This window comes from Dromiciops gliroides, chromosome 4, assembly GCF_019393635.1.
Source record: "Dromiciops gliroides isolate mDroGli1 chromosome 4, mDroGli1.pri, whole genome shotgun sequence".
Lineage (NCBI taxonomy): Eukaryota > Metazoa > Chordata > Mammalia > Microbiotheria > Microbiotheriidae > Dromiciops > Dromiciops gliroides.
In genome coordinates, this window is record NC_057864.1 from 212,478,703 (window position 1) to 212,622,881 (window position 144,179).

Below are 144,179 nucleotides of genomic sequence, written 5' to 3' on the forward strand. Positions count from 1 at the left end.
GAGGGTAACCAACAGGCCTCACATCCATTGCTGAGTTTGGGGGATGTCTTCCCCAAGCATGTGAAAACTTCCCCCCAGTGGAATGGATGAATGAAAAGAATTTATTCCAACAGCCACAAAGGCAACTGAAGCAGGAGCTGTGGAGCTTGTTCAGGCATGGAAGATGCCAAGTGCATCCACTGTATCCTGAGCCATTTCCCATTGTCCTGACCTTGGTCCTGCCACTGGACTTTAGTGACACTGGAAGAGAGAGTGAGGCTGACAACTTTATGTAGCTCTGCCTCACTTAAATACAAATCATGCACAAGTTAAGACATCACTACAGATGAGAAAACTGAGGCAAACAGGGTGAAGTGACTTGCGCAGGGTCACACAGCTGAGGCCAGATATAAACTCAGGTCTTCCTGACTCCAGGTCTGGTGCTCTATCCAATATTCCACCTAACAGCCTTATATTATCCATGAGGATTCCTTAATTGTTTTATGTGTATGTGTGTGTGAGCCCTGTTGGCTCACTATCACCTCCAGGATCCAAGATAAAAATCTTCTGTTTGACTTTTTTTCAATATTTTCTTTTTTTTAAATAAAAGTATTTTATTATTTTCCAGTTATATGTAAGGATAGGTTTCAACATTTGTTTTCATATGATTTTTAGTTCCAAATTTTTCTCCCACACTCCCTTCCCTCCCCCCTCCCTGTTTGACTTTTTTGTTTGTTTTTTGGGGGACAATGAGGGTTAAATGACTTGTCCAGGGTCACACAGTTAGTAAGTGTGAAGTGTCTCAGGTCCTTCTGAATCCAGGGCCAGTGCTTTATCTACTGCGCCACCTAGCTGCCCCTCCCTGTTTGACTTTTAAAGCCTCAGTCACTTACTGTCTGTGTGACCCAGGGCAAGTCACTTAACCTCTGCCTTAATGTACTGGAGAAGGAAATGGCAAACCACCACAGTATCTTTGCCAAGAAAATCCTGTGGACAGTGTGGTCCATGGGGTCACAAAGAGTTGGACACAACTGAACACCAAACAGCAACAACTTGTTTTTGCTAACAAGATTTTAAATTCCTTGAGAAAAGGGATGTCTCATATAACTGGCCATGTCAATCACACTGTCTCCACTGATTGTATATACAATTTTTTTTTTAAGTTTTTTTTTTTTTTTTTTTTTTTAGTGAGGCAATTGGGGTTAAGTGACTTGCCCAGGGTCACACAGCTAGTAAGTGTTAAGTGTCTGAGGCCGGATTTGAACTCAGGTACTCCTGACTCCAGGGCCAGTGCTCTATCCACTGCGCCACCTAGCTGCCCCGATTGTATATACAATTTAAGGAGTCTATCCAGTGGTGTGCTGGAGTTGGCTTGTATTGGCTCAAGTGAGCTGATTGTTAATTTTTGTGAAGGTTCAATATAGCCAGTGTGCAGTCCTGAATTGGCAATGTTATTTGTTGTTTTTAAAAGAATTAATGTCAACCTCAGCAGAGTTTCTTTTCAATATAATACTTTAAGTAATTGTGGTTTTTAATGAATATTTGATAATGAACTTAATTGCATTTTGTTTTGATGGCACTAATAAAATGCTGGGAATAAAGTCTGGAGTGGCTGTGAAATTGTTAGACCTCTTTCATAAAATCATAATTTGGCATTGTTTAAATCACCAAGCAGGGTAGCTAAGTGGCACAATGGATAGAGTGATGGGCCAGGAGTTGGGAAAATTCTCCTTCTTGAGCTCAGATCTGGCCTCAGATACTTACTAGTTATGTAACCCTGGGCAAATCACTTCACCCTGTTTGCCTTAGTTTCCTCATCTGTAAAATGAGCTGGAGAGGGAAATGGCAAACCTCTCCAGTATCTTTGCCAAGAAAACCCCATATGGAGTTATGAAGAGCAGGACATGACTGAAAATGGGGGCAACTAGGTCGTGCAGTGGATACAGCACCAGCCCTGGATTCAGGAGGACCTGAGTTCAAATGTGGCCTCAGACACTTGACACTTACTAGCTGTGTGACCCTGGGCAAGTCACTTGACCTTCATTGCCCTGCAAAAAACAAAACAAAACAAAAAACTGGATAAAATGTATTCTTTTTATCACCAATTTAATGAAAGTCAAACAGTTAGAAACTGTAGCTAATGAACTTGAAATTGAAATGATTAAAATTGAGTACTGGGTCCTTTATGAGTGGCATATAGTTTATGGGCTGCTACTGTCACAAGGCATGCATATCCTGTACCATATATACATTTCTCTCATTCTTCTTATTGTGGTTTGACAAAAAGATTAGTTAACATTAAGATTTGTAAAACTTTAGTGATGGATTTTTGAAGAATATCATTACTCTTCAATTGCATTGCAGTGAAAATCAACTAACATTCAGAAAGTACAAAAATTAATCACATGTACCACAAGAACTTTGGAAAATTTAAAGATTGACACTGGAAATCATGAATCTCAGTTATTAAGTCAGCTAAATTTAAAGATATTCCATTTAATAAAACTAATACATTTCATGCTTTTCCTAGGAATATCTTACTAGATATGAACTTATTTCTTTTATTGGACAGAAACAATGGTGAAAGCACTTTAATTATTTTGATCTATTAGAACCATCTACTTTGGCCTTATGAAGAACTATGGACAACTAGTGAAAAAAATTGTATCCTTTAACTGATATTTTAAAATATGAAATCAGTTTGTATGATTTTCAAAATCTTATTGATAATAATGTAGAATCAAATAATTTCCCGATTTATGCAACTATAGAAAAAGCTAAGAGAGTAGTTAGCTTTATTTCAGTTAATAATGTTGAAGCTGAAAAAGGTTTCAGTTTAATGAATATAATTTGTATGAGGGTAATAAATAGTATAACAGTAGATCACATATGAAATTTAGATACTAGGGACAGCTAGGTGGTGCAGTGGATAAAGCACCAGCCCTGGATTCAGGAGGACCTGAGTTCATATCTGGCCTCAGACACTTGACACTTACTAGCTGTGTGACCTTGGGCAAGTCACTTAACTTCCAGTGCCTCACCAAAAAAAGAAAGAAAGGAAGAAAGGAAGGAAGAAAGAAAGAAAGAAAGAAAGAAAGAAAGAAAGAAAGAAAGAAAGAAAGAAAGAAAGAAAGAAAGAAAGAAAGAAAGAAAGAAAGAAAGAAATTTAGACAATAAATATACTGCTGAAAGAGTAAGCAGATGGTTGAATTGCAACCATAGAGTGACTATGGATACAAGAATTGCACAAAGGTGAATGAAAGCACTGTATGCAAATCAATTGATTATATGGAATTTATAATAAAGAACATTAGATATTTTATTATTTGTAATTGTGTGCTACCCAACTATATCTCAGTAAAATTTATAATAAACTTATGTACATATATGCATACTTTTTGCGGGGGAGGAGATCTGGCTGTTAAACATTTACTACCTCACCACTGAGGTTGTCCTAATTTTATGGAGGGAATGTTTTATTGAAATGTTTCTTAATATGCCATTTTATTAAATGCAGTTACTTTGATGACTAGAGAAAAAATAAAACTGTCTCATGGATATTTTAAATTCAACATGTCTAAAACCAAAGTCATTACCTTTCTTTTTCTTTTTTTCTTTTTTTCTTTAGCAACAAACATTTATTTTATTTTTTCCAGTTACATGTAAGGGTAGTTTTCAACATTCATTTTCATAAGATTTAGAGTTCCAAATTTTTCTCCCTCCCTCCCTCCCTTTCCTCCCCCCTCCACAAGATTGCAACCAGGTTATATATGTACAATCCACAAGTGTTCTTTTTATCAGTTCTTTCTATGGGGGTGAATAGTAAGCTTCCTCATTAGTTCCTTGGGATTGTCTTGGATCATTGCATTGCTGAGAGTAGTTAAGTCATTCACATTTGCTCATTGAACAATACTGCTGTCACTATGCACAATGTCCTCCCAACTCTGCTCACTTCACTATACATCGATGTTCATTAGTCTTTCCAGGTTTTTCTGGGATCATCCTGTTTGTCATTTCCTATAGCACATGACCATTCCACCACAATCATATAGCACAGCTTTTTCCATCATTCCTCAATTGATGGACATTCCTTGATTCTCAATTCTTAGCCTCCACAAAGAGTTGCTATAAATATTTTTTGTACAATTTTTCCCCTTTTCTCTTTTTCATGATTACTATTAACTGTTTCCCTTCCATCCTATTCCCTTCCCCATGATATTTATTCTATTATCCATCTTCTTTCATCCTATCACTCTTCAAAATGATTTGTTTCTGTCTGTCGCCTCCCCCAATATGCCCTTCCTTCTTTTGCCCCTCTCTCTTTATCCCCTTCCCCTCCTATTTTCCTGCAGGGTTAGAGAGATTACTCCACCTAATTGAGTGTGTACATTATTCCTTCCTTGAGCCAATTCTGATGAGTGTTAGGCTCATTTACTGCCCAGATTAAATAGATTACTCCACCCAGTTGTGTGTTAGTCCATCCTTGAGCCAATTCTGATGAGTTTAAGGTCTTTGAACCTTTTCTGATGAGGGTAAAATTCATTTATTGCCCTGCTCTTCTTCCATGTCTTCCCACTCTCCATAAGCCTTTTCCTGTTTCTTTCATGTAGGATTTCACCTCTGTCCTTCCCCCACCTCCTTCCCCCCCCTCCCCCCCCCCCCCCCCCCCCGTGCATTCCCCTCACTCCTCAATTTAACCCAAAGGATGTCATCATGGGGCAGCTAGGTGAAACAGTGGACAAAGCACCACCCCTGGACCCAGGGGGATCAGAGCCAAAATTCAGCCTCAGACACAAGACAGTCACCCACTGTATGACCCCAGGTATGTCCTCCAACTCCAATTTTTTATAGTTCTCTAGAGTCTTGTATTTGAAAGTCAAATTTGCCATTCAGTTCAGGTCTTTTCATCACAAAGATCTGAAAGTCTTCTTTTTCATTAAAGTCCCATTTTTTCTGGTGAAAGATTATGCTGAGTTTTGCTGCATAGGTGATTCTTGGTTGTAATCCCATTTCCTTTGCCCTCTGGAATATCATATTCCATGCCCTCCGGTCCTTTAATGTAGAAGCTGCTAGATCCTGTGCTAACCTGACTGGGGCTCCACAGTACTTGAATTCTTTCTTTTTGGCAGTTTGCAGTATTTTCTCCTTGATCTGAGAACTCTGGAATTTGGCTATAATATTCCTAGGAGTTTTCCTTTTGGGATCTCTTTCTGGAGGTGATCGGTGGATTCTTTCAATTTCTATTTTAGCTTCTTCTTCTAGAATTTCAGGGCAATTTTCCCTGACAATATCTTGGAAGATGATGTCTAAGCTCTTTCCTTGATCATGGTTTTCAGGTAGACCAATAATTTTCAAATTATGTCTCCTGCACCTATTTTCCAGGTCAGCAGTTTTTCCCAGAAGATATTTCACATTGCCCTCTATTTTTTTATTCATGTGGGTTTGCTTTATTGTGTCTTGGTTTCTTATAAAGTCACTGGCTTCCATTTGTTCAATCCTAATTCTTAGGCAATTATTTTCATCAGAGAGCTTTTGTACCTCCTTTTCCATTTGACTTTTCAAGCTGTTGACTTTTTTCTCATGTCTTTCCTGCATCACCCTCATTTCTCTTTCCATTTTTTCCTCTACCTCTCTAACTTTATCTTCAAAGTCCTTTTTGAGCACCTCTGTGGCCTGAGACCAACTGGTATTTTTCTTGGAAGCTTTAGACATAGGGGCCCTGATGTTGACATCTCCCTCTGAGGGTGCCCCTTGGTCTTCCTTGTTACTGAAGAAACTTTCTATGGTCCTCACCTTTCTCTCTGCTCATCTTTCCTTTCTTTTACTAGACTTTTAGCTCCTTAAAGTGGGGCACTGTTTCCAGGCTGCAGTATCCCAAGCTTAAGAAGTCCCAGGTGGTATGAATTAAGGAGGATCAGGTTCTTCACTTGCCTGGCCTGTTCCCTGGTCCTAGATGACCCCAGACCAACTTGCTAATCAACCAGCTTTGTGTGTTGTGGTTGTTAGCTTTGATGAACCTGTGCCCCTCCCCCACCTGGGCCACTGCTACTCAAGCCTGCCTCCTGATTCCCAGCAGGGGTGAAAAACCCAAGTTCTGCCTCAGCACCAGCATAGACCCCATGTAGTCTCCCCCCTGCCCAAGGCTCAGCCCACTCACCAGACTGTGAGCTTAGTTCCAGATGACACTGGCCCTTCAGCTGATTCAGAGGCTCTGGGGGTCTCCTTCTCTGGTGAGGCCTTCCTGGGATTGGATCTGTGTCAGGGTGACTGTGGGGTTGGGCTTGACTCCTGTCTCAGCACAGCAGCTCCCTCCTTCTGACCTTCCAAGCTGTTCTTGGTTAGAAGATGATTTCAGCACATTCTTCTGTGAGTTTTGCTGCTCCAGGCATTTTCCTATGGCATTATTTGGATGTTTTTTGGAGTTCGAGAGCTCACTGTCTTTCCTCAAGTCATTACCTTTCTCTCTAAGTCCTACCCTTTTCCTAATTTCCCCATTATTATCAAGCGTACCACCATCCTTCTAGTCACCCAGGCTTGAAATCTAGTTAACATTCCTGACTCTCTCTTAAGATCCATTTCTGGGGCAGCTAGATGGCACAGTGGATAGAGCACCGGTCCTGGAGTCAGGAGTACCTGAGTTCAAATCTGGTCTCAGACACTTAACACTTACTAGCTGCGTGACCTTGGGCAAGTCACTTAACCCCAATTGCCTCACTTAAAAAAAAAAAAAAGATCCATTTCCAATCAGTTGCTCAGTCCTGTCATTTCTACCTTCTTTCCTTTGATGTTGCCACCACCCTGCTCCAGTCCCTTATCCCCTCATACTTGGATTGTTACAATAGCCTCCATGTAGTCTAAAATTGATCTTCCTAAATTGAGGGTCTGATCATGTCAGGGATTCAATAAACCCCATTGAGTCTCTATTACTTCCAAGATCCACTATAAAATCTTCTGTTTGACTTTTAAAGCTCATAATTGGCCCCTTCCTACCTTTCCAATTTTCTTTCTTTTTCTTTTTTTCTTTTTGTGGGGCAACAAGGGTTAAGTGACTTGCCCAGGGTCACACAGCTAGTAAGTGTCAAGTGTCTGAGGCCGGATTTGAACTCAGGTCCTCCTGAATCCAGGGCCGGTGCTTTATCCACTGCACCACCTAGCTGCCTCCCACCTCCCAATCTTCTTACACCATACACCATGCCAAGCATTCTATTGTCCAGTGACACTGGCCTCTTCACTTGTCCTGGCACAAAACACTCTATCTCTGTACTCCAGGCATTTTCACTCTCCCACTTTATAATTCTCTCTCTCCTCATCTCTACCTCCTAGTTTCTCTGGCTTCCTTCAGTTTTCAGCTAAACTCTCACCTTCTGTGAAAATCCTTTCTCAGTCCTTAATCTTAGTGATTTTCCTCAGAAATGATCACCAATTTGTCTTGTATACACCTTTTTGAATGGAGTATCTTGCATGTTGTCTTACCTGGTGGATGATGAACTCTTTTTTTTTTTAATTAAAAAAAATTCTTTTCCCATGAGCTCTTTGAAAACAAGGTTTTCTTTTCTTTTGTTTTATTTTTGCTTTTATTTGTGTCCCCAGAGCTTGAGATGGTGCCTGGCACAGAGAAGACACTTAATAAATGCTTGCTGACTTGACTTTGTAGGGGCTCTTGAACTTTGGTTTTAAGTGGTTATTGACTCTTTTCTTTTTCAGGGCAATGAGGGTTAAATGACTTGCCCATGGTCACACAGCTAGTAAGTGTCAAGTGACTGAGGTCATATTTGAACTCAGGTCCTCCTGAATCCAGGGCTGGTACTTTATCCACTGTGCCACCTGGCTGCCCCTGGTTATTGACTCATAATGTAACCCCTTGGGCACCCCTCACTCTTATATAAAGCCCTAAGAATAACAACCCCCCCCCCCCACACACACACAAGGTAATTTTCAGGAACTTCTGATATATAGTTTCAGTAGGGCCTTTTGGCAGCTGCTCTGTATCGGTGAACATCACATCCCTTTATTCTAGTCAATTATCTCACTTTGGGTTAGACTTTTCCCAAATCCTCTCTGGTTTAGTTTGAAAATGAATTTCAGTCCCCCCAAAAAAGTTAATCTAAGATTAGATCATTGTTTTCTAGTCACCTATTCTTTTTTTTGCCATCACATTAAATTTAATAAACACTTCCTTAAAACAACCATACATAAAAGTCCCAAATTTCAAACTCAATCCCCCTTTTTGTTTGTTTTTCTCTATATATTGAAATGCCTATATTTGAGTTCCTAATACAAAATAGTTGTTTGTTTGTTTTCATTTATTTTTTTCCAGTGAGGAGTACAAAGAATTTTCCACTTAGGAGCTGAGGTTCAAACACATGGATTCTAACCATGCACTCTAATTATAGAATTAAGGTAGCACAAATGAGCTGAGTGGGACTGTGTATGATAGGACAGATGCTAAGAATCAGATGATATTTCGGGACAAATGATAGGGAAAGACAAGCCAAACTAAAATCCCAGATGGTGTGTTTAATAACATCATAGTAGGCACATGTAACTATCAGCAGGATATCTGTCCTTCCATTCAGACAGATGGTTGATGAAATCAGCTGCTAGGGATTTTTACACTGCATCGGGAAGGAATTTATAAGACATGATCTGATGAAATGACTAGCATAGAAAATTTGAGTATGAATTTTAACTAATTTAAGGGACTTTTATCTTAACAGAATATGAACCTAGAGAAGTATAAATCCTTTAAGGTCAAGGACTTTGTTTTGTGTTTGCAAATCCAGTACATATTACAGAGCCATGAACATTGGAAGCACTTAATAAATGAGTCACCTATTCTTAATTCCTGGCTTCCTTATGAATATTTGTAATTGGAAAAAATTCATTGCTTTGGTGCTGCAATTTGTAGGCAAGAAAACTCACTGTTTTCTGAGATTTGCAGTTTTAGAATCATAGAATGTCAGGAATTAGAGAAGCTCTATCACTTGACCAAATTAATCTCATTGTCTGTTTCTTTTCCCATCTTCTTTATTTCTATTGACAGAACAAACATTTTTGTAATCCCTGAGGCTGAAACCTATCTTGAGGCATGAAAAAAAAAGTCTTTTATTAGTACTTTGAAGCCATTTCTGAATACCCCCCCAACTGAGTTCTCTTTTGTAACAAAGGAAAACCGTTAAAAAAAACACAACAAAAACCAACAACCACCCAACAAGTGCAATGACCACAATGATCAATTCTGACATTGCACACCCAGAGTACTTCAGCTTGTTACTAAAAGGAAGGAAGGGTGTCTCATCATTTGTTATTTGGTACCAAGACTGGTCATTGTAATTGCGCATGGTTCAGTTTCCTCTTAGTTTTTTTTTTCCTTAAATTTGTGTTATTGTAGTCATCATAGGTATTGTTTCCTTGCCTCTGCTTATCTCTCTCATTTACTTCAAGTCTCCCTCTGTTTCTCTGAATTCCTCATATTTGCCATTCTTCGGAGTAATTTTTGACAACTGTCTCTCTACATCCAATCATTTGCTAATTCCTGATGACTCCTCTTCAACAACATTTCCTCAAATCTTGTCTCCTCTTTAGCTACCACCCTAGTTCAATACTTCATTTCTTCTTATCGGCACTATTGTGACAAGCCCCTAACTATTCTTTTCAGTGTGGGTGGAGCAACTCATCCCCATGGACTTGACTTTCTCACCAACTCTCTTGGTTCCCACCCTTTGGGAGGGAGTTTCCTGTCAAAACAAGTCCTGGGATAAAAATGAACAAACAAATAAATAAAAAATGAATTTGAAAGAAAGGAAGGAAGGGAGAAAGAAAGAAAAAAGGAAGGAAAAAGAAAGGAAGAAAGGAAGAACACCCTTGACTCCAATATGAGTCTAGACACAGAGCCACTATCCTCTCTTCCCCCTGCCAAAAAGACTACTGACACTACCTAGGAGAGAGAGAGAGAGAGAGAGAGAGAGAGAGAGAGAGAGAGAGAGAGAGAGAGAGAGAGAGAGAGAGAGAGAGAGAGATCCTGTATTAGAATTCCCTCTGCCTTGAAAAATTATAAAAAAAAATAATCAGTAGTTCTTTTTCTTTAGCTCTGAGTCTCCCAGCAGAGAAAAGCTCTGGCAAAACACCATAGTTGTAAATCCCCATCACAAGGGCTCCCTTATGGCTCTTCTCTGATATGTTTGAGCACATTTCATTCATGTAATGATTATTTCAGTGTCTCTGTCTCTTTCTTCCTCTACTTTTCAACTTTTTATTTTTTACTTCTTCCTTGATGCCTACACATATCACCAAACCTTCTCTAAGAGCATGCACACTAGGGCTGGTTCTAGTAATCCCACCCTTTTCAATATCATATATCATATCATATCATATCATATCATATCATATCATATCATATCATGTCATATCATATCATATCATATCATATCATATATTAATCTGTCCACACAGCTCTGGCTCTGGAGTCTGGCACTAACTCTCACAGCTGAACAACTTCCCCTTTCACTGTAGACAGTCTTCAGCTCAGTTACTTCAACTCCCTCCCCCCCCATATCCAAACACACACACACACACACACACACACACGCACATGCACAGGCACACGCAAACACACTGTTCAGTGTTAATGCATTCTCCAGTGGCCTGCCATTTTTTAATCTGGGAGAATGAATGTATGAGTCACATTAGACCCCTTCAATTAGTCCCTAGGTGAGGGCAAATCCCTGGAGGATTGAGGAGGAAAATGCTGGTGTGATTTCCGTCAGAATCAACAGGCAGCCATCTCTACTGTTCTGATTTCCTTGATAGCACTAAGATGATACTATGTATATATTATTACATGTGTACATATTGTCTCTCCCCCCAAGCAGAATGTAGGGTACTCGAGCACGTGTGCGAGCGCGCGCGCGCGCACACACACACACATACACACACACACAGAAATCCACCCCTCTTTTACATATTTTGCATTTGATTGAAGGAAGGGAGAACAATAAGCAGACACACAGACACAGCAAGAAACAAGCCCCCCCCACCCCAAACCACCATATATGCACACACAGACAAATGGAGACAACGAGACACAAAACCCGATGGACACAGGAACATCGAGTTGTATAAGTAGAGAAAGGCAAACACAGAGAAATGTAGAAAATGGGAAACGGAGCAGGGAGGCTTAGACTTTTCAATGTTTATGTTCCCTTGACTGTGGACATCAGAGTAAGTTATCACTGCTGTGTGCTGATAACTTCCCTAGCACTTTAAAACAGTCCTCACTGTATCAGGAAACGTCTTTTCTGTTTTTACTTTCAAACTTCAAAGTTTATTATTGAAATGAGCGATTATATTCCAATGGAATTATAAAGGGTTTTTTTTTTCAGCATGTGAAAGAACGACATAAGTTTTAGAAGTTTACTTTGGATCCATAGCATGTCAGCCTATTTACTCCCAGATGCTTACCAATCTCATCAAAAGCTCCCCAAAGCCACTTATTCTACTGGTTCTGGAAATCGCCAGCATTTCTTTAATTCTTCTGGGACATACTAGCTATGTGACCCTGGGCAAGTCACTTAACCCTTATTGCCCCCCTCCCCCCCAAATTCTTCTGGGACTTTATTCTTTTGAAAATTCAAATCAAATCCTTTTTTGTTTGTTTCTTTTGGTTGGATGGTGAGCTGGAATGTAGAACAGGAGGGAAAACCAATTTTGTTATACCATTCAGAAACAAATGGGTTAAGTATTATTCTCAGCTCTTCAAATGTTTTTGCCCCCCTTTTAAAAAATAGTATTTTATTTTTCTACAATTACTTGTAAAGATAATTTTCAACATTCATGTTTGTAAGATTTTGAGTTCCAAACTTTTCTCCTTCCCCCCTCCCAAAGCCAGCAAGCAATCTGATATAGGTTATATAGTACAATCACGTTAAACATATTTCCACATTAGTCATGTTGTGAGAGAAAATCAGAACAAAAGGGAAAAAATCACAAGAAATAAGAAACAAAAACCAACAACAGCAACGAAAGTGAAAACAGTAAGCTTTGATCTGCATTCTGATTCCATAGTTCTTTTGCTGGATGTGGAGAGCTTTTCCATCATGAGTTTTTTGGAATTGTATTGGATCACTGTATTGCTGAGAAGAGCTAAGTCTATCACAGTTGATCATCACACAATGTTCAACTGCTTTTCTTTTTTTAATCAAACCTCAGTTGGGTCTGAATATTAGAGGTACAATAGAGTAGACTATTAGATGTGGAAAGGTATGGTGAATTATTTCCTAGATTTTAAGTCTAGGGTCAGAAAATCATCATATCTTGATACTTGCCTTATGCTGCATAAAATCAAGGGTCCAGCTCTTGATTCAGAGGTTTATCCCCGTAACCTAACTTGTAAGACACTGTTAACAGTTACTAGGAAGGAGCTACAGGAAAAAGGAATGGAACTTATCCTCAAAGCAAGGTGAACCAGAAGATGGGGAACCAGTTTTACTACAGGGTGCACAAGACTAGAAGGTGCTAACGGCACTTGAACTTAGCAACTAGTTTGCAAGAATAATGAATTAAAATTTCATACAAGTCTTCTGCACCTCACTTCCAGGTGAACTCTTCTGAGGCTGGAGCACTTGATCATATACACCTCCCCCCAGCCTCTCCTGACCTCCACCTCCATCAGCCTCACCTACCATGGCTTCATTTCCTTAGTAGAGGAGGGGAAAATTTCATCATAGTGGAAAATTAATGGAATTTAAAGTCCTTGAATTTGAGTTCTGTCCCTGTCACTCTTGGGCACCTTTCTTAGCCTCAGTCTCCTCCTCTGTAAAATGATGATAACAGTGAATCTCCCAGTATTGTAATGTACTTTTTAACCATGCAGAGTTACACAGATGCAATATTATGATTTATTAGCAAACCCTGATGACTCTGGCGAAGCAAACCAAGACTTTTTTTTCCCTACCAAGGGCTTAGCAGTAAGGAAAATTTTTAAATCTAGATTTATGCCTACTTTAAAATGAGAATAGTAAAAGGGGAAGAGAGATCTTTCTGTCAATCAGGGGAGAAATCTCCCTGGGTTGAAGTAGAAAGAAACTGGAAGGTCCCTTCATTAGAAAATGAGGTAGTGTGAAGGTGGCGGGGAGTCAAAAGGAAGATTGACAGGTGTGCCAAGACAAATGTCATTTGTGCTTCTTGTTTTCAAATATACTTTAAGAAACTAAACAAAGAAAATTAGTTCAGCAGCCCCTCAGGAAAAGGCCAGTCATTTCCTGAGTAGCTATCAATCCCGGCCAGAAGCTCATTGTTTCCAGTTTCCAGTAATGGCAGCTATTACCTGACCAGAGAGCCACAGGCCGTTTGCTATTCACAAAGGGGAAAAACCTTCCAAGGGTGAATCTTAACTTTTCGCACTAAGGCTTACTTATCTTTTGCTTCTTTTGAAGACAACCCTTCTTACCAGCTCCCTTGGTCGCACTTAATCGTCAGCGAATGAGCACTCCCAGGTTCTAGATTGGGGAACTATTACTCCAAGACAAGATGTATCTGGCTCTTCTGGGGATGCTTTGGTTCTGTAAGTTTTTATTTTCATCTTAGTTCCTGAAATTTCGTAGGATGTGAAGCTTCTGAGATAGTGACACTTTGTCTTTTTTTTTTTTTTTTCAGGTCCAAGACTGAAAGGTCAAGAAAACTGTAAGTTGTGGAATTTTCTACCTTCCCCTGTCCACCTTTTGTCTTGTCCAGGATCTTGTCTAGGATCATAGATTTAGAGCCAAAGAGTTTGGAGGTGGTGTAGTTTAACTCATTCATTTGGCAGATGAGGGAACTGAAGACAGGGAGGTCAGGGAGTTCTCTTTCTGCTATACCAAATTGCCTAGTTGGGAATTTTATAAATTAAAATTAGACTGATTTGTTGACAATTTTAACAGATGGCTAAAAGGTTACAAGTTCCTCTTTTGGAAGATCAGAAAGAGATATAAAAGTATGATTCTATTTGCACCCATGTAAGAAAAAAATGTGTTTTATTTCCCTTAGTCCCAAACACTTGCATTTAACAATAATGTTGGAAATGTCATGAAAATTCTAATTCTAAGTGGGCAGCTGTTTGGTTTTGGAAGAAAGTAGAAAAAATGAGCCACCTCGTAATCTTTATTTTCTCTTTCTACTGCCAACCTCACTCCCATTCAACACACAAAGGGGTTTTTTTTAGACAGGAGCAGAGTTTTAAGTGATTAATCATTGCTGTGATTTTTTTTCTTCTTCACAAATAATTGATTGGGTTTATGTTCGATCCCGACCCCAGGCAACTCAGAATGTTGTGATTAGGAAGAATAAGGTGTGTATGTGTATCGGGTGTGTGTATCATTGAAGTCTAGTGTATTGATAAAGTGAAAATTACACATATGGAAATTTAGTTTGGGATAATGAAATATATCTGAAATGAGGGATTTGTTTTAGTATTTTGAAAGAGTTTGGCATTATTTAAGTAAGTCTGGGAACAAGAAAAGAGGACTTTATATAGGGTAGAGGGTAGAGTTCCAATTGCTGAATGGGGAGGAAGTAAAACTGAGGCTCCAGAAAAATGGGTGAAAATGTGTTGCTGTTAAATTGGCCTTTGAGTTCAGATTACTTGAGTGTCTTCTGGGGAAGCAGTGTGGAATAGCAGGGACGGCAGGGGAGTTAGAGTTGGGAAGCACTGGAATCAAATCCTGTCTCAGACAATTATCAGTTATGTGACTGGAGGCAAGTCAGTTCATGTCTGTGTCTCAGTTTTCTCATCTGTAAAATGAAGGAATTGAGCTTCATGACCTTTTAAGTCTCTTCTAATCCTAGATCTGTGTGTATGTGTGTGTGTTTTAAGGGTAAGCATTCAGTACTCTTTATACTTTCCAAAGTACCTTCCCCCATATTTGATTTCTATGACAACCTAGGAAGGTTAAGTTAAGCAAGTATTATTATCTTGATTTGACAGATGAGGATACTAAGCTCCAGAAAACAGAAGTGAGTTCTTTAAGATTATGCAGTGAATTCGTGGTTGGCATAGGGATTAGAATACAGGTCTCTGGTTTTACAATCTTCTTTCCCTCTCCATAAAATGGGAACAATTTAATCTGCCCTAATCACTTCTGAGGGAGTGTCCTCCAGGTCTGGAATGTTCTCCTTCTTCATCTCCATCTTTTAGAATCTCTGGTTTCCTTCAAGTCTGGGCTCAGGAATCACCTTCTGCATGGAACCTTTCCTGGCACCCCAAACTGCTTTTCCCACCAAACCTTGAATCTGTATTTTGTCTGTGATTTGTGTATGTTTATATGTGTATAGATGTATGCCTCTCTCTCGCTCTCTCTCTCTTGCTCTTTCTTTCTATCAATCTATCAATCTCTCCCTTTCTCTCATCTATCTCTCATCTCTCATCTATCTATCTATCTATCTATCTATCTATCTATCTATCTATCTATCTATCTATCTATCTATCTATCTATCTATCTAATCTATCATCTTTCTATCTACCTATCATCTATCTCTATCTACCTACCTAACATCTATATTATCTATCTATAATCTATCAATCTAATCTATCTATCTATCCAATCTCTTCTTTCTATCAGCATATACATTCCTTAGAGGCTGGGACTGTTTCAGTTTTATATTTACTTTCTCAGGGCCTACCACAGCATCCAAAACACAGAAGATATTCAGTAAATGCTTGTTGATAGATGAGGGCAGAAAGTCCTTTGAAAAATGGAAATGCTATCCTTGTGCATGGTCTTGGTATGTTTGGTAAAAATTCCCAGGAATTAAAGGCTCCTCATGGCTCTTCTGTTTTTAATTTATGTAGCAATGCACACTTAGGGCAGCTGGGTGGCACAGTGGATAGAGCTGGGCCTGGAGTCAGGAAGACTTGAGTTCAAATCTGGCCTCAGACACCTTACTTGCTGTGTGACTTTAGGCAAGTCACTTAACCCTGTTTGCCTCAATTTCCTCATCTGTAAAATGAGCTGGAGAGGAAAATGGCAAACTAGTATCTTTGCTAAGAAACACCTCCCCTCACCCACCAAAAAAGGGGATCACAAAGAGTCAGACACAACCGAAATGATTAAACAATGACAACAACAGCAATGCACATTTAGACTAGTCACTTCTTTTTAGGCTTCAGTTTCCTCCTTGGTAAAATGAGGTAACTGGACCAGGTGATCTCTAAAGCCTCTTTCAGTTCTGACATTTTAAAATGATTTCAATCCATAACCAGAAGGACATTTGTTCTTCGCTCGAGATAGTTTAGGATTCCCCTTTCCCTAGTAATTAGGAGAGGAAGAGAGCCACTTGACTGGACCCACTGATTTCATCTCAGTGGGTTTCCTAACATGAGTCAGTGAGATGGCTGACTGGGGCCAGGGACACAGTTTGTAGTCATGCAGCTGAGAAAATTAACTGGTTCCCCTGGCAATTGAAAAACATGACTTCAACCTTATAAGATTTGTCTCTAAACTAACAGAATTGACCAGCTGCATATTTGAATGAGTAATTGTGTGGGATATCATTTAAGTCCAGAAAGTTGGGTGGGGATGCAGACATCGAAGAACAATGGAGGGGGCAGCTAGGTGGTGCAGTGGATAGAGCACTGGCCCTGGATTCAGGAGGACCTGAGTTCAAATCTGGCCTCAGAAACTTGACACTCACTAGCTGTGTGACCCTGGGCAAGTCACTTAACCCCAATTGCCTCACCAAAAACAACAAAGAAACAAAAACAACAATGGAGGAGGGCAGTGGAGAGTGGGGGTAGTTAGGGGTTTGTCCCTGGTTGCTCTTCTGGCACCAGGCCCACAATCTTGTTGCCAAGTAGCCACAAAAGAAAAAAGAAAAGAGAGATGGGACCCAGGAAGAGAGGGAGACACTTACCAGAGCCCCTGACATCAATGTTTGTACAACAGATAGGCCTGATTCTTAAGTAAAGCCCATGCCTTAGCTGCTGGCTGATGGCATATGTCATGGTGTTCCACCAGGCACAGACCCTGGCCACTGCTCCTCCTTGAGAACTGGGAAGAGGAGAGAAGAGCCATAGATTAGGGAACCACTGAATCCCAGAGCTGTGATAGATAGATTTTAGAGCTCCTTTCATTCAATTCTTATGCAAAACATGAATCTTATCTACACCATCTAAAAACGGTCCCTCTGACCTCTCTTTGAAGACTTCTAGTGATAAGATCTTAGGTCAGTCCATTCCATTTTTTAAAACAGCTCTGATTATTAGGAATTTTTCTCTCATACAGGACGTCCCAAACACCTTTGTTCAGTTTTGAGCTTTAATAGCTTATTGTTGTTTAGGGTTTTTTTTCTGTCATGTCCTACTTTTCGTGACCCCTTTTGGCAGAGATATGCTGGAGTGGTTTACTATTTCTTTCTTCAGCTCATTTTACAGATGAGGAAACTGAGGCAAACAGGGTGAAGTGACTTGCCCAGGGTCACACAGCTAGTAAGTGTCTGAGGCCAGATTTGAACTCAGGAAGATGAGTCTTCCTGACTTTAGGCCCAGCACTCTATACTCTGCTCTTCCCTTTAATAGCTTAGGGCTATTAAATTAATAATTATTAAAACTTTAAAATTCACTAAGACTTTTGGGATACCCTATTTTAACCTTCTATAACTTTCACCCACTAGTCTTGGCTCTGGCGTCAAGCAGAAGTCTAATCCCTCTCTCACATCCTAAAAATTATTGCGTCCCTTCTACATCTTTCCTTCTTCTTCCCCAATACTTCCCCTTCTTCTTTCAAGGACAAAAGTCTTTTAACCATTCAAATGCTTTATGAAAACTAGCTAGGTGGCTCAGGGGAAGACAGAATGCTGGACCTGGAATCAGGAAAATACAGTTAAAATACAGCCTCAGATACTTACTAGCAGTGTAACCCTCGGCAAGTCATTTAACTTCTTCCAGCCTCAACTTTCTTACCTGTGAAATGAGGGTAATAATAGCACCTACCTCCTAGAATTGTTGTGAGGATAAAGTAAGATAATATTTGTAAAGTACTTTACAGACCTTAAAGCACTATATAAATGCTAGTTGTCATTATTATGTTAAAATTGTATCTTCTGGTCCCCCCAACCCAACACCACCCCCCTCCCCCCCACCCCCGACCTCCTCACCCCCAGTCAGTATAGTTTATAAGTTGTTTGGTTGTGGTCCTTAGTGCTTGAAAAGGGCCAAAATGACATCACTATGTTGGGGTCAAGATTCAGTGTGTGGGACTGTAATTGATCAGACTAATATGAACTCTATACCACAAATTGGGCATAAATAGTCCATATGAACATTTGGACTGGAGATGGCTCTAAATTTATGCATTTTACATTTCTTTTGAGCTACTGCAATTCTGCTTTGCCTATAGAGGACAGACCTTTTTTGATGCTCACACTCCATGTTGGGCAGTCCTGTGGCACTGTCTTCCATGTCTCATAATCGATCCCAAAGTTCTTCAGAGAGACCTCAAAAGTGTCCTTGTATCATTTCTTTTGACCTCCATGTGAGTGCCCACCTTGTGTGAGTTCTCTGTAAAATAGTCTTTTAGGTAAACACACAGTTGGCATTCGAACATGCTTGGCAATTTAGTTTGAGAAAAGACCTTAGTGTCTAGTACCTTTGTATAAGTTTATAAGTAGCCAGTGTATGATAGCCATAGCAGGAAGTAAGATTGCAAAGGGGAACCTAGACATCTCAAAAACCAAAGGAGAATAATTTATAAATTGTGTCATCTAATAACCAAAAAAAAAATCATATACTAGTAAATATGTGCTGAATTAGGAGAAGCCATGTAGGCTTTACTGTCAGGGACTTTTGGTCCTGTGATGTATAAATCTTTTTTTTTTTTTTTTTTTTTTTTTGCGGGGCAATGAGGGTTAAGTGACTTGTCCAGGGTTATACAGTTAGTGTCAAGTGTCTGAGGCCGGATTTGAACTCAGGTCCTCCTGACTCCAGGACTGGTGTGATGTATAAATCTTACCAAAAGGAGCTGGTAATTTGAGATGAGGTGGACATATTAATTTTAAAGTTTTCTTGACCACTTTGAGATGATTTGGATGTGTTAATGAACTAACCCCAAGGTGATACAGATAAGAGTTAGTCTGTTCACCCCAAAAAACCCTATAAGAATGAAACCCCAAATTCCTGAGCACTCTTCCCTCTCCTAAAGGTGTGTGCTATTTGAGTGCTCCTAACTCTAATCCATGGTTGCATGAGAGATTATTTGTGACTCTCCATTTCTCTATTTTCTTCCCCATGCTGCCTGCCTTCCTTTTTTAAAAAATTTTTGCTGGGCAATGAGGCTTAAGTGACTTGCCCAGGATCACACAGCTAGTAAGTGTCAAGTGTCTGAGGCCGGATTTGAATTTAGGTCCTCCTGAATCCAGGGCCAGTGCTTTATCCACTGCACCATCTAGCTGCCCCCTTCCTTCCTTCCTTTACAACCATATCCCCCACACCATCTGCCTCTGTATCCCTTTTCACTCCTTATCTCTGTACTCTCTGTGTGACTGCAGCCTCATTCCCTGCCATCCATCATAGTTTTTCTCAGGGAGTACCCAAAGAACCAGTTACACCTGCCCCACATCAGAATTTCATAAATTAATTATAAATTCACCATCATTATTATGATGAATCTTTCAATTCTAAAATCTTTGAATCTTTCAATTTTCTTTGCTCTGGTCCTCCCCTCCCAATTCTTTCAAGGAGAAAACTCTTCATTAGTTTCTAGAATATGCAGCTGTTCTTTAGAGGCTTGCATTTCTAGCTGTGCTCCTATAGCCCTATGGAAAATTATGTTTCCAGCTTTTCCAAGAAGAGAATACACTTCATTGACATATTTGTGTCTGAAAAATGGACTCTATCAGGAAGGGTGGTGGAAAGAGGACTAGGTCAGAGCATCTGGGTTTGAATTTCCACTCTGTCCCATTACTACTTGTATGATTAGAAACTTCATTTCTTTGGGTCTTATTTTCCTCTACTGTAAAATCAGAGTGTTGGACTAGATGACTTCCTAAGGCCCCTTCTATTTCTAAATCTAAGACCTCTAATTTGAGGTCTTATGAGTCTTAGCAAGATGGAGCCTTCATTCAACAGGTATTTCTTGTTGTCTGGTCAAAGAATTTAGTGATAATAATACTGCTGTCCTCCATGACCAGGTAACATTGGTTTCCTTGCTATTCCTTGCACAAGATTCTATATCACTCCATCAGGAGGGTTTTTGCTGGCTGACCTCCCTGCTTGGTTTGCTCTCTCTCTCTCTCTCTCTTGCTCTCTCCCTCCATCTCTGCTTCATGGCTTTTCTGACTTCAAATCCCAGTCAAAGATCTCTGCTTAGCAAAAACCTTTTCCCTATCCCTCTTAATGCTAGCGCTCTCTCTCTGTTGTTTATCCTATCTTCGTCTTTTTTTACGTAGTTGTTTACATGTTTTCTTCTCTGTTAGATTATTAACTCCATGGGGGCAGCTAGGTGGTGCAGTGGATAAAGCACTGGCCCTGGATTCAGGAGGACCTGAGTTCAAATCCAGTCTCAGACACTTGACACTTACTAGCTGTGTGACCCTGGACAAGTCACTTAACCCTCACTGCCTCACAAAACCAAACCAAAACAAAAAACCCCAAAACTCAAAAAAACCAGACTATTAACTCCTTGAGGGTAGGGAATATTTTTTGCATTTCTTTGTATCCCCAAATGCTTAACACTGTATCTGGCACATAAGAAGCATTTAATAAAACCTTTTTGACTGACTGAATAAGAAAATGCAGCTGTTGGGTGCCCACTCAGGATGAAAACCAGCTGGCCACTCCAATGTTCAGTCTAAATCAATTTAACTAAGCAGGTTCATAGAGTGCACAAAAAAATCTATGCAATTGTTCTGGAATCAAAGAGTTAACTCTCTAATATGCCACAAAGCTTCCTAAGCTCATCCATGGTTGGTAGGGGGGACCAGGTGGTAGAATCCTTATTTTGGGGAATAAGAACAAAAAAATAGAGCTCACACATCAGGCAGAGGAACATGAGAACATGGGCAGCTTCCATTATAGATGAGAGCCAGTTTTTTTTTTTCTTTTTTGCCAGTAGTGATTGCAAAGGATGTAAGATATTAAAGGGGAAGGACAGCCTTTTTGAAACTAGCCTTTATGTTCATCTATATGCCAGTGGTTCCTACCTAGTGGCCATTTATTGCTGTCATTCAAATTTTGTTCAAGGCCTTTTGGAATCTATTTTTTCCTGCCTTTTCTTCTGCTTGGGTCTGCATATAATGAGTTCCCTAAGTTGATTGCGTGTTGTGTGAAATAAATGGAATTCATTATCTTCCCTCCCAACTTATGCTATTCCAAACTTCCCTATTTTTATTGAAGGTACTACCATTCTTCAGTTTCCCAGACTTGTAAGCATGGCGTTATCCTCAACTCTTCACTTTTCTTCACCCCATATAACCAATCAGTTGCCAAATCTTGCTTTTTCTGCTTCTACATCATCACTCGAATTCAACTCTATCCCTCTTTACTCACACAGTTCAGGGCCACATCACCCTCATTAGATTATTGAGATGTCTTTCTCATTGCTCTCTAGTTTCTCTCCACCTCAGGCCATGCTCAGTCCACACTTTCTTTCTTTCTTTTTTTTTTTTGCAGGGCAATGGGGTTAAGTGACTTGCCCAGGGTCACACAGCTGGTAAGTGTCAAGTGTCTGAGGCCAGATTTGAACTCAGGTACTCCTGAATCCAGGGCTGGTGCTTTATCCACTGCACCACCTAGCCGCCCCTCAGTCCACACTTAATGGCTGTATGTCCCTGGTAAGTCACTTAACCTCTATATGCCTCAGTTTCCTCGACTGTAAAATCAGGATTAATAAGTAAATGAGATAATATTTGTAAAGTGCTTAGCACAGTGCATGGCACATAGTAGGTACTTAATAAGTGCTTATTCTCTGCCTCTCTCCCTCCCCACATTGCTGCCAAAGTGATTTTCCCTGTTACTTGCCTTTTCAAGAAAGTCCAATGGCCCCCTATTTTCTCCAGAGTAAAACATAAACCCTGTTTAGCTTGTACGCCTTTCACAGTCTGGCCCCAAATTTATCTTTCTAGTCTCACTGGACATTACTTCTTCTCCTACACTGCTGATCTAGTCAAACAGTCCTTTCTTTTCCTCACGTATCTGTTCCCCTATCTCCCATCTCTATGCCTTTGTTTCTTTCCTCTTTTTAAAATTTTTTTTATATGCCTTTGTTTCTTAAGTCAAGAATGTACTCTTCCCTCACCTCAACCTCACAGAATCATTCTCTTCTTTCAAGATGCAGGTTTTGCACAGTCCTCAGCATGAATCCTTACCTGATCTTTGCTGTCTCTCCCCTCCAACTGCTAGTGTCCTTCCTCCCCAACTACCTTTTATATAACTTTTTAGTGTTTATTCTCTTTGTCCTTATTCTGTATATATTTCTATATCCATTCTTTTTTTTTTTTTGTGAGGCAATTGGGGTTAAGTGACTTGCCCAGTGTCACACAGCTAGTCTCAAGTGTCTGAGGTTGGATTTGAACCTAGGTCCTCTAGACTCCAGGGCCAGTGCTCTATCCACTGCGCCATCTAGCTGCCCCTATATCCATTCTTTTAACAACTGCCCACCCCCCATACCAATCTCCAGTTTTGGAACTGGATGAAATCATCTTGGCCATTGTTCCTGGATGTGACATGTCAATCTACTCCCCTATGGTCCTACTTACCATCCCTATAATTTTCCAGACCAAAGTGCCCTTCTTCAGCCTCTACTCCTCTATGTATATTATATTCCCCTATTAGAAAGTTAGTTCCAGGGATTCTTTACTTTGGGATGTGTATCCTTAGCACTTGGTACTGTGCTTGGTAACACAGTAAGGCCTTATTTGATAAATGATTTATTCATCCATCCATCCATCTATCCATATGTGTATTTATTATTAAATATAATTTTTTCAAAGAAGAGATTGTTCGTTCTTTATCTTTTTATCCTTAACTCCTATCAAGATACCTGGAACTTGGTAAACTAGGAGTTGGCCAGCCAAATCCTGTCCAATGCCTGCTTTTGTATGCCTATGACCTAAATTATTTTTATATTTTTATGGTGGGCCGTACAAAAGTAGACCTGGTCATATTTGGTCCGTGGCCATATTTTGTCTGTGGTAGATGCTTCATAAATGCTTTTGATTGATTGATTTTATTAATTCTAAGCTTACCTTGTTTAAATTTCAAAGGGCACTCCTCATTCAAATATACTGGAATTTAGGAAACATGTCAATTGATCAACCAGCAAGCATTTATTTTTATATGCCAATAACTAGGTATACAAAAACTAAGGTGAAACTGTCTTTGACTTCAAGATGCTTGCATATATAGAAAGATGCAAAATAGATATGAGGTCATTTGAGAATGAGGGAAGGGGGCGGCTAGGTGCACAGTGGATAAAGCACTGGCCCTGGATTCAGGAGTACCTGAGTTCAAATCTGGCCTCAGACACTTGACACTTACTAGCTGTGTGACCCTGGGCAAGTCACTTAACCCCAATTGCCCCGCAAAAAAAAAGAAAAAAGAAAAAAAAAGAAAAAGAGAATGAGGGAGGTACAAGAAAAGCGTCATGGAGAAGGTGGTACTTCATCTGCATTTTGAAGGAAACTTAGAGATTCTAAAAGGCTAATATGAAGAGGGAATACATTCTAGGCATGGGGGACAGTTGAGAGATAGAATGTCATATGTGAAAAACAGTAAGAAAGAGTCTGTTTGGACCTTGAGTGCATGAAGAAGGATATCTGTAACATGTTTTGGGAATTTCAGGGTCAGATGCTGTAGAGAGGTCAAGAAAGATGAGGACTGAGAAAAGGCCAGCAGATTTTGATATTTAATGATCACTGTTATTTTTGGAAAGAGAAATGATGAGACAGAAGCTAGATTATAAAGTCTAAAAGTGGGTGAGAGATGAGAAAATGAAGTCAATAAATATAGACAATTTTTTTCCTAGTAGTTGGTCCAAAAAAGAGAGGAGAGATATAAGATGATAGCTTGAGGGGATGGTTGGATCAGGTGAAAGACTTTTATGTTTGGGGTAAATGATTGTATTTGTAGGCAGCAAGCAGAGAAAAAAAAAACAGTAGTTAGGAAAAGAATGAAGATCAGAGAGAAATAAGTGATGATTGTGGGGGCTGTCACTAAGATGTCCATGTTTACATCTTCTATGGCAACAAATGGTTATTTTGTTTGTTTCTAAACAAGCTCTGTGATGGACCATATGTTTGTCCTCTGAGGATCACAAAGTACCATAGAGGAATGAAGTTTTCAGCCATAGCAACTCTTAAGGACCATCATTAAATTGGGAAAGAAGTCACAATTTATATTGGTAGAGAGGATACCCACCCTGAGGAAAGCGTGGATCTTTGAAGTATTGAACTATATACAACCACGTCTTCTCTCAACTTTCCCCTTCTAAACTGGAAAGTTCAAGTCCTTTTGGTTAGGCCTCATTAAGTGACTCCTCCCCACCACAAAACTTCACAAAAATAAGAGCAGTAACAGAAAACAAACCTATTTTCATTTGGATTACCCATCTTTCTTTGAAGCCTTTGCTTCGAGTGGTGACCAGAATGTTTTGGTGTTCTCCGTGCAGACCCACCCTATTTTTATTTAAATAAAGACAAACTAGAAAGGTAGCATGGGGTAGTTGTTAAAAATTTGATACTGGAGTCAATAAGACCTAGATTGGAGCCTTGTTTCTGATTCGTACTGTGGAAATTTATTTTGATTTGGGGACCCTACCTTTAGGCTGAGATTAGAAAGCCTTAGGCCCTCAGGGTCTCTCCCCCTCCTCCTCAGCTTCAGCTGAGCGGAAAAAGCCCCGTGGGCTATACAAGACGCCAGGTCAGACAGCTAGGGGGAAAAAAAAAGCCCTCAGCTCCCTCCTATCTGAGTGGAGCTATCTGAAAGATAGCCTGTGCTGAGGCAAGAGAAGTGGGAGTGCACCCCCCCCCCCAAACCAGCCACAGCCCTGGCTGGCGGATTAGCTTGGTCTGTGGGGGCAAAGGAAGTCCCGAGATTTGAGTGGAGAGAAGAAAAGGTATATATAGACCTGGGAGTTAGACAGGAGAAGAAAGGAAGACTCGGGGACAGACTAGATAGAGAGACAAGATTGGAGAGGGGTGACTAGAGGGGAGCGTGGACAAGGGTGGAGAAGAGTTCGGTTAGGGAAAGGAGAGACGGGGCTGACAAGGTTACAGGCCTTAATACAAATCAGGGAAAGTGTAACGTGCCCTGAGGCCGGAGGCGGCTAAGGCCCTTATTGTATTCAAGAAGTTCTAAGCGCAGCAGGTGGGAAAGAGACAGCAAGAAAGCAGTCAGGTTGTACATTTTATTTCCCTGTATTCTTAATTTTCAACAGTATCTCATAAATAAACTCTGCTTTGATTATTTAGTTAATAGCCTTCTTAATCTTTAGTTTATCAGTTTGGTAGCAGTGTGGTGGAACTTTATAAATGGCCCACATTAAATTAACGAAGTCAGATAGCCAAATAGTCAAAAGTCCCCAGATTAGTCCTCCAGTCAGATTAGCCCCCCAAATTAGGCTAGTCAATTTAAAAATATTTTACATTTGAATGGCGACCAAAAAGGGACTTACGGCCCAATTATAATTTTCCAAAACCTATAATTTTTCATAAATCCAATTATATATAATTTTTCCAGGTTAGTTATAGTTATTAATAATTAATTTTTTTACAGTACTGTGTATGATCATCGAGAAATCACTTAACTTCTCAGAGTCCCCAGGCAATTCTCCAAGACTAAATTACAGAGGGTCAGAGGGTCAGAGGTTCAGGACTTAATGACCCTGGGAAAAGAATCTGAAGTATGACTAGATTAAGTGAGAGTCAATTCATCAAATGGACAATGTGACTTCTTACTGAAATGATTTCCCCCTAATCTTTCGACATTCAGCTTTCACCATCAACATGATTGAGATGAAAGCAGAGCCAGGTTGGGAGGTGGAGAATGGAAAGAACCTTACCCTGAAATGCATCGTGGACATCAGCAGCACCTCGAAGCTTCAGTCTCAGCACCAGGTCCTATTTTATAAGGATGACATTCTGCTCAAGAACGTTACCTCCCAGAATAAAGAGGAGGCCATTTTTATTCAGGCTGCTCGGATATATGACCGAGGGAATTACAAATGTACTGTGATTCTGAACAACAAGGAGAAAACCACAAAAGATTACTCTGTTTCAGTAAAAGGTAAGTGTATCACCATGAGATGCTGCGAAAGTAACAGAAACCTAAGTTTGTTAGTCATGCCTATGTAAAGTTAATCAACTAGCACTGACTCTCAGAGAATGTAAGAGGAACAGGAACATTTTGAACTGTCTGGACATAATGTGGTATAGTGGAAAGAACAACAGCACTGGGGGGCAGTGGGCCTGGGTTCAAATTTTACCTCAGATGACCTTACCTGTATTACCTCAGGCAAATCACTTAACCTCCCTGAGCCTCAGTTTCCTTATCTGCAAAATGAGAGGGTTGGACTAGATGTGTAGACAGACCCTCCCTCTAAGCTCTAAAACCTAAGGTTCCAGGCTTCATTGATTTGAGTGTCTTGATTTTTTTGTTTTGTTTTTTTTTTTGTTTTTTGCAGGGCAATGAGGGTTAAGTGACTTGCCCAGGGTCACACAGCTAGTAAGTGTCAAGTGTCTGAGGCCAGATTTGAACTCAGGTACTCCTGACTCCAAGGCTGGTGCTTTATCCACTGCGCCACCTAGCTGCCCCTGTATCTTGATGTTTTAATGACTGGGGAGGCAGCATAGTTTTATCCAGACAACACTAGACATGGAATCAAGAGCCTTGGGTACTCATTTTGACTCTAACCCTTACTAACCATGTGATCATGACCCTTCCGAGCCTTGAATCCCTTAGTAAATAAGCTTATGCATTCTTGTAACAACTACATTACAGTGCTATTTCAAAGGACATACACAGACTTTATGTCCTTATATATCTGCTATTATGATGACCACCTTTTTCTGAAAAGGCATTACCCTCAAGCAGCTGTACCTGTGTCTGTTTTATAGTATTAACCACTTTTGTACCTGGAGTGCTTTGAGATAGCTATTAAATTAGTAAAACTAAGAGTGTCTTTTCTTTCTTCCTTCCTTTCTTTTCTTTCTCCCTCCTTCCCTTCTTCCCTCCCCTCTTTTCCTTCCTTCTTTCTTTTTCTTTCTCCTTCCTTCTTTCCTTCCTCTCTCCTTCCCCTTCTCCTTTATTTCCTTCTTTCTTTCTCTCTCTCTTTCTATCTTTCCTTCCTTCCTTTTTTCTTTTCTTTTTGTTGTTGAGGTAATTGGGGTTAAGTGACTTGCCCAGGATCACACAGCTAATAAGTGTCAAGTGTCTGAGGTCAGATTTGAACTCAAGTCCTCCTGACTCCAGGGCCAGTGCTCTATTGACTGCACCACCTAGCTGCACCCCTTCTTTCCTTCCTTCTATCCTTCCATTCTTCCATCTTTCCTTCCTTCCTTTCTTTGCTTTCTTTATTTCATCTTTCTTTCAGCAGGCAGATATAGGTAGGTAAACCTAGTCATAACTAATAATTTTGGTGCCTGGGACTCACTTGGGGTAGAAGGAGACAAACTCAGGGACAATGCTATGGAGACCACTGTCCATGGAGGGATGACTATAGAGGGGTGGACTGTGACAGAGTTCACTTGGAATGTGGCCTTTCTAGGGGGGAGGAGGAAACATGCCACTCTGTAGCTTCTACTTTTAGTTATTTTTGTTAATTAGGGATTAAGTCCAGTTGTTTTCTATTCTGCAAAAGTAGTACAAGTGCATTCAGCATTCTCTAAATTTTAGTGCTCTTGTGCAAAGCCCTAGTTACCTCATCGTAGCTGTGGTTCTGGGTAAACCCTAAGTATTTGGGATGTTTGTCATTAGCAATCAGAAGCTCTGATCTTTTTTACCATTCTCTTATCTCATTTTGGCAGAAGTCTTTGGGAAATAACAATGATAATAACTAATATCTGTATAGCACAAAACCCTATATTATTTCCTCACAACAACCCTATGAAGTAGGTAATGCAAGTATTATTCTCCTTATTTTCTTTCTTTTTTCTTTTGTTTTTAAACAGCTAGTAAGTGTCAAGTGTCTGAGGCCAGATTTAAACTCAGGTCCTTCTGGATCCAGGGCCAGTGCTTTATCCACTGTGCCACCTAACTGCCCCATATTCTCCTTATTTTAAAAAAAAGATGAATGTGGGAGGGCTCAGATACCAATAGTTGTGCCAAGTACTGGAGATACAAAGACAAAAGAGAAGCAATTCCTGTCCCTAAGACGCTGATATTTTACTTATATACAAAGTAATTGGGAGACACCAAGAATTTGGGAATTGGGAAAGGTCTCTTTAAGAGTTACAACTTGAGCTGAACTTAGAAGGAAATAAAAATCTTACGAGGCAGAGTTAAGGAAGATATGCAAAGTTATGGAGGTGGAAAATGGAATTCCGTATATAAGTACCAGCAAATAGGCCAATTTGGCCAAAATCTAGAGTATGTGAAGAGCAGTAATATGTAAGAATCCCAGAAAGGAAGGCTTGACTCAGGTTGTAATGTTGGGGTAGAATCAATAAGACTTGGCACCTCATTGGATACAAGGGGTACAAGAGAATAAAGAGTTGAAACAAGATGAATAATATCTTACATTTTATAGCACCTAAAGTTACTCAAAGCACTTTGCCCTGTGAGGTAAGTACTATTATCTCCATTTTACATATGAGGAAACAGCCTTAAGTGACTTATCCATGCTCACACAATTTGTAAGTGTAGGTGTTAGGACACTTTATATGTCAAGTTTTTTTGGGAAAAAAAATTTGTTATAGAAAATAACATTGTCAAGAAGCTATATTTCTTAGATAAAAACAAGGATGACAGATGTCTAAAGCGTTGTTGTGTTGTTAAGTTGTTTTCAGTTGTATCAGACCCTTCATGATTCCATTTGGGGTCTTTCTTGGCAAAGATGCTGAAATGGTTTGCCATTTCCTTTTCCAGCTCATTTTACAGATGAGGAAACTAAGGTAAACAGGGCTAAGTGACTTGCCCAGGGTCATACAACTAGTAAGTGTCTGAGGCCAGATTTGAACTCATGAAGATGAGCCTTCTGACTCCAGGCCCAGCACTCTATGTACTGTGCTACCTAAAATTGCCCATGTATATAGCATAGAGACCAGTTAATCTCCATCTTGAAGACAGTACAAGATTAAATGAAGATAAGCTATAACTGGGGGAAGCTAGGTAGGTGACTTAATGGATAGAATATCGGGCTTTAAGTCAGAAAGACTCATTTTACCTAGAATCACTATTAGTCATTGCATTTAATCTGAGTTCATCTGCTTTTTTGTATTGTTTTAATTTATATTATTTTAGTCTATATGTGTTATCCTCTGTTGGAATGTAAGCTTCTTGAGAGTATGGATTACTTCATTTTTTGTATTTGTATCCCCAGTGCATAGGACACTTGTTGATTGATTGAATAATTGATTGTTTTCTGGGATCTGTTAATTTCATTCTCTATCAGTTTGTGTGTTCCTATATTTCTATGATTTTCTCATAATCATACTTTTTATAGAATAGTGTATTCTATTACATTAAAGTATAATGGTTTGTTCAGTCCAATTGAGATACGTACTTTGTTTTCAATTTTTTTTAACTTAAAAAAAGTGCTGCTATGAATATTTTGGTATATATGGGACTATATTTTTATGCTTGATTTCCTCAGAGTAGAGATTGCTAGATTAAAGGATATGAACACATTAATCACTTTTCTCACATAATTCTAAATGTTTTTCTGAGCAATTGGGCCAATTCCCAGCTCCACCAACAGTGGCTGACTTCCCGGAGAACCTTCTGTTTTTGGTCCTTAACTTTCTTTGATTACAAGATATGTTAGCTGACAGTTTCAAAATATTTTGACAAAATGCCTATCACCATGGTGATAACCAGTGAGACCCAAAGCCTGTTCTTTTGTTTTCATATATTCTTCCAGAAAGAACTATGTTTATGCAATCTTGCCACCAGCCCAATCAATTTTTCCTTTTCTGTTCTGTTTTCATTGCCACTTACCCACTGCCACCCTATTATTAGATTACTGAAATGACTTCACAAACAATCTCACTCTCTCCAGGCTCTCCCCATCCAATGTATTTTGCACAGATTCCCCCCACCCCCACCTTAAGGACCTACAATAATTCTCTATTGCCTATCAGATGAAAAATTAATTCTTTATTCTCATCTTACCTATCCAACATTATCTTATCTTATTCCCTGACAGCTGCCCTGTATATAATAGATACAGCATAGTATAATGGAAAAACATTGACTCAAGAGTCCAGAGATATGGGTAAAATCCAAACTCTTATTTCCTACCCACTGGATGAAGTACAAGTCACTTAACTCTCTGCATCTTAGTTTCTTTATATGTAAAAAGGGGTCAAATAGTTGTATTATCTAGCTCATAAGCATTATTGTGAGGTAAACATTTTGTAAATTGTAAAAAGCTATATAAATATTTTTAGTGAGTCATGCTGGTCTTCTCACCATCTCCCAAAGATACTGTGGTGTTTAAAAAGTTTGAGAGATGAAATTTCTGGGTAATTTAACTATTTTATTAATAGTTACATCACATTATTAATAAAAGGGTGGTCATTTGGATGTCTCTCTTAGACTAAAGACCCCGCATGGTGATGATCTCACAGTTTATATGTTCTTGGAAGAGGAGGTGTTCTCGAGGGAGGCAATCAACTCTGTTAACAATTAATGAGAAAATGAATATTACGATGAGAGGCTGGGCTATATTTCAATGAGGGTCTTGGTGTATGTGACTTGGATCACCCAAATCTTGATCAAAGAGAGTTATCAATTTCCATATCACCTGTCTGACAAAAGGGAGAAGCAACATTTCCCCAGAGCTGTCTGAGCAAACATGATGAGCAGGAATGCATCCATTAGCCCAAACTTAGAATTTCTTTTACTGTCTGATTAGATTGGTCTTGGTAAATCTCTGCCACACTGGTTGATTTCTAGACGAGGAAGTAGAAAAAGGGAAAAACTTTGGCTCTAACAAAATAATTAGCTATTAATAAATAATAATAATTTCTCACAATACCTTGCTGGTTCTTGACTTCCAACCTTTATTCATATTAGCCCTTTCTTTCCCCACTTTCCTTTACTTCCACCCCTTCCACTATGGTATGGTGGTATATATAGGCTAGTATGTAGAAGCAGCATGATGGATTTGGAGTTAAGAAATCTGGGTTCCAGTCCAGACTTACCAACTGATAGACCTTGGATAATTCAGTTATTTTATCTGTAAAATTAAGATATCACACACACACACACACACACACACACACACATGTACTTCTTACCTCCCAGGGCTGAGCTGTTCCTGGTATTGAAATTGTATTTCCTCTTCATGGGTCACGTACTCAGTGAAATTCTTCCCTGCTAATTTCGGTCAATATGTGGGTTTTCAATTTCTGACCTCTCACTTTTGTCTGTTCTATACATTTTAGTTACTGGATTTATATTCACTTTAGTCTTTATGACTTAGTCTTTCTTTCATCATTTCAATTGTGCGATTTTGGCACCTGGGCAATGAAATTGAGGTGTGGCGAGAAGATATAGGATATTGTAAGGCTATTTCTGGGGTGGCTGCTATCAAGGGAGGACTGTGTGTGTGTGTGTGTGTGTGTGTGTGTGTGTGTAGGGGTGCCTTGGTGTGTGAGCTAAATTCAGATGTTTGGTGGTTTGTATTTTTTCCTACCTTTCAAAAGGAGTACAGGTACTTGACAGTGCCCTTTAAATTTTGGACCAGGGTCTTCCTACCCTGATCTTCCGATCCTAGTTACATATCTATTACCTAGGAGAATTGTGAGCTCTTGAAGGCATAGATTGTGTCTTAAGCTTCTTTTTTATCTGTTTCCTTCATAGCACTTCATAAGGTGAATTAGTCTCCTAAAATGGGACTAATAAAAGGTTGTTGCACTCAATTGAATGTTTAAGAAAAGTCAAGGAACAACTAGGTGGCACAATGGATAGAGCACCTGCCCTGGAGTCACGAGGACCTGAGTTAAAATCTGACCTCAGACACTTATTGGCTGTGTGAGCCTTGGCAAGTCACTTAACCCTGATTGCCTCAAAAACAAAACAAAACAAAAAAAATCCCAAAAAACCACAAAAAACCTCAAGCCAACCCTGAGACTAACCTGGCCACCACAAATAGTCCAGGAGAGCCTAATCTATGACTCCAGACCAAACTCATGTATTTTTCTTTTTCCACAAAGGAGTACCGAATCCCAGGGTTACAGTGGACAAGGTGGAAGTGATGGAAGGAGGGATGGTGACGGTTGAGTGTGCTGTTCCTGAGGAGAAGCCTCCAATATATTTTATAGTTGAAAAACTGGAAATGGATATCTGCAAGCAGAGAAAAGAAAAGACGATACTGCATAATAATTACGTGACACTGGAATTTCCAATAGAAGAACAAGACAATGTTTTAATTTTTCAATGCCAGGCCAAGATCTCTTTTGGAAATTTCTTGGAGGCGTCAGAATTCACCAAGAGCGACTTGGTCACTGTGAGAGGTCAGGTTTCTTCTTCTATTTCCATTGTTACTTGTGGCATGCAGGCTTGGTTTGGGTATAAAGGTGCCACAATTCAAACCCATTAACTGGACAATTTTCTCCCAGGACTGTAGGATTTCCTTAAGATTTTTTTGTGGGGTGTGATAACTCCTTTAGATCTGTGAGCGTCAGTGATTCCCGAATAGGGAATATCAGATCAGGAGGTCCCAGGGCTCCCTGTGGAAAATGACTTTTGGGTCTAGAGGACTAGTAAGGAGACAGGGGACCATGACATGCAATTTGATTGGAAGAATGTGGGAGGTTTAGACTAAGCTTCTGAAAAGCTATGTGAGGAAGAAGGATCAGACTCATTTTGCTTAACCTCAGAGGACAAAACTACGAGCAACAAGTAGAAGTTACAGAGGGATAGACTTTAGCTCATTATAAGGGAGCACTTCCTGAAAACTAGAGCTATTGCAAAGTGGAATGGGGTACTTTGGGAGGAGATGAGCTCTTCCTCACTCACTAGATGTCTTCAAGCATAGACCTGATGATTGCTCTTTGGGGATGTTTGAGATTCTTAGATAGGAGTTGGACTAAATGACCTTTGAGCCCCTTTCTAACACTGAGAATGTAATTCCATAGTGCCTGGTCCTTTTCCAGAATGACTGATAAGCAACAACAGTTCTATAGTGCTATATCTCCTAAAGGCAGAGAAGACTCCCATTATTGGCACCAAGATGAGTGACAGCTGCTCCCTCTTAGAATCTTCCTGTTAATTGAGCAGATTCTGGATGAAGAGAATCATTGAAGTGACATGGGAAATGATCTCAGGGGAGAGTAGGAAATCAGGGGGTGTGGCCTTGGAGTATCCTGGGCAAGGCATGATATGAGGAGATTCCAATGTAGTGATCTCCAAACGTCTTTATCCTAGGTTGTCACGACTGCCCTGTCCCCAGACCTTTATACCTCCTCCAGCCCCTTTTGTTTTACAGAACAGAGACAGAATCGATTAATCCACAAATATTTATTAAGTGTTGACTGTGTGGCAAGCACCATGCTAGGGATAGAGACAAAAATCAGTCACTTCCCTTAAGGGGTTTATGTTCTTCTTGGAGGAAGACAATGTGTACTTATGTAGATATATACCAAACAAATGTACAGGAAAGAAATCACCTTTCTGACCAATAAAGCTCTGTGTACTGTTGCCTCATGCAAATATGCCTGAATTGCTTTGTAAAGAGTTGCCAAATAATGCTTTTCAGGAAAAAGAAATCTAACAAAGAATCCCTTAATTTGACTCTCAAACACTACCAACAACCATTTCAAACCTTTTTTTTTTTTTTTAGTGAGGCAATTGGGGTTAAGTGACTTGCCCAGGGTCACACAGTTAGTAAGTGTTAAGTGTCTGAGGCTGGATTTGAACCCAGGTACTCCTGACTCCAGGGCCAGTGGTCTATCCACTGTGCCACCTAGCTGCCCCACCACTTCAAACTAAGATAAATTTCACAGTCACAGCCAAGCATGTCTTCCCCATTAGATTGTGAGTTTCTCAAGGACAGGAACTGTCTTTTGTCTTTCTTTATATCCCTGGTACTTAGCACAGTGCCTGGGTCATAGCAGGTACTTAATAAATGCTTATTGACTTATTGACATTAACTAGAAAAGTAATCAAGGATTAATAAGCACCTACTGTATCTGAGACACTATACTAGGTTCTCAGGATACTAAAAGGATAAATGAAACAATCCCTCCTCTCAAGGATTTTAAATTCTGACCAGAACATATTAAGAGGCAGAATAAATATAAAGATAATAAATACAAAATAATTAAAAGCAATGTAGTCTGCAAGAGGGGCACTAGCTATTGGAAGGTTCAGGAAAGCCTTCATGCAGAATGTGGAGCTGAGCTGTGAGTGGAAGGAGGAAAGGAATTGTATGAGGTAAGGGTGAGAAGAGAGCATTGCTCCAGAAATGGGCCCTGGCCAGTGAAGAAGCACACAGGTCTGAGATAGAGAGCCCTATGTGGGGAACAGAGAGAACGGTATGGTTGGATCAACAGTGTGTGAGAGAGGAATAGTGTTCTAGCGAGGTGAGTGAGAAGGATGGGTTGGAGTCAAGTGGGGAAAGACTTAAAAAAGCTAAATGAAGAGTTTGTGTTTTATCCCCGAGCTAATGAGGAGTCACAGTAGTTTATTTGCACAGGGGAATGGCATGCCAGACCAGTATTTAAGGGCAGTTGTCGGTAGGATGGACTGGTGTGGGAAGAGAGGACAAGGAAGAGCCATCTCAACACTCCAGGTGAAAGGCGATGTGTCTCTGAACTGAGGTGATCATAACTATATGAGCAGAGAGATGTCGTGGAGATACAAACAGCAACAGATATATGGGTGAGGGTGAGTGAAGAGTCAAGGATAAAGCCTACGTTACACACCTGAGAGATGAGAAGAATGGCAATGCCTTCAGGAGACATGGAGAAGTTTGGAAGAAGCTTGAGTTTATGGGGAAGGATAATGAGTTTGCTTGGGACATATTAAGTTAGCCAAAATGGGGAAGCACATTCATTGCTAGTGGAGTGTTGGAATAAAGTCAGGAAACCTGGGTTGAATTCCCAGCTTCCACACTTAGGATCTAGGTGACCCTAAGTAAATCACCTAACCTCCCTATGGCTTTGTTTTTTTGTTTTTTTAACTATAATAAGAAAATCACATTCTGCCTATTTGTGCTTTTGTGAGGCAAAATATTTTGCAAACCCTAACATGCTACATAAATGGGAGCTATTATTATTATTCTTGTTGTTTGCTAAGTCAGTTTGCAGAAGGGACTTGAAAGATAAGATGTTTTGTCACTTGGGAGGCAAAAGAGAGTCATGGTCATATACAGTGAGAGGAGGAAGGATGGGACTCTAAGGATGAGGTTTACAATCTCTGTTATCTTCTGCTCCTCACTGTCACTCATCCCACATGGTCAATCTATTTTCAATTCTTATTATTTCTAATTCATCAGTCAGACGATAAGATGACTAATGAATTAATTAAGTACCTGCTGTGTGCCAGGCACTGTGCTAAGTACTTTTTTCAGTCAACCAATGAGCATTTATTAAGCACCCACTGTGTTCCAGGTATACTGTGTGAGGTGGAAAAGATAAAAAGCAAAAGTAAAACAATCTTTGGTCTCAAAGAATTTATATTCTAATATTGACAAAAGCATATGAATACATAAGTGTATACAAATAAATACCAAAAAAAAAAAAAAGAAGAAAGAAAAAGAAGGTAAATGGCAGGGAGAGGTAGAGAGAGCACTAGTTGATTATTCAAATTAGCAAATATGAACATGGTAAAGATTAGCTCCTGTGCTAAGTACTTTTTATAAATATAAACTCATTTGATGAGATAAAAAGATAAGATAAGAAGACAGGAAAGGTGGGGCTAGGAGGCGCTAGGTTGTGCAGAGCTTTGAATGACAGAGGACTTTGTATTTGATCCTGAAAATGATAGGGAGCCACTGGAGTTTATTGAGGGGGGGCAGGGGAGGTGGCATGAATGGACCTTGAATTTAGGATAATCACTTTGGCTGCTAAATGGAGGATGGGTTGGAGTGGGGGGAGACTTGAGGCATTAGTCCAGGTGTGAAGTCATGAGGGCCTGAACCAAAATGGTGATATTGTCAAAGGAGAGGAGAAGAGCTATTCAAAAGATGTTTTTAAGGTGAAATCAACAGGCTTTGTCAACAGATTGGATATAGGAGGTGAGACATAGTGAAGAGTCAAGAATGACAACTAGGTTGGAGCTTTTCATAACATCTCTTGTAAATGTCTCCTCTTCTCCCTATACATGTTGAAAGATAAAATTAGGTAGGAAAGTGGGGAGGGGATACTATGACTATATAGGAAGAAACATGGAAATGGAAAGGCTTTGAAGAAAACAGTGGTTTACAGAAGGGAGGCAGCAAGGAAAAAAGAAGTAACTTCCCATTTATTAGTAGAGTAGACTTTGCATGTGAAGCAATGCATATGGAGACCTGGTTCATATGTAAACTTGTTTTGCTGAACTATTCTTTCTAAAGGCAGGTAGGGAAGTGAATGATATTTTAAAAATCATAAAGGATGGCTGTTTAAAAGAAGAGAAGTAGCAAGAATCACTTTAACCCCATGCCCCAGAACTCTTTTGTTCATTCTTTTGCAGAAACCTTTTCAATCCCCAGCTTTCAAATTACACCAGAAGGAGAGATCACAGAAGGAGATCCCCTGAAACTCAAATGCACAATCCGAGTGACACACATGTTTCTGGAGGACCGTGAAATCATCATCCAGAAAGACAGAGAGATTGTGGCCTATGCTAAGCATGGGACAGAAGTGACTTATTCTCCTCCAATAGCCAAAGTGGAACACATTGGGAACTACACCTGCAAAGTGGAATCCAGCAAGATATCTAAAGTCAATAGCATTTTCATCAATATCACAGGTGAGAACCATTAGCACGAGCTTAGCTCAAGGTTTGAGAAAAATATTTTGGAGGTTAGCTCTAGACTCTAAAACATTCCTATCCTATAGGAACTTGCTGCTTCCCATTCACTAAGTACTGTTGGTTTCCCTATTCCTTGCCAAACCTCATTCTTGGTGCTAGGAGAAATACAAAGATTGAGAAAATACTGTACCTGCCTTTGTCATTACTGTTACTATTGCTCTTATTTTCTTCTTCTATTTTATGTTCAATGGAACTCAGATAGAAACAGTTCTGGATTAAGTTACTAAGCTGCTTCTTTTTTTAATGTTTATCATTTTTTAAAATGTTTTTTAAATGGAGGAATAAAATGATTTATCTTTTCTAATGGAATGAGAGTACTGGGTTGCAAGCTCACCTTCCATAGACTTACCGAAAGAATTTTCAGAATAAGTCTCATAGTAGATAGGATGAATGGGATGATGTGTTACCCTTTCCATTTGGTTTTGATTTCTTCTGCTAGGACTTTGTATTCTTTCTCTTTTTTGCAAGCAGTTTACATAATATTATAATTAGCTGTTCTTCAAATGTTTGATATAATTCACTTGTAAATCCATCTGGTCTGGGGTATCTTTTCTTTGGGAGTTCTTTATTCCTTGTTCAATTTCCTTTTCTGAGATTGGTTATTCAAATTCTCTATTTCTGGTACTATTAATCTGGGTATTGTATATATATATATATATATACATATATATATATATAATTTTTTTTTTGGCGGGGCAATTGGGGTTAAGTGACTTCCCCAGGGTCACACAGCTAGTAAGTGTCAAATGTCTGAGTCCAGATTTGAACTCAGGACCTCCTGAATCCAGAGCCAGTTCCCTATCCACTGTGCCACCTAGCTGCCCCCGGTATTGTATATTTTTTGTAAATATTATTTTAATTTAAAATTTTGTTGGCATGTAATTAAGCAAAATCATTTATTTACTCTTCACTTATAAATTCTTCTTTTCCATTTTTGATATTTGTAATTTGATTGTCCACTCTTTTATTAGATTAGCTATTGGTTTAACTTCCCTATTAGTTTCTTAAGGTTTCTTGTTTTATTTGTCAATTTAATGGTTGTTGTTTTTTCAGTTTTGTTTATATACTTTGATTTTCATAATTTCTATTTTTTGTGTTTAGCTGGGATTTTTTGATATTTTGTTTTTTCTAGTTTTCTGGCATGCCCAATTCATTAATCTGTTTTTTCTCTCTTTTAAAATTAAGGTGTTTAGCAATAAAGATTTTCATCTAAGAACTTTGTTGGCAGCATCCTCAAGTTTTCTTAGGTTGTCTTTTTTTCATTTTCCTTAAAGAAATTATCTGTTGCTTCTATTATTGGTATTTTGATCCACCACTTCTTTAGGATGAAATTACTTGGTTTCCCTTTAAATTTAAATATTTTCTCCAAAAACTTAATTTTTATTTATTATAATTTTATTGCATTGTGGTGGGCAAGAAATTTGTTTAATATTTATGCTTTGTTCCATTGGTTTTAATCCCTTAGGACAGGGTTAGTATTTGTAAAGATGCCATACATAACTATGAAATATGTATATTCCTTCATAATCTCTTTTTAAATTTATTTTTTCCATACTCTCTTTTAGTAACCGTCAGAGAGCTATCATATCTAACTTTTCCAATATATTTAGGGCATTAACTGCTATCTTATTTATCTTTATATTACATTTTTCTTTTCTGAAAGGCATTACATTGAGGTCTCCCACCACTATAATTCTGCTGTTTATTTTCCCCTGTAATTTGATAAACTTTTTTCTTCAAGTATTTAGATGCTATGCCATTTGTTCCAAAAATATTAAAACTTGATATTATATTATCTATGGTGCCTTTAAGTGTAATTAGCTTAATTGCTTTTAACTACATGTATTTTTATTATTTTCTTTTCTGAGATTATAATTACTATCCCTGCTTTTCTGAATTTGCCTGTAGCATAATAAATTCTGCTCCACCCCCTCATTTTAAGTCTATATGAATCTTTATATTTAAAGTATGTTTCTTGTATGTTTGTATGTTTTCTGGATTCTGTTTTCTAATCCATTATGCTACATACCTCTGTTTTATGGATGAGTGTATCTTTTGTTTTTTTTTTTGGATGAGTTTATCTTCATCAATTTCATGATGTATATGTTTTCTTCTTTTCCTTCTGTTCCCTTCTTTATAATGAAAAAGGTAAGTGGAGCAAAAGAAGGAAACTGATTAACACTAGTAATCTTTAACTGGGGTAGCTAGGTGGCACAGTGGATAATGGCCTCAGACACTAGCTGTGTGACTCTAGGCAGGTCACTTAACCCTGTTTGTCTCAGTTTCCTCATCTGTAAAATGAGCTGGAGAAGGAAATGGCAACCCACTCAGGTATCTTTTCCAAGAAAACCCCAAATAGGGTCACAAAGCGTCACATAGCTGAAACAACTGAGCAAAAAACAACGCTCTTTAAATGCCATAATTTGTTCCTTCAGTTCTATCCGTCCTTTCTTCAACAAGCCAAAGCTCTGATCTCAGATTTTTATGTTTTCCTTCTCTCTTTTTAATCCCCCTCACCCTTTTATGAACCCCTCTCTGAAGCTGAAGTTCATTTCACTTATGATTGTTGTTGGTGGTCCTTCGTTCTCAAAGAGGAACAATAACATCACAAGGATGATCTGCCTTACTTGTGATTTTTCCTTCCCCGAAATCTACTCTTCCCTTTATATCTTGCTTTGCTCTTTCCCTTTTCTCACCTTTCCCCCTGTTGTTTGTTCATTTTTACACCAAACTCTGTCTTTGTGAGATCCTGCAATGTCTACTTCCTCTGCACTTTCATACATGTTTATATACTCTTTTTCTTCGTATTTGTATACTTTTTCTTTTGCACCCCATTTATGTAACATAATAAGTTCCTTCTCCATCCTGAATCAATTATTTCTCCATTAGGACATGGGTGGCAGGATTTGTCATCAATCCTCTAGAATTGTGGTCAGTATTTGCATTTATCATAGTTCTTAAGTCCTCCTGAATTGTTTTTCTTTATGATGTTGTCATCACCACATAAATTATTCTACTGCTTCTGTTCACTTCACTGTACATCACTTCATGCAAATCTTCCCAGGTATCTCTGAAACCATCCCTTTTATAATTTCTTATGATAAAATAATAGTTCATTAATTATATGCCATAATTTGTTCATTCATTGTGCAATTTATGGGCATACTACCATTGTTCACAATTCTTTCCTACAAAAAAGCTATTGTAAATATTTTCGTTCACTTATACTTTTACTTGTTCTTTAATTTCTTCAGGGTATAGGCCTTGTAACCTTTTTTCTGGATCAAAGGATATGTACATTTTACTGACTTTTGGGGTAGAGTTCCAAATCACTTCCTAGAATGTTTGGACCGAACATTTCTCTACCATTATTGTACCAATGTACCTGTTTTCCTGTAGCCCCTCCAATAATTGTCATTTTCTTTTTTGGTCATTTTTGCTAATCTTATAAGTATTAGGCAGAACCTTAGAATTGTTACATTTTACACTGAGTCTTTATCTGGGGTTGCACAAGGTTCCCTGAGGTGGTCCCTCTTAGGTATTTGTGTCAATATGGATTGCATAGAAGAGTTTATTTCTGTTTCTTTTTTGTTTTCATCATTGGTCTTTCTAGGGTCTTTTCAGATATTCACTGGGGCTTATCTAGGTGAGGTAAGTTTCTTCTCTATGACCTTTTTTTTGGTCAGCATCTTAACTGAAAGTCAACTACTTTTTCTATAAACAGATTCATTTGACTCAATCATTTATTCAACACTTCTTTGTGGAAATATTTTTTATTTCTTGTGGATATCATCTTTTGGCTCCATTGCTAGATCTTAGCTATTTAATAGGCTCTGTTTGGTGGCAAACTTACCTTTAATAGGTCCCCCAATGGTGTCCATCTTCTCAGCATCAGCCCTTCCTCTTTCTCTGTTCAGGAAATGTTTCTGTAGCTTATTTTTGTTTGTTTGTTTTTGTTTTTTTTTGTGGGGCAATAAGGGTTAAGTGACTTGCTCAGGGTCACTCTGTAACTTACTAAGGTCCCTCCTAGCTCTAAAACTATAATAAACATTTTGCTTTTCTTTTTTTTTTTAACCTTCCCATTTTGCAGAATCAGGAGGTGCTAGTTTAGGTTGTGAGAACATCAGAGATTTTCTGTTTTCATATTGTAATGTCTTTCTCAGATCTCTTTTTCTTACTTAACAGCTGGACAGAGAAGTCCTGGCTTATAAGAAGTGAGAGACTGGAGAGTGGAATGGACAGTGTTCAAAGTGATAATTTGCCCTGTCTTTCTGTCTGCCTCTCCTCTTTCTGTCTCTTGTTTCTCTCCACCCCTTGGAATAGCTTATCATGACATGAACTAGATGTCAAAGCAGGAAGTGTGGTGCCATGGAAAGAGTGTTGCATTTGGAGTTTAAGGACCAGGATTGGAATCCTGGATCTGCTAATTATATGACCTTAGTCAATGCATTTAACCTTTGAGGGCCTTTAGCTTTCTCATTTGTTAAATGCAAGGATTTGATTAGAAAATGTATAAGGTAGTGGTATGCTGGTAAATGTAAACAATCAGCTCTCCAGGAAAAAGTGAATACAACATATTTTTAAGTTTAATCTGAATTATTAACACTTTCTCCATCACTTTCTTAAAATGTAGACAATAAACAAAAAATAAATCAAGCCCTGACTTGTAGAGTTTGACAAAATTTCCAAGATGTAAATGTTCACCCTGATAATTAATAATTGGCTCTTGTGAGCTTGTATGAACTGGCTCCAACATGCCATTAGTATAATGTATCTTTCAATTCTAAATCTATGATCCTATGATCTACAACTGGCCTAGCGTAGAAAGAACATTGACCTTGGGTGCAATCCTGGTTCTGTCGCTTAGTATTTGAGTGACCTTAGGCAAGTTGCTTAATTTTTCTGGGCCTCAGTGCACATCATCATCATCACCACCACTACCACCACCAGTATTTATATAGTGCTTTAAGATTTGCAAAGTGCTTTACAATAAATATTATCTTGTTTGATTGTCACAACAACTGTGGAAGGTAGGTTGTATTACTGAAGTTAGGATTTGATCTCAGTTCTTCCTGACTCCAGGTCCATGAATTTATCCACTGTGCTCACCTGGTTCCCCTCCCAAAGAATGAGACAGTTGGACTAAGGGATTTTTAATGTTGCTTTCAGCTCTGATATGCTATGATTCTGTGATGCCCAAGCTAAGAAATTAAATTTTTTAAAATTTAAGAATGCAACGGGGGGGGGGGGCAGCTAGGTGGCACAGTGGATAAAGCACCAGCCCTGAATTCAGGAGTACCTGAGTTCAAATCCGGCCTCAGACACTTGACACTTACTAGCTGTGTGACCCTGGACAAGTCACTTAACCCCCAAAGCCCTGCAAAAAAAAGAAAGAAAAAAAGAATGCAACAGGTTGAATTCAGTTCAATTCAGCAAGCATTTATTTAAGTCCTGTTACATTTAAGACACTATGTATGCTAAGCCTTGGAAATACAGACACAAAATAACATAAAAAAAAAATCAGCTTCTACTTTTGAGAAATTTATACTCTCCTGGAGTTTTAACTGCGTACATAGTTTAAATGCACTATGATTTGAGGAGAGGATGAACACTAACTAGGAAGATCAGGAAGGGGCTTCATATAGGAGGTAGCACACGAGAGGAGCATTGATTGAAGCTGAAAATTATTATTAATAATATGAAATTCAGCTAACAAAATTAATTAATTAATTAATTAATTAATATTAATTAATAATAATAGCAATAATTTATATAGAGCCTACCGTGTGCTCAGCGCTTTGCTAAGTGCTTTGCCAGTATTATCTTGTTTGATCACACCAACCTTGGGAGTTTGGTGTTATTATTTTCTCCATTTTACAGATGAGGAAACTGAGGCAAAGAGAGATTAGCTGATTTTCCCAGGGTCACAAAGCTAGTGCCTGGGGCTGGATTTGAGCTCTTGTCTTTCTCACTCCAGGTCTGGCATCAGATCACCTAGCTTTTAAGTGGAAATGAAGAGAAAGTGCATTACAGGCATGAGGGATAGTCTATGCAGAGATAGGGATGCCAAAGCTGGAATATAGGAAATAGCAAGTAAGCCAATTTTTGGCTGGAATTTAAGATTATGTGGGATAGGAACTGGACCTTTAATTTCATTGATCTTCTAAATGAAGAAAGTACCTCTATCAATGCAGGTCAGCACCTACTAAATGACAGATTTGCCTATAACACCAAGAACTTAGGTGGCTTGCTCTGGGTTCTGAAGCCTTTATATGTCAGACGTGGGATGGAGAACCCAATTCTTTCTGGTTTTGAAGCCAGTTCTCTATCAACTATACTGCCTCTCTAAGAGTATAGAAATCAACGTCATGTGAAATAAACCTGGAGAAATAGGCTGGTGTCAATCAGTCAATCAATTAATAAGCATTTAATAAGCACTTCCTATGTGCCAGACACTGTGCTAAGTCAGCCTGTGAAACGCAAGGCTGTTATGCTTTTATCTTTGATGAGGTTGATTGTTTGCTTCTGCCAAAAAGGAGGTCAATGGAAACATCCTCCTAGTTGGTATTCCCTTCCCTTTCCTTTAGTAGCTTTGGAATAGTGCCCAACCCCACATCATTCGTGCTCTTTGTTCTTTACAGAGTTGTTTTCCAAACCTAAGCTGCTGATTTCTTCCAACCATCTGGATGAAGGTGGGAAGCTAGACCTGTCCTGTCAGATTGCAGGGTCCCCACTTGCCAACTTCACCATCAAGAAGGAGAATACAACAATAACAAATTCTCAGAATTTTACAAAGAGGGTCTGGATATATGACAGTGGGGTATACAGATGCCTTGCTGCAGTCCGCAATGTCATCAAGGAAAGTGATCCAGTAAGGTTATATGTTTTTGGTAAGTAAATGTTTGTGTGTAGGAGACCAAAAAATGGAAAAGACTGTGAATTGAGCCATTGTTTAGCTAGTGCTCAATTCTAAGCAGGATTTGAAAGTGAGTCAGGAGGTGGGAGGATGGCAAATGGGGAAATGAAGAAGCCAATAGAAAAGGAACATGTATGCTGGAGAGCACAGCACCTCCGAGCTGCTTCCTAGAAAATATTCTTTGCTAGCATCATTATTTGGTTCTGCTTGACCACATGACAGAAAACACCGACTTTAAGATTGGGCTTGGACTTGGCAAAGTTCTAACTTGCCTCAACAGCAGCTTTTTTGAATAGACAACTCAAGAACATTGCTGGTGGTTTTAAGAAACTCCAGTTAAAAAAAAAAATCCAACTTCTGGTTCTTCATCCATGTCTTGGGTAATAAGCTTAAGGGTCGTCCCAACATGGTAGGTAGGGAATAGGGCTGCTTATATTAAGATTAGCAATGGGGGGCAGCTAGGTGGCACAGTGGATAAAGCACTGGTCCTGGATTCAGGAGGACTTAAGTTCAAATCCAGCCTCAGACACTTGACACTTACTAGCTGTGTGACCCTGGGCAAGTCACTTAACCCTCATTGCCCCACAAAAACCAACCAAATAAAAAAAGATTAGCAATGAAGCAAATAGAATGCTAAGCACCTTACCAGGATGTTGCATGCTCAAGTAAGTACAACTCTACAAGCATAAGTACCCTCAGTGATATATGAATTAGTCGGTCAGGACAAGCAATAATTTGATATAGTTCATTGTGTTTGTTTTTCTACTGAAACTAGGTTGATTCATAATGTCTGACCTTGACCCAGTGAAACTGGAGTAAGCTAGTTTCCCCACCTTTTATTAGTCATCCACCAGTTGTGTTGTATTTCTTAGCATATGTATGTATTTCGTTGTTCTTGTAACAGCACCACTTCCCCTGCTCTTTTTGAGTAGGAGCCCAGCATGATCACAATTGGGCTTTCATTTTATTTCTTTTGACTCTGTTGTGGGCTATGGTTTTACTAACAAACCCAGAAGTAGCCAGGCTAAAGTTGGTAAACCAATGAGACAGGTCATTGGATTCTCAATCAGTCTGAAATGCCATTGTCCAGCACATGACTAAGGGGCATAGCAAGTCATCATAATGTGAATGTTGCCACTAGCATCAGTGTTGTTGGTATTAACATAATGTTGGTGCTGAAAATTCATTCATTCATTCATTCAACAAGCATGTATTAAGCACCTAATGTCTGTGAACCTATTATGCCAAGCTCTGGGGGAGATGCAAAGTTTTGGTAAGAAAGAGGTCCACTGTCAGAGAACTTACAATCTTGGCAAGTGAGGGTAAGCCACCAGAACAGGTAATTCCTACACAGTATTGTTGAAAATGAATTAAAGAAATGTCAAACACAGTGCTATGTGAGATCTGAGGAGAAAGGTGTTACCAGGGATCAGGAAAGGTTCTCATTTGAGTTGGGATTTAAAGGATAAGTAGGAATTCCACAGGTGAAAGGAGGTGAGAAAGAAGGGGCATTCCCAGCATAGCAAATAGCTATTTCCACTGATTTTGCTATTTTACCTGAATCCATTCTGTACTGATATTCCTAATAATAATTCCCCAGTAATAATGATAATGATTATGATTTGCCTACACTAACGAAATCACAGGTCCAGACAAAATCATAATAATGATAATAATAATTACAAGTAAAGTATTTGGGGAAGTTCCTTAGAAAACCATCAGAAATGTGCTGTCTATCATAAATGAAAATAATGCTCCTGATGTGAGATCTCAGGGAATGAGTTGTTTTTGCATTGGTAGGGATGGGTTAGACTAAGCCATTTTCTTCACAAATTTGTGTGTCATCCTTACAAAGGGGCCAGGCTAATCTTCTCTGTATCATTCCAATTTTAGTATATGTGCTGCTGAAGAGAGCATGACTAAGCCACTTTGTTTGCTCAGTTGACCTTGTGGTCAATAGCATCACTGATTGTGATCGGGAATAGAGTTCATGTCTGGTAACAGGTTTGATTCTGAATGATACTAAGTGACCTACTCAGGATTGAAACCAAGGCTTTGACTGCATTAGCCCCATGTTTTTGAATGTTTAGCACCAATTCCCTCTGCTTCCCACCCACTCCTGCAAAGCACTGATCTATGACACTGTATTTATGACAATATTAACCCTTAAAATTTACAAATTTTATTCAATAACTTAATGGCTCCGTTAGAGCAAATGACAATTTTTTTACCTACATTACTGTATTACCTTCTCATTAGGATACTGGTAAGGATATGTTGTCCATATATTTATGTGTCGATAAGGGGGGATGTGTGAATACGTAGGCATGTAAGTACAGACTTTCCTTAAATAGATTATATTGACTCCCTGAGTCTTGTTGACTGCTTTATAATCCCAAAGTATATCAATTCAATATAATAAAATTTAAGCACCTACTATGTACTAGGCACTCCGGACACAAAGACAAAAATGGGAGAGTTCTCAACCTTAAGGAGCATTACATTTGTCTGGAAGTCTTAAACACGGTCTCATTTCACCCCCACAGCCATTCTGGAAGGTGGATCAGGAAGGCATCATCATAAATACAGTCATTTATTGTTTTCCTGAAGTAGAATGTAATCTTCTTGAGGGCAGGCATTGTTTTATTATTTTTGTATCCCTAGCATCCAGCTTAATGCCTGGCATGTAGCAAGAAATGAATGGTTTTAAAAATTGAATTGAATTGTTTAGAAGGATGAAGAAATATCTAAAGCTCAGTACAATAATGGGGGAGGGACATATTTTTATCACCTTTCAATATGATGAGACTGCTTGGGATGTTTCAATAGGTCTGAAGTACTCCTTATATACTAATTAACCAAAGATTTGCTTTTCTCTTTTCAAACTTATTCTAATCAAATCATTGTATAGTTGTCTTTGAACAACAAATCTAAATGCACTTTTGTAGCATTCTATATTAGAAAGAATTTCAGTAGTGTACCCAGAAGTTTCTCTTTTCTTTATTTTTCTTTTTTGCACTTTTTTGTGGGGCAATGAGGGTTAAGTGACTTGCCCAGGGTCACACAGTTAGTAAGTGTCAAGTGTCTGAGGATGGATTTGAACTCAGGTCCTCCTGAATTCAGGATCGGTGCTTTATCCACTGTGCCACCTAGCTGCCCTCCAGAAGTTTCTTAATTATTTTTTCTCTTTGTTTTTTTGTTTGTTTTTAGAAATTGTCTCTAAGCCCAGGATTTTTCATAACTCAAGATCTGAAGTCATAAAGGGGCAGGACTTAGAAGTCTATTGCCAGTCAGTAAATGGAACACCACCGATCATATACTATCTTTGTAAAATGAACACATGTAAGAGTCAGAAAGAAATGTTTACCCATGAACCAGCAACATTCTTGGAGAAGCCCACTGCAACAACAGAATACACCTGTATCGCTAAAAACTACCATTCCCAAGGGTCAGTGACTAGTGATATATTGAATGTCGTGGTGATAGGTAAGTTGATGTGGTAAGAAGTAAAGAAAATGCTTTGAAATCCTTAAAAGAACCCTATTGCTTCTGAGCAAAATTTTGACGCTATCCCTGAGGGTTACATGATATTTTCAGAGGTTTGGGGATGTCAAAAGAACACTGAATTTGGAGTCAGAGAATAAGGGCTTGAATCCTGCTTCTGTTATTCCTTGTGTGATCTTGGACAAGTCAATTCAACAGCTATCTATTAAGTGATATCTATCTATATTCAAGGCACAGTCGTGTCTAATTCTATGTGACCCCATGAACTTTTTGTCCATGAGGTTTTCTTGGCAAAGATATTGGAGTGGTTTGTCATTTCCTTCTCCAATGTGTTCTTATTTCACAGACAAGAAACTGAAGCAAATAGGGGCTAAGTGACTTGCCCAGGGTCACATAACTAGCAAGTGTCTGAGGTCAAATTTGAACTCAGCTCTTCCTGACTCCAAGCCCAGGGCTCTATCTACTGCACCACCTGGCTACCCTATACTGGTGATTAAAAGACAAAAAATAAAATTTTACTTACCATTAAGAACATACATTAGCACAGGGCCTGGCACATGGTAGGAACTAAATGTGTTGCAATGGCTTGAAAGAATCAAAGAAAAAAGACATGGTTTCCTAAGATTTCAGGGTGGTCCCACTCTGAATTCAAGGACTTTGTACAATAGTGAACATTGCCTTGTTATGAACAACAAGGTGGAAGGTAGATCTATCATCAACCCCACCCCACCCCCACCCCATCCAATGGCAAAATGACTTGAAAAAACTATGAAAGGCCTGAGGAAAGACATCAAAAGTTATGTCAATATCTAGCAGTTGTGTGTAGGAGGAAACTTAAATTGCCCAAATAAGGCAATGAAACAAGAACATGAAGAAAAATATGGGGGGGAACGACAGTACATTAGAAATTCTAGATTCCCTGAAATCAAAATTAGTAGTTAGGGGGCGGCTAGGTGGCACAGTGGATAAAGCACCGGCTCTGGATTCAGGAGTACCTGAGTTCAAATCCGGCTTCAGACATTTAAAACTTACTAGCTGTGTGACCCTGGGCAAGTCACTTAACCCCCATTGCCCCGCAAAAAAAAAATAGTAGTTAAATTGAGTGCAATAAATAACATAATAAATTCAACATCAATTTTTAAAATTTCACTCTGGAGACTTGAGAAGCAAAGAAATCAGAGGAGAGAGAGCACATCCTCCCCCCCAAAGAAAGATGGAAAAAGTGTCTGGTCATCATTTGTGGTGACAAGAGCCCCATGTAACAAAAAAGCAAGGTGTATCGGACAAGAAACAGAAAGTTGTGTGCCTGTGATGTAATGAATGTTAGAAGTTATAGCAGTCGATATGATTGAAACACTAGCTTCCCTGCAGACCTGGAAAGTGGCAAGGCCGGAGAAGATATATCATTATTGGCATCTATGTTCCACAGTGGCACATGAATTGCTAGTAACAGACTTTGCCAGGTTCCTCTCAGATGTAAAGAGATTGAACTTTTCTTAATAACAGAAGATACTGTATGATCAAAATATGAGAACCCAATGATCCACTCCTAATATAGGCAAATTATGGGTTTATGTAGTTTGTACAAATAATTTATAATTTGTATAATTAAAAAACAAACAAACACCTATAAACACCTTCAAGGAAACAGCACATAAACTGAAGACTTAAATGTCATTCCACTTAACAATAGGGGTAGGATGGTGAAAAGAGATTGGTGGAAGTAATATGATGGTGGGGCAGCCTTTACTGGATATGGTTGCCAGAGTCCATTAGATAACTATAGGAAAAATGCTTGGGATAGCTAGTTTGGGATAACCTGGTTGAATGTGGCCCTTTATTAGAACCTTTAAAATGGGAGACTGGGAAAAAATAGCAGGAATGGAGTTTGAGTTTTGGAAGGAAATTAAAATGTTTAATTTAGGACTCCTAGAAAATTTGTTTCAAAGCTATCAGTAGGGTAGGGGTGAGCAAGGCCCTGCCTCAAAGGTATTGAAGTTTAGAAGGTGTTGAGAACCTATACTCTGAGAAGCAATGGAACTTAGCATCTAGTTATTAACAGCAAGTGTTTAAATAGGACGCTACCCATCTCAGGTGGATTCTTTCCCATTTCATTCCACTATGTTCCCCTGAATTGTAGCCTAACCAGCAGTGAGCTGACAGGGTCTCATCTCACAGGGGTCCAACCTCCCCCCCTTAACTGAATTTGTATTTAAAAAGTTGATTTGAGCATACATTGCATACTACCCCATGGCATCAAAATTGTTAGCTATTGGTGCTGGTTCTTTGAATGAATAGCATGAAACCAAGGAGACATTTTTGAGCAGTACATTTGACTTCTCTTTGAGATCTTAGAACTTTGTGATCTGTAGCCCTCCTAATATCTAGAGAGGCTCATGTAGGGCTTCGTAATGTTAATCCTAATTACGCACACCAGCTAAATATGCTATTTGCCTTAAGGATGAGATTTTCACTTGGATTTCTTATGAGCCTAGTCTGTCTATCACAACTCTTGGTAAATAATAGGCATTCAATAAATTTTTGATGAATTAAATCACAACATCCATGAGGGTTATTGGAAACTGCTGTTTGCATCTTTTTGATATATTCTTCTTAGGACAGACGATCAGTCTCATGTATTTTGGAGTACCTTGTAGTGATTTATTAAATATCTCTGGCTCTTCTTCCTCTTTACCCCTCCCCCCATCAAAGATCATTTATAATTAGCAATATGTGACCCTATGCTAAGTGCTCTACAAATTGATATGGAAAGAGACCAGGTTAGATTATCAGGAAATGTGAGTCTCAACTCTGCCACTAACTCACTGAGTTTTCATTTTAAGTGCCCACTACGTGCCACTCACTGCTAAGCAATGGGAATACAGAAAGAGGCAAAAGGCAGTACCTGCTCTGAAGGAGCTTACAATCTATTGGAGGAGACAAACTAAATAGGGAAGACATTGCAAAGATAGACAAATATATACAAAGAAAACTATATACAGGATCAATAGGAAATAATTAACAAAGAGAAGCTACTAGAACTAAGAGGGGTTGGGGAAGTCTTCCAGTACAAGATGTAATTTTAGTTGGGATTGAAGGGAAGCAGGTTGTTCAGTAGGCAGAACTGAGGAGACAGAATGTTCCGGGCATGGGGGACAGGCAGAGAAAAATGCCTGGGGTGGAGAGATAGAGTGTCTTGTTTGTGGAACAGCCAGGAGGCCAATGTCACTGGGTTGCAGTGTACTTGTCAGGGAAGATGGTCTAAGACTAGAAAGACAGGAAGGGTTATGAAGGCTTTGAATGCCAAACAGACCATTCTGGGGGTAATAGGGAACCACTAGAGTTTATTGAGGTAGTGGGTGACATGGTCAGTCTTACACTTTAGGAAATTCTCTTTAATGGCTTAATGGAGGATGGATTGGAATAGAGAGAGGCAACCATACCCATAGCAGTCTATTGTAATCGTCCAAGTGCGAGGTAAAAAGGAGCTGTGGCAATGTCAAAGGGGAGAAGGGGTTGTATTCTAGAGATGTTGCAAAAGGGAAATCAACAGGCCTTGGCAATAGCTTGGATATGGGGATGAGAGAGGATGAGGAATCCAGGATGACTCTTAGACTGTGAGCTTGATGGACTGGGAAGATCTTATTGTCTTCTGTGGTAATAGAGAAGGTGGGAAGTGGGAAGGCTAAGGGAGAAAGATGATGAGTTCCGCTTTTGATATATTGAGTTCAAGGTGTCTATTGGACAGGCAGTTTGAGATGTTTGAAAAACAATTGAAGATGCAAGATTCAAGGTCATCCGAGAGTTTGGGGGCATCAGCATAGAGATAAGATCACTATGGGAAGTAGTATAGAGGGAGAAGAGAAGCGTTCCCAGGATGGAATCCTGAAGAATACCTATAGTTAGAGGGTGTGACATATCAGGGGAAACAGAGAGTGGTCAGATAGGTAGTAGGTGAACCAGGAGAGAGCCGTGTCCCAAAAACCTAGAATGAAGACAGTATCAAGGAGAGAGTAATCAGCAGTGTCAAAGACAACAGAGGGGTCAACTGAGAGGTCAGTAATAACATTGGTGGTTTTGACTAGAGAATCTTCAAGACCTCTTCCAGTTTTGATATTTAATTTTTTTTACTAACTAATTAATCTAACAAACAAGTACTTACAAAATGTCTTCTGTGTGCAAAGCATTGTGCCAGATGATGGGACTTTAGAGATAAAAATGGAATAATCCTTATTTAAGGAAATTACATTTTACTGGAAGATATGATATTGCCCCCTGCCCTACAGGAGCTTACATTCTAAAACAGGCTAATATTGATACAATTAAAAAAATTAAATTTGAAAACATATTGGCATTATACTATACATGGTGGAGGACATAAGATTTATAAGACATGTCTTTGCCTTCTGTGATATTCATTCATTTAAAGGGCTTTTATTAAGTACTTATGTACCAGGGAGTAGGGTTGCAAAGATGAAACAGTCCCCCTTTTAAAGGAGTTTACAGTCTATTGTTGTTACTGGTACTTAATTCTTTATTTTAATTAATTAATTAATTTTTGCAGGGCAATGAGGGTTAAGTGACTTGCTCACGGTCACACAGCTAGTAAGTGCCAAGTATCAGAGGCAGGATTTGAACTCAGGTCCTCATGAATCCAGGGCTGGTGCTTTATCTGCTGTGCCACCTAGCTACCCCTGGTCCTTCATTCTTGAAGAGGACAGAGTGATGTCATAACTTGCACTGAATTGGATTTAAGTGAGGGGGGGGCTTTGCAAGGTCACTAACCTCACTCTTTCCTCTAGAGCCATCTTGGTCCAGGGGCAAGATTTACACCAGGACAACTGGAGATGGCCCTGGATATTTAAAGCAATTGGGGTTAAGTGACTTGCCCAGGGTCACACATCTAGTAAGTCTCTGAGGTGAGATTTGAACTCAGGTCCTCCCAACTTCAGGGCCAGTGCTCTATCCACTGGGCCACCTAGCTGCCCCACAGTCTATTGTCAAGAGATAACATATGAGGTCAAGTAAATAGATGATATGTGGTAAGTGCAAAGTAATTTCCAAGGAGGGGGCTACTCACAACTGGAGGATCAGGATAGACTTGGTGCAGGAAGTGGCAACTGAGCTGAACCTTGGAAGTTAAGTATTCTAAGAGTCAGAGATTGATAGGGAGTACAGTGCAGGCATAGGGGACATCTTTGTGAAAAGGCATGGTGCTGGGAGATGGCAAATACAGAGAACAACAAATAGGTCAGTTTGGCTGGAACCTAAGGACAGTGGCATGTAATCAGTCCAGAGGGATTTAAGACCCAAGCTTGAGAAATACCTGAATATATCTGTGATTTCATTATGATGGGTTCTAAAAAGTTGTTCAAAACCTGCTGGCCTAAGGTTTGTTTTTTTTTTTTCTCCTAACTCTAAGATTCTGTGAAATAAGGATACAAATCAAATGATAGATAAAGTAAGGGGCTGGCATTGTGATTAGTGAGGAGAAGCCAACAGCATTGCTTGTTGAAGAGGAGTATGAGGTGGGGCAGCTAGGTGGCACAGTGGATAGAGCACTGGCCCTGGAGTCAGGAGTACCTGAGTTCAAATCCGGCCTCAGACACTTAACACTTACTAGCTGTGTGACCCTGGGCAAGTCACTTAACCCCAATTACCTCACTAAAAGAAACCAAAAAAAAAAAAAAAGAGGAGTATGAGGTGAAAGGAAATGAGTCTGCTTAGCTAGGGATGGTCTCCTGGAGAACATGGGAATGACTTGGTTTGAGGAAGGAAGTGAATTGGAAGAGGAAAGAGCCATTCCAAAGCTAACAAGAAAACAGGGGAGGTGGTCATAAGACACAGTAAAAAGTGATGAATTTTTAATCAGAGGACTCAGTTAAAATTTTAGTTCTGCCACTTTCTACCCAAGTGACCTTGGGCAAGTCCCTTCAATTCATTAAGCTTTACTTTCCTCATCCATAAAGTGAGGGGGGGTGGGGTGGAGTTGGGCAGACTCAGTGTCTTCCAAGTTCCCGTTCAGTTCTTGACCTTTGACCCTATTATTCAGTGTGTTTGCCCCTTACAATCTGAGTGATCTTGGTAGTCATTTAAAACCTCTCTGTTCCTCAACTCCTTCATCTATAAAGTGGGATAACAATGTTTATTACCTATCTCACAGAGTTAATGTGTAATAATGTATAGTTATCCCTTCTACATCTCAAGAGTTAGGATCTTGGCAACCCTGTGATCTGGAAAATGCATGAAAAAATTTTTGGCCCTCCTTTCATACCAGAGAAGAAGTTTGAATTATTATGGTATTAAAAGAGAAAATAGCGGGTAGCTAGGTGACACAGTGGATAAAGCACAGACCCTAGATTCAGGAGGACCTGAGTTCAAATCTGGCCTCAGACACTTGACACTAGCTGTGTGACCCTAGGCAAGTCACTTAACCCTCATGGCCCTCCCCCAAAAAAGATAAAATATGTTGATATTATACAATACTATACATATATTTTATGGACTTCTGAGTTTCTAAACTTTTTCTGTGTCATCTGTTGGCTTTCACATATGATCTGTAGCTTCTGCAAAACTCCACCCCCAAATTCACTAAATGGAATTAAATATTAAATTAAATATTTCTTATGCTAATCCATGATATATTGAAACCATGATGGGTAAAGTCACAATGTGGAAGGGATAACTATAAAGAGATATTGTTTGTAAAGTATTTTATGAGATGTAGATGTCAACTGTTATTATTTCAGAATCATAGAATGTCAACATTGGAAGGAACTGGGGACAACTAGGTGGTGCAGTGGATAAAGCACCAGCTTTGGATTCAGGAGGACCTGAGTTCAAATCCTGCCTCAGACACTTGACATTTACTAGCTGTGTAACCCTGGGCAAGTCACTTAACCCTCATTGCCCTGCATAACAAACAAACAAACAAACAAACAAACAAAATACATTGGAAGGAACCCCAGAGGTCATCTTGGCCAACCTGAACTTAGATAAGAATCTCCTCTAAAACATTCACATCAGGTGGTCCTCCAGCTTTGTTAAGTACTAGATTCACAATATAGGCCTCCTTAAGGATTACCATAGCCTATTATTTGTCCCCCACCCCTTTTTTGAAGATCTTTATCCTATTTCTTTTCTTCTAGTTCCAGTTTCCAGGGTCAACTTATCCAATCTGCTTCATGAAGAAGTAGAGAGTGGGCAAAATGTCGCACTCCTATGCAGCACAGATGAAGGGTCTTGGCCAATTCACTATAAGTTTTATAAACATAATGCTGTGGTCCCTTCTTATGAAACAACCTTGAATGACACCAAAGCAATCTGGGATAACTTAGAAGTCAGCAAGAAGGATGAGGGGCAGTATTATTGTACAGCTTCCAACAGGGCCAACATCCACAGCAGGATCTCAAAGAGCAACATTATCACTGTCAAAGGTAAGTTAGTACCCATTCAGTGATGTGTGTTGCCTGAAGGGCATCACCAACAAAGAGGGCACTATTTGGGGGAGACAACATGGACTGGCTTTTTAGAACATAGATTTCCTGGCCTTTACAACAGTGGGAATTCTTTTTTAATGCCCCACCAAATGTCCTAGATATTAGTAGATTGAGAGAAATGCAAAATAACAAAGAATCATTACAACTTTAACAACACATTTATAAATGTATTTATATTTTATTCATCATCACGACATCTACATACATTTGGAAAAAATGATACGTTTATGTATAAGATGTTATTTATTCTTTGTATGACAGCAGGTATATTGTTTATTTAATGAGATGGGCCCCTTTCATTAACTCAGTTGATCCACAGGTTGGGAATCACTGTTCTAGAGTATATTCAAGAGAATTATGAGACCCAAGTTCTATTGTTTGAGTTTGCCACTTGCTAAGTCAGATAGGCTGGTGTAGTGTGGAATTTGAAAAGAGGACATGGGCTAAAAACCTGACTCTTCCCCATATTCCTGTGTGAGCCTGGCTCTCAGTTTCCACATCTGAAAAATGAATAGATGGGGTGGCTAGGTGGCGCAGTGGATAAAGCACCAGCTCTGGATTCAGGAGTACCTGAGTTCAAATCCCGCCTCAGACACTTGACATTACTAGCTGTGTGACCCTGGGCAAGTCACTTAACCCCCATTGCCCCACCAAAAAAAAAAATGAATAGATGATCATACTGTGCTTCAGTTTCCTCTGTTTCCCCAACCTGCAAACATCTAGAATAGCCAATCTCTTAGGATCATTTGTGATTTCAATCTTATGATCCAATGACCCATTTTCCCTTTGGTAATCAGGGTTATCATCTCTGGGAAATGGAAAGGACAATCTGAACCCTACTTGTCTTGAAAGTTGAAGTTAATTGGGTAAAGGTGATTTGTGTGAAGTATACCCCCAAGTATTTCAGAAAAAAATGCTAAATTTAAAAGTAGTGGCAACAACCATCAAAATAAGTTTAACTTTTTGCCTTCTCCTAAAGCAGCTTCTTGACAGTCCAGAAAACCTCCTGTGTATTTGGAGAGATAGTGTGATTCAGTGGTTAGAGTGCTGAACTTGGAGGAGGAAGACCCTAGGCTCACATTCCACTTCTAACTCTTTGTATGCCCATAGACAAATTATTTAACCACCATGTGCCTCAGTTTTCTTTTCTGTAAAATGAGGATAATCAATCAATCCATAATATTTTTTTTGTGAGGCAATTGGGGTTAAGTGACTTGCCCAGGGTCACACAGCTAGTAAGTGTGAAGGGTCTGAGGCTGGATTTGAACTCAGGTCCTCCTGAATCCAGAGCCAGTGCTCTATCCACTGAGCCACCTAGCTGCCCCTCCATAAATATTTATTAAGTGCTACTAGGGGCTAGGGACTATGCTAAGTGCTGGGAATATAAAAAGAGGCTAAAGACAGCCCCTGAATTCAAGGAGCTTACAATCTATTGGGGGCAATAACATGGAAACAAACATGTACAAAGCAAGTTAATATATTGCATCAATAGGAAATAATTAACAGAGGGAAGGTATTAGAATGGAAGAATTGGGAGGGAGGAGGAAAGCTTCCAATAAAAGATGAGATTTTGGTTGGGATTGAAGGGAAGCCAGGGAGTCCAGTAGGCAGAATGGGGGAGAGAGAGTATACAAGGCAAAGGGGACAGCCAGAGAAAATGCCTGGAGTTGAGAGATGGAATGTCTTGTTTGTGGAATAGCCAGGGGGCGGCCAGTGTCACTGGGTTAAAGAGCCTAAATTGGGGAGTAAGATGCAAGAAGACTGGAAAGGTAGGAGGAGGTTAGATTATGATAATAATCTACCCCATAGTGTTGTTGTGAGCCTCAAATGAGATCACAAATGTAAATTCTTTGCAGACTTCCAAACCTTATAAAAGTGTGAGTTATGATTGATTTCATTTTCAGTCACTCTTGCTCCTTGGATGAAGGGTCTGATTGCAGTGGTCATCATTGGTGCCATAATCATTGCATTGGTTGTTGTGGCCAGATGGTACTTTTTTAAGAAATCAAAGGGTGAGTAGTGTGTCTTTTTTTTTTTTAAACCATGAGTTACTCTTGAAAAGAAGTTAACTAAGCCCAGTAGTGTTGCTGTTCAGTTGTTTTTCAGTTGCATCCAGCTCTTTTTGACTCTACTTGGGGTTTTCATAGCCAAGATACTGGGGTGGTTTTCCATTTCCTTCTCCAGCTTATTTCACAGATGAGGAAACTGAAGCAAATGGGGTTAAGTGACTTGCCCAGGGTCACACAACTAGTAAGTGTTCTAAAGCTAGATTTGAACTCAGGAAGATGAGTCTTCCTGAATTCAGGCCTGGGACTCTATCCACTGCACAATCTAGCTGTCCTAGCAGCGGTGAATTTAGATTATGAACAGGGAGTTCTACTCAGGGACCTTGGTAACCTACCACTGTGTGATGCATATAGTGGGAGCTAAGTATAGTATTTCATGACGTTCTCACAGCATGTGATAATAGAAAGAGAACTTTGGAGTCAGAGAGTCTAGGTTAAATTTCTTTCCCTATCATGTATTAGTGATGTTTCCTTGGACCAGTCCCCTCCCCTCTCTGACCCTTATTTTGCCCATTTGTAGACTGAATTAGCTCTAGCCCTTGATTGATGATTCTGTGCTGATGGTAATCTTTAGTGTGTGGCTAGGGTAGCTCATAGCCTGGGAGTCAGGAGGGCCAGATGCTCGTCCCATTTTGGCTATAGCCTTAATGTGTGACCTTGGGGAACTATTTCTTTTTGAGCCTCTGTTTCCTCATCTATAAAAAAAATTAAAGTTTGAATAGATCTGGGGATTTGTGAGTTTAGCTTGGGCAGGTACTTAAGTCCTGTACTTACTTACAAGTCTGGAGTCATTGCCAGGATAGAATGAAAGGTATTATTTTCTTGATTGGGAGATAGAGGAGGTCATAATGAAAGAATTTTTGACAAGCTACAAATCTACTTGAAAAGAGACACATTAATCATAGGGGTTCAGATGCAGATAATGATAAGCAAGAGAGCATTCAGAGAGTGGCAATCAGCACGGAGGAGAGCCCTGATGATGATGGCCCATTTACTTGTCCTCACAACCAATGCTCCATCTCTCATCTCAGTGCCTTTCACTCTCTTCAAGCTGCCAATAGTCATGTGAAAAACTGCTTTAAGTCATTAATAATTATAGAAACTGTCAAGTCTGAAGACAAATGACCAAAGAATTCACAAAGGTTATGCAACCATTGTTCACTCTAAAAATATGAAAGAGCTCATACAGGTTATCAAAACCACAGTTTACTTTAAGAAATAAAAGAAAAACAAAATAAAATTGAGAGAGAGAGAGAGAGAGAGAGAGAGAGAGAGAGGAAAATAACTTCTCAGAGCTGAATTTTACCTGAGTTTATACTTTCTAAGTTTGGTCAGGGCTCTTCATACTGATAAAATAGGGGTGGTATAATTTCAGAGAAAGCCATTCCCAATCTGCACTTCCTCTCAAATATTTCTCCCTCAAATTGTTAGAGTATATGAAGTGTCCACTATGTTTACTCTTTTGGAGTAAGTGTCTGCTAAAATACAAATCTACAAGTATAGCTAAACTTTATTTTCTGCTGCTGCCCCAGCTGAAGTTAGCCTATCACTTTAGCTAGCCAGTCAGCAAGGTGGCAAAAGAATGGGACATTGAGGATACCTGAGCAGGTCAATTTCAATTGAGTATTTTGTGTCTAGGAGAGGATCCTGAAGGTCTGGAGAGTATGTTGCTTTGGCTATGTCAGAGAGGGATAAGCAGCCACAGTGGGGGGCCCTGGGCAGATGGGAGCAGCATGAGGACACCAGGGAATGAAGGGTGCCACAGGGAGGGTGGAAAGAAACATTTTAACTTCAGAGCCTTGCCCTGGGTGGGGCCCTGGATTTAGCCTAGGTCAATCTAGGGCTGAGAACAAGGGGATAGACTCAATTTATTCATTTAAGTTTTGCAGAGATGGGTGCTAATTTAAAAAAATCTGGGTGAACAATGGTACCTTGTTTAGGCTGATAGATTTCCTGGATTAGTGCCTGCATGATTATTCTATTCGAATAGACAAGATAAGGTCAGATTTTCTTGAAGCTTGATTTCTTGCTCTTGTGAGACAGGACCTTCTTGAAGCTCAATCATATATGACCAAAAGAATGACAGTTTTTGTTTGATTTTTTTTTACTGTAAATTAATTTGACTTTGAAATGTTGGAGTGCTGGACTTCTTTTTTCTTCTTCCTTTGTCATTATTAATATCTTCACAGCCTGTCCAACATGGTTTAGATACAATATATTGCTATTTAGGCAAGTTACTTATGTTACTCTTAACCTCAGTGTCCTCATCTGTAAAATGATATGATATATATGATATAATATTATATATAATAACATATAATATATGATATATAATGATAGCACCTTAGCTTATAGGGCTACTGAGAGTTTCAAATGAAATTTTATATGTAAATTACTTTGCAAACTTCAAAGCACCATGTAAACTTGATCTATTATTATCTGTTATTGGGATACAAAACATTTTAATGTACTTTTGCTTTTCTTTTCAAAGCAAAACAGATGCCAGTGGAGATGTCCAGGTCAGTTTGTTTATTTTGGTAAATGGGTTGAAATTGACTGATGGTGTGAAGTTAGAGAGGGAATTATTTGTCACTTTTGTTCAGAATTGGGAATGTTAGAAGACTTTTCACCATGAAGACCCCTGGAAAGGGTCTCTGGAATTCCTAGGGGTCACTAGGCCCCAACTGAGTTCCTGTACTCCTGCTTCCTTGAGGGAAGGGACTATGTCCCTCCAATTCAACAAATATTTATTAAATGTCTGCTATGTAAAAGATATTTATTCATATAATCTCTAGAACACGTACACATATCAGGTATTATGACAATTAACAAGCTCATGAAACAATGTGTCTTAGTAGATCAGGAGCTAACCTTGGAGCCAGGAAGCCTCGAGTTCAAGTCCCATCTCTGACACATGCTGGCTTCATGACCCTAGGCGAGTCACCTATCATTGTTCTTGGCCCCCTTTCTAAGACTATAAATTGCAGAAAAGGTGCTAATTTGCATTGGAAGAAGGAGTTTCCTCTCTTGGGAGTTGAGTAAAATCATAGGTCCAGTTCCTAAAACAGGGCCTCTGCATTCTTGGAGCTTGCAGTCTGGTGCTAATACTTTGCAGCTGAATAATTTTTATGTGAAACACTTTGCATGGACTAAAGGTACCGATATAGGAAAGCTCAACAGAAATCAAGTCCCTATAAAAATAAACAAAATTCAAATACAACTGCAGAAATTCGAGCACATTTTCATTTACTCACGGTCAATCCAGGCCATAACCAGGCAGGACATTTCATTCAAAACAACAACAACAACAACAACCAAGTAGCCTATAAAATAGAAAGATGAACAGGACCATAATCCATGAAGTTGTTCAACAAATATTAATTAAATGTTTACTACAAGCAAGTTGCTGTGCCAGCTTCTGTGGGAAATACAAAGATGAGTCACATGTAGCCACTCCTATGAAAGATCTCCTGATCCACAATGATAACTGGTATATTCTAGACCAACTAAAATAAAAGAAACAAAACAAAAGAAAATATGATAACACTTAGAAGACATATGAACAAGGTGCCATTGTGATGAGAGGTGACAGGAGGAAAAGATCCCTTTTGACAGGAGAGGTCAAGAAAAACTTCACAGAGCAGGTAGAATTTGAATTAGGTCTTGAAGGAAGAATAGAATTTTAAGATGTAAGGATCAAGGTAGAGGGGCAGGGCAGTAGATTTCAAAAGCTTCTCTCTGCTTTGTGGTGTTTTATCTTCAGTTCATGTGCAGGAAGAACTCAAATCTTTTAGTATGTTGTAGTATTTGGGGTTTTTTAGTCCAATTTCTAGATGAGGTCAAAAGCCTCTTCTCCTATGTGAGAAAACTCTTCTGGTTTTCCCCAAACCATCTCTTGGGTCATATATTTTTTTCAATCTTAATAGCATTTTTTTCCAGTTACATGTAAAGATAGTTTTTAACATTTGTGGTTTTTTATAAGATTCTGAGTTCCAAATTTTTCTCCTACCCTCCTTTCCCTCCCTCCTCCCCAAGACAGAAAGCAATTTGATATAGGTTATATATGTACAATCAAATTAAACATATTTCCACATTAATCATATTGTGAAAGAAGAATCAGAACAAAAGTGCAAAAGCTCAAGAAAGAAGAAAACAACAGCAAAAAATAGTATGGTTCAATCTGCCTCGTGATTCCATAGTTCTTTTTCTGGATGTGGAAAATATTTTCCATCATGAGCCCTTTGGAATTGTCTTGGATCATTCATTGTATTGCTGAGAAGAGCTAAATCTATCACAGCTGATCATCACACAATGTTGCTGTTACTGTGTACAATGTTCTCCTGGTTCTGCTCACTTTACTCAGCATCAGTCCACTTAATTCTTTCCAGGTTTTCCTGAAATCTGCCTGCTCATCATTTCTTATAGCACAAAAGTATTCCATTCCATTCCATTCATATACCACAACTCGTTCAGCCATTCCCCAATTGATGGGCATCCCTTCAATTCTTTGCCACCACAAAAAGAGCTGCTATAAATATTTTTATGTATATGGGTCCTTTCCCCTTTTTTATGATCTTTTTGGGATATAGACCTAGTAGTGGTATCACTGGGTCAAAGGGTATGCACAGCCCATAGCCCTTTGAGCATAGTTTCTTGGGTCATATTTTGTTGACTCTGGGTGGATACCAAAGGCCTCATATGTTTTTCTTGTTTTTCTTTTTAAATTTAATTTTAAGGCCAGGACCACCCCCGAACTCCAACACTGAGAAGATGCAATCTGATCCCAATGTGGAAGCTAATAGTCACTCTGGTATGGCATCTTGACTTTCCTTCCTAACCAGCACCTTTCTATTATACTGTACTCAGTTTCCCCTTCCCAGTTACCTGTTCTGGCTAGATTTTTGCCTTCTTCTCTATCTCCTCTGTTAGAATTCTGAATCACAAATTGAAGCATCCTTCATAATGCAGACTTATCATTGAGGTTAGAGGTGTGTAAGAGAAAATAGAAAATATTTCAGGCTGATGGGATATGAGAAACTGTGTGATGAGATGATTTGAAGTTAGAGAAGCTGAGTTCAAATCTTATCTGTGTGACTCTGGGCAACCATTCAACCAGAATTCACTAAATTCTTACTCTGTGCCAGTCACCATGTTAGGAATATAAATTCAAAGGCAAAGGTCTCTGGCCTCAAAGTGCTATAGTCTAGGTTTGGGAGTGGAGAAGGAGAATAGAACATATTTTGTTGTTCTGTCATTTCAGTCATGTCCAAATCTTTGTGACCCCATTTGGGTTTTTTGTGGCAGAGATACTAGAATGGTTTGCCATTTCCTTCTCAGACTCATTTTACAGGTCAGGCAAACAAATTAAGTGACTTGCCCAGGGTCACACAGCTAGAAAGTATCTGAGACCATATTTGAACCAGGAAGATGAGTCTTCCTGACTTCAGGCCTGGCACTCTATCCACTGGACAACTTATCTGTCCTAGATATAACATACAGTTAAGTAAATATAAGCTATATCCATAATTATATTAAATAAGTTAAAGCAGATTTACAAAAACTCCTCTTGAAAGAGATAAGTTGAGTCTTGAAAAGAGTCAATATTTCCAAGAGGTAGAGGTGAAGAGGCTTGAGCAATAGTGTGTGCAAAGGTTTGGAGGTGAGAGATGAAATGGCAATTCATTTTCAAACCTAAGAATTTATTAAGTACCCTATCATGCTAGGAACACACTAGCTTCTGGGAATACAAAGACATACATGAAATACTCCTTGGCTTCCAGAAGCTTCCATTTTATCAGGGGAAACATCTTAACCATATTTAATTATATACAAAATAAAGATTCTAAGAGTCTGAGGTGAGGTGAGGGTGTAGGCACAGCCTGTACTAAAGCTTGGAGGTGGGATATGAAGAAGGATGTGGGAGAAACAAGTTTAATCATTAGGGGGGGTAATGTATAATAAGCCTGCAAAGATAGTTTGGAGCCAGACTGTGAGGTGCTTTAAACCCTAGCTTCTAAAACCATGGGTTGTGACCCCATATAGGTTCATATAACTGAATGTGGGAGTTGTGAAAATTTTGGCAACAGTAAAAGTTTATGTTTATTTTATATACCTACATACCCAGAGTAATGTAAAAATTTATTGGGTGAAAAGGTGTAGTGAGTCAAAAAAGTTTAAGAAACCCTGTTTTAGGGTTAGCTAGGTGGCACAGTGGATAAAGCACTGGCCCTGGATTCAGGAGGATCTGAGTTCAAATCTGACCTCAGACACTTGACACTTACTAGCTGTGTGATCCTGGGCAAGTCACTTAACCCTTGTTGTCCCATCAAAAAAGAAGAAGAAGGAGGAGGAGGAGGAGAAGAAGAAGAAGAAGAAGAAGAAGAAGAAGAAGAAGAAGAAGAAGAAGAAGAAATAACCCTGCTTTAAATGATGAACAAAAGAGTTTGGTTTTTATCTTTTTTATGTTTTTATTTTCTTCATAATTATTCTGAATATACTTAGAGATATACTTGATATTCTTGAAAGTAGTAATATTTTTTATGTTTTGGATTTGCATCCCTAGCACCTAAACACACTGCCTGACTGTGGTAGGGGTTTAATAAATGTTTGTTTCTTGGGAGCCTCTGGAGTTTGCTGAATGGGGAAGTAACCAGGTCAGACCTGTACTTTGGGAAAAAATCACTTTAGTGACTATATGGTGGACACACTGAAAAGAGGAGAGAGATAATTGAGGCAGGGAGACTAGTCCTGAGGCTATTACAACAGTCCAGAAGAGAAGTCATGAGGGATGGTAACTGTGTGAATGGAGAGGAGACAGGTACAAGAAATGTGGAGATCAAACCAATAAGTTTTGGCGATTGACTGGATATGTGGGGTGAGGCGGAATGAGAGGTCATGGATAATGCCAAGTTTTTCAACCTAGGTGAATGGGGAGATGGTGGCACCCTTGACAGAAATAAGGAAGTTCAAAAGGGTGAATTTTCAATAAGAAAAGATAACAGGTTCTGTTTTGAATATGTGAAGTTTGAGATGCCTACAGGGCCATTCACTTCACAGTGTCCAATGGGTAGTTGGTCAAAGCAAGTCACTTAGCCTTGCTGCGCCTCAGTTTCCTTTTTCTTTTTTTAAATGAAGAAGTTAGACTACATAACCTTGGAGGTCTCTTCCAACTCTAAATCTAGATGTTTCTTCTAGGGCAGGAGGTTTTTTTTTTCTTAAATGGTTTGCCTTATTAATATGAATCATTTTGTTTTCTGTTTAATTGAACTAAATGGGAGAAAAGCCCTTTCATTTCTTGTGAAGATGTTGATATAAAGCCAATTTTCCCTTGCCATGAATAGTAATTAAGTTGTAATTGATTTTTGGACTAGGATACAATGATGATACTGGGAACCATACAATGAAACCAGCAAATGAACAAAAAGGTAATTAAGGTCCTGTCCCACTCTAGTGTTTTTCATAAGAAATATGTATTCATATATAACAAAAGAGAAAAACTTGATCAGGAATCCCAGATTCTTTTCTTACTTCTGTCAATGATTATGCCTCAGTTTCCTCACCTGTAAGAATCTATGCTTTTGGGGACAGCTAGGTGGTGCAGTGGATAAAGCACTGGCCCTGGATTCAGGAGGACCTGAGTTCAAATATGGCCTCAGACACTTGACATTTACTAGCTGTGTGACCCTGGACAAGTCACTTAACCCTCATTTCCCTGCAAAAATAATAAAAAAAAATCTATATTTTTCCTCTCTTTGTCCCACAAACAAAACATTCCATCTCTAGGCTCTGGGAATTTTCTCTGTCTTCCTCCCATTTCTGGAATGTTCTCTGTCACCTCAGTCTACTGATTTCCCTGACTGCCTTTTAGTCCCATCTAAAAATCTCAACTTCTACAGGAAGCCTTTTCCAATCCCTCTTAATTCTAATACCTTTTCTCTGTTAATTATTTCCTTTTTATCCTGTATATAGCTTGCTTTGTAGATATTTATTTCCTAGTTGTTTCCCCTATTAGATTAAACACTCCTTGAGGGCAAGGGCTGTGTTGTGCATCTTTTTGTATTCTCAGTGCTTAGTTTAGTGAATGGCATATAGTAAGAACTTAATAAATGTTTACTGATTGATGGATCTTTATGCAAAATAGAACTGCAATTTATTTCTCCCTAAGAAGGCATTAACTTAAATATTGGAATGAGCAATGTGGCTTAAATATGTCTCATTTTCCTCATCTCTCATCTCTAAATGAGGAGTTTGGAAGAGATCATCTCTGAGGCTCTTTCTGGGTCCAACATACTGTGATTCTATGACAAAGATTTCTTGGTAGTCCCCATCTTAATTTTTTTTTTTTTTTGCGGAGCAATGGGGTTAAGTGACTTGTCCAGGGTCACACAGCTGGTAAGTGTCAAGTGTCTGAGTCCAGATTTGAACTCAGGTACTCCTGAATCCAGGGCCAGTGCTTTATCCACTGCGCCACCTAGCCGCCCCCAGTAGTCCCCATCTTAAATCCATGCTTAAGGAGCATTTAATCTAATAGGGGAAACAACTAGGAAATAAATATCTACAAAGCAAGCTATATACAGGATAAAAAAGAAAATAATTAACTGAGAAAAGGGAGGTGGAAAGCAGAGGGACATAAGGGAGTTTGAGTATCACTTATCACTAATCACAAACTATTGTTACTAGAGTGATCTTATAACTAATGTAATTTTGAAAAAAAATTACTGATGGATTTTATTTTGACACAATAAATACTACCTAACACATACTCAAACTCCCTTATGTCCCTCTGCAAAACAATGCCTTATAGATAATATAGTCCAGCCAACTCTTAAAAAAACCCAAAAGCTTTTCTCCCTTTTTTTCAATGAACAAACATTTCTTTTCTCTACTTCCCACGTCCCTTTCCCCAACCCCCCATTGTAAAAACAAAACCCATGTCACAAATATACACAGACAAAACAAATTCCCACATAGGTCATATCCAAAAATATATGCATTATTCTACAGTTGTGTATGGCGTCTTTCTGTCTAGGAGGTCAACCCACACATTTTGCTGATGGGAACGTTGAAGTCTAGGGATGTTAAGGAATTCTTTCAAGAGAGAGATTGCATAATGTACTTTTGGGGGGAATCTTTGAAAATTGTTTTCTTATCCATTTGCCAAAGACAACAGAAAAGACAGTATGTCTGGAGGTAGGGGGATAAACTAAGTAGATTTTTAGAGCTCTTTCCACCCTTGGGATAGCATAGGAACTGGAGGGTACAAATGATTAATTTTTTTTGTAAAAGCCTTTTGATATTTGTGGCAAAATATCACATTGTTTGCAAATGTAACTTCATGATCCTTTGGTGAAGCCAGAAGAATATTTCCTGATAATCAAGAGGTTATCTAAATCAAGGTTTTCAAGATGCTAGTCCCAGAAGAGTATTTATGGACTTCGTGTTTACCAAGAAAGGGAAATATAATAAATCTGACCAGATTTAATAATAACCTTCTGGGAGATTTTATTCATTTTATCGAGGTGGGAGGGATTGTCCTTTCAGAGAAAGCATAAGCTTCTGGGTTATTATCCAAGCTTAATCCCTTTTGTGTTTGGAAAAGTCATGAAATACTGTTTTACTTAATCCCTTTTGTATTTGGAAAGTCATGGATAGGTCATCTTAATCTAAACATGGAAGGTAACATCTGACTGATATTTCCTGGTGCTCAGATCATTCTTTTTCCTTTCTCTTCCATAGCCCTTTTTTTTTTTTTTTTTAGTGAGGCAATTGGGGTTAAGTGACTTGCCCAGGGTCACACAGCTAGTAAGTGTTAAGTGTCTGAGGCCAGATTTGAACTCAGGTACTCCTGTTTCCAGGACCGGTGCTCTATCTACTGCGCCACCTAGCTGCCCTCTTCCATAGCCCTTTAAAAATCTTCCTGCACAGAATTAAAAATACATGTGTGTACCCACCCACATATGTGTAAGCATATATATACACATATAGTTAAGATTAAATGGGTTATACACGCATATATGTATACACACATATAACAATGATATTTACATATGTGCATATTTATACATATATAACTCATTTGATATATAGTTTTATATATAGTTAAGATCAAATTGGTAACAAATGTGTATATGTATGTATATACACACAATATATATTATATATATAATACACATATGCATATATGTATATATACATATAACCCATTTGATCTTAATTATATAAACCTATAAAAACTATAAGGATACTATATATAAATACATATACACCTATATAGAAATATATTTAGTTAATTTATGTATATATGTATAGATATATCTACATGTACATATATTATATGTGTTATACATATGTGGATACACATATATGTATGCTGTAGTGCTCTGCTCACAGGTGCCCTCTGCTATGTGAGAGGAGACCAATTGATCTTATATATTTAGTTGATAACAGAGGCATGTATTCTAGGCCTAGTCCTGCCATTTATTGCTTTTCTATGGGATCTACAATTGAGTCCTACATCTGGGTAAGACTAGAGCTCTTCATTAACTCCATGAGCCCCATAACTCATTAAAATAAGGTTAATAGAATCTTAGATTCTCAAGAGATTTCAGAGGCCATCTCACCCAAACTTGACCCAAAGCTCGAATCCCATCTCTAACAACACTCACAAAGCAGTCATTTGACACTCACCAGAGCATTCAAAGGGACAGGGAGCTCATTATTCCTAAGGCTGATTATTCTGTTATTGGGCAATTCTCACTGTTAAAGAAATTTCCCTTAGATTAAGTCAGAATCAGCTTCTCCCTAAACCATCAGTCCCAGTTTTGTCTTTAGAATGTTTGAAGGCCTCTAACATGTGCCCTTGATGTTGAAGGGCAGCCCTGTACCCCACCTCTCTCTTAGGAATTAGGAATACAGTAAAATATGTGGCATGTTTTGAACTCCTTGGAGACAGGTGCCACCTAATACAGTGTGTTATGATTTCTTTATGACAGAGCCTGACCATTTGAATATGGATGTGGAATATACTGAAGTTGAAGTCTTGACACCTGATCTTCACAAAGGTAACTGACCAGTTGCTGCTAATAGGTGCTTTGTCAAATAAATGAACAAAGATACCAGGGTGGAGGGTAACTGTTGACTCAGTCACTTCATAATCTTAGAGTCACCTGGATTACTGTCAAGTTACGTGACTGGCCTATGGTCAGTATGTGTCAGAAACAACACTTGAACCCAGTTCTTCCTGACTCCAGGGCTGACCCCCTATCCACTGGCCCATGCTTCTGAGAATGCATGCAGCTTGGTCCTTGGGGGATCAATAGGAGTGGAGAGTTAGCCGAATTAGAGAATTAGCCAGACCCTCAATTCAGGCTTCAATTTACAAAACTTGACTGCCATCCAGCAGGAACTTGTAAAAATGAGTTTCATTCCTGGGAGGGAAACAGATGTTTTGACTTCGTACATAACACACTTCACTGTACGAGCTTAGAGTGCAGAGAAGCAGCTATGCTACTAAATCATTGTGTAACCTTGAGCAAACCATTTCCCTTCTCTTGGGATTTGCTTCCTCTCCTGTAGAATTAGAGGGTTGGAATCAGTGGCCTCTGAGGTTCCTTTTAGCTCTAAATCTAAGATCTAGCCTCTGCCTAAGGACCTCCAGTGTTTCTGCTTTCAGGGGAATCTGATTTGGGGGAAGTAAAACCTTAATTCTTAAGAAATTTTCCTTCATATTAAGCCATATTTTGCCTGTCTAGGATTCTGCCCACTTCCCCCATCCCCCATTAGATTCTCATCTATAGATTGGCGTTTTTTTTTTTTTTAGTGAGGCAATTGGGGTTAAGTGACTTGCCCAGGGTCACACAGCTAATAAGTGTTAAGTGTCTGAGGCTGGATTTGAACTCAGGTACTCCTGACTCCAGGTCCAGTGCTCTATCCACTGCGCCACCTAGCTGCCCCTAGATTGGCTTTTTTTAAAGGTGGGACTCACAGGCATTTCTTAATTCCTCAGTTCTGCACTAGTTTGGTAATGGAGAAACTTAATGAATGGAATTTGGTCTTGGCAAGTATTCAAATGTCCATTTCAGTTACTTTGAACATCATGAAGAATTTTAACTAGAAACTGCCTTCACTCCAATTCAGTGCCTACTGACATCTATTGGAAGGAAATAATCCTACAAGGGCTCCCCATTTCTGTTCGGCACATGAAGCTGTAAAATTTAAACGAGGTCCTTTGTTACTCATGCTCCCTCACCCACCTTCATTTAGGACAAGGGCAGTTTATCTATGTCTGTTCAGCTAAAGAGGAATGGTGGCATTTGCTTGAGTTAAGTGTGGCGTGTGCCAGGACTGCAGATTACAGTCCTGCATTTGGCTTCTTGCTCTGACATAGATGTGGATTAGCATTTTTGACCCCTGCTTCCATTCTGTCATCCATGACCAATATCCCATCAATTTCATTTGCTGCATTCACAGACCTTTAATGGTGAAGGATAGAGGAAGGTGGTGTGAGCTTGAAATAAGGAGGGTATAGGATTATCTTTTCCTTCCTTTTTTGTTTTGTTTTGTTTTTTTTTTTTTGGATGGCAATATCAGAAATGCCACCTCCCCAATCTAATATGGAACTGGGAATATTTGGACCTAGCACCTTCCTTGGGGACTGATTGGCTTCCTGGTTATAAAGTGCTCCCTTTAAAGTGGACTTCATTTTTAGAAGGAATAGCTGCTCAGTGAATTCTTGTTTATTGAGCAGAATTGTTCAGGGCAGAAATTAGTTTTCAAAATGTACTTTGAAAAGATACCACTGACAGGTTGGGTTCTGCCTTTGCAAACTGCCCTGACAGCTTACTTCCTGGCATAAGGTGTGTGAGGGAAGTGAGAAGGAGGTGTTTATGGGTGTTAAATGAGGGCCAGGCCCAGCCTCAAGGGCACCTGGAAGTCAGAAGCCGGAGAATATAATATAGAATATAGAAACTGAGAGATTTGTCTGATCATTGCATTTTTTTTTAAGTGAGGCAATTGGGGTTAAGTGACTTGCCCAGGGTCACACAGCTAGTAAGTATCAAGTGTCTGAAGCCGGATTCGAACTCAGGTACTCCTGACTCCAGGGCCGGTGCTCTATCCACTGCGCCATCTAGCTGCCCCCTGATCATTGCATTTTAAAGCTGGAAGGAGCCTTGGAAATCTAGTTCCACTTCTCATTTTACAGATAAGTAAAGCCAAGTAACCTAGGTCACATAATCACTCCGTTGCAAAGCTGAGACCAGACCCCCAAAGTGATTCCCGTACCTTAGTTAGGGGTGCAAGTTCAACTCTGACAGCCTTATTCAAAGGACATGCAAGGTCACATATAGCAATAGGATTAATTATGGAATTCATTTGGAATGTTGGAAGAATTTGGGATTTAAGAAGGTTAAGAAGGTAAGTGTTCTGCCCTTGGGAAATGTTACCATCTCAGTGGTAGAGCTTAGGTCTCTTTGTCTGACTTGGGGCTCGAGGGGAAGGAAATTCTCTAGACCATTGGGGAGCATCTGGGATAAGAGAAGACTGGGATGGAGGTCACACTGGCTTGGAAATTGAAGTCTTCTTGGATGCTGAAGAGGTAAAGTTCTAAGATCATAGGATCATATATTTAGCATTAGAAGGAATATTAGAAGTCACTGGGTCTGATCCCCAATTTTACAGATGAGGAAACTGAGGACTAAAGTGCAGAGGATAATCAATCTAGAAACTCGAGGTACTTTAGAAGCTGCTGAGTCCAATTCCCTCATTTAAAAAATGAGGAAACTAAGGCCAAAAGATGTTGAAGAACTTGCCCAGGGTCACCCAGGTAGGAAGTAACAGATTCAGGACTTGATGCCAAGTTTTCTGATTTCCCGTCTAGTACTCTTCGGCTCTGAAATGGGGGTCCTGACCCTCCAGTGGTCCCCTTATGAATCTAGAATAAATTATTTCACCTTTATCTCATTCTTTTAAAATATAGCACTAGCGGGGGCAGCTAGATGGTGCAGTAGTAAAGCGCCAGCCCTGGATTCAGGAGTACCTGGGTTCAAATCCAGCCTCAGACACTTGACACTTACTAGCTGTGTGACCCTGGGCAAGTCACTTAACCCTCATTGCCCTGCAAAAACCAAAACAAACCAAAACAAAAAAACAAAAAACAAAAATATATCACTACCCCCCAAAAATAAATAAAATAAAATATAGCACTTCCTCTGGTTTATTCCCCATGTTTACACTCTCCCTTTACCAAGGAGAGCATGATCAATCAGTTGGAGGGTGGAAGATGATTGATGTCCCACTCTCCTGATACTAATTGTAGTGCTTGCCTGCAACACAGGCAAGCTCCCTAAACTCAGTCTCCTCCTATAGCTACACACACTCCTACCTAACCTCTCCCTTTTTGTTCTAAAGTGGGTGCCTCAGGGAAGTTGTAAACCAAGCTTACCTGGGAACCCACATGCCCACAACTTCACATGTATCAACTAGGAAAATCCCAGCCTATTCAGTGTACAGACAGCCTGTTCCACAGGTTTACTCCTGGCTACAACAGGTGCCCATAGGTTGGGTCTTTATCTCTTGGATGGCTGTTGACTCCAAAGAAATGTCTCATAAATAATTCCTGTTCCCCCTTTCACTTTTGGTGAGACAGTGATGCAAGATGAGAAAGCATGAATGGGCTGAGATCTCCATTCTAGATCACGTTAAGTTAGATTTTGTTTTCAAAAACTATTTCCTTTTTGAGATGGTCTATTGCTGCCTACTACTATCAAAGACACCACCATTTTTTTTTCAGTCATTTGGGCTTGAGAGCATGATATTATCCCAGGCTACTCATTATCACTCATCCACTAAATTCAATCAGCTGCCAATTCTTGTCATTGCTACTTCCTCAATATGTCTCACACCTCTCCGCATCTCTACTTATTGCCATGATCACCTTAGTTCAGGCCCTCATCATCTCTTGCCTGGATTATTGCAACAGGCTTCTCATTTTCTTTTTGTCTCAAATCTCTCCCTACTCCATCCCAACTTCCACAGAGCTGCCAAAATAATTTTTCCAAGGTACAAGTTTGACTATGTCTCTCCCCTACTCAATAAACTCCAGTCGTTATGGTTTGTCCTTTGTTTTTGAGGAGGGCCATGACATAGGGGTGATGTCATGACTTGTAGTGAATTGGATTTACATGAGGGAGAGCTGCACAAAGTCACCAGCCTCACACTCTCCTCTGTAGTCATCTAGGTCTAGTGATGAGATATAAAACAGGATGAATGGTGATGGCCTCAAATGCTTAAAACAATTGGGATTAAGGGTCACACAGCTAGTAAGTGTCTGAGGTCATATTTGAACTCAGGTCCTCCTAACTTCAGGTTCAGTGCTCTATCTACTGTACCACCTAGCTGCCTCCATTAAAAAAAAAACCCTCCAGTGGTCCCCTTATGAATATAGAATCAAATATTATTTCACCTTTATCTCATTCTTTTAAAATATAGTACCCCCCAAAATAAATAAAATAAAATATGTCACTTCCTTTGGTTTATTCCCCATATTTACACTCTCATTGGCAGCTTGGGGCCCTAAACGGGCAACTACTACCTCAAGTTCTAGGGGTAACCACTAGCAGCCAGTATTGTGTTTCCCACGAACAATGAACTCAATTAGCTCTTGAAAAGCCATCTGCTCAAGTGGAAAAGCAAGAACAACAGCTACAAAGCAACATCCCCCTATCCCAAACCCAGGGTTCTTTCTCTGACAAAGACACACAGAGTTGGGAGTGGGGGAAGAAGAGTGGATACACAATAAAGTACAACAGTAATGAGGCACACCTGGAGGGAACACATGTGACTAAGGTAACTTGCAACTCCAGAACTAGTCCTGTAGCATCTTGGTGACAACGATTGACTAGTCACCCTGCTGCTCAGCTGGGCTTCCTCCTCCAATGGCAGCTCTGCTGGATGGAGCAATCTGTTACTAGGCTGGGCTGGGCCTCTTATCATCTGGATTGGAGTCCACAGGGTGCACCATTTCTTTTTCTTTTTAGATCATAAGCATAAACATAAGCAATAAGACAAAATGAATAATAATAGCATAATTGCTCCAACCATAGGGCACCCCATTTCTATTAGATGGCTCTCTGCACTCACTCCCTGGGATTGTTCTTCAATCAGTAGCTGTAGTCTCTACCGCCAGGCTTGTATGGGTGCTACTGATAAGAATATAAACATATCAGGAATATATACTAAAAATTATTTGACTGATAAAGTCCAGTGGCTCTGGATTTAATCGCTATATTTGAGGGACTGAATCCTTATATCTAATCCTCTAGGACTAAATATAAAACCCACGGTTTGGCTTTTAAAATCCTTCATGACCTGGATGCTTCCTACTTTTCCAGTCTTGTTACATTTCACTCCCGTTCACATACTCTGATCCAGTGAGTCTGTTCCTTTGCTGTTCCTTATACAAGACACTCTATCTCCTAATTGTATTTTCACCATCTGTTTCCTCTCCCTCTTCACCTCTGCTTTCTCTTGGCTTCTCTTGCTTGCGTCAAGGTTCTGCAAAAATCCCCTGCAAGGAACCAGTCCTCCTTAATACTGTGTCTTCCCTTTGAGATGATCTCAAATTTATTCTGTATAAATTTTGCACGTGCGTAGCTCTTCGCATCTTGTTTCTCCATGGAGACTGAATTCCTTGAGGAAAGGAGCCAGTTTTGCCTTTCTCTATATTCCCAGCACTTAGCACAATGCCTGGTACAACAAAAAGGTGCTTAATAAGTTTGCCTGTTCACTTGAGTTGAGAGAGGTACACAATCAAACGTGTCTGAGAGTCATCACTTTAGTGAATAGCTCCAGCCTCCTCGGGCTGTAAGGGGTGTTGTCAGCCATGATTCTTTCTCAGTCACTGCCTGCTTTGGAACTAGGAAGCCACTTACTTTGTAAAAAGGGCTCATTGGCAGATTGCCAGATGGGCAGTGAAAACCACTCAAACTGAGCAAGGCCCGGTCTCCTCAACAGGCTTCCTAGCCCCGTAATAGTCTCACCGCTTGGGATGGTTCAGGGTGCTATTTCGAGCTAGAGTTGGGTCCATTTGTGTAGTGAGGAAGGGAGTATTCTTAATTCACCCCAGCCTATTGCATATTTTTTGTCTGTAATTGCTGGGAAAATCCCGTGACGTAAAGCAGGCTTTTTCATTGTGAACATAAGGCAAACTGGAGCCAAAATCAAGCTGGACCAGGAAATAGCCTGTCAGGGAAAGGCAGAAACAATCTTTTAGCTTCTTAGCTGGTTTAATCTTTTGCATACAGCTACAGACACCAAATGGGGTGGGGGATGGGGGGAAGTCAGAGAAGGAATAGTTAGCATAGCCCAGCAGACCATCCTGCAGTTGGAGGGATTCTATAACAAACATGTGGTCACACATAACAGATATGTGGTCACAGCTGCATACTTAGAAGTGTCATCAATCTTTCCTGTCCTATTAGGGAGCTGGAGTTCTTACAGACTTTGTTTAGTCATGTCTGAGACTTTGTGCCCCTGTCTGGGGTTTTCCTGACAAAGATACTGAAGTGGTTTGCCACATTTTTTAAAGATGAGGAAACTGAGGTAAAGAGGGTTAAGCAACTTGCCCAGGGTCTTTACTCTCGCTAAATCCGATGATCTGACTTCATCTCTCTGGGCCTCAGTTTCTTCTCCTGTCAAAGCAGGGGATTAACACACTCCTACCCCTCTTCCCAAAGCACTAAATAAAAACTGACTTGACAGAAAGGTTTGAAGGCATGGTCAGTGATTTAAAGCAGAGTCTGAGGCTAGATTTGAACTCAGGTCTTCCTAACTCCAGGGCCAACACTCTATCCATTATACCACCTAGTTGCCCATTATTTCTTATAGCATATTCCATTACATTCAGGTGCCGCTATTTGTTTAGCCATTCCCCAATGGATGGAAATCTACTTTGTTTCTAGTTCTCTGCTATCATGAAAAGTTCTGATATAGAAATATTTTGGTGTATATGAGGTCTTTCTTTTTGTCTCTTTCAGTTATATGCCTACCCGATGAATCTGTGGTCAAAGGGTATGGATATTTTAGTCACTTTTTTTTTTTTTTGCATAATTCCCAATTGCTTTCTAGAATGGTTGTACCAAGTCACAGTTCCACAGCTCCAATATATGAATATGATTATACATTTTCATCATTGATTATTCCTATCTTTTGTCATTTTTGCCAGTTTTCTGGATGGGAGGTGAAATCTTAGAATTGTTTAATTTGAATTTCTCTTATTATTAGCAATTTGGAGCATTCTTTTATGTTGTTGAAAATAGTTTGCAATTCTTTTGAGAACTGTTTGTTCATATACTTTAGCCACTTATTGTGGGAGAATAGCTTTTGGCCTTGCCTATTTCTCTTGGCTGTCTATCTTGTTATTTCTTTTATCTTTTATAATTGACTCCATCCTTTGTTTGGTTAGGAATTCATGCTCTACCCATAGTTATGAAAATTATGTGATATTCTTTTCTAAGAGCTGCATATCCATTTTGAACTTATTGTGTAAGATGGTATAAAATGTTGGTTCAAACATAATTTCTGCCATATTGGTTTTCAATTTTTCCAGTAATTCTTATTACCTATTATATAGGTAATTGTTTCCCAGGTAATTCTAATGTTTTCAGGATTATTATTTAATGTATTTGAGTTCAATCACTTCTGGTTCTTCTTTGATGGGTCTTTTCTATTGTTCTACTTTTCTACTTTTTAATCAGTGCCAAATTATTATGATGAATGTTGATGTATAGTATAGTATGAGACTGAAAAGTGTCATTCTCCCTTCATTCCTATATTTTTTATTATTTCCTTTGATAATCTAAATCTTCTATTTCTCCAGATGAATTTTCTTATTATTTTGTGTAACTTTATAAATGATCCTTTTAGTAGTTTGATTTGCATAACATTGCATATGTAAATTAATTTTGGTAGTATTATTATATTTATTATATTGGCATGGTCCAGTAATGTGTACTATATATTCCTCCAACTATTTAGATTATTCCTTATTTCTTTAAAGAGTATTTTGTAATTGGATTTTTTTTTTGCCCTAATAGTGAGAAATTTCTTATGTTAGATACATCATCTTCCCATGTAGGAATGTAACCTTTTAACATCCCTCTTAATTTATTTTTCCTGTGTACCTTTTTATGCTTCTCTAAGGTCTTGTATTTGAAACTCAAATTTTCTATTCAGTTCAGGTCTTTTCATCATGAATGCCTGAAAGTCCTCTTTTTCATTGAAGTTCCATTTTTTTCTCCCTGGAAGATTATACTCAGTTTTGCTGGGTAGGTGATTTTTGGTTGTAATCCCAATTCCTTTGTTCTCAGGAATATCATATTCCATGCCCTCCAATCCTTTAATGAAGAAGCTGCTAGATCTTGTTCTGTCCTGACTGTGGTTCCATTGTATTTGAATTGTTTCCTTCTGGCTAGTTGCAATATTTTCTCCTTGACCTGAGAGTTCTGGAATTTGACTATAATATTCCTGGGAGTTTTCATTTTGGTATCTCTTTCAGGAGGTGATCGGTGGATTCTTTCAATTTCTATTTTACTTTCTGCTTCTAGAATGTCAGGGCAATTTTCTTTTTTTTTCCCATAAAAGTATTTTCTTTTTTTCCAGTTACATATAGAGATAGATTGCAACATTTGTTTTTATAAGATTTCTAGCTTCAATTTTTTCTCCCTCCCTCCATTCCCTCCCCTCTCCCTAAGACAGCAAGCAATCCGATATAGGTTATATATGTACGATCACATTAAAAATATTTCTGCATTAATCATGCTGTGTTAGAAGAATCAGAGCAAAAAGGAAAAACCTTAAAAAAAAAGAAAAACAAAAAATAAATAGAGATAGTATGGTTCAATCTGCATCTAGATTCCATACTTCTTTTTTTTTCTTCTGGATTTGGAGAGCATTTTCCATCATGAGTCCTTTGGAACTATCTTGGACCATTGTATTGCTGAGAAGAGTCAAGTCTATCACAGTTGATCAACACACAATGTTGTTGATACTGTGTACAATGTTCTCCTGGTTCTGCTCATCTCACTCAGCATCAGTTCATGTAAGTCCTTGCAGGTTTCTCTGAAATCTGCCTGCTCATTGTTTCTTACAGCACGATAGTATTCTATTACATTCATATACCACAACTTGTTCAGCCATTCCCCAGTTGATGGGCAGCCCCTCAATTTCCAATTCCTTGCCACCACAAAAAGAGCAGCTATAAATATTTTTGTACATGTGGGTCCTTTTCCCTTTTTTATGATCTCTTTGGGAAAAAGACCTAACAGTGGGATTGCTGGGTCAAAGGGTATGAACAGTCCCATAGCCCTTTGGGCATAGGTCCAAATTGCTCTCCAGAATGCTTGGATCAGTTCACAGCTCCACCAACAATGCATTAGTGTTCCAAGTTTTCCACAGCTTCTCCAACATTTATTATTTTCCTTTTTTGTCATATTAGCCAATCTGATAGGTGTCAGGTGGTACCTCAGAGTTGTTTTAATTTGCATTTCTCTAATCAAATAGTGAATAAGAGCGTTTTTTTCATATGACCACAGATAACTTTGATTTCTTCATCAGAAAACTGCCTGTTCATATCCTTTGACCATTTCTCAATTGGGAAATTACTTGGATTCTTATGAATTTTGATTTAGTTCCCAATATATTTTAGAAATGAGGCCTTTGTCAGAAATACTGGCTATAAAAATTGTTTCCCAGCTTTTTGCCTCCCTTCTAATTTTGGATGCATTGCTTCTGTTTGTACAAAAACTTTTTAATGTAATCAAAATCATCCATTTTGTATTTCATAATATTCTCTATCTCTTGTTTAGACATAAACTATTCTCCTTTCCATAAATCTGAGAGGTAAACCATTCCTTCCTCTCCTAATTTACCTATGGTATCACCTTTTATGTTTAAATCATGTGCCCATTTTGACCTTATTTTAGTATAGGGTGTAAGATGTTGTTCTATGCCTAGTTTCTGCCATACCATCCTCCAGTTGTCCCAGCAGTTTCTGTCAAATATTGAGTTCCTATCCCAGAAGCTGAAGTCCTTGGGTTTATCAAACAGTAGATTACTAAAGTAATTTACTACTGTGTCTCCTGTGCCTAACCTATTATCAAGGCAATTTTCCCTGACTATTTCCTGGAAGATGATGTCTAAGCTCTTGCCTTGATCATGGTTTTCAGGTATTCCAATAATTTTCAAATGATCTCTCCTGGATCTATTTTCCAGGTCAGATGTTTTTCCAAGGAGATATTTCACATTGCTCTCTATATTTTTATTCATTTGGATTTGCTTTATTGTGTCTTGATTTCTCATAAAGTCATTAGCTTCTATTCGCTCAATCCTAATTTTTAAGCAATGATTTTCTTCAGAGAGCTTTTGTACCTCCTTTTCTATCTGGCCAATTTGGCTTTTCAAGCTGTTGACTTTTTTATGATACTCCTTCATTACTTTCATTTCTCTTTCCCTTTTTTCCTCTACCTCTCTTACTTTTCCCTCTACCTCTCTTACTTTATCTTTGAAATCCTTTTTGAGCACTTTTATGGCCTGAGATCAATTCATATTTTTCTTGGAAGCTTTGGATGTAGGAGCCCTGATGTTGCTATCATCCTCTGAGGGTACGCCTTGATCTTCCCTATCACTAAAGAAACTTTTGGTCTGTATCTTTCTCTGTCTGCTCATCTTACCCATCTTTTGTTTTACTTTTAACTCCTTCTTAAAGTGGGGCACTGTTTATAGGCTGTACTGTCCCAAGCTTCAGGGGTGGTCTAAAGTGGTACAATTTAAGGAGGGGCAGGTTCTTCACTTACTTAGCCTGTTCTCTGGTCTGTAGATAACCCCAGGTGAACTTACTAATTAACCAGGCAGCAAAACTTTGTGTGCTGTGGTTGTTAGCTCCAACGAGCCTGCACCCTTTCCCCACTTGTGCCATTACTACTCAAGCCTACTTCCTGGTTCCCAGCGGGGTGAAACACCCAAGTTCAGCCTCAGCACCAGCAGAGATCCCTGTAATTCATGCCCCGCCCCAACCAACCCTCTCACCAGACCATGAGCTTAGTTCCAGATGACACTGGTACTACAGCTGATTCAGAGGCTTGGGGGTCTCTTTCTCTGGTGAGGCCTGCCTGGAACTAGAACTGTGTCAGCGTGTCCTCAGGGTTCGGCTTCACTCCCTCCCCGGCACAGCAGCCCCCTCCTTCCGACCTTCTAAGACATCTTTGGCTGGAAAATGATCTCAGCCCAGTCTCTTGTGAGTTCGGCAGCCCCAGGAATTATCCTATGGCATTATTTGGAGGTTTTTTTGAGTGATTATGTCATGAGTTCCAAGAGCTTACTGCCTTTCCTGTAATTGGATTTCTACAAGTATTGAATGTGCTTTAGTAGATTGATTCCCAGATATTTTATGCATTTTATAATTATTTTCAATGGGATATCCCTCTGTCTTTTTGTCAACTGGATTTTATCATATAGAAAAACAGTTCATTTTTGTGGGTTTATTTGTGTAGCCTGCAACTTTACTGAAGCTATTCTTTCAATTGGTTTCTTTGCTGAATCTCATAGGTTTTCTAAGTAGATCATAATATCAGCAGCAGGAAAAGGGGGTATCTTTGCTTTACATCTGAATTTGTTTCTAATGTTTCCCCATTGTATAAAATGCTAGTTTCTAGCTTTAGATACATTTTATCAAATTAAAAAAAAACGATTTTTATGTGCCTCTACATTGTAGGGATTTTGAGTATAGATGAGTCTTATACTTTTTCAAGGGTTTTTTCTATATTTATTGAGATGATCATGAATTATGGATATTCTTGCTTTGAATATATTTATGTTGATTATTTTCCCAATATTGAATAATCTTTGCATTGCTAATATAAATTTAAACTGATTAGAGTGAGTTTTTTGTATAAATTTGTGTAGTCCTTTTGATTTTATTTCAAATTTTAAAATTAATATTCAATAGCAACTTTGGTCTATAGGTTTTTTTTTCTTTTCTCTCTCCTCCCCTGTTTTAGTTAGTTTCTTTGGGAAAGGAATTTGGTAAAGTTCTTTCCCAATCTTTGAGAATAATTTGTGTGATATATGTATTAATTATTTTTTTAATGTTTGATAAAATTTTGTAAACATATCAGGCAGAACCAGGAGTTGGGTTTTGTTTTGCTTTGTTTTATGTTGGTAGTATCTTTATCGCTAGTTCATTTTCCTCTTTCTGAGGTTGGATTCTTTAAGATCTCTAACATTGGTTCCACTAATTTAGGTATTTTCTATTTTTGTAGGCAATCCCCTATTTCTTTGGAGCTCTCACTTTTTATGACACCTAACTGTGATAGGTTCTTATAACTCTTTTTATTCTTTCTGGGTTTCATGTGATTTCAACTTTTTTCTTTTTTTTTCTTTCTTTCTTTAATTTTTTTTGGTATTAGTCCAATCAATTTTTTATCAGATTTCCTAAAGATTTATTACTTTTGTTAGTTTTTTCAAAGAACCAGCTTTTAGTTTTGTTTAACCAGTTGTCTACTCTTTTTGGTTTCCCATTTATCTATTTCTCTTCTAATTTTCAAGATTTCCTCTTTTGTACTTATTTTGGGCTTATTTGTTGACCTTATTTAAAAAAATGCATAATCTGTTCATTAATCCTTACTTTTTCTATTTTGTTAATGTATGTTTTAGGGATATAATTTTTGCTCTGAGGACTGCTTTAGCTGCATCTCAGAAAATTTGGTATGTTGTCTTATCATTTTGATTATCTTTCACACAGCTATTAATTGTTTCCATGACATTATTTGGCCCACTTTTTATTTAAAATTCCATTATTAAATCTCCATTTAGGTCTGTGTCTTTTGCTTGTACTTTTTGAATTGATTACTATTTTTATTGCTTTATGGTCTATATGGCAGCAACTTCAGGGATTGTGACCACCTCATGATGGAGAGAAGTGTTGGCTATGGACTTTAGAAAGGCACCAATCCTAGGAACCACTACCATCCTCAGGTGATGACTATCCACATCCATCTGCAGGCACTTCCTCTCTCATTGGCCACAGTTGCTGCCTCTAGTGGACTTTGCTACTGACTCTGGTTGCTGATGGGATCTCTGGTGGCTCTAATGGATCATCCAAAATTGTAAAGTCTTCTGAATATTCCCTCCTCATAATACTCAGTTCCTGCCATCAGGAAAGAATAAATACAAAAGAAATAGAGATTCACTGACATGTGGTGATTGGGATTGCAATAGAGCAATTGTTCTTCTCCACTCTTTGCAACTCACAGTGGTAATGCCCCATTCACTGCCATGAAGGAAAAGATTGAGAAATAGGCAGGCTGTCTCTTTTGCATGTGAACTCATCTCTGGCTCAGTACCTTCTAAGTCATTAATCCTGTTGGATTAATTAGAAAATGTTATCATCACACCATACCAGCTACCTAGGCACTAATGGCTGAAAATTGGCTCTTTTCAACTTTCCATGTGGTTACTTGGACTGGAATCATGTAGAAAATATTTATATATGTTCAAGGACTAGAACCTGGTAGGGAATGTCTGTTCATACTTCAAGAAATAGGCCCTCATTGGCCAGTTTCCTATTATACTATTATGTGTTTTTACAGTTTAATTTTCCATTTATGAATTTATATGCTATGCATTTTGTGCATATAAATTTAATATTGATAGCAGTATGTTGTCTATGATTCCTTTAAACATAATGTAATTTCCTTATCTCTGTTGATATTGTGAACTTCTATTTTTGATTTGTCTGATTTTGTTATCCAAGCTCCTTTTAAAAAAACATAAAAATGCATAGTAAATTTTCTTCTAACCCTTAATATATGTTTTTGGGTTTTTTATGTGTTTTCTGTAGGTAGCAGATTGTGGAGTTTTTGTTTTCTTATTCTGCCATTCTCTTTTACTTCATTATATTATTTGTTACATTAACATCTAAAGTTATGTTCCTTAGGTTTATATTTTCCCCTATTTTTGTCTTAGTGTTGCTTAAATTTTTTTGGTTCATTTCCTTCTTTTGTCAGTACTTTGTCCATATAATTACTTTTGCTTAAACCATATTGATGCAACCGTATTTGCATAGGTTCTCTTCCCATCCCTATCTTCAGTGCCATTTGATAGCCCTATCCCTAGTTTGGAGATCTTAATTAAATTATTCATTTCCCTTCTCTCCTTCCTTCCTTCCTTCCCTTCCTCCCTCCCTCTTTTCTTTCTTTCTTTCTTTTCCTTCTTTCCCCATTCTTTCTCCTCTCTGTTAAGTGGTTAGTTCAAAATCTACCTCACTTCTACCTTCTGCCTTTTGTTTGTTAGAGGGTTTTTTTGGTACCTTTTTCTAGGAAGAATTTCTTTGCTTTCTTTTCCTCATTAATTCTCTTCCCTTCCTGTCTCTTTTGAACTTCTTCTGTTCTGTGCTTTGCAGTCTATGGTAAATGTTTACTCATTCTTTAACTTTTTTGTGTTACTCATGGAGTTGAAGTTTTTGAAATACCAGGTTTGAGATCCCTTTTTAAACTAATTTCTCTGTTATCATCTCCATAGATCTTCCCCCATCATTCTGTTGCTGATATCTCTCACCCTCAAAAGTATCAATTCAAGAGGGAAATAATGTGAATAGAAGTATTACGCCATGGTAGAAATTCTTGTGTCACAAATCATTCAGCCCAGTTCTACCAATTGACCTCCTTGTGAATATTCTCCTCTCTATTCATTAGTCATGACATTTTATCTTTAAATTTTATTCCTTGCCCAAGTCTTTTGGGTGCCAGTTGCCCCTAGGAGCTTGTATTTCTCTTTCTAAGGCAGGGTGCTGTTCATGAGAACACAACATTCTCTCAGAGAAGATAGTATCTCTGTATACCAACTTCCTCTGGATTAAACCTATGGTAAGATTTTCATTCCCATAATAGACATGGACCCCATTCCACCATGTTGAGTTAAGACCCCTTTTCATTCCCTCACTCTTAATTTCTCCTTTCTGTGGGCCCTCTTCTTGATTAGAGACTAAAGGAGTTATCAGCCATTTGATGTTCACTTATGGACTTTGTGCTCCTTCCTACTCTGAAATTTTGTCTGAGAATATCTTGATTCACTTGTAGGGAGGGGCATGTTGTGTCATTTAGTTCATGGTTTTTCTGTTCTGCTCTTCCTCCTTTACTTCTGTTTCTCTGAGTTCTACTTACACCCTTATCCATTTGTGTACTTTTAAAATCTCTTTTTATAATCCCATAGATCAATCTCTTTATTCCTGGTTTTTTAAAAAATAAAATAACCTCTAGAAATGGGATAGTGCATTTTGTTACGTTTCTTTGCTTGATAATTGTACTTATTTACCTTTCTTGTGTTTCTGTTGTTTGGAGGTATTTACAAGTTGAATAGTCTGCTTGTGTATGTGTTTGGTTTGGTTTGGTTTTGGAATGGAATCTTTTAAATGCCTGTATTTTGTAGAAAATGCATCCCTTCTGTTAATGATTAGGCTCAAATCTATAGGGTGGGCATATCATTTTGGGTTGCATGTTGAACTCTTGCTTTTTGGAATATCTTATTCCATTTCTTTCTGTGGTTTCTAGTGAATGTAGAATAGTCTTGTGTTGTTTGAATTTTCTTTTCTTTATATTTGCAGGTCTGCTAACCTAGCTGCTTGCAGAATTTTATGTTATTGTTATTGTTAAATTTAAACACTTTATATCTTGGAGTTTGAAGTATAGGGGTTTTCCAGAGGTGATCTTCGGATCTAAAAAAATCGGTGCCTTGTTTTCTATATTTAGAAGTTCTGGGCAGTTTTGTTTTATTTATTGCATTTTCTTGTTCAGGTTTTGTTTGTTTTGTTTTTTTAATCTGTCACTTTCTTCTGGGAGAACTATGAATCTTAAATGATCTTTATGCATCTTCTCTTTGAAGTCAATGGTTTTGGCTTATACAGAGATCCCATATTCTATGAACATTGCTGTCTTTTGCATCTCTTCTGCCAAATTTTCATCTACTTCAGTATTTTTGTATTTCAAATCTGTGATTATTTATTTTGCTTCTCTGAAGAAACTCGTTCATTACAATAGACCCAGGGTTTTTTTCTAATATGACTAATTATTTCTGTTTTGAGCGCTATACATTCTAGTAGTTATTCTTTCCTAAATTCTTCTCTTACATATGACATTTCTCTTTTGAGCCATTTTAAATTTTCTTATTTTTATCCCATGCTCTCTTAGAAATCCACAGGATTCTATATTTCATCAGGCTTTGTTTTACTTTCCTTTGTCTTGTAATACTTGTTAAAGGGTCTCTGTACTCTTCTTGAGGGTTTAGTACTAAATCCTTCTAAGTTTACAGTCCTGTGTTAATTTATCTCTCTGAGCTTTATTCATATATATGAACCTCCTGTTCTAGAGGCTCTAGGATGGAACATGGACCAGACACAGAGAAATCCCAGATTTAATGAATAGCATTCTGTGCCCCATTGGCTCACTTTAGTCTTGGTGCCAAATACAGAATTGAAATTAGTTAATCAACAAGAATTTACTAAAAATATTAGAAGAAATATATGATGAAAAAAATCTCCAGTTTAAGTTTCCCTTTCCCTCTCAGAATATGAGTGGAAAGAAAGGGCACTATTTGAATTTGGGAGACCTGAGCTAGAATCCCATCTCTTACACTCATTGGCTGGATGACCATGGGCAAATCACTTCCCCTCTCTGACATGTATTTTCCTCATTTGTAAAATGGAACAAGCACTTTTTAGTCCTTAAAGTACCATATTATTGTATATTATAGTTATTAATTTTGAGTTTATGATGAAAGTGGTGTAGTGGGTCTACAATTGGAATTGCAACCAGGCAGACCTGGACTCAAATCCTGACTCTGACATTTACTAGCTGCATGATTATGGGATAGTCACTTAATCTCAAATGAGAAAAAGTATGTAAATCACTTTGCAAACTTTATAACTATATATAAATATCATTTGTTTTCTATATATGTATGTGATATATATGTATGTATATATGTGTGTGTATATACATATGTACGTGTGTGTGTATGTGTATTCAGTCTTCCATGCCCATTTGTGTCCCAACTACTATTTTGGCTGCTGACTTATTCTCCCAGAGGACCTAGCCTCTGTTGTGTGGTTGCCATGATTGCTAGACTTTTTTTTTAATCATAAAAGTATTTTATTATTTTCCAGTTACATGTAAAGGTAGTTTTCAACATTTGCTTTCATAAGATTTTTAGTTCCCAAATTTTTCTGCCTCCCTCCCTTCCCTCCCTTTCCTCCCTTCCCTCCTCCCTCCCCAAGACAGCAAGCAATCTGATATAGGTTATATATGTACAATCACATTAAACATATATTTCTGTGTTAGTCATGTTGCGAAAGAAGAATCAGAACAAAAGGGCAAAATCTCAAACAAGAAAAAACAAAAACAAAAGTTGAAACAATATGGTTCATTCTACTGCCAGACTCTTTTAGAAAATGACTTGATTTTCTGGGGGTAGAGGCTTCAGCCTTCTACCTTCAGATAGATAGCTTAGAAAAAATTGGGTTCTTGTAGCACTGATGAGCCAGCAGCTAGGTGGTGCAGTGGATAGAGCAGCAGGGCCCTAGAATAGGGAAGACTTGAGTTCAGATTCAGCCTCAGACACTTAACTAGGAGTGTGACCCTGGTCAAGCCACTTAAACCTTTTTGCCTCAGTTTTCTCATCTGTAAAACAAACTGGAGAAGGAAATGTCAAACCACTCCAGTATCTCTGCCAAGAAAACCCCAAATGGGGTCACGAAGAGTCAGACACACATGAATAACAACTGAACAGCAGCATTCATGAGTGTCCTATGTCAGAGATCTACTGTACTATACACTGCAGGAGAAAGCTGGTAGACTTTTTGCCCACTGGGCACTGATAAAAGGGGGCAAAATGAATGTTGGATTGAGATCATACACATTGAAACATAAAGTTAGAACTGGAAAGGAATCCTACAGGGCTTTTAGACTGCTACCCTCCTCCCTTTACTCCAGCCTCTTAGTTTCTCTGATTTCTTTCAAGACTCAGCTCAAATCTCACTTATTCCAGGAGGCCTTTTCTGGTTCCTCCCTCTCAGGGTGTTTCCCATATACCAAGCATATTGTTTCCATATTGTCTCACCCATTAGAATGTAAGCTCCTTAAGGGCTAATACTTTTTATTTTTTTAATCTCCAGCACTTAGCACAATGATTGGCACATAACATGCAATTAATAAATTCTGGTTGCCCTGGCCCCAACATTTTTTACAGATTTGGAAACTGAGGTTCAGAGAACTTAAATGATTTGCCCATGCTGACCTAGCTAATAAATAACAGGCAGGATCTGAACCTAGGTCTTTCCGATTCCAAGTCTAGCACTCTTTCTATCATGTGATAATCAATTGCCCTTTAAATTGTGTACCCTTCTGCTAAGCCCTGCCTTGTTGCAGTTCCTAGAAATTGATGTGTCTATTTCATCAATGTCTATACAAGAGAATGGATTTGGGGATGGAGGAGGGAGAGTTGATTATCTCTAGGCTGTTTGTAAGCTAACAGGTTCTGGGGCTTAGATAATTATAGAAGTCTCCTCCTTTGAGTAAGGTCTCTGCGAATAGCTCTGCCAGCTATTACACTAATGATATGCACTTTCCTTGTAAAATCAGCAAAGGTATGATTCTTTGGTAGTTTGAAGGAGTGGAATCTTGGGAAATATCCAGCCAGCATATAAAGAAAGCAGTCACTTTCCAAAAAATCTTGGTTTCTTTAGTATACGGAGATATCTCTATGGATAATGTAAAGAGATAGGGAATATGGTTAATCTCAGCATTTTTCCTATTCCTCAGGCAGAGCCCGATTACACCATAGACCAGGCAGACACCTGCTTAGGAATCCACAAGGTTAACAATATTGTCTGTTGAAGAGTTTTCCCTTATTATTATTATTATTTTTTTTTTTACTCTGGTGATAGGAAGTGAGAATTCAAGTAGTAGCCTTGGAATCTGGAACCACTCACCAAAACCACCAGATGGAAGAAGGGATGACAGAGCACTGAGGACCTTAGTGTGGGGTTCCTCCCCCCAGAGGAGCTGTCAGGGATAAATTGTAACATTCATTCACAAGAGCAAGTACTAGGAGGAAAATCCTAGAGAAGAGTAGAAAGAAACATTCCATTTCCTCTTCCCCTGTAAGATACCTTTGATAATTTTTTTAAGAGGAAGGGAGTATTTGTTAGGTCATTTTGTGTGTGTTGGTGGGGGTGGGGGAAGGGAACTGTAGGAGGCAGGAAAGGGGTGCAATGTGGTTGGGTTCAGTCTTGGGTTTGATTTTTTTTTTCTGTTATCAGTCTACTGTTCTGAAAATCCAGGTCATCCCAACGATATTTCATAGTGATAAAGCTGAAAGCCTTAAATGACAGATCTAAGTAACAGGTGTTAGGGGTGGAGGAGGAGGCTTAATGACAGATGGGGACTAAATACAGGTCCTAACATTTAAGGCAGGCATTTAGGAGTGCCAAGTTACCTGTTGCCTCATTTCTGGTCCTAAACTTTTCGATTCTCTTCCCTTCTTTTCCCTCAACCAGCTGTCTAGGCCCTTTAATAATAATGATGATAATAATATTTATATAGCATTTACTTTGTGCTAGGTCTTGTGCAAAGCACTTTACAATTAAATTAACATATATTTACTTTGTATGTATTTTATATTTACTTATATTTGGACATGTTATATCCCCCCATAAAAATGTAAGTTCCTTGGGGGCTGGGAATGTTTCATTTTTGTCTTTGTATTCCCTGTGCATACAGTAGGTACTTAATAAAAGTGCTGATTTCTTTCAAATCCATATCTCCTTAGGGTTTAGGATCTCTCATAGATGTGCAGTTCACTGAGTATCCCTGAATTGTGCATATTTCTTAATTACAGAAAAGTTGACCAAGCAAGAAGTTTTTTCCTTGCTCAGTAAAGAGAATCTGCAATAGTCTAGTTGATAGGTAGCCCTTCAGTGAATTAAACCAAAGCTTAAACTGTGGGTCACAACCCCATAAGTGAATGTGGGGGTTGCGAGAAATCTGGCAGTAAATGTTTGATTTATATCCCTATTTTATATACCTATATAGCCAAGGTCATGTAAAAATTTCTTGGGTGAAAAGGGGTCATGAGTGGAAAAAGTTTAAGAAGCCCTGAATTGAGCTGTATAACTGATAGTAGAAGCCTATCCCTTCATCAGGATGTGCTGATAGGGAATGGGAAACATGTGTTGTGTCCCAGACAACCATATGGACAAAGACACCCAAGATTTGATAGGGTATCTTAACTTTGTTGGTCTAAAGGAAAGACACTGAATTTGTGCCCATACCTTTTCCAGCTCCTGAAAGGAAAGGAACTGAGACTGTTTACAGTGAAATCAGAAAGGCTGGTAAGTGGGCTAGTGAACAGTGTATGGTATGGGCATGGTATGGAGGTGGGAAGGGAGGTTCAAGGAAGTGGGCTGGGCTTGGGTGGGTGGGGAATGAGGAGGGGTGAGTTTCAGTAAGTAAGTGAATATACCTGGAGAGGAGGAGAATTCATATACTTTCATATGTATGCTACCAATCCCTTTTCTTCTGTACCAAGAAATCCAGTAGTGGAACTATGGGAAATAATGGGGTAAGAAAACCAGACGTCCTAAATAGGGGGTGGAAGGGAAGCTACTCAACAAGCATTTATTAGGCAACTATTATGTGCCAGGTACAGTGATGGGTGCTGGAGGTACAAAAACATGCAATGGTTCCTGCCCTCAAGGAATTTAGCTTCTATTGGGTAGAAGCAACATGTACCTAGACAATAAAATACAAACAGTATTTCTCTCTCTCTCTCTCTCTCTCTCTCTCTCTCTCACACACACACACACACACACACACACAGAGTAATTTCCTAGGGAAGGTCACATGTCTAAGATGAAGGGTTGTTTAACTTCTAAAAGGGCACAATAGAAGGGGAGGGTAGTTTGGGATAGGGATGGAAGGGACCTCAAACATGAACAGGTTTGAGGGAATGATGACTGGTGACCAGGAAAGAGAGCTTCAGCCAAGTCAGTCTGCTAAAACTCAAAGTCACAGGTATTGTGAATGGAGCCATTGGGTATTTGGTGATCATATACTTCACCAGTGACAAAGGTAATGCCTTTTTGATTATCTGTCACAAAAGCCAGAGGTAGAAAGAACAGATAGGTATACCTACTTTGTAGGAAAGATGACTGACTGAAAAGCATTTATTAAACACTTCCTGTGTGCCAGGCATAGTACTAAATGTTAATACAAAAGAAAGTCCCTGACTTCAAGGAATTTAATTCTGGTGGGAGAAACAACACAACACATAAAGGGAAATAGTAACCAGAAAGGGAGTTATGGTTTGGAAAGTTGTGAAGTCAGCTTCAGGGAGAGCTGAAGTAGTAGCTTGGCTTCTCCCAAGCATGGCCTCTGGATGGTCTGTTTTAAAGATTGGTGCAACAGAAATGTGTTTAATGTGATTGTACATATATTGCCTATATCAGATTGCTTTATGTCTTGGGGAGGGGGGAGGGAAGAGAGTATGGGAGAAAATTTTGGAACTAAAATCCTATGAAAACAAATGTTGAAAACTATCTTTACATGTAACTGGAAAATGATAAAATACTTTTATGATTTAAAAAAACAACATAAGCACCAATATTGTCAAAAGTTGGGAATAGGGGCGGCTAGGTGGCACAGTGGATTAAGCACCGGCCCTGGATTCAGGAGTACCTGAGTTCAAATCTGGCCTCAGACACTTGACACTTACTAGCTGTGTGACCCTGGGCAAGTCACTTAACCCCCATTGCCCCACAAAAAAAAAAAGTTTGGAATAAAGTCATTGTCTAATTAAAAAAAAATAAAATGAAGAATGGTGCAACAACAGTAGCAGTGGTCTAGGCAGGGACCTATGGAGACCTGTAGACTGGCTAGCCAGCTCCAGGAAAAAGTTTTTTGGGTTTATGCCCCAAGAGATCTTGGCAGAAACCAGAGGGAAGATCAGTAGGGACTTGAAGGCCATGGTCACCAGAAGCCCTCTCTTTTCAGCTCTTATCCCTGATTTGCATATTCAACCACTCAAGTCCTCATCTGCTTGTGATTCTCTACCTCCTTGCTTGTGTTGCCCCAAAAACTTAGGGCAAGTCTCCTTCATTCAAAATGTCCATAATTGCCAGCTTCCAACAGTGCTCTCCTTAGAGAACCTATTAACAGACTCTTCCCTCTCAGAATATTCATTAACAGTTCTCTTCAGAATGTCTGGGAGTTGATTTTTTTTTCCCTTTAGAAAGTCCATTAATGATTTCTCCTCAGAATGTAATTGTCACTTCTGTCAAAGTACCTCACAGAATGGAGTGTAACTCTGGTTACCATGAATGATTTGTGTTCTATGGGAATACCTATTTCCAGCTGAGGAACCAGGAGTGATCAAACTAGTGGAGAGTTTAGAGAGCTAGTCCAATTCCCTTGATGAAAGACACCAAGAACAGAAGAGGGGAAATGATTTTCCCAAAAGATAACACAGATTAGTGGCAGATCTGAGAAGGGAAAACAGGTTTCTTGATTCCCAGGTCAGCGTCTATTCCATTCCATCAGTCTGCACATCAGAGAATCCTAGCAATTACAGAATCTCAGAATTGAAAGAGACCTTAGGAATTATCTAGTCTAATCCTATTTGAAAAAGATTTCCTTTTATAATATCACAAACAAGTGGTATCCCGATCTTTGAAGAATCACAGCCAACTGATTATACTTTTGGACAGCTCTAATAGGAGGACCTAAGTTTAAATCCCAGACACTTACTAGCCATGTGACCCTGGGTAAGTCTCTTAACCTTGTCTCAATTTCCTCTTCTATAAAATGAGCTGGAGAAGGAAATGACAAACCACTCCAGTATCTTTGCCAAGAAAACCCCAAATGTGGTCACTGAGAGTCAGACATGACTGAAAAAATTCAACAACAAAAAATAGAATGCTTTCCCTTACATCATATATACACACATGCATATATACACACACACACACATACACATACATACACACAAGTATCTATACACATCTACATAGTTATATATCTACATCTATATACACACTTACATTCATATATGTACATATATGTATGTACATATGTGTATGTGTGTGTATACACACACATACACATACACATCCATTTCTCTCTTGAGGAATAGACTTGAGGAGAATGTTTATTTTTTCTTTCATATGAAAGATACTTCAAATACTTGAAGATGGTTGTTTCCCCAGAGTTATCGCTCTTCCAGTCTAAACATCCAGTTCTTTGAACTGATCCTTCTTGCATGCTAAATTTCTGGTGAAGCATATGAGAAAGACTCAAGATTTCATCAGTCTATACTGATGCCAAAGTGAGAACTTCCCTTCATGAAACTGACATACCAAATATGATTTTGTAGATAAGTCCAAGGGAGTTGCTTGAAGATCACATAGCTTAGTAAATATCAGGCAGAATCTGAATCCAATTTGGGTTTTCTTGGTTCAGCCCTTTAACCACTATGACATTCTGTCTCTTCTAGAGAGTGGGAGATTGTATAAAATATCATTAGTTGTATAATATAATAAAAGGAAATGGGCACAAGTCCTTGTTCTGTTACTTACTACTTTTAGGCAAACCTAACTGCTCTGGGCCTATTTTTCCTCATTTGTAATACATGTAAAGTTTGGACTACCTTTACTCTAAGGACCCTTCCCAAGAAGCATAAAGTCCTCAGGTTAACACTGTCTACCATAGGCCATTGGACCTATTTATTTGTCTTCAGACAGGGCCATTCCAACTTTTAGCTTGGACTATATGGATTCCAAAGATATCTGATAAAGATGACACAATAACTGTTGTTAATCCTTTGAAGTCAGAAAGTTATTTTTCCTTGTCCAACTTGAATCCCACTGTACAATTCTGTTATGGCATCCTAAATGGACCGGGTAGCTGCCACCAAAGGGAAACTGAACCAAAAGAACTGTCTTTAAAGGAAGAGATCTTAACTTCTCTTCTTTGGAAGACTAGCAAAACCTGGGTATCCTTTCCCAGAATCATGTATTCAAATGCATAAATTAAAATACACAGGATTTGCAAAGGAAGCCAATCATATTGAAATATAGATATCTAAAATTTTTTTAAGTTCATGATCTCTAGATTAAGAACTCCCATTTAAAAAAATATTTCATTAAAATTATCCTGATTATATTTAAAACATTTTAAACATCCATTTAAAACAATTTTAAGTTCCAAATTCTCTCCCTTCTTCCTCTACCTCTTGAGAAGGCAAGGAGTATATCATTGTATGATTGTACATGTGAAGTCAAGCAAAACATATTTCCATATTATAAAAGAAAACACATACACATACACACACACAAACTACAAGAAAAAAAAAAGTGTTTCAATCTGTACTCAGAGCTTATCAGAGGAACTCCCATTCTAAAAGAAAGGAAAGAGACCTAAATTGTAGTCTGGGTTCTGCCACTAATGAAATAGAACCCTTTTTACTTAAATCCTAGAGGTCCACTTTGCAAGCTCTTAATTTTGTCTCTCTTAATGTTGATAAACCTTAATTTATCCACATAACTGGAAGTGTTTAAAGCGCATAGTACATTTTGTTCTCAATGGTCCTGGGACACACATAGGAATAATATTCTGACTGGAGGAGGACCTGAGTTTTAGTCCTACCTATGCCATTTACTGGCTAGCTCTGTGACAGACAGGTCACCATACCGCTCTGAGCCTCAGTTTCTTCATTTGTAAACTAGGGATAATGACAAGTACACAGAATTCTTGAACAAATCAAATAAGATAACACATGTGAAAGCAATTTTTTAGCCTTAAAGTGCTATATAAATGTTTATTAATAGTATTCTTATCATACTCCTGTAATTCTAGTCTTGACATGCACTTCAGAGGTCCAACCCAACCAAAGAGCATAAATTCTTTCACTACCTGCATAATTAGTTGTTTTTCCTTTACTTGAACATCTCCAGTGCCAAGTTTTATGACCTTATGCAGTGGCCCTTTTAAATCTTTTAAGTATAATTGCTGGTTCTTTTTCTATATTGAGCTGAAGCTCAGCTATACATCTCCTTCAAACATCCTTAGTGTCTAGGAAATAATTAATGCTCTCCTTCCCACTCATGAGCAAACAATCAGCAACAACAAGAACCCATGTGTTTCCCTCCATAGACCGGGGAACGCTAGGCAGAACAGCTACTACTGAGCAATTTTGAGGATTGAGGAAGGTACCCTTGCCTGTCCCACTTACCAACTGCCACAGTTAGGTATTCACTCCTTTGGATGAAGAACATTAAAAGAGTTAGCAAAGTATAGAGGAGTGGTTCCCAACCTTTTCAAGTATCCAGTCCCCTTTTATCCTAAGAACAAGGTGATTTCTCTCTTCTTCTTACCCCCTTTACTGTCTTCTACATGGCAAGGGAGCGTCTTGTTTTCCATACAATCAACCTTGAGTGTAGTAAGCCCCTCATGGAAGCAGGGACTGGGTGGGGTCTCTACAATGACAGGAAGGTTCAGTACATGGGTTCTTGTTGCTGCCTCTTGTGTTCTAGGATGTTCATAAATCAAATGGTCACGGCTTCCGTACTGCCTGTGCTAGTGTTTGGGGATTTGATCCTTATTTGAGATTTGTAACATCCCCCCCTTCCCCCATCCCCCTCCTCCAATTGTCCTTTTAAGTCCAAAAGAGACAGTTCTTTGAGGAAAAACTGTGAATTAGTTAGTTTGTCTTTAGTGTTCCACTCTCCCCTTTGGGTACCCTTTTCCTCCCCCACCCTCCTCCAATCAGTAATACTTCCTGCCCCCACCTCCACTTCCTGCTACCCTTACCACTATCTTAAACCATTCTCAGGAAAGAATCCAACACACTGACTGACACTAAAATATAAGTGACTCACCAGGTTTCATGCGTTTGCATGTCCCAGAGGGATTATTGGCATTTCAACAAAAGACAAACCTGGAGGGAACTTAAGAGATCACCCAGGCCAAGCCCTTTGTTTTATAGATAATGAAAACAAAGAGAAAACCCAAAGCCCTGGCTTTGGGTTCCATTCCTCTTTCTTTTATTATGCCTGGTTCTTAGCAGTAGATCATAGTGGGGGAGATCTGGGTTATTGCAAGGGATTCCACAAATCCATGTGTGCACTAAGGCACATCATTTTGTCACTAAAGCACCGTCAAAGTTAGCAGATACAATATTAACTACAATGCTATGTGTGCAGGGTAGGGGTGTTGTCTGAGAAATGTATTGATGATAAAGAGAGGGTCACCTGACTTGGAAGGCTTAGGGATCTTTATACTATACAATGCTGTCTCTCTTAATGTTTATAAACCAAAAGACTAAATGCCTAACTGTGGAATTATAAACATAAAGTAGCTTATGGGTGAAACAGGTTTATTTTCCCAAAGGGAAGCTCTCCTCTACGCTCAAAATTTTATAGCATCAGCTGTTCTACTTCCTAATAGCCCTTGGAATTCTCTTAATCCCTGAGTACAGACTGTCGACTCTTAGGAGATGTTTCTCTGATTCGCTAGTCATTAAACGAAGAATATTTCATTTTGGTTGGCTCAGCTTTGTTTACAAAGAGAATCTTCTTTCAACTGTTACCTGTAATAGAAACTTGCCCTGGTAGGCCACAAGTCCAATCTATTCATCGCCTTTGATTTCTTTTAACAGTAGCAACAACCCAAAAAATCATGACCACAAAATGTCTCCTTTCCTCTTACTTGGTAAATGTCACATCCGGGAGACTATCCCCTGAGGGTTTTTCCTCCTAATTTCCTCCTTTATCTGTCCTTTTAAAAAAAAAAATGTTTAAAGCGAAAATCTTTCTTCTTTTCTTTCCTTCTCACAAAGGGCAGGCAAGAAACATTTCCTTTTTGGCCCGGTGGAAGTCAAGTGATATTAAAACCTCCTTAAGTGGCCGGCTGTTGCTTTGCTCTGCCAATTCCCTCCTCCCTTTTGAGGAAGACTATTTCCCTCATAAAGCTTTGACCTACAGATAATAACATCCCTCCTTTTTTCAACTCCACCCTGCTTCTCACCAAAACCATTCAGGTTATTATTTGAAATGGGCTTTACTAACGCTGTCGTTTCTTTTCTAAAGACCAAACCAGCTTTTATTTTCTCCCTCTTTTCTAAGTTGGAGTTTTACATTCTCCAACAGCTTAGATAAAGAGAATTCAACTGGGTTGTTCTTTGGAGGTGAGGGAGGCAATATGACACAAGTATCCTATGAGTGGTTCATGTTTTTTATATTCTTTGAAGTTTTACAAAGAATATTCCTCCCTATAACCCTGCAAGATAGGAAGTACTAGTTAGCCCTCATTTTGCAGGTAAGAAAAGTCAAGTCAGAGAAGTTAAATGATTTGCCCAGGATCACACAACCAATCTATGAGATTTAAATCTAGGTCCCCTGACTCTGAATCTAGGGCTCTTTCTATACAGCCTCTAAAACAGAATTAGACTATGGATAGATTTCGGGGAGTCTGTGAACTTGGATGGAAAACAATTACATCTATTTTTCATTAACGTCTAACTGCAATTTATCATTTCCTTGAATTATTTAAAAACATTATTCTGAGAAAGGGTCCATAGACCACAGAAGACTGCCAGAGGAGTCCTTGACAGAAAATAGGTTAGGAACCCCTGCTCTGTCTGGAAGGAAGATAGTCTGACTTCTGTTTTTCACCATCGTTTTTCCCTCTCTTCTCCAATTTATTGAAGAAGGAACCAAGACCATTGTGATGTCAAGGATAGGAGTTTTATAGCAAGGAGGGCTGGTGTTTAATAACTAGAAGTGGAAGAGGACAAGAAAGGAGGAGGAGGGCACCAGCTATGCTAGCTTGAAGCCAGGGAGGACAAGCCAGAGTGGCCAGCAGGCTGGTCCTGACTGCTCTTTATCCTTCTGACTGCCAGGAGCAGGGGAGGCAGCAGCAGCCAGCTCTGCCATGATCTGCAAAGTGTAGGTTCCAGGGTCTAGCTGCAGCATTGGAAGGAGGATGAAGAAAAGTTCCTGGGCCAAGGGGCCAAGGGGCCAAGGAAAGAGTGGGAAGGGACTGAGTCAGAGGAGGCCATTAGGGCAGAAGGGGAAGGGGGGATGCTGTTTAAGGGAGTTCTGCTTGGGGGAAGGCTGTATGGGAGCAAATGGGGAATGGTCCCACCAGACTCAGCAGCCATAAACAGAGCAGCTCAGTGGAGAGAGGCTTGAGGCCTGGGACAGGACAGACAGCAAGGCAGTTCTGGTCCCCTTGGGGTGCTATTTCCTGGTCCAAGTCCAGTGGGATGGTTCCTTTGCCATGACTTCTTCACAACAGTGTTGGCTCACAGCTGATTGGTAGCCCATCCATGCCCACAGCTGGTTCCTCTGACAGAGGGAGCTGGGCATGAGCTTCTGCCAGCCCCAGCCCAAGGTCCAGGGTCCAGGGTAAAATCTCATACTTTGGGTCCTTGGGACTTTGAGCAAGTCTCTTTTCTCCCTAGTATGGGTTTCCTTTCTATAAAGTAAAGGAATGCCATTGAATGTCTTCTAAGATCCAGTGCTCTCTGATAATTACGTATCATTCTTTTTTTTTTTTTTTAGTGAGGCAATTGGGGTTAAGTGACTTGCCCAGGGTCACACAGCTGGTAAGTGTTAAGTGTCCGAGGCTGGATTTGAACTCAGGTCCTCCTGACTCCAGGGCTGGTGCTCTATCCACTACACCACCTAGCTGCCCCCGTATCATTCTTTTGCAATATTTGGATGTTGTCTACCTCCCCACAGCCAACAGAGAGGAGGAATCTCCTTGGTGATGGGTGGCAAGGAAAAAATGAAGGTTTAGAAAATAAGTATCAGGAAGTCCAACCCAGGGTTCAAAGAGGGAACCAAGTTAGCCCTTCTATTTCCTTAGTGGCCTCCCTTTGTAAAGTCCTGTACTAAGTAGCACAATATGGAACAAAGAAGACTGGGGGTTGGACTCAGGACCTGGGTTTGAATCCTATTTTGACCACAGCTGTAATAAAAGTCTGAGGCCAGATTTGAACTCAGGTCTTCCTGACTTTAGACCAACTCCTCTATCTGAAATAGCTGCCCTAAATAATGTTTTAAAATGCATGAAATAAAAAAATAGGATTACAAGGAAACCAACCATATTGAAATACAGGATTCAGGGTAGCTAGGTGGCGCAGTGGATAGAGCACTGGCCCTGGATTCAAGAGGACCTGAGTTCAAATCCGACCTCAGACACTTGACACTAGCTGTGTGACCTTGGGTAAGTCACTTAACCCCAATTGCCTCACCAAAAAACCAACCAAACAAACAAAAACCAAAAAAAAGAAAAGAAATACAGGATTCAAAATATTTAAAAATTAAAAAACAGAGACCCCAGAATCCTTTGGGGTTTTTAGTCCCTTTACTTTATCTTTCAATTCACCTGCTCCCTCCAACCCAGCGAGTTTTCATTTTGGTTATTTTGGGAAACATCTTAACAGCACATTGTTTTGATTGTTCTGGTTGCTTTGGCCTTTTTCTGAGTGAAAAAGGAAAAGTGTTCTCTGGAGATAAGCAATTAAACATCGAGTAATCTGGCCAATAAAGAGCAAACTAGAGGTGCTAGCCTGGGAGTAGGATTGGGACAAAAAGCCCCAAGAGAAGAGGGATCTGAGGGCTGCTTCTACTGGAAGAGGATGGAGGCTGAAGCTGTCATGCTGTGTGTAGAATGTAGGTGGAGATGACAACCTTTTTCTCCTTTGTTTTCAGACTCTTAGCCTTCCAGTAGAATGTAAGCTTTTTGAGGGAAGGCACTGTTCTGTTTTTGAATTTTTATGCCCAGTTCCTGAGAGTCAGTCAGTCAATCCGCAGGCATTCATTGAGTGTTGAACATGTAGGATACAAAGAAAGACAAAACTAGTTTCCACCCCTACATTTGAATGGAAGAGACAACAAAAAAATAACTGGGTAAGTGCAAGATAAATAGAGATAGGTCATCTCAGAAGGGAGGCACTACAGTAGACCAGAAAGGCTTCCTGTAGAAGATGGGAGGCCAGCTGAATCCTGAAGGAAGCCGGTGAGGCGGGCATGGGGGACATGGGTAGCCAATGCAAAGACACAGACAAGAACAAGAGGAGAAGCAAATTGGCCAGTATAGAATGGATTTGTACAAAGTGTAGAGAGAATAAAATTTCAGAAGGCTAGAAAGTTAGGAAGGGGCTCCATTGTGAAAAGCTTTAAATACCAAAGTTTATTGAGTGGGAGGGCAACATGTTTGGACCTGCCCTTTAGGGCAATCACTTTGGCAGCTAAGTGAAGGATGGATCAAAGTGAGGAAATATATGAGCCAGGGAGACCAATTGGAAGAATGTTTCAATAATCCAGGTGAGAGGTAACAACAGACTGAACCAGAGTAGTTGGTTGTGGGTATCGACAGAAGGGGACTTGGATGAGAGATACTTGCACAGTTAGAAATGACAAGATTCGGCAATGGATTGGGATGAGTGCTAGGAGTTGAGGATAACTGAGGTTTCAACTCTGAATCACTGGGAGGATGAAGAGGGGAAGTTTTTTTTGGGAAAAAGATATTGAGTTCCATTTGGTGAGTTTGAGATGCCCACAAGTCGCCCATTTCAAGATGTCCAAAAGGCAGGTGGTGATGCAGAAGTGAAGCTAAGGAGAGAGAATAGGACTGGATATGTAGATTTGGGGATCATCTGCATAGAGATAATAATTGATATGTACATGTTGAATTGAATTGAATAGCTTGGCCTTGGTGGGGAAGGGCTCAGTGTGGTGAAGGTCCCTTGTTACCAGTAGCAGGGGCTTCAAAAGCTATTGAAGATATAGTAAAAACAGCAACAACAGCAATGGTTGACATTTATATAGCATTTTTTTCTTTCTACGTCTTTTTTTACATATGCAATTATTTAAAACATTTCCATATTAGTAATTTTATACAAGAAGACTAATAAAAGGAAAAAATGAAAGAAAGTGAAAAATAACATGCTGCAGTCTGTATTCAATCAACCATACAGCATTTTAAGTGTTTGCCAAGTGCTAATAGTGTTTTCTCATTTGAGAGAGAATGAAGAGGCCTCTTTAGGCACAGCTACAGTATCTTAGCAACTTTTTAAATTTTTTTTTTTTTTGCGGGGCAATGGGGGTTAAGTGACTTGCCCAGGGTCACACAGCTAGTAAGTGTCAAGTGTCTGAGGCCAAATTTGAACTCATGAACTCCTGAATCCAGGGCCAGTGCTTTATCCACTGCGTCACCTAGCTGCCCCCTCTTAGCAACTTTTTAACTTTCTTGGGAGAAAAGAGAGGGCATGAGCCAGTGTAATGATATTGTATTTGCTTTATCCTCAATATATATATATATTTTTTTTTTGGTGAGGCAATTGGGGTTAAGTGGCTTGCCCAGGGTCACACAGCTAGTGAGTGTTAAGTGTCTGAGGCCGGATTTGAACTCAGGTACTCCTGAATCCAGGGCCCGTGCTCTATCCACTGCGCCATCTAGCTGCCCCTATCCTCAATATTTTTAAGTATGAACTCCTTGTCTACAATCAGGGTATGCTGTCCCTAAATAAGCAGAGGTGGCTTGATTATAATCACCTGATCTGAACAGGAAGATGTGGTTTGCCAGCAATAAAGATAATGACATAATTTTCCTTGAAAAAGATTTTCCCCCTTCAATCCTTTATTTACTTTCCTGAGATTCTAGAACAGTTATCAGCCTCTCTGGGCCCAGACTTTGGATGGTGGCATGAAGTGAGCTTAGCTTGCCTGATGACTCAGTGTCATTGAGTCACTGGCCCAGGCCTCAGTTATATTTCTGTCCTGCAGCTTTATAATCACAGGAGACTGTAAATGTTTTCTCTGGAGCCTGTCTTCTTCTTTCTCTAAAGCTCTATGGAACTCTAAGATTCAGGATTTTATTTATTTATTTATTTATTTATTAGTGAGGCAATTGGGGTTAAGTGACTTGCCCAGGGTCACACAGCTAGTAAGTGTTAAGTGTCTGAGGTCGGATTTGAACTCAGGTACTCCTGACTCCAGGGCCGGTGCTCTATCCACTGCACCACCTAGCTGCCCCCCTTTTTTTTTTTAAGGAGCATAATCTCCCTATTCTCACCCTGGCTTTCCCTCTATTTCAAACCGAGCATGGCCAGCCTTTCCCATCCCAAGGTCAGATTTGAGGTGGAGGGGGTGGTTGGTTTCATTAACTGCAGGCCAGGGACTACTCCCTAGTAGAGGCCTCAGTAATAAGCATTGTTGGGGAGAAGAGTGAAAATTGAGGTCTATAGGAGGCACAGCTACCCTTCTAAGACTGTGTTTGTGGCTGATTACAGAACCTCTCCTTGGAAAAACTGTGGCTCATTTGGATCTATTGTAGGTCAGGTGAGTCTCTCTGAGACCTGCTCAGTGCACAGAACTTTTCATCATGACCCCCTGTTAATGGCTAGGCTCACTCATCACTATGAGTAGGCTTTTTGAGGTACTTGGGGATTCCTGCCTCTCTTCTGACTGGTACAAAGGATCTGCATCTGTATGTATGTGCATATACTGAAGAACAGCTGTATTTGTTTGGTGTTTTAAAGTATGCAAAGCTCTTGACAGATTCCTTCATTTGAGACTGACAACAATCCTGTGACATGGGTACCGTAGGCGTTATTATCTTCATTGAGTAGATGAAGAAACTGAAACTCAGGGAAATTAGATGACTTTTCCATAGTCATACAACTAGTAAATATCAGAATGGGATTTTAAATGGGGTCTTAATGGCTCCAGTTCCAGCACGCCATTTGATACACCATGTTGTCTCTCCTTAACAGAGGGAAATCCCAGCAGAGGATAGATTTCATTTGTCTAACAGAGTCCCATTTCTAGGCTGTCCTAGAAAGACTGGGTTGTTGGAAATGATCATTTAGAGTCTTGGGAGCTACCTTCCCAAGGGACCCTAGAAATCTGGGGTGAAGTTGACACCTGCACATGGGATTCCTTGTTATATACAAAGAGATTAGTGATGAGGCTACAGTCTTTCTGTGGACAGAAGGAGTCACAAAAATCAGAGGAACAACTGAGCAAGTAATGAACATCTCATGCCTATTTCCCTATAGCTAAAGTCAAACTTGACCTGAATGTGTTTCTTTGATTTAGAAAGCTCTACAACTGGCTCTCTTGGGTATTGGAAAGAAACTCTCTTCCATAACTGGGTGTTAGTGATGAAGACATAATATGCATGTCTTCTTTCTATGTGAAGATGAAGTTGTCTCCTGTTAATTACATGAATGTCATACTTTCTTTTTCAGGGTCAGGGGAGAACAGGCATTCTGTAAGTACATATTCCACTTGAATAATTTAGAAAAAAAAGACAAATCCTTAGGCTCCATAATGTTATAAAAGTTATCCATAGTCTTCCTCCCCTCAGATGATTTTTTGGGGGCGGGGCAATGAGGATTAAGTGATTTACACAGGGTCATACAGCTAATAAGTGTCAAGTGTCTGAGGCTGGATTTGAACTCAGGTCCTCCTGAATCCAGGGCTGGTGCTTTATCCAATCCACCACCTAGCTGCCCCCAAATGATTTTTTTTTTTTTTTTTTTTTTTTTTAGGCAATGGGGGTTAAGTGACTTGCCCATGGTCACACAGCTAGTAAGTGTCAAGTGTCTGAGGCCGGATTTGAACTCAGGTACTCCTGAATCCAGGGCCGGTGCTTTAACCACTGCGCCATCTAGCTGCCCCCTCAAATGATTATTTTTAACAACAATACCAATAACGAGGACATTGTAATAAATGAGCTCTGAGGTCCATTCCTGTGCTGACGTTTTCTGTCTACATGATTGTTATAGTTCTTTAGATAGTGGACAAGGGGAACCCCAGAATCCAGTTAGGAGATGGGATTAAATGGTGGCTTCCAAAGAATGGGAAAATTCCATGAGACTGGTGGAAATTTGAGAGCATCATGACCTTGGGATATTCCCCTGCTCTGCATCTAGTGGGAGCTAGTCCTAGACAATCCAATTGATTGCTCTGCTGGGTAACCTTGATACTACCCTCCTCATGATCCAGCAGAGTTATCAAAGTATTCACTGGGCAGAAACTATACAATGAAGACGGTGCCCTTGCAAGTCAGTTGAGACTATGGTACTGTTGTAGGTGTTTAGGTTCCAGGCCTAAGGCCTTCCTTAGCCTCTCCCAGGGAACAGGAATGTAGACCTTTTGCTTGTCTATATCTGAGTATTGGTTCCAATTGAGAACAAAAGCTATTGTTGTACTTTAAGTATATGAAGATTCCCCCGCAATACATTGAATCTTGCGTAATTAGTTTCAAAAGCACCTGCTTCCAGAAGAGAGAGAAATGAGCCTTGTGGTTACTTGGAATGTTACAAAACATTTAAGTTCCAGTTATTTCAGTAAGCAGATAGTTTTGAATGGCCCTCTGGGCTATTGGTGTCATAGTTTTGTTTACAGATTTTTAGGAAGGATCTAGGATGCTGGTTTGGGCTGGGGGTGGGGGGCTCAAGAAGGGACTAGAAGCTGAACTGTTTCTAGTGAGATTGGAATTTTGCTAAAACCCTAATCTGTATCACATCCTACTGTGAAGAGAAGTCTACTTAAAAAACAAACCGCCCCCCCCCATTTTACCCTTTTGTATCCCTTGTCCTTTGATGCCTGTTTCCCAGACTTCCCCCCTTGAACTAATCAATTGATCAGTAAACTTGGCTGCAGTCATCTCTGCTCCAGTGTGATTCTAAAGGGGATGAGAGGACAGTGCCTTCTGAATGGGAGACTTTGGGATGCTAGATTAGCCTTATTGAATTCAGAAAGCAAAACTATTCCTTCACTAGCCTTGGAGCTACAGCAGATAATAATAAGAATGATAACAATAAGAATACCATTTTTCTTTTTTCAAATTCTTTATCTCTTGGGAAATCTATTTAGACAACCTCTTGTTTGAGAGAATAGATGTAAGAAAAGGACATTTGGAGAGTACTACTGTAGTAGTCTGTCATATTTATGAAAGCTTCCGTAATTCTAACACTTATTTTATTTGTCACACATTAAATTTTTCATTCTTTTTTTGTAAAAATAATTGAATCTATAATAAGAAAAAAGAAAGGAAATATGGCATGAAGAGATATAGCACTTTACGATTTGCCAAACACCTAACAAATGTAATGCCCTTGTTAGGTTATTTTACCAACTTGCACTTGTACTTATAGGTTGGGTCCCCATGGAGGGGCTATCATTTATTTTGTCTTGAAGAAGGTAACCCTGTGCTTGACTACCCCTCCTACTATAGCTGAACCCCTACCAGTGTGTTTCCCATTAACAATCAGCCAGTGGACATAATTAGCTTTTAGTAAAGCTATTTACTAAGATGATAGTAAGAGCAATACAAAATATTCTTTCCATAAATCTAGAGCACACTGTATCACAAATATATATAGTATCTATGACTGGGCTCAAACATGTAGGGCACATATGTGAGAAAGGGAAATTCAAAATGCCTGGTACTGCAGGGCCTAGAAGTTCTTTCTTTACCTTTGCAGAGTCCCTACTCAGCTACGTTTACATCCATCATCTCTGCTAAGTGGGCAGCTCTACTGTGTTCCCAGAGACTGTTCCTTTCTTGAGTACAGAGTCAGAACTCTTTTCTGTGTTGAGAAAGCTGTGCTTTTAGAAGTTGCTTTTTCTCATTGGTCTAGTAGCATCAATGACAGGAAGCTAGGTGGCACAGTAGATAAAGTGCTGTCCCAGGAATCAGGAAGACTCATCTCCTTGAGTTCAAATCTGGCCTCAGACACTAGCTATGTGACCCTGAGCAAGTCACTTAACCCTGTTTGCCTCAGTTTCCTCATCCATAAAATGAGCTGGAAGAAAAAAAATGGCGAACCACTCCAGTATCTTTGTCAAGAAAATGTGGTCACAAAGAGTTAGACATGATTGAAAAAAGACTTAATAACAACAGCTCCTGTTACAAGGTCAGTGGAAGAAGAGAAGTCTCCTCTCCCCCAATCTTGAGGGTGTCTCCCCATGGTTATCTCCCAATCTTACATTCCTCAACTGCTGGATAGATTGCTTCTTTTAAATATAATCCCAAGGGTGTGTGTGTGTGTGTGTGTGTGTGTGTGTGTGTGTGACTAATTTTCTTAGCCAAAGGATGTTTCCTGTGTGGGGTCAGTTGTCTTCATCCAATGGCCAAAGCCCTACAATAGTCTCAAGTTAGTTAAATAAATTCACACACTTTTTGTGGTTGCAGAAAGACTTAACATCTCCATTATACTTTATGATTCTATTCTGAGCCTTCTGTGATGCCCATTACATTAACTGAGGTAGAGAAAGGAGCTCCTTCCCTTACGTATACATTGTCTCATTTGACTCCTACAGCAACACTGTGAATTAAATGTTTAGGTATTATTTTCCTTACTTTATAAAAGAGAAAACATAATCTGAGAGAGGTTAAGTGACTTACCAGGGGTCACACAGCTAAGAAGTCTCTGAGTTGGGATTCAAACCCAGGTATTTCTGACCCCATGAACAGCCTCAATCATGAGCAGTGTAACTTTTCTCCCAGCAAGTTCTGAGTACTAGAAAAATTTTATTCAATCAAAAACATTTATTAATTACCTACTGTATTTCTGGCACTGAACTAGGTGCTAAGGGAAGATACAAAGTCTAGATAAAACATAGTCCCTGCCCTCATGGAGATAACAGATAACTATCTTGTGCAAATATTACATGACAAGTGTTTGTCCTTCATTCTCAAAAAGGACCAATTGACTTGCAAGTGAATTGGATTTAAGTGAGGCAAGGTTGTGCAAAGTCATCAGCCTCACTCTCTCCTCTAAGGTCATCTGAGTCCAGTGGCAACACATAGGTCAGGATAACTGGAGATGACCCCAGCCTTGTTAAGCTAAGGTCTTTCCCAGGTCTTAGTTTGTCTGAGGCAACACCTGTTCAGTGATTTAAAGCTAAGTAAGAAAATGAGGCAAAAGATGGTCTAATTTGCCTCCTCAAAGGAAAAAAAATCATACTTGGAGGGGTTTCTGGGTGGAACAGAAACAATTGCTGTTTACACTCACTCTGAGCCTGCAAAATCCAAACAATGACCAAGTCTGGCTTGGGCTGGGACTTATTATTGGCCAATAAGAGCCAGAGTGATTTGGGTTTAAGGCGTGGTCAAGGAGCTCCATTTAGATCCTAATGGGCTTTATCTAAGCCTGGTTTTTCCAGAGCCCTACCTAAGTGTATTAGAGAGATAAAAATAAAGTATTAGGAGGGCAGCTAGGTGGTGCAGTGGGTAAAGAGGCCCTGGATTCAGGAGTACCTGAGTTCAAATCCAGCCTCAGACACTTGACACTTAGTAGCTGTGTGACCCTGGGCAAGTCACTTAACCCCCATTGCCCCACAAAAAAAAAAAAGTATTAGGTAAGGTCTGAAGTGGGAAAGTCCCTATGAAAGGAGGCCTTAGAGCAAAGCTTCTTAAACTGTGGGTTGCCCCCCCCCATATGGGGTTGCATAACTGAATGTGGGGGTTGTGAAAATTTGGTAATAGTAAGAGGTTATATATTCCTATTTTATATACCTATATACCTGGGGTTGTGTAAAAAAAAATTATCTGGTGGGGGTGGGGGGGTGGCAGCTAGGTGGCTAAGTGGATAAAGCACTGACCCTGTATTCAGGAGGACCTGAGTTCAAATCCAGTCTCAGACACTTGACACTAGCTGTGTGATCCTGGGCAAGTCACTTAACCCTCATTGTCCCACCAAAAAAAAAACTTCTCCTGTGAAAAGGAGTTGCAAGTGGAAAAAGTTTAAGAAGCATGTCTTAGTGAGTGAATGCTTGATGGAGGAGGTAGAATCTGAGTTGGACTTTAAGAGTATGAATTTCATGGGGAAAGGGAGGGAAGGAAAGCATTTGAGATGTGAGGGACTGTGCAAATGAAGTATGCCGGTTTCTTGGAATAAGGGCAATTTAGTAGAACATGGTGGATTAAAGGAGCTGCTATTAGGGGAAGAAAGGGCCTGAGAAGTAGAAAGGAACAAAAGTTTCCATCCCAAGCCCTGAACCAGATTTGGGGCCCTCCTCCTTTTTTTTTTTTCTTCTTTTTTTCAGGGTAATGAGGGTTAAGTGACTTGCCTAGGGTCACACAGCTAGTAAGTAAGTCAGAAGATTGCTTATTCCTCTGTGATTTGGAGATGGTGACTCTCTGGGCCTCAGTTTCTTCCTCTGTAAAATGAGGGAGTTGAATTAGATGGCCTCAGGCTCCCTTCTGGCATCATCTGATGTCCCTTCTTTTAAGGCTTGGCAGGAATCTCTGAATTAGGAAGCATTATCACTGGGGCCCAAGCCCCATTCTGGTCATGGATATGCAGGAACCCCTTTGTTTCCTGAAAACTTGACCTTGTGATGAGGTCTCATTCCAACAGTGGAATTATTCTAGTCATATCCCTCTGGAGGAGAGAAAGATACCAGCTGTGCTTATGGTGGGAATATTCTAGGTTCAGGGGAAAGAGGCATGAAACAAAAGATGAGCCAAATCTTTTCTTGCCATTAGGTTCACGGACTGGCATGAATACAAAATTGGGAATTTTGCTTTACTGGGCATTGTGAGGCTAAGAGAAAAATTAGCCTTTGGTTCAGTAAACACCCCTGTTTTAATAGTGATTCTGCTCCAAGTGTGAGATGAACCCCCCCCCCCATAGTCCCCACCTTACCTAGCTTGTATTCAGTCTAGATAGACTCTCTGTAAAATGGCTCTGACTCCCCCCAAATCAGTGGCTCACACCTGAAAATTTATTTCCATCATAATGAAATGGACACAGTGGTCAGTCAACTTTTGCTTAAAGACCTTCAATGAGAAAGAACCCATTACTTCCAATGACTCAGCCCATTCCACTTTTGATTAGCTCTAATTATTGGGAAATTTTTCCTGACATGAAGCCTAATTTCACCTCTTGGAGATTTCTATCCAATGCTCTGCTCCTCAGGGCCATAAAAGAACAAGCCTAATCTCTCTTCCACATGACAGTTTTTCTACTAAGTGAAGATAGGTATTCTATTTCCCCAAAGGCGTTCTCTGTTAGACAACAAGCATTTTATTTAGGCTTACTGAGAGCCAAGTACTATTGTACTTAGTGCTGGAGAATATGTTAAAAACAAAAAGTCCATACTTCAAAGAGCTCACATGATAATGGAGAAAAAAACACGCAAAAAGCTACATGCATAACAAAGATGTATAGAGTGTAATAAATTCAGAGGGAAGGGTAAGGGTATGTGCGTGGTTTGACTGGGAAAGACCTCCTGTGGAAGGTGGGCTTTGAGCTGTTTGGAAGGAAGCCAGGGAAACCTGCAGGCTGAGATGAAGAGATAGAGTGTTCCCAGACATGGGCTACCGCCAGTGAAAAAGCACTTCATTGGGAGAGAATATTCTATTAAAGGAACAGCAAGAAGGTCAGTGCAGCTGGATCATAAGGTATGTGGAGAGAATGAAAGTATAAAAACACCGGGACGGTAGGAAGGAGCCAGATTGTGCCAAAGAGAGGATTTCTATATTTGAACTTGGAGGTAATAGGGAGCCGCCAGAGTTTATTGAGGAGGGGAGTGACATGGTCAGATGTATACTTTAGGAAGAACACTTTAGCAAAACTGGGAATAAGAACACTGCCCTTAAATCCTGAAGAGTGGGGTTATTGATCACAGGATTATAAATGTAGAGCTGGAAAGAACTTAAAAGATCATTTAGTCTTACCTCCTCATTTTATAAATCAATAAGCCTTTAAAAAGGAAGTGACTTGCTCAAGGTCACTTGGCAAATTAGATTCCCCCAAAGAGATGCTGACCTCTTTGGACCTGGGATCCATGCTAGGAACTAAGCCAATGGATTTTGTTTATAAAATAAGCCAGTATAATTTCCCTAATAATCATCCAGTAAGGGTCAGGAGCAAATTAGTTGAACTGCCCAGCAGGGAACTGGGAGGGGATTTCCTTCCTGAAATCAAAACTGGCAATCATTCTTCCTTGTTTAACAGCCTCAGGTTCTGAAAACATATTGAAGGAAATATCTTAACAATGAGATAACCACTTAGCCAAAATGCTAATTTGGTATTGTGTTTGACCAAGTCCATTCTGACTTCATTTTTCCTCTGCCGGCTCAGCCTTGTTTATAAGTTGTATTTATGGTGAGGGCAGACAGATAATATGAAACAGGGCGTACTGTGTCAGAGCGGGTGGCCTCCAGACTAGGGCACAGTCTTGGAGACAGCCTCTTTCCTTGTTCCTGACCTTTCAGTCACTCTGACCCTAATCTTTATGGTAAAGATCTCCCCGCTGCCTCCCAGTCCTCGTCCCCACATCTCCTTCTTTCCCTCAAATGCCGCAGTTTCAGAGGGAGAGAGCAGGAAAGTGATTTTATTGGAAGCAGCCAGGAAAAGTAGGAAAACTGCCCTTTGGAGTCGGGTTCAAAGCCTCCTTAGCGACCGGTATTAACTGTTTTACAGTGGACAAGCCATTTACCTGCCTAAGCCTCAGTCCCCTCAGGAAAATGAGTATAAATGTCCGTAGTGCCTAACACAGAGAACTGTTCTGGGGATCACTCAAGATGTCTGTAAAACACTTTGCAGACATTAAAGCAATATAAACAAATGTCTGACGGGGAAGCCCTTGGCCCAGACGTCCTAAATTCCTCCCTGGAAGGAATTGTTCCCACCTTGGTCCATTTGACTAGAGATCAATCTATCAGAAGATATATCGGGCCTGACGATAAAAAGTTTAATTAGCATCCGTTGATGGACAGTAGCCAGGTGGACGGATAACAACGGTCTAGAACAGAGAAAGAGCATGTTATCCAGCCTTGGGCTGACATTCCTTAGCAAAAGGAATTCAAATCAGCCTACCAGGTGGCTAAGCCTTGTAACTTTCCTTATTTGGGAGGTGGAGTAACAAGGACAGGATGTCAGGCAGTTTGGAGGAGAAGTGTAAACCTAGGGGTCTCAGGAATTGCTGGAGATCAGATTTGTTCTAGTGGGATAACGGTTTCTCTCCAGAGAATCCTATTCATTAAACATCTGCATTCCTTATATTGGCTCCATCCCCTTAGAATCAATATAGCTCATCCTATTGTTCGATAAAATACAGCCAGGGGATTTTTCTGTATTTACACAATCTTGCAACTCAGTTTTCTTGGTCTTCCCCACTCTGTGGACCACTACAAAGCAACTATGTTAGGCACTGCAGACAGCTGGAAGGAGAAAGCTTAATCTAGGTCAAGGGAGACACACTTGGAGATAAGCAACAGACTTTAGGGGTTTGGCTTTTTTGTTTTGTTTTGCTTTGTCTTCTTTGAGATTTCCTTGCTCAGGCTACAAATTCAGCAAGGCACCGACAGGCTGATCCCACTGCTGTTGGCATGAAGCTTTGACCTGCTCCATGTTTGACCTGGGCTGCTCTGCCCCTCCTAAGGCTTTCTATCCTCTGAGCCACAAGAACTGAGTTCAAATTTGACCTCAGGTACTTACTAGCTGGGCAAGCTAGGTGGTGCAGTGGATAGACCTCCAGACCTAGAGTCAAGGAAGACCAGAGTTCAAACTTGGATCTCAGACACTTAGTAGCTGGGTGACCCTGGACAAATCACTTGATCCTGTTTGCCTCAGTTTCCTCATCTGTAAAATGAGCTGGAGAAGGAAATGTCAAAGTATTCCAGTATCTTTGCCAAGAAAACCCCAAAAAGGGGTCAGGAAGAGTTGAACTCGACTGAAATGATTGAACAACAGCAACAAAAACAACTTAGTAGCTTTGTGACCCTGAGCAAATCATTTAACCTTTGTCTGCCTCAGTTTCCTCAACTGTGAAATGGGGATCATAAAAGCACCTACCTCCCAGGGTTGTTTGTTGTTAAGATAAAGTGAGTTAGTGTTTGTAAAGCTTCCAGTACACAGTAGGCACTTAATAAATGTCTGTTCCCTTTTATTTGTTCCCATAGAAATATCAATTATTTTAAAAACATATAGGTCAGTTTTACATTTAAAAATCAACATATAAATGTCACTTTATTTACAAAATAAAATATTATTGTATTCTTAAAATATTTTAACATATTTAAAAAGAAAATATTTTATTTAATACTATTGAAAACCCCAGAGATTCCTAAAAGACGTGTTGTTCATGTACCAAAGCTACCAGTATTACAGCTCACAAGAAGTACTCAGGACTCATTTCCTCCAAAATAGGAAAAGCAGCCACATCTGAGTAGGACTTGGCCAGTCATCCACTTTGATCACGTTCTAGCTGAGAGCAAGAAACCAAGAACAATGTCTTCCATCAAGACTGAGGTGGTGGAAATTAGGAGGCCCAATCTAATCATTTGGGCTAGAAGGTGTTTCGTCGACCAGAATGAATACTTTCTGTTCCGTGACTGCAAATGACAAAGCTACAAGTTTTCTGTTTGGGCCTAGACACCTGGGATCTTGTTGAAAGTGTCACTGGGGGGCAGCTAGGTGGCGCAGTGGATAAAGCACCGGCCCTGGATTCAGGAGTACCTGAGTTCAAATCCGGCCTCAGGCACTTGACACTTACTAGCTGTGTGACTCTGGGCAAGTCACTTAACCCCCATTGCCCCACAAAAAAAAAAAAGAAAAAAAGAAAAGAAAGTGTCATTGGGAGCTGCTCACAAAGACTGCTGGAAACTTTTTTGTGAGGTGTCTTAGATCCATCAGTCCTCCATCCCCAAAGAGGCACAAAAAGGGTTGTCATTCAGCAGTGTGACATTTAAAAAGTTCGAGAGACATAGTTTCTGGGTAATTTAATCATTTTATTAATAAGGCTACTACAATTATTAATAAAAAGAGGTCAGTGACACTCTCAAATGCCAAAGACCCCTCATGGCAGTGGGCTTGGCAATCAGCTCTGATTGGTTAACAATGAATGGGAATGAATATTTCAAGGGGCTGGGTTATATTCTAATAAGGGTCTTGGGGGTGTGTGACTTGGATCACTCAAGTCTTGGTCAAAGAGACTTACCAATTTCCACATCACCTATCTGACAAAAGGGAGAATCAACATTTTCCCAGACCTGTCCCGCTAAACACAGTGAGCAGAAATATATCCATTAGCCTAAACTTAGAATTTCTTTTACTGTCTGATTAGATCCAAGTCTTTGCATGTGATTTCCCACACTGGTTGATTTCTGGATGAGGAAGTAGAAGAGGAGAAAAACTTTGGTCCTGATTTAATAATTAGGTATTAATACAAGAGAAATAACCACTTCTTTCAGCAACAAAGACAGAGGCATGATGTAAGGAGTATTGGACCCAGCCTCATGTTTCCAAAGACTTTCTACCTGTCCCTCATCTCCCTCCCACCTCCTTTTATTTAATAGGAGTTGATATAATGTCTCCTCTCTACCTAGGCAGGGCTATAGGGTACATTAGTAGAGAAAGGAAAGAAATATGCATTTATTAAGCACTTACTATGTGCCAGGGACTATGCTAAGTGCTTTCCAGATATTATCTTATTTGATCTTCATAACCATCCTCAGTGGTAAATGGAAACTGAGGTACAGGGAGGTTAAGTGACTTGCCTACATAGGGCCTTTAGCCAGTATGTATCTGAGGCTGGATTTTTTTTTTTTTACTCTTTTTTGGCCGGGCAATGGAGGTTAAGTGACTTGCCCAGGGTCACACAGCTAGTAAGTGTCAAGTATCTGAGGCTGGATTTGAACTCAGGTCCTCCTGAATCCAGGGCTGGTGCTTTATCCACAGCACCACCTAGCTGCCCCCTGAGGCGGGATTTTAATTCAGGCCTTCTTGACTCTAGGCCTAGTGCTCTATCCTTTAGACTGCCTAAGTGCCTTAGCAGAGGTATAAGGCGTTGTCTTTACCCTTAAGGAGCCTACAGTTTCATTAGAACAAGGGTTCTAAACAAGGAGTCCACAGACCATGGATAGATTTCAGGGGTTTCATGTCAAAAACATCTTTATTTCAATAGAATTGCTTTCCTTTGTTAAACTTAACGTGTTTAATGTTTTATGATTTTAGAAACATTCTTCTGAGAAGGGGTCTCTAGGCTTCACCAGACTGCTGAAGGGATCTGTGACCCAAGAAAAGGTTCAGAGTCTCTTACCCAGAGAAACTACCTTAAGACTATCTTACCCTCCATGAAATAAAGATTGAACGCTGGACTTGGAGGAAGAAAGATTTAAATCCCATCTTTGACACTTACAAGCTGGATGATTAGGGCAGCCAGGTGGCACAGGAGATAGAACACTGGGCTTGGAGTCTGGAGGACTCATCTTCATGAGTTCAAATCTGACCTCAGACACTTCATAGCTGTGTGACCCTGGACAAGTCACTTTACCCTGTTTGCCTTGGTTTCTTCATCTGTAAAATGAGCTGGAGAAGGAAATGGCAAACCACCCTAGTATCTCTGCCAAGAAAACCCCCAAAGGGGCCACAAAGAGTTGGACACTACTGAGCAACAAGCTGTGAGATCTTTGGCTCTTAAATTCTCTGGGTCTCAGTTTTCTCATCTATACAATGGGGACAATAATGCCTGTAGGGTTCACAAGGTTGCTGTGTAGCTCAAATGAGGTAATGTAGAAATCATTTTGAGTAAAAATTGGTTTTTACATGTAATTGGGGAAAATAAAATGCTAAATTTTTTAAAAAGAAAGTTAGAGCTGGAAGAAATCTTAGAAATAACTTATTTCAGAAGTATCAATGGAACTCACAACACTTCCCCGAACCAGGTTACAATATAATTGGACAATATTTAACAAAATAAATAAAATACAATAAAATATAGCTTAAAATCCTTTTGAGAACTTTAAAGTAAAATGTAAGAATTATTATTTTTGTACCTCAAATATGCCCCATATTTTTATCTTCTCCTAGACTTTTCCTAGGATCTCCTAAGAGAATCAAATAGACATGATCTCTCATGCTTCTGAATTCCCTTATCTCTTTGGTTATATTTTTCTTAATGTACTAATCACAACCTTCATTGTGTTAGGATATCTATATAAATCTCTCTCCTACTAGATTGTAAACTCCTTGAAGACAGAGTTTGGATCTTCTGAATCTCTATATCCCCCACACAGTGGTTTGCTGGTAAATATTTAACAACTACCTTTTAGAAGGGGAAATATGTCCTCTCAACATACTTTTAAGTTTAACCTACACTATTAACATTTTCTCCATCACTTTTTTTACATGTTTTTAAATAGTGTTTTTCTTTTTTCCTTTTTATTTATTTATTTACCTATTCATTCATTCATTTGTTTATTTGTTTATTGATTTTGTGAGGCAATGAGGGTTAAGTGACTTGTCTGAGGTCACAGAAGTGTCAAGAATCTGAGGCTGGATTTGAACTCAGGTCCTCCTGAATCCAGGGTCAGTGCTTTATACACTATCCCACCTAGCTGCCTCCCCCTATAAATATTTCTTGAAACAATTAGAAAGCAATTCAATATAACCCATTTTATTTTGTCTGAGAAGGTACCAATCTAGTTCATGGATAGATTTCAAGGAGTATGAACCTGGATGGGGAAAAAATTACGTCTTTATTTTCATGAATCCTGAGATTTAGCATTTCCTTCAATTATTCAAAAGCATAAATTTGAGAGGGGCCCAAAGGCTACAGTAGACTGCCAAAAGGGTGCATAAACCAAAAGAAGTTAAAACCCCCTGCTCTGATCCAACACTTTCATTTTACAGCTGAGTTAATGGAAGCCCAAAGAGGCTCAGTGATTGGCTTTAGCCATCACTAATTAGTGATAGCCAGCACTGGAAGTACCCAGCAAGATCGAACACACCAGCTTGTTACTAGAAGCAGAGGGCAGCTAGATGCAAAAACCCCATTCAAGTTTCAGTCTTGAATTTGCAAAGCATATACATACAAACATCCCATCTCACTCCCATGGCAGTGGCTTTGCTGTCCTGAAATGTCCTCCTCCCTTGCCTAACAAAACCTTATCCCTAACTTCAAGGCCAGGCTCAAAGGTCACTTCTTTTGTGAAGCCTCATAAAGGTGTTTGGTAAAATACTTTAAAATTCAAGTCAACAAACATTTATTAACAGTATGAAGGGGCACAAGCCCTGGATTCAGGAGGACCTGAGTTCAAATCTGACCTCAGACCTTGGGCAAGTCACAACCCTCACTGACCCACAAAACAAAAAAACGAAAACAAACAAACAAAACAACAACAAATAAGTCAAATGAGCCTTAGAAAAGTTGTGATATGGGTTTACAAAGCACTTTATGTACATCATTTCATTTGAGCCTCACAACAACCTAGGGAGGTTCTGAGATCATTATTATCTATAGGTACAACTGCTATTGTCATTGCTATTTTATAGATAAAAGAACTGAGGTTGGAAGAATTGAAATGATTTGCCATGCTCACACTTGGTGTCAAAGACAAGATATGAACTGTGGCATTTTTGACTCTCAAGTCTATCACTGTATAGCACCTCTGCCACATTGTCTAATTAGACAGTCTAAAAGAATGTCTGAAACTGTGGCGTAATGTGACATCCATCCACTGCCCCACGCTCGCTGTTGTAATGAGGCATACATGCGACGCTAACTCTTTTTTGTCTCTTGTTGCCAACAGAGAATAGAAGGCTCCCTTGATGCAACCTAGAAAACCAATTACAGCTGTGGATCCCTGATGTTCCAAGAAGATGAACAGAGATTTTCCATGTATCCCAAGAGCACTGTAGCACTTACTCATGAATCAGATGGTCTCTTACAAACAGCGATTTTTCTCAGGCCAAGTCATCATTTCTCAAACCCATGCCCTGATCCTTCCGTGTGTTCGTGTGTGTGTGTGTGTGTGTGTGTGTGTGTGAATGTGTTACAAAGATTCTAGAGAAAGAAAAGTGCTGCTAGAAATTCTGGGTCCCATTCCATTTCACACTTTAGCCCTCTCCAGAGGAGTTGGGTCCTATTGTCACTGCTTCCCAGATCTTGGGAAAAACAGAATAGAAATAGCAGGTTCATTGTTCATGGTCCATTGGGGGTCTTTTGAAACTTGAATATTTTGTCTTGTACAGAGATAGAGAACTTTACAAAGTGTCTACATAAAAAAGGAAACGTTTCTAATTTGATGGTAAATTGCCTGTTCTAGATAAAGGTCCTACAGCTTTGGGGCCTATCTTTCACATGTTCCTTTTCTCATCTTTCAAAGGGCCCACTGTTCTGTGCAAACTTTTTCTGTCCTGAAATATACGATTCAGATCAGAAAAGAGAAAGGTGGCTCTTTCTGATATGACCAGACTTGGGAGCAAAATAGTTTAGCTATCATATTGGGGCAGCTAGGTGGCGCAGTAGATAAAGCACCAGCCCTGGATTCAGGAGGACCTGAGTTCAAATCTGTTCTCAGACATTCGACACTAGCTGTGTGACCGACCTTGGGCAAGTCACTTAATCCTCATTGCCCCACCAAAAAAAAAAAAAAAGAAGTTTAGCTTTCGGTGATGGAGAGTGACTCTTTGGGATAAAGCTCTTATGGAATAGGGCAAACATATAGCATTTAAAAAGTAAACTGAATGAAGCTCAGATGCTCTTAAGCATGTTTCTTTACTCCTTTTCTCCCCCCCCCCTTCAATTTCAATGAAGGCTAGAAGACAGAAGCTATAACTGAGGGAGCCTCCAGCAAATGTTTTTCTTTTAACAACTTTACATTTCTGACTAATTCTTTTTCTTTAATTTATTCCTTGCTACAGAAATTCTTGCTTGCGTCATCCAATTATTTCATATTTTTAAGATGGGCAGATGCCCTTCTAGTTTTGCTCTGTAGTTCCGCTTCCCTCTCCTGGGTTGGGGGGAGGGGAGGGAGGAGAGAAGAGTGTTTCAATAAATAAACTTGAACTTTCCTTCAGAATCATGGAATGGTTTCTTTACTGCAGAGGGCAGACAGATATGGCTGGGTTGCAATCTGCATCACTGGTGGGAGGATGCCTCCTGATGAGATCAGAGATCCAACTGAAATTTTTCATAGTTGCTCTTTCAGCAAACTTCAGGTGGATCTCTCTGCTGGGCCCTGGCCCAGTCCCCTGGCCTCCAGAAGCTTCTGCATGGCCAAAAAGACCTCATCATGCAGTTGAAACAGCCTTGGGAAAGGCTTCTGCCACCTCTTGTTGAAACTACTCCTACTGGGGGTTCAGGCTAAAACAAGGAGTCAATTAAATGTCAGATTAGCCCATTAGAGTTAATCATGCTTGATGATAGTGATGATAATAAGGATAATAGCTAACATTTATGTAACACATACTATGTGCCAAGTACTTTATTACTGTTTGCTCAATGGAAGAACTGTGAATGACTTAACTATTCTCAGCAATACAATGATCCAAGACAATCTCAAAGGACTAATGATTAAGCATACTATCTACCTCCAAAGGAAGAACTGATATTGAGTGAACATAGACTGAAGAATGCTATTTTCCCTTTCATTCTTTTTCTTTTATTTGAGTCTTCTTGTTCAAAATGACTAGTATAGGAATGTTTTACATGATTGCACATGTAAAAAAATGTATTAGCCATGTTGCAAAAGAATGAACACACATGTGTTGCGCACACAGGCACATACACACGCGAAAAAGGCAAAAATAAATAATTTCTCAACTGATCCTCACAATAGTCCTGGGAGGTAGGTACTATTATTATCTTCATTTCACAGATTAGAAAACTGAGGCAGACGAAGGTTAAATGACTTGCCTAAGGTCACACAGATTATAAATGTTGGAAGTTGGATTTAGACTCAGGATTTCCTGACTCCAGGCCCAGTACTTTATCTACTACGCCACCTAGTTGCCCAGATCCAGAGTAGGGGCTCTTGACATGGGGTCCATGCATTTGTTTTATAAAATATTTTTATAACTGTATTTTAATATGATGGATTTCCTTTGGAATAACATATATTTCATTAATTTAAAAACATTCTTCTGAGAAAGGGTCTATGTTGTTCAGTCATGTCCAATTCCTCATAACCCCATTTGGGATTTTCTTGGCAAAGATACTGGAATGGTTTTCCGTTTCCTTCTTCAGCTCATTTTATAGATGAGGAAACTGAGGCAAACAGGGTTAAGTGACTTGCCCAGGGCCACACAGCTAGTGTCTGAGGCCAGATTTAAAATCAGGAAAATGGGGCAGCTAGGTGGCACAGTGAATAGAGCACTGGTCCTGGAGTCAGGAGGACCTGAGTTCAAATCTGGCCTCAGACACTTAACACTTACTAACTGTGTGACCTTGGGCAAGTCACTTAACCCCAATTGCCTCACCAAAACAAACAAACAAACAAACAAAACAAAACAAAAAAACCAGGAAGATGTCTTCCTGACTCCAGGCCCTGCACTCTCTCCATTCTGCCACCTAGCTGCCCTATGAAAAATAGCCTTCACCAAATCACCAAAGGGTCCATGACACAGGGACCAGCTATCTCCTCTCAACCCTCTTGTTCACACAAAGGATTATGTGATGTTAGAAGTCTCACAGGAACTACTGCTATCAAGGGTATGTATCCACTTTAGCCAGACACACATATTAGCAGAGGCAAGTTAAGGAAATGGTTGGAAACTATGTTGGGTCTTCAGTCTCTGGGACTTTTTGGTAGTTGAGAGACATCCTCTGTCTTATCATTTGTTGTTCAATTAAATTCAACAAGCATTAATCAATCAAGCAATAGCATTTATTTAGTGCCTACTAGGAAGTAGACATTGTGCTGGGTATTGAGGATACAAATACTGTGATGTATAAAAAGTTCAAGAGATGGAGCAGCTAGGTGGTACAGTGGATAGAGCACCGGCCCTGGAGTCAGGAGGGCCTGAGTTCAAATCCAGCCTCAGACACTTGACACTTACTAGCTGTGTGACCCTGGGCAAGTCACTTAACCCCAATTGCCTCACCAAAAAAAATTCAAGAGGCATAGTTTCTGGACAATTAGTTATTTTATTCATCATGCTAGCAGATAATTAATAAAATTTTGGCACTCTTGAATGCCAAAGACCCCTCATGGAACCCATTCAATGCTTGTATGCCCTGGTAAGAGTGGGTATTCCTGAGGATGTCAATCTACTCTGTTTAAAAATTAGTGAGAAGAATTAATATTATAATGAGAGATGGGCTTATTCTAAAGAGGGGGGGTGACAAGTGACTTGCCCAGGGTCACACAGCTAGTAAGTGTTAAGTGTCTGAGACTGAATTTGAACTCAGGTCCTCCTGAATTCAGGGCCAGTTCTCTATCCACTAGGCCACCTAGCTGCCCCCAAGAGACTTATTTCTTATCCAGACTACCCCACCTAAGACAATCTAGGTAAAAGGGGGGTCCACCTCTACCCATCTTGCCAGAGTGGAACACAATGGTCCAGAATTCACCTTAGATTAATTTCTTTTTAAGGACCTCCAATTAGTTGTGGTCTCCCACCCAGTATCAAAAGTAGGGAGGCGGGGTGGATTTGGGCAATCTCATCCATCAACAATGTCCTTCAGAGACTGAATAGTCAATAGGCTTCTGAAAAAACTCCTGGTCTTAATTCAATAATTGATTATTAATATGAGAGAAATAATCATTTCTCTCAATACAAAGAATGAAACAATCTACTCACAAGGAGTTTACATGTTCATGTTTGAACAAGTTCACAAATAATTCAATCAGCCAGACAGTAACCATTTATTAAGTACCTGCTATGTGTGGGACCCTGTACTAATCTCTGGAGATACAAAGAAAGCCTCCCTTCCCCCAATAGTCCTTGTCCTTTAGTGTGAGAAATGGGTAGTTGTCTCCTCTCAATGTGGATATGTCAGTCATATTCCCCTTGACCTGTTTGTAGGACAAAGGTGTCAGATCCCCTCCTCCCCCTCAGGTTAGCAAGGTCACATGGTTCAAGGAGCCCAGGTCTCAATAAGGTCTGCTCCAGAGTTGTGTCCATATAAGGAAGTATAAGGTCCACTCCTGAGTCATGCTCATACAAGGAAGAGGGGTGGGAATACTGCGTTCCAGTTAGCTAGTTTTTGTGCCTAGATTGTAACCCCACCAGTGATGAAAAAGGGGAGGGTCCATTTGCGTTAGGGACTAGGGTATAAAACAGGGCCTGCGAGCCCCCTTTCTGGGCACCCACTAGCTGCACACTAGGGTGCCTCCTCATGAGAATGAAATAAAGCCTTTGTCACCTCGCTGCTGAGTTCCTGAGAATTATTGAGAAGAGGATGGATTTTTCCCTCACATTTAGGATTCACATTCTAATAAGGAAAACCTGTAAAAATGATTGGACACTGGACAATAGGGGTCCCATCCTCTGAGCATGCCCAGCGTTTTCCCTGCTTCAATCTCTCTTGTGTCTGGGTGAACCAGATGCTCTCCTGGAGAGCCTTGCTGTCCACTTCAGAGCAAACATAGGCATAATAATGACTGTTTCCTACCTGCTAACTGTGTAGTAAAGAGCACCAACTGGCCAAATTGACCTCGTTCACGCAGGTTTTCCTGGAGTGAAGAGGATGAACTAACTACTGCGGGCTTGAAATGCCTTCTTCCCTACCCCTCCCCACCCCACACCTCTATTTTAGCAATTCATCTCACTTCCAGGAAAACAGTGAAGAAAAGGATAGATAGGGAGAGATTAACGATTAGAGAGAGAAAGGGGATAATCAAGGGGGCAGTCTGTTGAAGAGGGTAAGGAATGGCATTAAAGGTGTATATAGAGAGGTTCACCTTAGCAAAGACAATGGCCGCTTAATCAGAGATAGAAGTGGAAGAGGACATAGCTGGGGGAGAGGTCTAAGTGAGTTGATATGAGAATGAGGAAGGAAGAGGGACCTTTTGGGAAATGGGGCGGGGAGGGGAGTATGAGGCAAGATCCTCAGATGAGAAGCTGAGAACAAGGTGTTGGAGGTGGGGTCTTGAGGAGATATGAGAAGACTTGGTGTCCTCATTGAAAGAATTGGAAAATGGGGTACGGGTTGGGTTAGGGGTTGGGGTTCTTGGGAATTCCTCTTTAAAGAATTACACCCTCTTGCACACAAAACGTTTATTTAGGAGCAAGGGAAGGGAAGGGAAACCATGAAAGAAATCCTTGGACTTTTCATGGGGAGATTTGGCATAAAGCACATGGCTCAGAGGTACCAAATCTCTTCGAACAGGAGACTGGAAGGTACTTTTATAGAGGACTGATGGGGGTGGACCATCTGCCCTTGAAAAGTTCCTTTAGTGAGAGAGGACCATCCCCCACTGTTGGTAGCTGGGGGAATTGGGTGAGGAGTGGAGGACCATCCCCCACTGGTAGTGACTAAAGGAATTGGGTGAGGGGTGGCTACAGATCCCTCTTCAGAACGCTAAGGCCGCAGCCACACCCAAATTTATCTCCCCAGGGTAAGGGAGACCAGAATGAAGGGTAGGATTCCGAAACTAGCTCAGTCCGATTTGGTTCAGCTTATCTCTCTAGGCGTTATATGTCCTCTGGTTTAGTTTCTCAAGGAGAAGATTCCTCGGTGTGCCCCAGAGAACTTCTGGGGTGCTCTGCACCCCATGACAGAATGATTCCACCCCCATCCCACCCAATGGGTGCCTGCATGAGAGGTAAGTTTAGAGCAAGAATTAAAGAGGAGAGACGTTTTTCTTAATTCCTACTTCTAGAGGGAAAGCAAAGAAGAAGAGAAAGGGGAGGGGGGTAAGGCAGGTAGAAAAGAAAGAATGGAAGGAAGGAAGGAAGGAAGGAAGGAAGGAAGGAAGGAAGGAAGGAAGGGAGGAAGGAAGGAAGGAAGGAAGGAAGGAAGGAAGGAAGGAAGGAAGGAAGGAAGGAAGGAAGGAAGGAAGGAAGGAAGGAAGGAAGGAAGGAGAGAAACAAAGAAAGAGGAAAGAAGGGAAGGAAGTAAGGCTATATACAAATGGTGATTATTCCATTTGTTAATGAAATTTTTGTTTTACTTAAATTCCTGACAAGGAAAACAATAAAATACAACAGAGGAGGTCTTCATTATCAGTATTTATAATCCCAGACCCTGCCAGTACCAGGTTTAATTGTGTTTTGTTCTGGGCCTCGATTGCCTTGGTGTAGGGATTTCCCAGTGAGGAAACTCTACCAATGCAAATCAACAGCTGTTATACTTACAATCTTATTTAGAGATTTGCCTGAACCACTGAAAGATTAGATGTCTTGAAATGTAACAACTGGTACAGAACTATTGTTAGTACCAGAGGGTCTGGGGCATTCACCCTCTTCCTGTCAGGGGCTTCTCTCTTTAGACCTACACATATGGATAGGATTCAGGTCAGAGAGGAACCTGTCCTCTTTTTTTTTTTTTTTTTGGTGAGGAAATGGGGGTTAAGTGACTTGTCCAGGGTCACACAGCTAGTAAGTGCCAAGGGTCTGAGGCTGGGTTTGAACTCAGGTCCTCCTGAATCCAGGGCCAGTGTTTTATCCACTGCTCCACCTAGCTGCCCCCAAAGTTATTCTTAATATTCAGCAAGACTTTGTCTACAAAGTTCACTGGAATGTAGTATCCCAGGATTCAGTGGATGATTTTGGCATGTTCCATGCCTGACCAAGCTCTGCTTCAGCTGCCTTCATGGTTGTTGGAACAAATTGTTCTCATCCACTCATTCCACTGGAGGAAGTCTTCACATACTTAGGGTAGAGCCCAAAGTCAGCCCTTGAGGGATGGAGCCAAGACTCAGATCTTCTGACTCCTGTTTGGTGCTCTTTTTATTATACCATTCTACCTCTTGATATTCATAACAACAGAGCCTTTTATTTATAGTACCTGCAACCCCAGTCCCTCACACATGGGCCATTCGAGGTTCAAAGAATTCTGTGGTTTTATTTTGTTGTTCAATCATTCAGTTCTGTCTGACTCTATGCAACCCCATGGACCAGAGTACACCAGGCCCTCCTCCACTCTTTCTCTTGAAGTCTGTCCAAGTTCATGCCCATTCTTTTAATGACACTACCTAACCATCTCATCCTCTGCCATCCCCTTTTCCTTTTGCCTTCAGTGTTTCCCAACATCAGGATTTTTTTTTGTCTTTTCTTTCATTTTGTGGCCAAAATATTAAGCTTCACCTTCAGTATTGGACCTTCAAGTAAAGAATCTGAAATACTTTCTTTAAGTATTGTCTGATTTGATCTTCTTGCTGTTATGGGGAAATAGAGTGGGGGTTTGGGAAAGGGGTAGGGGTTTGGAGTTCTTAGGAATTCCTCTTTAAAGAATTATACCCTCGGGGCAGCTAGGTGGAGCAGTGGATAGAGAGCCGGCCCTGGAGTCAGGAGTACCTGAGTTCAAATCCGACCTCAGACACTTAACACTTACTAGCTGTGTGACCTTGGGCAAGTCACTTAACCCCAATTGCCTCACCAAAACAAACAAAAAACCAAACCAAAACAACAACAAAAAAGAATTATACCCTCTTGCACATAAAACCAATTAGAATAAAATAATAGGTTATTTAGGGTGCTAGGGAAAGGAAACCAAGAGAAATCCTTGGACTTCTCATGGGGAGAAGGCATAGCACAGAGGTGTGGCTCTGAGATACCTATCTCCTCGAGCAGGAGACAGGAAGATACTTTTATAGAGGTCCGATGGTGATCGGATGATGAGGTGATCGACGGCTGTGGAAAGTTCCCCTATTGGGGAAGGACCATCCCCCATTGGTGGTGGCTGGGTTGGAAGTTGGGTGAGGGGCGGCTCTGGATCTCTCAAGCCATCTCTCTGCTCCTCATGCCACAAAGGCAGCAGCCACACCCAATCCCATCTCGCCAAGGGGTGGGGGAGACTGGTTAGGTGTGTCTGTCCTTTGGTTTAGTTTCTCTAGGAGAAGGTTCTTTGATTTACCCCAGAGAACTTCTGGGGTAGCCAGAGCCGTTCAAATGAGGTACCCAGGCCATAACATTGCTATCCAAAGGACTCTCAAAAGTCTTTTCTAGCATTATCATTCAAAAGTGTTGATTCTGCTGTGGTGTTCACCTTTCCTTGTGATCCAACTCTTACAGCCATATATTGCTACTGGGAAAAACTTTAACTTTGACTATACAGACCTTTGTCAGAATGTGATGTTTCTGCTTTTTAGCATGTTATCCATCCAGATTTGCCATAGCTTTCCTTCCAAGGAACAAGCATCTTTTTTTTTTTAAAGTGAGGCAACTGGGGTTAAGTGACTTGCCCAGGGTCACACAGCTAGTAAGTGTTAAGTGTCTGAGGCCAGATTTGAACTCAGGTACTCCTGACTCCAGGGCTGGTGCTCTATCCACTGTGCCACCTAGCTGCCCCCTTTTTAAAAATTTTTTAAATTTGTATTTATTTATTTATTTTTGTGAGGCAGTGAGGGTTAAGTGACTTGCCCAGGGTCACACCGCTAGTAAGTGTCAAGTGGCTGAGGTCTGATTTGAACTCAGGTCCTCTTGAATCCAGGGCCGGTGCTCTATCCCCTGTGCCACCTAGCTGCCCCGCAACATTCTCTTAATTAATCTCTCTCCCTAAATCTTTCCCCTTTCCAACCTTCTTTCACATAGCAGTCAAACCGATTTCTCTAAAGTGCAAATCTGATAACACTACCACTTTCCTTAGTAAGATCAAGTAGCTCTCTATTAACTCTAGAATCTAATTCCTCTTTGCTGTTGTTCAGCTGTTTTCAGTCACATCCCACTCTTTCTGATCTTTATCTTTGCCAAGAAAACCCCAAATGGGGTCACCAAGAGTGGGACATGACTAAAATGACTGAACAACAAATGGCAAAGATACTGGAGGGGTTTGCTATTTCCTTCTCCAGCTCATTTGACAGATGAGGAAACTGAAGCAAATGGGGTTAAATGACTTGTCCAGAGTTATATAGCTAGGAAGTGTCTGAGGCCAGATTTGAACTCAGGGAGATGAGTCTTCCTGACTCTAGGCCTGGCACTCTATCTACTGAGTCACCTAGATGCCCATTAATTCATCTAGTTGACATTTAAATATAAATGCTTACAACAAATTGGCTTCCTCCTGTCTCTGTAGCCAATAAATGTCTGAGGCTCAATTTGAATTTAGGGTTTTCTGACTCCAGTCCAGCATTCTCTCCAATCTGATATTGCTACTTTCACTATTTCTCTAGCTTTCACTAAATTCCTGCTGTGATGAGTTATCTAGTATAGAGATGATATTGAGTTACTGGAGGCACAACAGAGAGGTATTAGTAAGCAGACCCAATTAAGCTAAGCAAACAGTTTTCAGGTGTGGGCTCACTTTCTCTTCTAAACACAAGCCCACCTAAATTTCGGGTGATGTAATTTTCAATCACAACTCTGTCGGTTGTAATCTGTGTGGGTGGAGGAATTAGCTACTGAAAAAATGGCTTCTTGAAGAAATGAAGTAGGCATTTTTTCCTATGTAACTCACTCATCAGAGCTGGGGTTTTGTGATGATGATGATGCAACCTTTGGAAGATGTAGCACTCTATTGCCCCCTGGTGGAAAAGAAATTTATAATCTGCGTGATGGCTCTGGAGAAAGAGTCAAAGCTGCAATTGAAGTGTGGGGTTCAGCATACAAATTCTATTTGTTACAAGTACACTGGGGCCAGAAGTGTCTTCTCTCAGCTACAAAAACATGGTACCTAAATGAATGACAGTGTAAAGAAAGTGTTTTCACATTTCTTTTTCTTCTTTTGCGAGGCAATGAGGGTTAAGTGACTTGCCCAGAGTCACACAGCTAGTAAGTGTCAAGGGTCTGAGGCCAGATTTGAAATCAGGTCCTCCTGAATCCAGGGCTGGTACTTTATCCACTGCACCACCTAGCTGCCCCCATGTTTTCACAATTCTTGAGATGAATTGGTTAATGTTCAAAGTATCGCGTTTGAAAACATAGGACCATAGATTTCAAACTAGAAAGTACCATAGGAGTCAACTTGTCCACTTTAATTTGGGCAAACCCCTAAAACTCCCTCTCTCTTAAAAAACAAAAGAATTTGGGGCAGCTAAGTGGCACAGTGGATAAAGCACAGGCCCTAGATTCAGGAGGACCTGAGTTCAAATCCAGCCTCAGACACTTGACACTAGCTGTGTGACCCTGGGCAAATCACTTAATCCTCATTGCCCTGAAAAAAAAAAAATTCGAGTATATTTTCTTTTCTTCTAGGTGCATATACATGCCTGAATGTGAGTTATGCAAAGCATGACTGCATGAGGAAAGTACCTGTTTAATAAAATCTCATCTTGATGTTAATTAGATAATGTGTTCAATCAAGTAGAAATTTTCATGGGACAGCCAGCAGAGAATCCGAAAAGGAAACCAAGTAATATACAAAGTTAGGAACCAGATTTCCTGAGGCCTGGATCTGAACATTTATCTCTACTACATTCAGGTTGATTTTGATTCATTTTTAGGTTATTAATTTCAGTCTTTGAATAAAACTTTCTCTTGCTTTCCAAATGGTGCTGGCTTGAGAATACTCACAGAGTGTCTAAAATGTATACAAGGTGGAATGGGAGATATCTGAAGGGGGTGTTCCTGCCTCTGTCACTTTTCACTGAATGTGTCTTAGTCTCTTACTCTCTACTCAGATCCAGATCTTTGAATACGGATCCTCTGACCTAGTGGCTCCCAGTATTCATTCATTAATGGCTGTAGGGTTGTGCTTTATATTTTAAAATAAGGTAAATAAAGATATCAATGAAAGAACAGAGAACAAAGGGGAAGTATAGTTCATTTGGTAACAGCTGCAGAAACTGGGCTTTTCCTCTTTTAAATTCCTTCCTTTACTGTGTGTACCCTTTGACCCAGTAATACCAGTACTAGGTCTGTATCCCAAAGAGATCATAAAAAAAGGAAAAGGACCCACATGTACAAAAATATTTATAGCAGCTCTCTTTGTGGTGGCAAAGAACTGGAAATCAAGGGAATGCGCACCAATTGGGGAATGGCTGAACAAGTTGTGGTATATTAATATAATGGAATACTATTGTGCTGTAAGAAATAATGAGTGGGGGGCAGCTAGGTGGCGCAGTGGATAGAGCACTGGCCCTAGATTTAGGAGGACCTGAGTTCAAATCCAGCCTCAGACACTTGACACTAGCTGTGTGACCCTGGGCAAATCACTTAACCCTCATTGCCCTGAAAAAAAAAATTCGAGTATATTTTCTTTTCTTCTAGGAGGATACACATGCCTGAATGTGAGTTATGCACAAGAATGACTGCATGAGGAAAGTACCTGTTTAGTAAAATCTCATCTTGATGTTAATTAGATAATGTATTCAATCAAGTAGAAATTTTCATGGGACAGCCAGCAGAGAATCCGAAAAGGAAATCAAGTAATATACAAAGTTAGGAACCAGATTTCCTGAGGCCTGGATCTGAACATTTATCTCTACTACATTCAGGTTGATTTTGATTCATTTTTAGGTTATTAATTTCAGTCTTTGAATAAAACTTTCTCTTGCTTTCCAAATGGTGCTGGCTTGAGAATACTCACAGAGTGTCTAAAATGTATACAAGGTGGAATGGGAGATATCTGAAGGGGGTGTTCCTGCCTCTGTCACTTTTCACTGAATGTGTCTTAGTCTCTTACTCTCTACTCAGATCCAGATCTTTGAATACGGATCCTCTGACCTAGTGGCTCCCAGTATTCATTCATTAATGGCTGTAGGGTTGTGCTTTATATTTTAAAATAAGGTAAATAAAGATATCAATGAAAGAACAGAGAACAAAGGGGAAGTATAGTTCATTTGGTAACAGCTGCAGAAACTGGGCTTTTCCTCTTTTAAATTCCTTCCTTTACTGTGTGTACCCTTTGACCCAGTAATACCAGTACTAGGTCTGTATCCCAAAGAGATCATAAAAAAAGGAAAAGGACCCACATGTACAAAAATATTTATAGCAGCTCTCTTTGTGGTGGCAAAGAACTGGAAATCAAGGGAATGCGCACCAATTGGGGAATGGCTGAACAAGTTGTGGTATATTAATATAATGGAATACTATTGTGCTGTAAGAAATAATGAGTGGGGGACAGCTAGGTGGCGCAGTGGATAGAGCACTGGCCCTAGATTTAGGAGGACCTGAGTTCAAATCCAGCCTCAGACACTTGACACTAGCTGTGTGACCCTGGGCAAATCACTTAACCCTCATTGCCCTGAAAAAAAAAATTCGAGTATATTTTCTTTTCTTCTAGGTGGATACACATGCCTGAATGTGAGTTATGCACAAGAATGACTGCATGAGGAAAGTACCTGTTTAGTAAAATCTCATCTTGATGTTAATTAGATAATGTGTTCAATCAAGTAGAAATTTTCATGGGACAGCCAGCAGAGAATCCGAAAAGGAAATCAAGTAATATACAAAGTTAGGAACCAGATTTCCTGAGGCCTGGGTCTGAACATTTATCTCTACTACATTCAGGTTGATTTTGATTCATTTTTAGGTTATTAATTTCAGTCTTTGAATAAAACTTTCTCTTGCTTCCCAAATGGCGCTGGCTTGAGAATAGTCACTTAATGCTCATTACCCTGCCCCTCCGCCCCCCCCCCCCAAAAAAAAAGAAAGAAAGAAATAATGAGCAGGCATATTTCAGAAAAACCTGGAAAGACTTACATGAACTGATGCTGAGTGAAGTGAGCAGAACCAGGAGAACATTGTACACAGTAACAGCAACATTGTATGATGATCAACTGTGATAGACTTGGCTCTTCTCAGCAGTGCAATGATCCAAGAGAATTCCAAAGAACTCATCATGGAAAATGTTCTCCACACCCAGAGAAAACAACAACTGTGGATTCTGAAAGCAGATTGAACCATACTGTTTCAACTTTTGTTTTGTTTTTTCTTTTTTGAGGTTTTCCCCTTTTGTTCTGATTCTTCTTTCACAACATGACTAATGCAGAAATGTTTAATGTGATGTACATGTATAACCTTTATCAGATTGCTTTCTGTCTTGGCGGAGAAGGGAAGGAGGGAGAAAATTTGAAACTAAAAATCTTATGAAAACAAATGTTGAAAACTTTACATGTGATTGGAAAATAATAAAATATTTTTATAATTAAAAAAAATAAACTCCTTCCCTTGAGGGAGGGAGAGGCAAAACCAAGTGGTTTCTCAGTGAATGAGAAATGCTTCCTTCTTTGACTAGGACATAGTTTCTTAAACTTTGGGTCATGACCCCATATGGGGTCACATAACTGAATGCAGGGGTCATGAAAAATTTGACAATAGTAAAGGTTATGTACACCTATTTTATATATCTATATGCCCAGGGTTGTATAAAAATTTCTTGGACAAAAAGGAGTCGAGTGGAAAAACTTTAAGCCCTGGACTAGGAGACAGGGGAGAAGGAGATTGTCGTGTGTGTGTGTGTGTGTGTGTGTGTGTGTGTGTGTGTGCGTGTGTGTGTGATTGGCTTGGGTCACCAACCATTGTCCTCCCTAACATAGCAACACTCTCATCTGTTGCTGCTGTAGGAATAACAACACTGGGTTCATCACAATAGCAGCACCTTGTCACAGTGTTTCAAAAGGGGAAGGGCCAGGGAACAAAATGCCTGGATGCCTTGATACCTGCCCATATGGTTCCAAGATGGATGGTGAAGTTTTATAATAAAGATTTATGAGCTCTGTGTTCCTTACTCTTTTCTTTGTCGTTTCTTCATCCCAGAAATCATCATTAAACAAACAAACAAAAAAACCCAAAAAACTTTCCCAGAAGGTCCAGTTCCAAAATGTCACTAATTAGTGGACATCTGGAACATCTATCTCATCTCCATGGAAATACTAGCATCACATTTTTTTTCTTTTAAATTTTCTTTTTTTTATTATGAACTTAAACATGAACAACTGCAAGCTTTCTAACTTCCTTCTGTTGTTTTAAGGTATTTTTAGATGGTTCACAATTTTTTTCTTTTCTTATTTTTCATGTCCTTGTCATTATCCACCAACATTTCACTCCCCTTTTAAGCAAATAAGTATAGCCAAGCAAAACAAACCCATGCATTCGCCATGTAGGAAAATGCATGTCTCAATCTGTACTTTTAGTCTGCCTGCCACAAGGCAGGAAGTATATGCTTCATCATTAGTCTCCTGAAACCATGATTGATCATTATATTCATTGGAGTCCATAACACTCTCAAATTTGCTTTCCTTTACAATATTGTTTCTTCATTCTTTTCTCTGTACTCTCATCAGTTCTTATTAGTCTTCTCAGGTTTCACTGAATCTTTCATATTTGTCATTTCTTACCTTTACATATGAATATTTTAGAGTTTTGAAGGCTGTAACTATACATCAAAAAACCATAGATGGCCTATGAAAAATTATATATAGTTTGTTTACATTATACTTAATAGAACTATAAATTATATATGATATATTCTATATATAATGTATATATGTATTCTATATACTTGATAGAACTATGAATTTTGGATTTGGTGAGTTAGAGATGTCTCACAATTCATAAAGAGGCCCCGATTTGAGGTATTAGAAGTATAGAAGATGAGAAAGTAAAAAGCTGAGTGCAGGAGGGATTAGAAGAAGCTTGGGACAGAAGTCAAAGAAGATGATGAGAGAAGCTACTTGCAGAGACCAAGACATCAGCAGCCAGAAGCCAGAAAACAGGATAGCAACTGAGATAGTTGACTGGAGACAGGCTTAGCAAGTTACTTTGTTAGGAGCTGTGTTGATTGGAAGAGAATTGTTGCTTTAATAAGAACTGATTGATTGGAGAAATTCTGTATTTGGTTATTCCAATTATTCTGCTTTTGCCTTCTATCAATTAATCAAACAAGCATGCATTAAGTGCCTTTAAAATTTTTTTTTTGTTTTTGTTTTTGTTTGCTTGTTTTGTCAGACCCTGGAGATACAAATACAAAGAATGAAATAATCTATTCATTGGGAACTTATATGCTACTGGGGGAAGCCATAAATAAATGAATACAAAGTAGGTAAACACCAGGTGGTTTGGGAGCTGAAGGGATCAGAGAAGACTTCATGTAGAAGGTGGTACATGAGTGTCACCTTAAAGGAAAAGAGGGATTTCTATGAATTGGAGGTGAGAAGAGAGTATGGGAGATGGCCAGTGCAAAGCCATGGAAATAAAGATGGAATGGCATATATGAGGAAAAGAGAGAAGGTCAGTTTGATGGTACAGCAGACAGATTCTAATAGTTCAATGGGGCTGGAAAGATAGGTCATCAAGAGCTTTCTTTTTCACTTAATAGTATTTTGTTTTTTCCAATTACATGTAAAGATAATTTTCAACATTTGTTTTTATAAGATTTTTAGTTCCCAATTTTTCTCCTTCCCATTTCCTCCTCCTCCCCAAGACAAAAAGCAATCTGATATAGGTTATCTATGTACAATCATATTAAACATATTTATTTCTGCATTAGTCATGTTGTGAAAGAAGAATCAGAACAAAAGTGGAAAATCTCAAGAAAGAAAAACAAAAAGGCAACAAAAAAGTGAAAATAGCATGCCTCCATCTATATTCACACTTCGTAGTTCTTTCTTTAGATGTGGAGAGCATTTTCCATTATGAGTTTTTTGGAATTGTCTTGGATTATTGTAGTGCTAAGAATAGCTAAATTTATCATAGTTGATCATCACACGATGTTGCTGTTACTGTGCATAATGTTCTGGTTCTGCTTACTTCACTCAGCATCAGTTCATGTAAGTCTTTCCAGGTTTTTCTGAAATCCACCTGCTCTTTCTTTGTTTCTTTCTTTCCTTCTTTCTTTCTTTTTTTCTTTTTCTGGTGAGGCAATTGGGGTTAAGTGACTTGGCCAGGGTCACACAACTAGTAAGTGTTAAGTGTCTGAGGCCGGATTTGAACTCAGGTCCTCCTGACTCCAGGGCCGGTGCTCTATCCACTGCACCACCTAGCTGCCCTCATTATTTCTTATAGCACAATAGTATTTCATTACATTCATATACCATAACTTGTTCAGTCATTCCCGAATTGGTGGGCATCCCCTTAATTTCGAATTCTTTGCCACCACAAAAAAGTTGCTATAAATATTTTTGTACATGTGGGTCCTTTTCCCTTTTTTATGATCTCTTTGGGATATAGACCTAGTAGTGGTATTTCTGAGTCAAAGGGCATGCACAGTTTGATAGCCCTTTGAGTATAGTTCCAAATTGCTTTCCAGAATGGTTGAATCAGTACACAATTCCACCAACAATTTGTTCCAATTATCCCACCTCTTCTCCATCATTTATCATTTTCCATTTTTGTCATATTAGTCAATTTGATATATGTAAGGTGGTGCCTTGGAGTTGTTTTAATTTGCATGTCTTAATCAATACTGTCTGAGAACCTTTTTATATGATTATAGATAGTTTTAATTTCCTTTGAAAACTGCCTGTCTATATCCTTTAGCTATTTTAGTTCTCTATATATTTGAGAAATGAGGCCTTTATCAGAAATACTGACTATAAAAATTGTTTCCCAGTTTTCTGTTTTCTTTCTAATCTTGGTTACATTGGTTTTGTTTATGCAAAACCTTTTTAATGCAATGTAATCAAAATTATCCATTTTGTATTTCATAATGTTCTCTGTCTCTTGTTTTGTCATAAATTTTTCCCATCTCCATAGATTGGACAGGTAAACTATTCCTTCCTCTCCTAATTTGCCTATGGTATCACCCTTTATGTCTAAATCATGTACCCACTTTGACCTTATTTTGGTATATGGGGTGAGATGTTGGCCCATGCCTAGTTTCTGCCATACTATTTTCCAGTTTTCCCAGGAGTTTTTGTCAAATTGTGAGTTCTAACCTCAGAAGTTCTTTGGATTTATCAAACAGCAGATTACTATCGTCATTTACTTCTGTGTCTTGTGTGCCTAACATTCCACTGATCTACTACTTTAATTCTTAGCCAGTGCCAAACAGTTTTTGATGATTGCTACTTTATAATATAATTTTAGATGTGGTATGATTAGACCACCTTCCTTTGCATTTTTTCCATTATTTCCCTTGAATTTTTGATCTTTTGTTCTTCCAGATGAATTTGTGAAGGGCTTTAAAAGGTAAACAGATGTGTGCAGTGACAACAATATTGTTTGATGAAGAGCTGTAAATGACTTGACTATTCTCAGCAATACAATGATCCAAGACAATCCTAAAGGACTACTGATGACGTGTACTGTCCACCTCAAATGAAAGACCTGGTATTGATGGAATACAGACTACAGCATGCTATTTTTCATTTTATTTCTTTCATTTTTTTCTTTTATTCAAGTCTTCTTATACAAAATGACTAATATGGAAATATTTTACATAACTGTATATGTATAACCTGTATCTGATTATTTACTGCCTTAGAGAAGGGGGAGTGGAGGGAGGGAAGGAGTGATAGAATCTGGAACTCAAAACTTTAAATAAAAATGTTTATTATTTAAAAAAAAAAAGATAAATAGGGACATTTATATTTTATCCCAAAGGTGAGAGGGAATTACTGGAATGCAGTGAGTATGGGACTGGCATAGTCAAATATGCATTTTTTAAAAAATTGCTTTGGTAGCAATGTAGTAATTTGGTATGATTGACTAGTGTTGTAAGAGACTTGAGTCAGTGAGACCAATTAGAAGGATGTTGTAATCATCTATGTGGGAAATGATTAATATCTGAACTAAGGTGGTAGCTATTTGGGTTTGGAAAGTTTTTTTTTAATTAAAAAAATTTTTTTTAAATTTTACATATAAGGTATTTTATTTTTTCCGCTACATGTAAAGATAGTTCTCAAGGGTTTGGAATAGTTTTGATGCTGAAGATGCTGGGGGTAGAATCTTCAAGATCTAGCAACTGATTTGCTATGTTGGGTAGGGAAAGTGAAGAATTGAAGAAGACAACAGAATTGAGAATCTGGGATACTAGAAGGATGGTGTTGCCTTCTACAAATAAAGGGAAGTTTAGAAGAAGGGAGCATTTGGGGGACACATGAGAAAAAGTTTTGTACATGTTGTGTTTATGATGCCTACTGGATGCCCAGTTTGAAATTTAGGAGTATATTTCCTGACACAATGACTTCTAGCACTGTGAGGGTCAGCTCTAGTAGGGTGGTTATAGTTACCCTCTATCCTTCCCCACCCCTCTTTGGGAAAACCTCCCAGACCGTCCAGGGTGAGGGCAGGTTGAGATGAATGAGCCAGAGAGAGATAGAGGAAGACAAGGGGGCTGCACAGGTCATTTGGGAATCTATGCCTGTGGACTATACTGCCAGATTAAGTCAGTGCCATACCTTGGCTAAATACCTATGGGTCTTTTCCCTGTGTCTTTAATCTCTTTGGGAGTATATATCTCATGGTAGTAGTTGTTCAGTTGTTTTACAGTTGTGTCTGACTCTTTGTGACCCCATTTGGGGTTTTCTTGGCAAAGATACTGGAGTGGTTTCCCATTTTCTTCTCCAGTTCATTTTACAGATGAGGAAACTGAGGCAAACAGGGTGAAGTGACTTGCCCAGCGTCACAAGGCTAGTAAGTATCTGAGGCCAGATTTGAACTCAGGAAGATAAGTATTCTGAATCCAAGCCCTGCTGCTGTTGTTGTTTGTCCTTCAGTTTCAAAGAGGACCATGACATCAGGGTGATGTCATGACTTGCAGTGAATTGGATTTAAGTAAGGTTACCAACCTCACTCTTTCCTCCAGAGCCATCTGGGTCCAGTGGCAAGATATACTTCAGGACAACTGGAGATAGCCCCACATACTTAAGGCAATTGGGGTTAAGTGACCTGCTCAGGGTCACACAGCTAGTAAGTATCTAAGATTTGAACTCAGGTCCTCCTAACTTCAGGGCCAGTGCTCCATCCACTGCACCACCTTGCTGCCCAATTCCAAGCCCAGTGCTCTGTACACTATGCCTCCTAGGAGTAAAAAGACCATGTTCTATGATGCCTAGGTGATGATTAGAATAGGAATGAGAGTTTGGAAAGAGTAATATGAGCACATAGCTTGCACCTAAGTTACTGAGCCATGGGGATTGGGAAGACAGTGCCAGCACATTTTATCAGGAGGACTTAACTTATCATTTATTTGTAGAGTTAATCCACTTCACCCAGCATGGTTGCAGTTAGGTAGCACCATAGTGCACAGTGCGCTGGGCCTAGAATCAGGAAGACACCTTCCTGAATTCAAATCTGGCCTCAGACACTTTGTAGCTGTGTGACTCTGGGCAAGTCACTTAACCTTCTTTGCCTCAGTTTCCTCATCTATAAAATGAGCTGGAGAAGAAAATGCCAAACCATTCCAGTATCTTTGCCAAGAAAACTCTGGGATCACTAAGAGTCCAATATTACTAAATAACAACAACAACAAACAACAACATCTACCTTTGGGTAAGGAGGAGCCTTTGAATTTATTTTTGAGTGTTTGCCTCCACAAAGTTTCTCTTTTAGTTGTGCTTTAGCAATATTTAAGTTATATAAATAAAATTTTATAAAATAAAGTTTATAAATAAAAAGACTCTGGTTATACCAGCTTCTTCTAGGTTAAGAGGAATCAATTCCTCAAGGCCTCATCATCCTTTGCTAAACTGATAAAATAGGTTCTGGATATGGTTCTGGTGGGTGACCTCATCAAGGTGTAGACATTCAAAGAAATATCATCTAAGAATAGAGGCATCTGGATAGCACAGTAGATTGAGTCTAGGAGTGGGAATGAGGGAAGCCTGAGTTCAAATCCTGCTTCAGATACTTATTAACTGTGAGTCTGGGCAAGTCATTTAACTTCTGTGTTTCAGTTTTGTGTTAATAATAGTACCTACTGGGGCAGCTAGGTGGTGCAGTGGATAAAGCAACGGCCCTGGATTCAGGAGGACCTGAGTTCAAATCCGGCCTCAGACCCTTGGCACTTACTAGCTGTGTGACCCTGGGGAAGTCACTTAACCCCAATTGCCTCATCAAAAAAAGAAAAAAAAAAGGGAAAAAATAATAGCACCTACTGGGGTGCACAGTAGATGGAGCAACAGACCTGAGTTTAAATCTGGCCTCAGACATTTGACACTTACCAGCTGTGTGACCCTGGGAAAGTCACTTAACTCTCATTGCCCTGCCCCCCCAAATAATAGTACCTACCTCATAAGGGTGTTGTGAGGGTCAAATGAGTTAGCTTTTGTAAAGCACTTTGCAAAACTTAAAGAATATGTAAATGCAAGCCTTATTATTATTAATTATTATTGTTGTTATTAATCATAAATCCTGCTTGAAGTAGCCTGTTGACCAGTCTCTAGCCAACTGAAGTCCAACCCTTATCCAAGAGGAGAATTCATACATTTGTTCATATATCCAATTATTCAACAATCATTTATTGATTCTGGACTATGCTAAGCATTGGGAATAAAGGAAAAAGCACTCCAAGGTCGTTATATTTTATTTACATATCAATCAGAAAATAAAAGATAGATGAAGGACAACCTTAGATTCCATGACACTAACATCTGGAGGGGGTGGAGTGGGAAGAGACCAGAAAAGGCCTTTTTTAGGAGATAGGGCTTGAGCTACATCTTAAAGAAGTCAGAGATTCTAAGATTCAGAAGTTAGAAAAGGAGAATATTCCAAGTCTGGGGGAGGGAAGGGATGGCTCATGCAAAGGCACAGAGACAAGAGGTGCAGTGTCACGTATGAGATACAGCAGGTAGGAGTTTTTGGCCAGATGGTAGAATTTGTAGGAAGAATTTGAGATGACTATGGTACATCCAGGTCAAAATGTGGACCAGGAAATTGATGTTGCAGGATTAGGGCTCAGGAGTGAGACTGGGACTGAACAAATAAATCTGGGAGTCATGTGTAAGGGGGCTTTGACACATGCCCACATCACTTAAGACAGAGGAACCCCTGTAGGAGACACCAAGGACTTGCTTCTGGAAGTAGACATTTTTCATTCCCCTACCATGACAGGGTTAACAGCCCATTGACTCCATAGCTGGGAACTGCCTACATCTTTAAAACTACAAGATTGGGGTATTCTCTCTGTCTCTGTCTCTCCCTCCCCCTCCCTTTCTTCTCTGTCTGTCTCTGTCTCACCCTCCCTCTCTCCTCTTTTTCTCTCTGTCTCTGTCTCTGTCTCTCTCTGTCTCTATCTCTCTGTCTCTGTCTCTCTCTTTTTATGTCTCTGTTACTATTCCTATCTCTCTGTCTCTGATTCTCTTTTTTCCCTGCTACCATCCAGGGATATAGATCTTGCTCACTCACAGCATTAATACAATTCACTTAAGGTGGGTGGGGAGAGGGCCACCTTTATTTTCCCCCTAGACTTCAGAAATGTGCTTAGAGTCTTGCTCTTTTTCATTTCTCCTTTTCTATCCTAGTTATATGAAGTGGGGTCCCCAGATTCAGGACTGGGGTGACCTTAGAGACGGGATTCCAGGCTCAATGTTGCTGTCAGCTTAGAAGGGAAGCCCTGAGAATTCAAGGTGCTGGGACATAAGTCCAAGGGTGCTTTGGATTTAGAATTTAGTGGAACTCAAGCAATATAGGAATTGAGTTAAGCTATGAACCTAATATTGGTCAGCTAGGTGGTGCAGTGGACAGAGAGCCGGGCCAGAACTCATCTTCCTGAGTTCAAATCTGTCCTCAGATACATGCCAGCTGTGTGACCCTGGGCAAGTCACTGTTTGCCTCAGTTCCCTCACCTGTAAAATGAGCTGAAGAAGGAAATGTCACCACTCCAGTATCTTTGCCAAGAAAACCCCAAATGGGGTCATGAAGACTGGGACACAACTAATCGACTAAACAACAATAATGGGAACCTAATATTCCTCTACTTCCCAGAGATTAAGGGGGTTTAGGGGAGAATTAAGCTCCTCCTAGGTGTTGGGGGAAAACGTTTATGTGTTTGCTCTTGCTATACCGTTGAAATAAACTTTTATAAGATCTGACTTAAGTGGTTAAATGGAACTGGGGTATAGGGGACTCCCTAAATTTGAGGCAACAAAATCGGGCTGGTGGGCTCTGGGACTATAAGCATAAATATATCCAACAAGTGTTAATTCAGCTTCTACTTGAAGACTTCTGAAAAGTGGAACCTGTTCTTCTTGAGGTAGCCCTTGGTCACTTTCAGACTGTTTCAATTGTTAGGAATTTTCCCTCAACATCTAGGCTAAATTTAGGTCTTTAACTAGTTTCACTTCTATTCATTGCTTCTGGTTTTACCCTGTGGGGCCAAACAGATTAAGTCTAACCCTTCCAATTCGTGACAACACTTGAACACAGCAATCACGCCCCGCCCCCCCAATCTCTTTACCACCCAGCCCCACCCCTTAAACCTATATTCTTAAGATACTCTCAACACCCTTTCCCATCTTGGTTGCCCTCCTCTTACACTCTCTAACAGTGTCCTCAGACTGGAGTCCAGAAATAAACACAATACTCCAGAGGGAGCAAAGTACAGTGAGACAATGATCCCTCCCCAGTTGTCTCTCCCCTCCTCCCCCATGCCTTCCTGGAAACTCTACCCTTTCTAATACAGCCCAAGATCACACTACCATTCTCAACCTCCACTTCTCCCTGCTGACTCATTTTAAACTCTCAATCCATAAAACTCCAAGATCTGTTTCAGATAAACTGCTGTCTATCCCTCCCTCTCTCACCTTGCACTTGTGAAACTGAATTTTTTTTTTGTACCTAAGCGCAAGACTCGGTATTTATTAGATTCACCCTGTGCTGTAGTTTGTCAAAATCCTTTTGGATCCTCATGTCACCCAGTGTGTTAGCTATTTCCCCCAACTTCCTATCATCTGTCAATTTGATAAGCATGCTATCTATGCCTTTATCTAAGTCATTGATTAAAACAAAACAAAACAAAACACGGGGACATGAATAAATCCCTGCTATAGTCTGGCTATCCAATTAGTTCTCAATCCATCTAATTGTATTATTCTCAAACGCTTTTCTCTCCCCACCACAAAAGTATCCAGTACTTTGTCAAAAGCTTTTCTAAAATCTAGGTTCAACTATAAAGATGGTTTCAAAGAATGTAGAAAGATTTGTTTGTATCCAACTGTGGTGAGTGAAATCTGAAATTACCGAGGAGACAAAGGTTCAAGTTTCTGAGCGCATGTATTTATTAAACAATGCATGCTAATTACTCAACAAGTCATGCATGACCAGACCTCCTCTGATTGGTGCCAGCCTCTGAATACAAGGAGAGAGATTGCTTTATGCATTAAAGTAAGAAAAAAAAATGAGAAGATATAAACCAAAATCTAGGATTAGGCCATCTGATTTCTAATTAGAGGAATGATTAGGGACTTTCCAATTTACAATGGGGAGAGTGAACAGGTGCAATTCCCTGAAATCATAAAAAGAGGTATCCCATGCCTCACCAAGTGTCTATATTCAATCAAAGGACCAAGTACCTGATTGACTAGTAGAGGCGAGTTTTCAGATAAGACACATGGGTTGCTTGAGATGTATAATTTGAGAAAACTCCCTGCAACAGTCTATATGATATAACTGATATGACTATATCAAATGACTGAGTTTCTGGTTAGCATAACCTAGGTCTTTAGTTAAGGGTCTCTAAGCAACAGGTAGAGGTGGTCCAGCTTCTCAGCCATGCAGGGCTAGGTTCAAACAAAGTAATAATTTTTTTTCACAATTCCCATAACTGAATAAAGTTTTCTCACAAGGCAGAAATTGGACTAGATGAATACTTGAATATAAAGGGAACTGGGCTATATGCAGAATTGAGTCACAAGATTGAGTTAATGTGGTTCTCTCAATTTCCACAATTCTTTCACAACACAGAATAAAGTGAGTAGAACCAGAACAATAATTTATAGCATCAAAATTGCAAAAATTCCTTCCTTCCATCATCCCTCCTTCCCTTCTTCACTCCCTCCCTTTCTTTCTCTTCCTTTCTCCTTCTCTCTTGCCTTGCCTTGCCTTACATTCCCACCAGAAGGTAAAGATAACCTTATAGGACTGCTGAACAGAAATTTTACATTTACCTTTCACACCCAAGGGATGCTAAGTTTTCATTCTTTTTTTTTTTAGTGAGGCAATTGGGGTTAAGTGACTTGCCCAGGGTCACACAGCTAGTAAGTGTTAAGTGTCTGAGGCCAAATTTGAACTCCTGAATCCAGGGCCTGTGCTTTATCCACTGCGCCATCTAGCTGCCCCTATTCTTCTTAGTTTAATGAGTAGGAAGTATAGGTCTTAACTTCATGCATAGAAGTTAGATGGAAACATTTCCCATGGAACCAGGCATTTGTTTTGGGTCCTTCTGGAAATACATGTGCTCTGGTTCTTTGCTAAAGGACATGCATCTTGTTTGGTCCTTTAATCCCTGTGATGGGAGGAGGGATTCGTGTATTGTATTGAAGATGATTTCTAACTGAAGCCAGAAGATCAGTCTTCTCAGCAGACTATAAAAACTATAGAAAAACCTCATCTTTTTTTTTTTGCAGGGCAATGAGGATTAAATGACTTGCCCAGGGTCACACAGCTAGTAAGTATCAAGTGTCTGAGGTCAGATTTGAACTCAGGTCCTCCTGAATCCAGGGCCAGTGTTTTATCCACTGTACCACCTAGCTGCCCCCAAATCTACCCATCTTTAAATTTTTTTAAATTAAAATTAAATTTAAAAATTATTAATGTCTTCTTTTTTATATATCATCATAGTTTCCCTGGAATCCCTCCCTTTCCCCTCTTAAAAGCCATCCCATATAACAGATAATATTTTTTTAACAGAAAAAAAAGAGGGGGAAAAAGCAACACAAATGATTCCTTTTCTCTCTTAAGTGTCTCTTGGGATTCTGACAGCTTTCCCTTGGACTTCCAACAAGTGGGGAAGGAGAGAGGATTTCCGTTTCCTGCTCCCTTCCAAAGCAATAATGGCTACATTCATGTGGCAGTGAGAGCACATGCTTACCTAGGTGAGTATAAGACTAAATGTCAAATCTCTAGATACTTCTACTTTATCCCTTTTTTTCCTGAGCATAGGGAAACATGATCTGGAGATTTGAATTCATCCAGCCTAAGCAACTACCTCATGAATCAGAGTTCCTAGGGTTTGGAGTGTTTTTTGTTTGTTTGGTACAAGCCTCCCAACAGGAAGTGCTACTCAAATTGTGCCACTTCTTAGAGAAGATGACCACTGACAGAACCATCTTGAATCTGAAGGCATTTAAGAGTTATGTCTGGCTAGCCAGAAGATTTGACCTTGTGAGTCACAAAAAAAGACTTTTGAGACAAATGGAAAATATTTGTTCAACAGTTCTATCACGTTGTCTTTACTTTCTGGTGGGTATTTATGTTACAATGAACTATTTTATGCTTCAAGTATTTTTTAATGTGTATTTATGATACTTTTATGTGTTTCTTCATATTTTTCTGAATAAATGTAAAAACAAATTTTTAACATTAATTTTTTTTTTGGTGAGGCAATTGGGGTTAAGTGACTTGCCCAGGGTCACACAGCTAGTAATTGTTAAGTGTCTGAGGTCAGATTTGAACTCAGGTCCTCCTGAATCCAGGGCTGGTGCTCTATCCACTGCGCCACCTAGCTGCACCCCGAACATTAATTTTTTAAAAATATGAGTTTCAACTGATCAAACCATTCTGGAGAGCAATTTGGAACTATGCTCAAAGAGCTATAAAACTGTGCATACCCTTCAACTTAGTAATACCACTATTAGGTCTTTATCCCAAAAAGATCATGAAAAAGGGAAAAGGACCCATATGTACAAAGTATTTATGGCTGCTCTTTTTGTGGTGGCAAAGAATTGGAAATTGAGGGGGATACCAGTCAACTGGGGAATGGCTAAACAAGTTGTGCTATAGGAATATAATGAAATACGATTGTGCTGTAAGAAACGATGAGCAGGCAGATTTCAGAAAAACCTGGACTTAAATGAACTGATGCTGAGTGAAATGAGCAGAACCAGTAGAACATTGTACACAGTATCAGCAACATTGTGTGATGATCAACTGTGATAGACTTAACTCTTCTCAGCAATTCAATGATCCAAGATAATTCCAAAGGACTCATGATGGAAAATGCTCTCCACATCCAGAAAAGAGAACTGATGCCGACTGAACCATACTATTTCTACTTTTTTTTTTTTGACGCTTTCCCCTTTTGTTCTGATTCTTCTTTCACAACATGACTAATGCAGAAATAGGTTTGGTGTGATTGTACATGTATAACCTACATCAGATTGCTTGCTCTATTGGGGAGAGGGGAGGGAAAGGAAGGAGGGAGAAAAATTTGGAACTAGAAATCTTATAGAAACAAATGTTGAAAACTACCTCCTTGTAAAAGCTCTTTCATACTTTTTTTTTGGGGGGCGGGCGGGACAATCAGGGTTAAGTGACTTGCCCAGGGTCACATAGCTAGTAAGTGTCAAGTGTCTGAGGCTGGTTTTGAACTCAGGTACTCCTGAATCCAGAGCCAGTGCTTTATCCACTGCGCCACCTAGCTGCCCTCTTTCATACTTTTTTATGTGAAAATAATCTCCCCCCTTCTATTCCTCTCTTCACCCTTCTCCTGGTGTATTCCTCTTTCTTACCCCTTAATTTTACTTTTCAAGAAATCATCTCATCATAGTCAACTCACACCTATACCCTCTGTCTATGTATGTTCTTTCTAACAACTATCATTTTCCCATTTAGGAATGTAAACAGTTTAGCCTTATTGAATCCCTTATGATTTCTCTTTCCTGTTTTCCTTTTATGCTTCTCTTGAGTCTTGTATTTGAAAGTAAAATTTTCTATTCACCTCTGGTCTTTTCATCATGAATGCACGAAAGTTTTCTATTTCATTAAACACCAATTTCCTTGAAGAATTATACTCAGTTTTTCTGGGCAGATGATTCTTGGTTTTAATCCTAGCTCCTTTTGCCCTCCAGAATATCATATTCCAAGCCCTCCAATCCCTTAATGTAAATGCTGTTAGATCTTGTTTTATCCTGACTATGGCGCTATGATATTTGAATTGTCTTCTTTTTGGTGGCTTGCAATATTTTTTCTTTCACCTGGGAGCTTTGGAATTTGGTTATAATATTTCTGGGAATTTTCATTTGGAGATTCCTTTCAGGAGGTGATTGGTGGATTCATTAAATGTCTATTTTACCTTCTGGTTCTAAAATATCAGGGCAGTTTTCCTTGATAATTTCTTGAAAGATGATGTCTAGGATCTTTTTTTGATCATGACTTTGAGGTAGTACAATAATTTAAAAATTGTCTTTCCTGAATCTATTTTCCAGATCAGTTGTTTTTCTAATGAGATATTTCACATTTTATTCTATTTTTTTTATTCTTTAGATTTTGTTTGATTGTTTCTTGATGTCTCATGGTGTCTTTAGCTTCCACTTGCCCAATTCTAATTTTTAATGAATTATTTTCTTCAGTGAGTTTTTGTACCTCCTTTTTCATTGACCAATTCTGCTTTATAAGGAGTTCTTCCCTTCAGTGAATTTTTGTACATCTTTTCCCCTTTGCCCAGTTTTGCATATTAAAAAGTTCTCATCAGTATTTTCTGTTTCTTCTTTACCAAGCTATTGACACTTTTTTTCATAATTTGCTTACATCACTGTCATCCCCTCCCCCCCCCCCCCGCAAAGTTTCTTATACCTCTCTTATTTGATTTTTAAATTCCTTTTTGAGTTCTTCCAGGGATTGTTTGTGGGGTAGGGGCAGGCCAGAGGGCTTAGACAAATTCATATCTTTCTTTGAGACTTTGCATGTAGCTGTTTTGACTTTGTTGTCTTATTCTGAGTTTGTGCTTTGATCTTCCCTGTGACCATAGTAACTTTTTATGGTGAGGTTCTTTTTTTATTATTTGCTCATTTTCCTATTTCTTGATTTGACTTTATGTTAAAGTTGGGCTTTGCTCATGAGGTGCGGGGGGTTCTGTCCCAAGCTTCAGGTTTTTCCTGCTGCTGTTTTCAGAACTAGTTTTTTTTTTTTTGGGGGGGTAGTCTATATGTTTTCAGTTTTTCCAAAATGGTATGATCTAAGGAGACATGATCATTGCTCTCCTGGCTTGTGCTTTGGTCTATGATTCACCACAAGCACTCTTTTCTGCCCTGGGACCATGACCTGCTCCCCTACAAGAGTTGTATGCTCTAGTATGCTAGTGCTCTTCCTTGCCCTGGGACTGCCACATGTGTAATGCCACAGAGTCCTGCACCCACTGCCAGCAAAGAGTGTCTGCTTCTGACCAATTTTCCAACCCCCTTACCATGTGTGGCCTGAAAGTTCCAGAAGCTGAGCCTTTTGATGCACATGCCCTCAAGGTCTGCTCCTGGCATGCTAGAACATGGCCTGTGCTGGACTGTTCTCCACTCTCACCCCAGTGAGACAAACCTTTTCTCTTAATTTTCTAAGATATCTTGGACTAGAAAATTGCTTCACTCCATCCTTTTGTTGGTTCTGCCACTCCAGAATTTGTTTTAAGTTTTTACTTTAAAGATGTTTGGAGGGGAATTTGTGAGAGCTCAGGCAAATTCCTGCCTTTAATCTGCCATCTTGCCTCCACTGAAACTTCTATGTTTTAAACCGAAAAGGTCTTCCCTCTTTACTCCCTCTCCCAGCCTAGGACTGGCCAGAACCCATCTGGGGCATCCAATACAGGGAAGACTCAACACCTTGGTTTTTTTGTTTGTTTCCCACCTCTGATATCACAGGCAGACTAGTAGCAGAGATTGAACAACAAGGCTCAAGTAAGTACTACAAGAGGCCATTTCTAGGATGGGAGATCATCAACACAGGGTGTTCCAGATGAAGGACAGGGCAAAGATACTGGGTTGGAGGATTCAGGTTATGATCAGAGGCAGTTCTTACACATGAGGCTTAAGGTTCTCAAAGAGGTAATTCTTTTTCCCCCCAAACAGTTTTGGTTTTGTTTTATTATTGCAATTCCTTATTATTTGTCCCACACCATTATCATAATAATCTTTGTTATACTGGTTTTTTCCTTTACTTAAAAATCTTCAGTGTCTTCCTAATGTTCCCACAGTAAAATCAAAACTTTTGCTTAGAATTCAAAGCCTTTTACAATCTGGTACTACCCAACCTTTTGAACATTATTGCATATTGCTCCTCTCTTTATACTCTCTGTTCCACACAATCTT

General features: G+C 39.5%; 1 protein-coding gene and 1 non-coding gene across 12 annotated transcripts; one reads left to right on the forward strand and one right to left on the reverse strand.

The window, feature by feature from the left end:
* The first annotated feature begins 13,297 nt into the window (after window positions 1–13,297).
* Window positions 13,298–116,024, forward strand: PECAM1 (platelet and endothelial cell adhesion molecule 1). Of its 11 annotated transcripts, none has more exons than XM_043964374.1 (17): window positions 13,298–13,540; window positions 13,633–13,659; window positions 25,934–26,227; window positions 32,320–32,619; window positions 36,782–37,060; window positions 43,765–44,013; window positions 47,250–47,525; window positions 54,692–54,979; window positions 56,947–57,054; window positions 59,600–59,627; window positions 61,845–61,918; window positions 64,473–64,532; window positions 68,100–68,168; window positions 88,493–88,543; window positions 96,770–96,813; window positions 101,467–101,489; window positions 114,771–116,024. In XM_043964374.1, the coding sequence occupies exons 1-17, from the start codon at window positions 13,507–13,509 to the stop codon at window positions 114,775–114,777; spliced, it is 2,211 nt and encodes a 736-aa protein (XP_043820309.1). In that variant the 5' UTR covers window positions 13,298–13,506; the 3' UTR covers window positions 114,778–116,024. The 11 variants fall into 11 exon arrangements, with proteins under 11 accessions (XP_043820309.1, XP_043820310.1, XP_043820311.1 ...); XM_043964375.1 differs by having other exon boundaries at window positions 64,479–64,532; XM_043964376.1 differs by lacking the exon at window positions 96,770–96,813.
* LOC122726988 lies at window positions 45,850–45,956 on the reverse strand. The gene has a single exon (XR_006352975.1). It is a non-coding gene; the product is annotated as a U6 spliceosomal RNA (small nuclear RNA).
* Window positions 116,025–144,179: the final 28,155 nt, after the last annotated feature.

Excerpts from the sequence above, each read along its gene's own strand:
- PECAM1 (XM_043964374.1), top strand. The coding sequence starts at position 13,507 with ATGTATCTGGCTCTTCTGGGGATGCTTTGGTTCT. Across the intron at positions 13,660-25,933 it reads ACTGAAAGGTCAAGAAAACT|CTTTCACCATCAACATGATT; the intron begins GTAAGTTGTGGA and ends TTCGACATTCAG. Across the intron at positions 68,169-88,492 it reads GACACCTGATCTTCACAAAG|CTCCTGAAAGGAAAGGAACT; the intron begins GTAACTGACCAG and ends TACCTTTTCCAG.